Here is a 144,179-nt window from a genome sequence, read left to right on the forward strand (position 1 = left end):
TTTTCCTTCCTAAACCCTTCTTGCTCCTGTTAGCAGATGAAATAGGCTTTTCCCCAAAATGCCATCTATATGAATAAACAAGGTCAGTACTTACTGAGTAGAGCTTGGTGGAGGAACATTATCAGTATGGGACTGACCTGACCTCCAACTTCCTCTCTGGAAGATCACCCAGACTTTTAGAGAACAACTGATTGTCCAGAGATTTACGAACCACAGAACAGTAGCCTTAAGAATCACCATGGGGCTTGACAAGACTTCGAACAATTTGCTTTTATTTGAGCAAGTTAGTTTGAAGCTGAACACTTCATAGGAAGCAGTGGTCTCACACCATCCCCACAGAGCCACATGAATCTGAGCAGGCAGGAAAAAAATTTTTTTGATGTTAGGAATAATGATATAATTGAAAATGTTGAACAAAAAATTTATCCTCTCAAATCAGTAGAGATGCATAAAAATCTGAGATGTACATTTCTGTTTTACAACTTAGTACAGAAAAATATTTGAAGACATAGTACTGAATATATATTAACCATTGCTTTTATATAGCTCACCTAAGGGATTAGAATAAAATTTCCATGTTCCTTTAATGACAACAATTTCAAAAGTATTTTAGAGTATAATTTTAAGAAATCAATATTTACAATGTATTTTACTGACATATATTTTACGCCAAAGCATTAAATTACACTATTTCCACTTTCTATTTGTTCAATATATGCTTTTTCTGTTAAAATCATGAAAAATTGGTCATCATTTTGAAGGCTGTTATTTTTTCTGTCAACATCATTTATGAAAATTTTAATAGAAATTTTTATTTTTTTATTTATTTTTAGTTTTTAAATTTTATTCAACTCCAAAGTTAGTTAACATATAGTGTAATAATGGTTTCAGGAGTAGAATTTTGACTGTTGAGAATATGAGGTGCCTAAGTAGCAACTCGGCCTAGGGATATCAGCAAATATTAGTGCTCCTTGGTGACTCCCCACTTCTCCCTTAGAAGGGCGGAAAGGAACCTTTTCATTCAAATGTACTATGGGTGGGGCGCCTGGGTGGCTCTGTTGGTTCAGGTCATGATCTCACGGTTTGTGAGTTGGAGTCCTGCATCAGTCTCTCTGCTGTCAGCATGGAACCCACTTCAGATCCTCTGTCCCCCTCTCTCTCTGCCTCTCCCTCACTGGTTCTCTATCTCTCAAAATAAATAAATAAACTTTTTTTTAAAAAAGGTACTGTGGGTGTCTGAGAAGACAACAGAACAATGATAGTGGTCCCATTGGAAAGAAGATTTTGAGGCATTATGACAGTCACCAAGTATAGATCCTCTTCAGGTTTTTCTAAACCTCAATTTTAATGGCATCAGTTTTAATACCATCAATGGTGGAAAACTAAACTAGAACTCACTCCCTTCTTTCTTTTCTTATGGGATCCTAAAGATGAAGGAGAACAGATGATAAGTGAGTTTTATTAATGGGACCTGTGCATAAGTGGGTTAATAATACTGACTCATATTTCAAAAGAAAACCCAGTTTCACGTGTTCTTGGGCATTTTATTGTAGGAGTTTGGAATCTTTGAGAAAAGTAGCTGGATGGGGCCTGGAGTAGGAGTGGGTGAAGGATTTTGATGGAAGTGACACTGGAGCAGCTGCTAAGGAAAGAATATTGTGTTGGAGTTCCCAGAAAGGTGGTAGCAGTGGAAGGAGAAAGAGGACTACCGAATCTCCCCCTCATTCTTGCCCCATTTTTCACCAGCTGCCATGGAAATGACTGTCACTGAATCACCCACCCAACTCCCCTAAATTGACACTGGAATAAAGCAATAAGCTGAAGGTAGAGGGGTGTGGGAGCTGCAGTCAATACAAAAGAGAAGTAGAGATCTCTAGGAAAAGATGTAGCTTAGGTCATATGTGAGCTAGTCAGGGATCCTGTACAATTGGATCCTGAGCCCACCAAGGGATGCTGCTTCTTGGATCCTGAAACCTTCAGCTATAAAGACCAATGAGGTTGAATATTATATTTGCCACTATGCAGTCTAGGTTTACATGATACTGCCAAGAAATAAGTTGGAAGCATTCAAGAAATATTTAAGACTAAGGAGGCTTAGGACCTCACAGAAATGTTTACAGTTTAAGAAACAAAGACTTCGTTGGCCAGCTGCCTCACCTCTTCAAAGAAGCCTAAACTCCCTGCACTGGTGATCTTCCAACACTGGAGTGCATAAAAATCACCTGAACAGTTGTTTTCATTTCTTTCAGGTTTGCTCATAAGTGCTTATTAAAACGTTTTTAAGATATTTGCTTTAAAATATTTATCAGAGGGGCATTGGGTGGCTCAGTCAGTTAAGCGACCAACTCTTGATTTTGGCCCAGGTCATAATCTCAGTTTGTGAGATGGAGTCCTGTCTTGGGCTCTGTGCCAGCACTTGCAGAGCTTGCTTGGAATTCTCTCTCTCTGCCTCTTCCCTGCTCATGCTCTCACATGTGCTGACTCTCTCTCTCTCTCTCTCAAAATAAATAAATAAACTTTATTTTAAAAATAAAATAAAACACTTATCAGATAATTCCAAAATCTGTGTCATCTCCATATTGGCATCTGTTGATTTTCTTCTCTCTTTCAAGTTGAGATATTTCTGGCTCTTAGGATAATGACGCTTTAAGGCTCTAGGTCTTAAACTTAATTTTTCTTTGTTTTAGCTGGCCTATGCTGAAACTGGGCCAGTGGTGGAAGAAACACACCCTCTTCCTCTTTACCACTGAAAGGAGATGGAAGTCCAGACTCCCTGACTCAGCCTCCACTGATCCCACCGTGGCCGGGAGGTAGGGAGATACTCATTACCATCAGATGGAAATGGAAGTTCAAGCTTCTTGAGTGGCCTCCACTGAACATTGGGATAGAGGGTGCATGGAGGGGTGCCTTACCACCACAGGATGGGGGTAGAGATCCAGGCTCCCAACGTGACTTCCTTGAACACTGCCTCAGCATGGAGAGGAGAGAGCACTCATTACTTCCAGTCCAGGGTGGACTAAATATCTCAACCTTTTCTACAAGGTAAAGGTGTGGCATGGTTTCTACCCTGATGTTTTGCTGGAATAGGGCCTTTATTGTGAAAAAGTTTTGGTCTTGCCTGGCTGTACCTTTCCCAGTCTTTTGGTAAGAGAGAGAAGGCTTTCCTTGGGACTTCATTTGTTTGTGCCCATTGAAATTCTGGGTTGTAGGCTTCTCCAGTAGCCAGTCTGGGGTATACAGGAAGAAAAAAGAAACAAAAAATTCAGTGTCATGACATTTCTGGAATCCTAGGATTCCTAAGTCCAGCTTCTCTTCACCATTCAGGGACATCCTATGTTTGCTTTACATGTAATGTCTACAGTTTTTAGCTCTACTTAGAAGGTCAGAGACAAATTCATGTACTCCATTTGTCCAGAATTGGAAGTCCCACAGTTTGTTTTTTAAAATACAAATTCCTGCCCAGCACCCATCTAGAAAATTCTGCTTCCATGACATCAGCATGAAGCTCAGAACACACTGAAGAGGTCAAATCCAGAAAGAGGGAATAGAGTACTGTTTAAGCCCCATAAATACAATAAAACGGAGTGATATTGTTCCAAAAATTATTACAATAACAAAAATCTGTGAAACACAGTCTGTTTTAAAATGATTGTCACATCCCATGACTTTCAGTCCTTACACCATTTACAGAACAGCCCAAGGTAATGATGTGACTTGTCCAAAGACATATGAATAATCAACAAAATAAGAGGAACTAGAAACCAGCTTTTCTGATTTCTGGCTCATTTTTAGCGTGTTTTAATTCTAGAACTCTTCTGTATTTACAGTTAGCTCTAGCCCTCCAAATTTTCCTTTAGGTAAGTGGTTCTCAATCTGGCTACCCATTGAAGCTGCCTGGAGAGCTTTTAAAAAATGCTTATTCCTAAACTCCTTTCCTCCCCTAGACATTTTCATCTCTGTTCTAGGTTAAAGCCTGGGCCTCAGGAATTTATATAACCTCCTAGGTTATCCTAATGTGCAGCCAAGGATGAAAACCACTGTTTTTATGTCTTCTTTTACCTCAATCAATTGTAATCTTTCTCCTAAAAGAAAAATCCAATGGATTTTGCTAATAGCAACAAGAAACAGCTGGAAGTAAAATATCATTTTTCTAGGCCCTCTTTTGGCTAAGCCTCTGTCATGATTGTTGATGCTAAGCTGTCACTGCAAGTCATATCTCTAAAGCATTCAGAAAGATAAAAAGGTTCAGAAGGTAGTGATATTAAAAGAAGATGCCAAGACAAAGGAGTTAGAATGAGTTGGCCACCAATTCTGCTACAGAGGGAGCTCGCAGCTGGCAATAGGCAGGGCTAAATGACCCTGCATCTTCCAATTTTGTTACTAAATGGATATTTCCACTGAGATTCCCAAATTAACATTTTCAAGTTATAAAAACAAGAAGACAGCTGCGATCAGGAGCACAATACTGCCCCCAAGTGGAATAAAACCTAAATGGCACTTTAATGGAGCAGCAAAGGTGAGAGCCACAGGATTCGATGCAAAGAAATGCCACACTGAGGACAAAGCTGCTCAGCTTTAAAGAGGCTTGGAAGAAACAAACATGTTGAGTTCCTTATCTGTAATAAGTTCTTATATCAAAGATAGTGGTGATTCATGAGGGAATATTTACATTCAGGTAAATGTCCTGCAAGGTGATCATACACATAAATTTCCATCACTATATATGGGTAAAGTTAATAATCTTTAGGTTATAGTCTAAATTTTCTTCTGAAAAACAAAAGCAAATTCTTAGGAAACTCAATAATATGATCTAAATGGAAATAAAGTAAGTTTTACCGAAATATTTTTTTTAATTTTTTTTAATGTTTATTTATTTTTGAGACAGAGAGAGACAGAGCATGAATGGGGGAGGGTCAGAGAGAGGGAGACACAGAATCTGAAACAGGCTCCAGGCTCTGAGCTGTCAGCACAGGGCCTGACGCAGGGCTCGAACTCACGGACCGCGAGATCATGACCTGAGCCGAAGTCGGCCGCCCAACCGACTGGCGCCCCAACCGAAATATTTTAAAGAGACTTTTGTAATTTGGTTTCTCAAAATTTTGAAATACATTTCTGGGTTCAGTGTTTATGAGGAGACACTGAAGAGCAGAAAACATGAATACTGTAAACGGAAAGATGGGATCAGGTGCCCCCAAGACAAATCTTGAGGTCTGCAAGCCTGCCTCAGTGTGCTTCTCCATCTCTTGTCACCCACGTGTGTCCAGTTACCTGAGGGGGATGGAAATGGTGGGAGACTTGAAAAGTGACTGTAGGAGCCTTTGAAATCCCTCTGAAAGGCTGTCTCTCTGCATCTGATTTAGCCCAGCCTAATGGTTAGTGCCTGTTTCTTGGGAAATACTCTATGGCCAAATTCTTTTGCCAAAAACGCTGTCTGGTTTGTTACCCCAGGGTTCCCTGAGTGCATAATATGGAGGTTGGTAATATCTTAGCTATAACAGACTCTGCCAATGAAGGGGACACCTAACAGTATCATTTGTACAAACAGGAAGGGAATATTGGGTAGAACAGGTGTAATCAAGGCCCGCAATGAGAAAAGGTTGTTGCTATGAGTGCTCCTTCTCACCCAAAAGTCAGATATTCTCATCAGTCTGGATTTTAAAATCCACATATTATGAAAAAAGGGTAAGGCTTCATTCAAGAGACATGAAACTAAAACAGAAACTGGACATGGAAATATTATCTGTTCTCAAAGTCTGCCAAGGCCTTGCTCCAGACCAAGTGAATTGGAGTCTCCAGGGACCTAAAGCAGCATCTGCCAAGTGTTCTTGATGATAAGAATCACCTGGGTCCTTGTTAGACCCAGCCCCCACCAGCGCCTACCCTGGACCCACTGAATCAGAATCTCCAGGGGCTGGGGGTCTGTATGTTTCACATCGCCCTGCTGGTCTGGTGTGGGAGATGGACATTTACTGGATAACTATATAAATATCTAGCCATGAGAGGATGCCAAAAAGAGAAGGAGGAGTCATGTGGCACCTTAGTCTGAGAAGTTCAGGAAGCCTCCCCAGAAAAGTGTCCTTAATACAGCCATCTAAAAATAAATAAAAGTTAATTAGCTATGGTGAGGGCAGGGGAGGGTAGGACAAGTTTATTTCAAGCATACAGGAAGGAATATGTGCAAAAGTTCTAGGTAGCTTATAGTCTAATAATAAAAGAACATATTCCTCAAATATTGGAAACCAAGGTTTTAAATGTTTTAAATGTTGTGGTGCAAGAGGTCATGCAAAATGCAATGACAATTCAGAGTCTGAATAGGAATTTGGAAAGGGTGGGGGTATGGGAATTGTAAGATTGGACAAATTTCCATCAGATTTAGGCTTCCTGAATAGAATGAAAGCAGAGACAGAGAGACAGGTGACTCCAGGACTGTCCATGAGATGAAGGCACAGAGAGTGTGGAGGAAAGAGGGCAGAGAGTAAAGATGTATATTGGGCTTTGAATCTCAGGTAAGGGGTTTTTCTCTCCTAAGTATTGTCACATCAGCTTGATATTCCACTTGTGGCCTAGCCCCTGGGATAGTTTTGCCTATTATCAACATTCCTACTTAAATTTTCTCATCTCTTTCAGTCTTTGGTTCTTCTAGTGCATTTTATAATCATTTGTAAAGATTCAGCTGTGACAGATCTTTCACCAACTGTCCTTAGTTCCCCAGGAAGAAACTATAGATGGACGATATAGATGTATGTGCCCCCATATTAAAGCAGTGGTATAAGTGGCATTTGCTGGTTATTTTCCATTGTTCCTTGTATTTAACTCAGCTTAAATTGACTATGATTTTATTTTCAAATTAGTCTTCTCAAAGGAAAATGTATTAGATTGAGGCTTTTCATTTGGAAAACCATAATATTCTCATTACCATTTCAGTGGCCATTTGGTTATTAGAAGTGATAATTCATACCAATGGGCAGCAGCCCTGAATCAAGGCCAATAATGAGAGAGGAGAGCATTCTGCAGGCTTCTAAGCATCAGCTGCTAACCTTGTCTAACCTCACCACAGCAAGGGTCTATCTTGTCATAGTATTCAAGCCCGTCACACAGATGCCATCAAAGATATCTACAGTGCAGTGCTGGATACAAAAGATTTTACAATTTAAGTAGGTCTCTTGTTGTAGTTTAGTATAAATGGGGAGGGGCTGGCTGACTCAGTAGAAAGAGCACATGACTCTTGATCCCAGGGTTATGAGTTAAAGCCCCATGTTGGGTGTAGAGATTACTTAAAAATAAATAAATAAACTTTAAAAGAATCAAAAAAGATTAAGTGGAATGAATGACTTTTGCCTTGAAACCATACTGATTTATCTGATTCTTTTATTGCAAGAACAATTTCCTTCAGGAAAAAGTTTTGTTTAGGCACCCATGAAGAGTCTAATGCAACCAAAAATATTCATTGATTGAAATGGATCTCAGGACCAAGTGCTCCCCCGTCCCTGTTCTGGGCCATCTGCCCTCCTTCGTGGTGTCACTGTTTGTGCCTATATGAGCCCCACCTCCACTGTTTCCCCTCCAGCATTTGCAGGTCGGGAAGTCTCAGTTTCTTCACATCTCAGTTTTGCTCAGAGCCCACCGTGGACACAACCCTCTCCACAATCTTCTTAAAGTTCAGACCTCAGGTGAAAAGTCCCACTGTCCTGTCTTCTAGGTGCAAATTCTTGAGAAAGAGAATATGATGGGTTAAGCTTATCCTATTGTACCAAAGGGGTGAATAATGCCAGGCTGCAGTGACATATGAATTACTGAATTTAGCAATTAGCTCTGCACTTGCACTGAACAGTCAGAGACTGCCAGGGGCTAAGTCTTTAACTGTTGGATTGTGAGAAGTTGAGGGGGTAAGGGGGCTCAGTTATGGCATTAGCAGGCTCAGGGAAACCATGATTTCCAATGAATACAGAAATATGTCGATATTTTAATAACCAGTATCACCATACTGATATATACTCCTGAAAACTCCGAATCCTTGGGGGTGGGGTAGGGCAGAGATGTGATACACACAATATGGCCCCCTTAGAAGATAGTCAGGGTTTTAACAAGCATTGAAGACTCAGCCTGTGCACTGCCTATGTACATTTCTGAAAGAGTCACAAACTTTGAGGGCAGTAAGGACTAAGTGTTTAGTTCTTACTCATCTCCCCAAAGAACCATTTGTGCCCTCCTATACAGAGTTCAATGCTGTCAGCTGATTGGTGAGCAAGGGTTCCCCTGAATAAGTCCTGGTTTTGCACATATCTGCCAACAGGGCTTTGAACACAGGGTCTTAGTGTCCTTAACCTTAAAATGGTAAGTTTCTGTTGGGTGAAATACACAATCCCTTTCCCACTTCACAATTTTCTCATGTTCAGAGAGCTTATTTTAAGATTCATGAGCAGAGGTACAGGCAGTGCCAACTTCAGAAGGGGGTGGAAACCTTATTGGAAGAAATTCCAGGGCACCTGGGTGGCTCAGTTGGTTAAGCACCAGACTCTTGATTTTGGCTCAGGTCACGATCTTATGGTGGTGAGATGGAGACCCGTGTAGGGCTCCACTCTGGATGTGGAGCCTGCTGAAGATTCTCTCTCTTTTCATTTCCCTTTGCCCCTCCCCATATTGTGTTTTCTCTTTCTCACTTAGGAGAAAAGAAAAAAAAGAAAAGAAAAGAAAAGAAAAGAAAAGAAAAGAAAAGAAAAGAAGAGAAGAGAAGAGAAAAGAAAAGAAATTCAGCATACTGATTAACAACATAGGCTCTGAGGTCAAATCCTGCCTCAGCCATTGTGGTTTGTATAAACTTGGACAGATTACTCAGTCTGTCTGCCTCTGTTTTCTCATCTGTAAAATGCGAATAATAATACTTCACAGAGTTGTAATAAAGAACAAATAAGAAAATCCATGTAAAGGGTTTAAATTGGTGCCTAGCACACAGCAAGCAAGCAAGCAATATTATTGAAAGTATTATTAGAAGTCATACTAGGAAATTTCCATTAACTATGTCATTGAATTATTTCAACAACTGTATAGGATAGGTGCTATTAATCTCATATTATCAATGAGAAAACCTGAAACTGAGAGACTTTAACTTACCTAATTCAAGATTCAGTAAACTTTTTCTTATAAGGCTAGTTAAGTACAGTTTAAGGCTTGGCAGGCCATATAGTCTTTGTCAGAAATACTCCACCATTATAGCTGAAAATAGCCATAGACAATAGTAAATGAACACGTGGACCTATGTTTCAATAAAACTTTATTTACTGAAACAAGCTGGCTGACCCTTGTCATTTGCCACTCCCTAACCTAAGGTCACGTGGCAAACAGTTTGGAACCTGAGAAAAGACATTCTGTAGCCACTACACTGGAGATCTTCTAATTCTTTGAATCACAGAAACATTTTTTTTAAATAAAATTTTATGTAGACTCCAAAAGATAAATTACAGCTAACAGCCTACTCACACACTCTCCTCTTAACCATCCTAACTATGGCCCTTGAATAAGTCAACTGTTTTCAAATCATGTGGGTTTGTTTAAAATGCTTGTTCAACATTGAACCAGCCTGGGGTGGTGATAAGCGATATATATTGTTGTCAATCTGCCCAGAATCTGTGATTCTGATTTAGGGGTCTTCATGTCACTCTTTGAGAACTATAGACATAGGATATTCCAATAAATGAAAAAGAATTTAATTATTTTTTTATTATTTTTTAATTTATCTTTTCCACAGAGGGGGTATTTATTTATTTATTTATTTATTTTTAATTTAAATCCAAGGTGGTTAACATATAGTGGAGTAATGGTTTCAGGAGTAGAATTTAGTGATTCATCACTTACATATAACACCCAAGTGCTCATCCCAACAAGTGCCCTTCTTATTTTTTTTTTTTAATTTTTTTTCAACGTTTATTTATTTTTGGGACAGAGAGAGACAGAGCATGAACGGAGGAGGGGCAGAGAGAGAGGGAGACACAGAATCGGAAACAGGCTCCAGGCTCCGAGCCATCAGCCCAGAGCCTGAAGCGGGGCTCGAACTCACGGACCGCGAGATCGTGACCTGGCTGAAGTCGGATGCTTAACCGACTGCGCCACCCAGGCGCCCCCCAACAAGTGCCCTTCTTAATGCCCATCACCCATTTAGCCCATCCCCCCCACCCACCTCCTCTCCAGCAACCCTCAGTTTGTTCTCTATATTTAAGAGTTTCTTATGGTTTGCCTCCCTCTCTGTTTTTGTCTTATTTTCAGGAATTTAATTCTTAAAGTTGGCTTTATTGGCACAAAACACAGAACTTAAGTTTCACTGATTTCATAATTTTGCTTGTATTTGGGTCAGGGATTAACCTGTTTTTGTATAATCAGTGCCTTTGCCTAAATCCTTATCAATTGCCTTGAAAAGCAGTGAGTCTCTCCTATTTATGTCATAGATTTCCTTGGGGGCTGATCTTATTAATGTGAAGTACACACAAAATCTTTCCTTAATCCTGCTGTGAATCTAACAGGAAGCTATAACAGCAGAGTAAGAATTCCATTAAGACATTGGGATCGAAGATTGATGATGGGAAATCATTCCATAAGCTGGCCCTTGAAAGGTACTTCCAAGCACTGTGACATACCTGCAGAGAGGAAAGACCATATTCAGTCTGATGAGACAGATATCAAATGAGTCTCTGCCCCAAGCAGCCAGTGACAGCTCAGTGCAAGAAGGGCTGAAATGGGATGCCAGACAAGCAGACGTCAGAGAAGCTTGGGCTGTCATCTAGTTCCACCTCTAAAAGATACTGTTAGCTAAGCAAAGCACAAGCATTAAATTTTAATATCATTGTAAGTGCTGGAATGTCTTCATAAAACTTGAAATCTGTGCTTGCTGGGCCCACAGAGATATAAATAGTCTGCACTTTTCTGGGCTATAAACTTGCATGGCAGAGTGTCAGTAAGAAGAGCTGATCTTTCCTTAGGCTGGCCCTCCTCTTCCTTGGTCTCTCTGAGGCCACCCTGAGGAAGGATTCTCCAACAGCACTGGATGCCTACACCTGGCTTATCCCCTAGCAGCCTGAGCTGCTAAAGACAGACCCATTAAATAACTCTTCTTTGAATAACTACAAGCTAGAAAAGGCCTGGGGCCCTTGCCTGTGAGAGTCTCTGCCAACTCCTATTTTTCAGAAGCCCCCCTCCCTTCCCTGCTCAGACTGAAAGGGGCACAGCTCTACACTTTGTCAAAAGGCTCTTGCCTCTCCCAAAACGCTGTCAGTCTGACCTCGTTTAGGGTCACTTCAGGGGCATCTGGGAGAGAACAGGGTCTGAAATTTGGAAAATATATGATAATACCAGCTACAATTTTTGGAGGCCGGCCTTGTGTCAGACTCTTTGCTAGACACTTTATTACCACTTCTTTTACATCTCTCGACAACCCTAGGAGGTTATGTTGTGTAGGTTGTTGTTCTCCAAAATTTGGTCCAAGACAAGCAGCATAGGCCTCACTTGGGAGCTTGTTAAAGATGCAGAATCTTGGGCCCCACTCTACTAAGCCAGATTCTCCCTTTTATAACAAGCTCCCAAGGAGATTTTTGTGCACTTTACAGCTGGAGAAGCACTGATGTAGCTCAGAAACGAATAGTTCAGTCATTTGCCATCCTTACTATTGGTTTTTTTACCTGGAAAATTGAAGGAGTGACTAATAATCACTCCACTTTCTGAAGACATTGGCAAACACATACTGCCCCTAACCATCACAACAGCCCTGAAAAGCCCATATCCAGGTTCCTATTTTACAGATCAGAAAACTAAGGCCAGAGATGCTAAAGAGCCTCCCCATTTACAAAGTTAATATGCATTTGGCCAGGATGCAGACCTTCCCTGCATGACTAAAAGCATGCATGTTCTTCCATGTTCCCTCTTAAACGATCTCAGGGATTACTTAGCGCTTCGTCAACAACTGGTTTAACCCAACTGGCTTCTCCATGGACAAATTAACAATCGGTATTCCATGACCTCCTTTCAGTTGACTCCCAAGAATTCCTTGTTCCTGCTCAGCATCTCACCGGCTTCAGTGCATCCTATGTGTCCACCCCTGTGAGGCTCCAGGCTCTTCAGACCCCAGATCAGTAGCTTACTGATGAGCTGGCCCGCCACATGCTCTCTGCAATGTGCCCACCACCAGTTTAGCACTGAGTACTGGTCACACCTATTCTTCAAGACCCAGCCTTACTTGAAAACTCCATGAAGTAGTTTCTCAGTCAGATAGATAGAGCTAGCTGAGGACAATTTATCACTACATCTGCCCCGTTTCTAGTGAGAGGCAAATACTGACACATGGAAGCTTTGGCACATGCCATCTTGCTCAGTCTTTTGTTTTACAGCAGGACAGTTTGAGGTCCAGAAAGAGGAAGTCCATTTTCTTTCTTCTTGCAGTAGAGTATCTATATAATGGTTGCCCTAAGTCCCTTGAAATGAAATTTTAGCCCAGCCTATTATATCCTGCAGCAGTATCATTTATTATTTTTTTACATTCAACAACTACAATAAAAATCCTGCAACATGTCCCACATGTGTAGGAAGCCCAATAGAATTATAAAGGCTTAAAGAGGAGAAGAAGTGGAAGAAGAAGAAATAGAAAGATGAAAAGAAGGAAGGAGAAAATACAGAAAGAATCTTGAATTTGTTCTCACCAATTCAGAAGGAGAGGAATTAACTAAAATTCTTCAGTAGTATTAGCAAAAATAGCTACCATTTACTGTGAATGTGCACCAGGCACTTGAAAGAATTCTCCAGCTAGAACTTTATTTAATTCTTACAAATTTCCAAAAAGAAGAAAGTGAGACTTAGTGGGTGAAAGAATACACTCTTCACCTAATGCAAGATCAGGAACTTCCTCTCCCATGAAGGGACAGGTGGTGAACACAAACTTCCATAGGTACCCAGGAATGTCAGTTTGAACATGACCACACTGGACCCAAGACCCAGAAAGAGCAGTGAGACTATAAGCAAGAGAGACATGACTTGGGATAGCTTGACTGAAAAGGCAAGATTTTCTCTTGGATTCTTGTGCTACTATGATGCTTTGGAAACAAACATTGAACCATTGCCCTTTTCCCTAGAAAACCAGAAGGTTCTCTAATTCCACATTAGCTGGTTTCTCATTATGTAAACAGTCTGAGCTATCTTCATTCAATTTATTGCTACATTAGTCCCAAACCTGGGTAGGGAAATACATTAACTTTTAATAACATGTTCTTGATGACTTGTAGAAATCAGTCCCTGCCAGCTCCCTTCTTAAATTTAGCCTTATGAATCAGAGAGCAGTGAGGGAAAGCGGCAAGTTAAACCCAGGGTCCTTCTGTAGCTGAGGGAAGGAAAGAAATTTGGAATTCTTGGGAGATCTTTAAAAATATATCTAATGTTTAATCATCTGCTAGAAGCATATGGTAGTGAGTAGTAACTTGTTAGCAGGTTCCTGGTACTGCCCAAGCTTTTTCTCAAAATCTTGGCAATGGTACCAGCTAGCATCAGGGAAAGGGAGAGCCTTACTTAGAACTTCTTTGGGAGTTACTCTCCCTGATAACAGCCCTGCTCCCCAAAGTAGGGAGCAATTTAGGCTTTATTCATTGCTGTAATAGACTTGAAATTAATTCAGAATCTAATCACAAGGGGAGCCTTGAGAATCAATCCAATTTTTAGTCAACATCATTATCATTACCATCAACAAATGTTTATTGAGTATCTAGGACACTAGATGCTAGGAATACAAAGAAGCCTGAGCCCATCTTTCTTCTCTGAAGGTGCTTCAATAGAAAGAAAAATAACAACACATATTAGAATTCATTCAAGATAAGAAATAGCCTGGAGCAGAAAGAGGAGGCAGTGTGGGCAGAGATACAGAGATCAGAATTCAGACAGAATGCCCTTCAGGTAAGATTCTGGAGTGGGAGAGTGACATACACAGAGTACATCAGTAAGATCTCCAGTGGGCTTGGACAGTGTGAGACAGGGAGAGTCTGGGGAGATGGTCTCGAGTGAAATAAGGCATATGCAGACCCTAGGGGTGGCCTGTGGGAATATAAAATAAAGAATCACTGTAGACTGTAACAAAAAGAAACAAGAAACCCACATTTCCCTTCTATGCGCTTTCTAAAATGATGGGCAATTTCCTTCTGATCTTTCCACCCGTGACAATCAAATGACAAAGAAACTAGGTTGAAACTCTCCATTTTTCTCTCACTGATCCTATACCCACGAATAAATTTCCTTTGATTTTGCTCTCTTTCTCTGGTTTATTTTTTTTAAGTTTTTATGTTTCACCCTATTTGAAAAGAGGTTTTGTTTTAAACAATCTCATTTTAATAGGACATCTTTCTCAAAGCAACTTTGTGAAGGCTGTTTATTAAGTTGTTGACAATATCAACAAAGTGCTTAATGCTCTAAAGAAAGATGCCAAGTAATGTAAAAGCAATCACAGAATCACAGGCAACTAGGGTTGGTGTGTTGCCTAGGGCTTTCTTCTTTAAATTAGCATTAGAATGACTGTGGCCTCTGTGGGCTGATAAACTCCTCCAAACAATGGCAAAGCCAAAACCATTCAGCTTGGACATCCCCAAGTTTTGAATATGTCATGTTCTGAAAACTTGTGAATTTGTCATTTGAGAGTCAGGCCAAGCTTTTCCATAGAGGAAAAAGAAATGGTCCACAGGATGAGCAATGTGATGGCCAGTGGTTCCTGTGCCCCTGCTCTGCACTGGGCACTGTTCCAAGCCCCTGACACGATTTATTCCATTTCTTCCTCACATCAAGGTCTACAAAGTTGGTGTGATTATTACTCATTTTCCAGAGGGAGAAAGCAGGGTTCAGTGTGTGTAAATAACTTGCCCAAGATTATATAGCTAAGAAGTGGTGGTGCCAATGATTCCATACTCTTAACCAGTGTTTGATCCTACCTTCTCTGGAAGAACATTCTAAGCAGACCAGGACTAGGGTGAGGCAAGTGAGGTACCACCTGGAGCGGCCCAAAGCTCAGTAGGTCAGCCCAAAGAAGCCTATCCAACCTGTAGTGAAGCCAGCCTAACGTATTCTTCACAGAGTAATGCCTGGGCCACCCACTACATCCATCTTGCCAAACTAAACTCATCAGGAGTTCTCATACATTAATTTGTGCCAGAAACACCTTAGAGGTCTTTGTTAAATTCAGATTCCTAAGGACCCACCCTAGGAAATTAAGATTCATGTTGCCTGGGATGGTCTTTATTACCCTCTCCTCTGCAGCTGGCATTTATCCCTCTACCTGGCTATTTGTGTGAAGTGGAGAGCCAGGACTTGGGCTGGGAATGGGGAAAGGGAAGGTCAGCCTGAGATCACAGTTAAGAGAGAGGAAGGGGAGACTGAAGGGACAAGAAATCAAGGACAGCTTTTATGGTGGTTTAACCAGGTTGGCTCTTTCCATAGAGAAGGTACAGTGCTATTTGTATAGAGAAATATACTGGAAAATTATTCAGAATTAGCCAAGCTGAAATGGTGTTGGAGAACACCAATTGGAGAAAAATAGAGAATCATTTTTTAACAGATGCTACTTGATACTACAACAAAACACATGCTATGAACTGATTAAATAAACAATGTTTAGATCAAATTTCAAAACATTTATATATATTTTTTAAATATTTCCTTGAGTAATCAAAGGAATGATATATTTATCACTGCTTAATTTCCATTCTCCAGAGTTAACACCACTGAAGAAATACCAAAAAAGAGGAAGGAGAGAATATAGATGTAATATTTAGTAGTCAATAATACTATGTCACTATATGCTACATGTACATAGCACATTACTATATACTCTATGTATAGACTATATACTATTTCACTACAGTTATCCGCCAAGGACAAAAACTTCCCTAGAGAAGCTCCATGTCTATCTGCTTCACCATTGTGCTGCCAGTGCCTAGTATTGCACCTGACACCATAAATAGTAGCCACCCAACGAATATTCTTAGAATACTATGGAATACTGTAGGGTGTAACTGAATGCTAAATTCCATCATATAGTTTCAAGTGATGTAGAAACAGGAAATATAAAGACAAATTTAGCCTAGATAATGAGAGAAGTTTTGAAAAGAACTTAAGACTTACCCTGAGTTTTTAAAAATTTTAAGCCCATGGACAGCTTCTCTTCCTTCTCCTCCCCATCTAGTTCATCCTTTTTCTCTTCTCTCCTCTATCTAAACCACTCCTTGGTAATCTCATCCAGTCCTGTGACTTCAAATATGATCTATAGTATAGCAATTCCACATTCATATTTCCAGACCTCAATTCCCTAGAGAAATCCAGACTCAAACATCCACCTACATCCATGACATTTCTTTCCATTTGAGTTCATTCAACACTGAACTCTTTTTATTTCTTTCCTTTTTTTTTTTTTTTTTTTTTTGTGAGACAGACAGAGAGAGAGAGAACATGCACAAGCAGGGAAGTGGCAGATAGAGAGGGAAAGAGAATCTTAAGCAGGCTCCATACCTAGCACAGAGCCCAATGCAGGGCTCAATCTCATGACCATGAGATCATAACCTGAGCCGAAATCAAGAGTCAGATGCTTAACCGACAAAGCCACCCAGGTGCCCCAACACTGAACTCTTAATACAGTCCAGTACCCACCACCCCTACCAACCCCTGCTCCTGCCCAATCTCCCTCATCTTTTTTTTTTTAATGTTTTTATTTATTTTTGAAAGAGAGAGAGAGAAACAGAGACAGAGGGGCAGAGAGAGGGAGACACAGAATCAGAAACAGGCTGCAGGCTCTGAGCTATCAGCACAGAGCCCAACACGGAGCACAAACTGTGAGCCAAAATCAGAAGCTTAACTGACTGAGTCACCCAGGTGCCCCCAATCTCACTCATCTTGGTAAATACATTCTTCAAGTTGCATAGGCCCAAAACCCTGTAGTCACCCTGGACTCCTCTCCTCTCTCAATCCCCACTTCCAAAGCCAGGTCTTGTTGGCTCTATATTCATAACACATTCATATTCTGACCATTTCTCACAAACAAAATCATCCTCTGCCGGTATTTTTTCTGTGACCTCCTGAGCAGCCACCTGTTCCCGCTCCTGGCTCCCTCCAACCCATTCTCCACACAGCAACCAGAGGAACTCACTAAACATCCACAGGATCATGGAATTCCTCTGTTCAAAAGCCCCCACTGATGTCTCATCTCACTCAGAGCAGAGGTATGCCCAAAGTCCTTACCGTGATGCCACCTGATCTTGCTGACCTGTCTCCTTCTATTCCTTACTCACTGGATAGGTTCAAGTCATGCTGACCTCTTTCTTATTCCTGGGAACCTCCAAGCACACTCCAGTGTCAGTGCCTTTTTCTTGCTGTTCCTTCTGCCATAGAAATTCCTCCAGATATCCCATTGTTCACTCTTGACCTCTTTCAGGTCTTTCCTTAAATCTCCCTGACCATACTATTTAAAAATAACAACTCACTCACTGCCATGACTCTTACCTACTTACCAGGCTTTCACCATCTCACATTCTATGTATTTATCCATGTATTTGCCCAAAATAAATCCATGAGAGGAGGGACTTTGTTATATTCACTGCTGTGTCTTCAGCCCCAAGAATAGTACCTGCCACATTGTAGGTCATCAATAAACATTTGTAAAAATAAATTAATAAAGAGTGAATATATGATTTAGGTTGGTGGAAAAGAGGATAAAAATTTTAAGGGAGAGTTCCAACATAAGTTCCAACTTAAAAGTCACAGGATAGGACTGTGAGTGATATGGGGAACAGGTGAGAAAGAACATGTCTACAATGTGGTAGAAAGTTTACATTAATACACAGTTGGACCTAGTTGGGTTTAAAATAAAGCTCTAATGAGATATATTGAGGTGAACACCATCTAGATTATCAGGGAAGATTATCACAAGATACACATCTGAAACAGAAAGGATAGTGTATGATATGCATGATCATAGAAGGAAAGAGAGAGAAACCAGCAGAGTATTAATAATACTTACCTCTGGTAGGTGGAGTTATGGGTGGTTTTAGTTATCTTCCTTTACTGTCTATGTTTTTCAAATTTCCTTAATAAGCATGAACTAATTTTACAACTAGGAAAAAAAAACATTTCTAAAGTTGCTTTTGTTTTCTAAAGTACTGAAAGATAAAGTTCTCTGGAGAGTCATTATTCTATGTATGAAATATGACCATTTAGTGAATGCCACATATATTTATTAAAAGCAAAGATGGAAGAAGAATTTCAAGAAAAAAAAAGATTTCAGGATTCTCCAAGAAATGACTTTTGAGCTAGACCCCAATGACAATATGAGTCAGCCATCAAAGGGTGAAGAATTTTCAAAATTTTTTTGGACAGAAGGAGTAACAAGTACAAGGCTCCAAGGTGGAATAATCTTGAGGTGTCTGATGCTCAGTGAGCTTACAGGATCTGATTTACATCCTCGTTCTGCTATGTGGAAAAAAAAGGTGGGGTGGAAGTGGGAAGGGATGAGAGGCAACACTAGAAGCATGGAATGCAGCTCAAAAGGCTAAAAACCTAAAAAGATGACTTGGTCTGGGCTAATAACAGTAGGGATGGAGAGAAGTGGAGTGTTTTGGGATATATGTTAAAGGCAAAGCTAATCGGACTGGTTGCAGGAGGTAAAGAAAAAACAGAAATGAAAAAAATTACTGCCATGTCATATGGAATCTGTCCTAAGCAACCAACAGCCTCTGGAGGCATATGGAGTAACGTATGGATTAGAGCATGACATTGAAGCTCCCACATTATTCTTCCAAAGGCAGCTACACCCCAAAGAGAGAAATGTCAGTTACTCAGTTATCACATGTCCAGGTGCTAAAGCCCTGCTGGGAGGCACAGTGAAACACAGTGTAAAAGAAATAGAATGGATGAATCTTTTTCTCTTAAAGTTTATGAATTTATAGGTGAGACATAACAAGAACAAAGATATATATAAATGTGACTTTTTCACATGCTTTAGCATTGGCATGAGCACACATTCTGACTAACCAAAGAGGCTGGTGTGCTTATGGTAATTTCATCAAGAATTATGGCTCTAGTAAATTACACTAAAAAATCCAACTGTGGTTTATAATTACGAGCTCAGGAAATGATCACAGTTAAAAATATTAATACATAAATGGAAGTCGGTTCCACATGCCCATCTTTAGCCTTCATATTTATATAATGGCATGTCACTGTGAATGACAGGATCATGAGTCTATTTTATTCTACAGCTGGATTGACTGAGCACCAAAAAGAAAAGACCATCTGAATGATGGGCTAAGTTGTCACTTGTCACACATCTGTTTTGGATTCTGTAATATAGACAGAACAGAGAAAAATATGAGAAACTTGTCTTCTAGGGAATTACTAAAGACAAATTTGCCATCAAAATAAATCAAAGGTAGAATTGGAAGAATTTTTGATAATTAGGTATCATCTGGAGCTAGTTACTTGTAAACATAAACTCAGAATAGAAAAAAATCAAAAAAACCCTAGGTAATTATGGTATTGTTTCTAAATTAAGAACCATTTGATACTGATAACTCATTACATTCCTATGAAATTTCACTTATGCCATTATAAAACCAGAGAATGAAAATAATCATCAGATCCAGCAGATTTTTTTATTCTACATAATTTACACTTATTGAATCTCAACAAGCTTCAGCAAATGACTAATCAGTTAATAACTTTTCTTTTTCTCCCTCGTGATTAAACTATGATTGCCAATTTTATTTTTCACATTTTCATGCACTACCAGGAAGAATAAGAATTTGTCAACTTGTTCAATTGCTATAGAATACGGGCCAATGGATTAATGTCATTGGGAACATTTCCTTCCTTTCTGAAAAATGAGTGTCATATAGCCTTTGAAGTCTGGAAGATCTAAGTATGCCATTCTCTCACATGGAAGCTGCTAACAAAGGAACTGATGCAGGGCAATAGTTAAGAGCACGGGAATTGGAGTCAGATACTGAGTTTTAAGCCCAGGTACTGTGTGTACTTAGAATGGAAACATTGCCAGGTTACTTAAACTCTCAGAGGTAAAGTGGGAATTCTAAAACCCAACCCATAGAGATTAAGTGAAATAATGTATGGCATACATAGAGCAAGTGTTCTAAATTGGCTCTAGTGATTTTTCAAGAAACTCTCAAGATATATAGTTTACCATTACTACTGCCTTCTCCTGGCTACCACAGCTCTTAAAATATTCTCATCCCTGCTCCTTTGTTTATGCCTTCACTTATTCAACAAGTGTTTATTGAACAAATACTCATGGCCAGATGTTGTGCCAAGTGCTATTGACATAGCAACCAACAAGATACGTGAGTTCTCTGCCCTTATGGTTTTACAGCCTACTTAGGGTTGGGGTTAATCGATACAATATTTGCCTTAGTGTGAGAAATTTAGGCTATACTTGTATCCCCTGGCACAGGTAAGGTTGAAACCTGGACTTGAGGGCCAGGGATGATTTTCCTGTGGACAGTATAAGTTGCAAATAAAAGGGGAAGCAGGAATAAAAAGCAGAAAAGAAAGAAAATAGTATTTCAGGCAGAAAAATCAATATGAGCAAAAGCCCATGGATGAAAGACGTTAGTGCACCATTCACAGAGGTAAAAGTGCAGGAAGGACAGGGGAGGTGGCTCTGGGAAGACAGCAGAGCCCAATCATGAAGGCATGAAGGCACTCATTGTTCTTTTCTACCACCCACCTGCTCCCCACCCTACTTACATGGTTTCCCTGGGTCTGCCATGTTTTTTCACCAGACCCCACTCCCTGTCCACATATGATTGGTCCAGAAGTAGGCGTCTGACCTGAGTTGGGCCAGTCACCGCCTTCCCTAGGGTTTTTGGTCATGGAGGTGATCAGAGTAGTGTTATTCTTTCTCTGCTGGATGAAACAGTAAGATAGAACTTCAGGAGCCACCAGCTGGTGTTTTATGCCACGTGGAGAAAGCCTAATCCATGGCAAGACAAGAGGAAGCGAGCAAAGGGACTCAGAGATGGAACAGAAAGGAAGGCTTGATTATGTTCTAGCCCCAGTTTCCAGCTATCACATCCTAAGGCTCAGTGGCATCTCTCTTATCCACATGGATTGCTTTTTTCATGAGTAGCCACCCCAAAATCTCCCAATAAATTTCACTTTTTACTTAACATACTTTAAATTGGGCTTTCAACAGCAAACATCAGTTAAAAAAATAAGTAAAAATTGATTTGAGGCCAACGACGGCTAGGACAGCCAGGGCTGTGCCAACACATGCTGCAGCCGTCTGTCCTCGTGTCCCGGGAGCACAGAGCGCCCCCTGGCGGGGCGGAGACGCCTCCCCACTGCCCGAAGACCAGAAAGCTAAATACGTATTTGTCCTCTGCCTGCTCTTCGCATCCCTCTTGGGGGCACAGATCGCGTGTGGGTCCCTGGTCCCAGATGCCCAACCCCACAGAGAAGCTGTTCAGAAACGGCGCACAGGGAGCGGCAGGATCCCGAAAGTCCAGTGGAGTGCTCGTTCTTGCCTTCTCTGATTTTCCAGCGTCCACTTTCTCCACCAGATTTCCCTAGTGATGTGGACAAAATAGAGCTTTGGCCAGCCATTTCTGCTAACCCTGGGCTCCAGAAAGGGAGCTAAGGTCTAACCTTGTGTCCCTTCCTGGGCAGTGCATCCTTCTGAGGGCAATAATTCCTGTAGTGGCTGCCGCTTTATTATGGGGCCTGATCTTCAGCCTGTGCTGGCCCTTGGGCACTCAGGGTCCACTTGTTTTGTTTGGAACTTAAATGTTACTGCAGAAAATAAAACTGAGCTTCGCTTAAAAAAATTGATGAGAATTTTTATTTTATTTTTTATTTTTTATTTTTTTAATTTTTTTTTAATGTTTTATTTATTTATTTTTTATTTTTTTTTTTTTCAACGTTCATTTATTTTTGGGACAGAGAGAGACAGAGCATGAACAGGGGAGGGGCAGAGAGAGAGGGAGACACAGAATCGGAAACAGGCTCCAGGCTCTAAGCCATCAGCCCAGAGCCTGACGTGGGGCTCGAACTCATGGACCGCAAGATCGTGACCTGAGCTGAAGTCGGACGCTTAACCGATTGAGCCACCCAGGCGCCCCTAAAAAAAATTGATGAGAATTTTTAAATCCACTCAGTTCTGTTTCAAAACAGGTCCCATTTTGTATGAAAGTCATGGATACTTCTTGTTCAATAAAGGAATGTTGGGAAATAAGCTCATGGACCCAATCAAAGGAGGAATGGGGAGACTCGGAGCACAGTGAAGTGAGGCTTTAATCAACTTCTTGCAAGAATGGGTGTCTGATGCATAGGCACACTGGAGGGAGTTACAGCAGAGTATTTATTTCCTACATGCAAGTCCCTCCCCTGGTTCCTCATTGGCTGAGTACTACAGAGGTTACAGGCTATCCCAATCTTGCCTATGCCCATGCAAGGCAAAAAGTAGTCTGATTGGAACAAATGTACATTCCCTGAGGTGACACACAGACTTACTGTCCCTCCTCTCTTTGTGCTTTGGCACATGCTCATGGCAAAGCCCTCAAAAATAAGCCCTCAAAATGAAGACGGGAAGAAGAATCAGGAAGTGAAGTGAGGTGAGTCCTAAGGGTTTAGGACTCCATTTTGTGCACCGTATGTTGGGGCGGGGGGGGGGGGGGGGGGGGGATGGGGGGGGGGGTTTGTACATAATTCCTATAGGTTGTAAACCTACTGTTCACTGGACAGCGCAGCTTTTATTTGGTATTTCTGAAAATCATCTCCTCTACTTCTCAATGGAAGTATTAGACAATAAAAGGACTTTTCTCTCTAACCTGACTTATGAAAATAATGGAGATCAGACCAATCTCCCCTTCCCATCCTCTGAAAACATTTCTCAGGGTGAAGTGTGTTAGTTTGTGTAAAACCAGCTAAAACTATTTCCTTAATTATCTAAGTCTTTGATGTATGAATTCGTTATGAGAAAGGTTGCATATTGATTAAAAGATTTTCCGACAAATTGTACAGTATTGATATCAGTCATCACAAATTAACTTTGAAAAATAAATCTTGTTGGAAAAATATCAGGAAATACATTCTGAGAGTTTGAAGTTCTAATAATTTTTTTAAGTATTCAAACTCCAATTAATGGATTTTCCTTACTTTTGTGCTTTATTTTTTTTTTTTAATTTTTTTTTTCAACGTTTATTTATTTTTGGGACAGAGAGAGACAGAGCATGAACGGGGGAGGGACAGAGAGAGAGGGAGACACAGAATCCGAAACAGGCTCCAGGCTCTGAGCCATCAGCCCAGAGCCTGACGCAGGGCTCGAACTCACGGACCACGAGATCGTGACCTGGCTGAAGTCGGACGCTTAACCAACTGCACCACCCAGGCGCCCCTGTGCTTTAATTTTATAAAGATCTTTATAGACATTTGTAAAAATTAATTTTCTAAAATGCTGCAAAATCAATTGTTTCAATCCCATCAGAACTCCTTCAAAGGAAGAGGAAGGTGAACCTTTACAGATTTCCTGTCATGTGTCAGGCACCCTACTCAGGGCTCTCACAAATATTATTACACTTAATCCTAACAGCTCATTTATAGAGGAGGAAACTAAAGTTCAAAGGCATTAATCAGCTCGCTGAAGGTCATTCAAGTGTTTCAATGGAGAAGATAAAATCTTTCAGATTCCAAAACCCACACTTGAAGTAATAAAGCCCAATTTTAATTCACCAATCATCATTCAGAATAAATGGGTCAGTGGTAGGCCTTGAAAATATTTAAAAATAAAAATGGTATAATATTCTTCAGTAAAATGGGAAGGCTAAAACATGCACAATTTGGGGGTGGCTTATTAAGAGCTGTAACTAATAAATCAGAATCCTCCCAAAATGAAGGAAATATTTAACTTAGTTAATGATGACTCTTCTTAAAATTGAGGTATTGAGGGTGGAGAGACAATGCTAGTGATAGCATTTTTTATCTTTATATTTTTAATCTTTTGTAGCTTGCTTTGTTTTAGGTTATGATATAAGCTTTATTAAATCTGCTTTAGGGACAAAGATTTAATCCTAACAAACCACAAAATTAAATGTGTTCATTCAGCTTCTATTTTACTTCCATTTGCTCTGTGTAAAAGCATTGCTGTCTGTGTAAAAGCATTGCTGTCACACTGGGAAAGGTGAAACTAATATTGTTTAGAGGAATTGAAGCCAGAGAAAGATAGAGAGACTGTAATTGGGGGCTCAGGTGCTCTAAATGGATTTCCAGCTGGACAAAAATAAGTGCAGGGATTGCAGAGAGAAGTGCTGTTAGTCGTCTTTGAGGATTCAGAGAGAAGGAAATTGTAACTGTAATCCCCATTCTCACAAAATAAAAGAAGAAAGTGGATTCTACAAGCTCTAAATATCCAATCAGAAATAGAAGGCTTAGTGCAATCTACCAATGGTGATAATGGATATGTGGCTGACTGGGAGGTGACAGAAGAAATCAAACCCTTTCCTCCACCCCCCCCCCCCGGCCCCCAATTAACTTCACTTTTGTGCTTCTTGAACAAAAAGCAAGGGTTTGGAGCAAATATTCATAAAATGAGTCCCTGAAACTCTCTGGGAATTGAATGATTACAAGCATTGAGTCCCAATCCTTTATCTATAAATAAAGTACCCAGTAGATGAAACACTTGAAAAATCAGTTTTTTATTCACATGTATATCCCTTCCTGCCAGTATCCTGCTTTGGATACTGAGAATAAAGGTTAAACACTCCCAGTATACAAATCTGTCAGCATGCTGCATGGGAACATAATTGAAGGTACATTACAGGGCAGTTTGATGCAAAATACCCCTGAAAAAGAAATTTCAGGAAGAATACATAGGGTATGGATGAAATTAAGAGGAAGATATTATTGTCAAGTCACACGGCTTTTGGGTTCACTCCTCCAATAAGCGGTCCCAAGTTCCATGTGTCATTTGTGGTAGTGGGTGTAAGACATTTATAATGTGTGAGATGAATTCTATTGTGTTTCTGCTTCATGCTGGAGAACTGTCAACCCTATTTCAAGGGAGCACTGGCACATGGAATCTGACTCATACTAAGAGAGTTGAAAATTAGAACCTTTCAGCTGCACATTAGTCTTCATTTCCCAATTTATTTGTAGCATTTTCAGACTGCAAGGCATTTTTACAGCATACATATATTACTGTAGTTACATAAAAGTCACATTTCATTCTGAAGCAAAGAAGGATGATAGATAGGCTGTCATTCTCCATTCCCCCAGAGAAAACAGATTGTGGAGTATGAACTTAACAGTATAATTTGAGATAGCAATTGAGGTGACATAAAGGGTAGTTTAGGGAGTATCCGAATACTAAACGGGAATCAAGAGGCACGGTTGTATTCCTAAAATTCACAGTGTAACCTTCAACACGTTAATGTTTTATTATTCATCTTCTTTTGTGATGAAGTTAGAATGATATTCAAATTGTAACTCTCTCATGGGGATGTTCTGATGCTGCAGATGAAACAGAAGACAAGGGAGTCAGCAGAGATGCTCAAGGTCTCTGCCTGTTTCCTTCACTTGCTCATCAGAATAGCAGTTTTCTCTTCGAGGCTCCTACAGCTCTTACTCTATGCCTTGTATTTTCTCAGCATTTTCTCAATGACCATGCATGTTGCTTTTATAATGATTTTTACCAATAAGCTTTTTTTTTTTTTTAATTTAAAGGGGAAAACATAGATCCTAGCCGTGTCAGTTTATAAACAGAGTGTAAGGAAAAATAAGTCCTGGAGTTAGCTGATGCAGAAATCCACTGAACTATAACCAAATAGTTTCCAATTAGTGGGTTTGTCAGCAGTGTGGTTGAAGGCCCATGCCCCATGATCCCTTGGTGCTTACCACTTCTGTGCATATCTGCCCAAATTCCCACTGCCAGTGCCTGCAGCTCATTCTAAGGGCTTTTCCTGACCACAGGAACGCATTCTGCTCCTGCTGTGCTGACTAGGAATACCAGGGAATTAGTGCTTCCCAGGACAGCTTCAAAAAATGGCAGGAGCTGATGAATAAACACTCCACTCTGGCCAGAATCAGCTTTCACATCCAGAGACAATCAACTGAAGCCACTGAAGGCAATTTCCTGTGACACCAGAGTAAGCACATACAGGAGAGCTCCCCTAATTCTACCCCAAAAGGAACTCTAGGCATATACCCATGTAGTTGTACACTGAGGAGAAAGGGATGACCAGGACAGTTGAGGGTTATTTGGTGCAGGGTCTAAGCAAATCATTGCACGGACTCTATGAGGGTGGCAAGGGGTGAAGACGGAGCAGAAAATGGAGAACCAGCCCAAGTCTGTCCCTCAGGGGACGTTTTCTCAGTTCTTAATGCATAATTAAGATGATATTCTTACCCCAGGTAGAAGACCTACATTGGTTTGGATCTGGAGAATAAGAATGTGGTGGCCCTATGATGAGTGAAACCTGAGAAAACAGTTAAGGGTTCTGCTGAAATCTCTCACCAAGGGCAGGTCAGAAATCACGTCTCTGATACAAATAATTTTGTAGCTGTATGATGGAGCAAGAAGAAGTAGATCTGGAACCCAGAGAATTCAGGAAGCCCCTTTTCTTGATGCTTCCATGCTCTCTAGTAGCTGTACATGTGCAACTGTAACCACTACAGCATGGCTAAAGTACTAACCAGGGGCCCAGGCCCCTTGGAGATGAAAGGGTGGGTTATCCTACTGAGTTAGCAACTTCTCCATGTGAATGTGCTAGCTGAACTTGGGGGAGGGGGGCAGGGATCTAAAATGGATGGAGGAGAGAAGAGGTGAGAAATATCAATTATGTCCTTGAAACCAATTACAACTGTGGGGGACTATAGCTTGTCTACTAAGGCCTTGTGACTGGACACAAACTTGAAAAATAGTATGAAATAAAGTGAAACTGGGGCACAAGTGGATGTGCGAGGGGGCAAGGAACAGACTATAGCAGAAACTATCAGCGCCTTGCCTCCATCCCCTCAACACTTACCATTTTCTTTGCTCAATTTCCACCTTTAACTGGTGGCTAAGGGCTCTTTTTGTCCTGGAACTGAAGGGAAGTGCCAGGGAATTAATCCACCCCACCCTGGAGCACCCATCCATCAATGGCAAGGGGAACTGGTAGAGAAGTACCAGGATCCCTACCCCTGCAGTGAGATAACTCTGAGTCACATCTCCTACACTGTCTCCCAGACTTCTCAGAGGCATGAAACTCCTGTTGCCATAGTGGTAGCTAGTTAGTAACACATCCTTTCTTGGCTGCCTTTTCTTCCCCCTTTCATTTGCCTACTCTAGTACAGTGTTTTCTTTGACCCTATTTCAAATAAACTTGCATCCTTACCTCAGATTTATTTTTGAAGAGATATAACTTATTGGAGATGTGTTTTCTGCTATACAATTGCAAAGGAAGAGGTATTTACTATGTAACAACTCTCCCATAATAAGCAAAGGTGTGCTCCTCTCCCAGGCACAAACCCACTGTTTTTATGCCATTAGGGGACCAAAAACAGCCAGTGCTTTTTCCTTTAGACCTTCGTGTTCTCCTTAAAGACCTTGATAAGGGGAAATGAGTGGCTATGGAACTTTGAAATTCTTTGCTTTAGGTGGAAATAATATGAGAGTGAATGCATTCAGAAATGAAAAGGTTGGGGTGCCTGGGTGGCTCAGTCAGTTAAGCAGCCGACTTTGGCTCAGGTCATGATCTCGCAGTCTGTGAGTTCGAGCCCCACGTCGGGCTCTGTGCTGACAGCTCAGAGCCTGGAGCCTGTTTCAGATTCTTTGTCTCCCTCTCTCTGCCCCTCCCCTGTTCATGCTCTGTCTCTCTCTGTCTCAAAAATAAATAAACGTTAAAAAAAATTTTAAAAAAAAGAAATGAAAAGGTTATGATATTAGCAGGTGATATTTATTCAGCATATCAGTATACCAGATCTTCTATAAAGTGCCTTGCATACATTATTTCATTTTATTTTCACAGCAACTTTATGAAACTTAGGATTGTTATCCCCACCTTCCTGTTGAGAAAATGGAACATGGAGAGTTCCTACAGCTTAGGAGATACACGTTTGGGCATGGCTGCCTTGGAATTTCATGCATGTACTTTCCTGTCTGTTATCGAAACTCCCAGCAATAAAATAAAACAGACTTTGTACATCTCCTGGGCTTGGGGCTTAGAGTACATACCAACTAGCGCAATCCCCAAAACCAGAACCATTAAAAAGCCTGAGCAAGAATATCAATTGTGAGAACGAGGAGAAAAATGTCTTATTAAATGTGGTTTGTGCTAACCGGGACTTCCGTTATCACCTACACTGTTCAGCTGTGAAGCAAATAGTCCAAGTTCACCCTACATGAGTGAATTGCTCTAAGTATAAAAACATTGGGAACTCACAGCGGTGTTCTTCTCAAGAAAGTTTTCCTTTTAACTGCAAATATGCACACCTTGGGAAAATAGAAAGGTATAAAAATAAAGTGAGACACTAAAAATATCATTCATGAGAGAAATAATTGATTAAAAATTTGAAAATGGGGGCGCCTGGGTGGCGCAGTCGGTTAAGCGTCCGACTTCAGCCAGGTCACGATCTCGCGGTCCGTGAGTTCGAGCCCCGCGTCGGGCTCTATGCTGACAGCTCAGAGCCTGGAGCCTGTTTCCAATTCTGTGTCTCCCTCTCTCTCTGCCCCTCCCCCGTTCATGCTCTGTCTCTCTCTGTCCCAAAAATAAATAAACGTTGAAAAAAAAATTTAAAAATTTGAAAATGGACTTCATCAAAAGCAAGGAAAGAACCTAACTTTTGCTCTGTGAAATATCCTGTGAAAACCATAAAAAGAAAAGCTACAGACTAGGGTAAAATACTTAAAAACCACGTATCCAGTAAAGGATTGTACCTGGAATATACATAGAACACTCAAAACCCAACAGTAAAATAAATCAGAAACAAACAATTAGAAAATGGACAAAAGACATGAAAGGATATTTCACTGAAGAGGATATATAAGTGGAAGATTAGCACTCGAAAATGTTTAACATCAGCCACAAAGGAAATGCAAGTTGAAACTTCAATGAGCTATCCATTATGGTCTTATCAAAATGACTAAAATAAAAAATAGTGATCACATCAACTGCTAGCAAAAATATGGAGAAACTGGATTGCTCATACATTACTGGCGGGAATGTAAAATTTGTATCACCACTCTGGAGAAGAGTATAAAACCTTCTTATAAAACTAATCATGCATTTACCATGTGATCCAGGGATTACTCTTGGGCATTTATCCCAGAGTAATGAAAACTTACATTCACACAAAACCTGTACACAAATATCCCAAGCAGCTTTATACATAATATCCAAAATTTAGAAGCAATCCAAATATCTTTCAATGAGTAAATAGTTAAACAAGCAATGGTACATTCATATGATGAAATAATATTCAGCAATAAAAAGGAACAAACTATTGATACATTTAACAACTTTACTGGATGTCAAGGGAATTACGCCAAGTGAAAATAATTTCTAAATTTATGTATGGGTCCATTCATATAGCATTCTTGAAATGACAAAATTATAGAGATGAAAAACAGAGTAGTAGTTGCCATGAGTTAGGAAGTGGGCAGGGAGGAAAGTGGCCGTAGCTATAGAAGTGTAGCATAAGGTTTCCTTGTGATGAAACTGTTCTGCATCTTAAATATGGTGGTAGTCCACTATTCTACACATATGATAAAATGCATGGAACTAAATCACTCATTCACACCACACACACACACACACACACACACACACACACACAAGAGTGAGTGTAAAACTGTTGAAATCTGAACGTGTCAGTGGATTGTATCCATGCTAATTTCCTGGTTGCAACATGGTACTAAATTATGCAAGACGTCACCACTGGGAGAAGCTGGGGGAAGGGTTTACCAAATCTCTCTGCAATATTTCTTACAAGTACATGTGAATCTACAATTATCTCCAAATAAAAAGTTAAAAAAATTTTAAGTACAGTGGAACTGGATTATGTAATATGGCAATTTTTATGTTTGCTTATATATTGATTAAAATGGAACTTTACTTTTACAAAATGATGGGTGCAGAGCTTATTTATGTTTTTGGTGCCAAGGCTGATCACTTATTTCTTTTACGTAAATAAAGAAAAGAGGTCCAGCAGTAAATTAAGGCATACTTGGTATATGTGCTGCCGAAGCGAGCACAAGGCATACTTGGATCACCAACAAGAACTCTTAGTTTTTTGTACTTCTCATATCAACAGAGGGGTAGAGATGTGTTCTAGGTAGTTTCACCATATGCGTCTTTGTCAAAAGCATTTTTGCTGCAAACATTTTCTCCACAAAGCTAATTGACCATGAGGCAATTTTGCTGTAAAAGATAAAATTAAAAAAAAAAAAAAAAGAGGAACATTCATTAAAAAGGACATGATGAAATAGGGGAAAAAAATGAATAACAAAATTAAAAAGATTTGATTGCAAAATACAAGATATTTGAACACATTCAAAATTTCTAGTCTAAATTCATGGCAATACTGCACAATAACTGATTTTATTTATTTTGCAGATTATACCTAAGTACTTGCCCTCAATGTCTTTCATTCACAGTATTCTTTTTTTTTAATTTTGTTGTTGATTCATCTTTTCTTCCACATTGTACTTTTTCTTTCATTGCTAAATGTTTTCCTTCATTAAAAGAGGTATCCATTTCCAATACTAGGGTACATATTTCTAGCTGAGCTTTGTACTGCGTTGTGAAAGCTGTTCTTGGCATACTGTCAGACATCTGTCGATACACATTCCAAAGTTGTATGAGAAATGTGGGTTCAAAACTCTGTGCCACTGTATAGACCATTATGAGGGCTAAGACTTATATAATGTAAAGATTGAGGTACTGCATTCAGGGAGAAATGAAACAAAACTGTCAACCAGTTGATGAAACCAACAAACTGTCAAACCAAACTGTCAAACATTTATTTTTTTATCATTTATGGCAAAATTGCCTTACAACCAGTTAGTTATGCAGTGAAATGTTTGCAGCAAAAATGCTTGCGGCAAAGAGACTTATAGTCAAAATACCAGACACAGTGGAAATGATCCAGTCACAGTAGTTAGGAACCCTACGCCTCTGGTTTTGCCTCTTTCAGAGCATAAGCCAGTTTGGCCTTTAGTAATAATAAAACACAAATATAATTTCCTTTAAAACATCAGTATTTGGAATGTCTGTCCTTGCTAAAAACTCAATGATACTAAAGTATCTTAACTTCAAGCAGGCAATAACAATTTTTTTTTCATATCTCTCCTACTTAACTTATATACCTTTTTTTAAACAAATGGATGAAGGACTTTAATCATATTCATAACATTTTAGACCTCTGTTCTAATAGCAAAATGTATCCAACCCAGAACCTCAGAACCTCTCAGATTTTGTGGCAGACCTCATCCCTTACACACACTGCTGATATCCTGGTGGAGCAGACTTTTCCCAATAACTCATGCCCTCCTCAGCCAAAATAAAACTTGAATTCATTCCAAATGACTGTCATTAGAAAAACATTTGTTAGCTCTGTGCATTGATCTAACTCTACCTTTTGACAAGAGCACAGTGTGATTAAAATAGCCAAGGAGAAGCATACTGACATGGTCTCAGTGTGTTTTTGTCTTTGCCTTATACCTGGACAAAAAAAAATATGAACTTTAAAAATGTAAATCTGTGACTTTATCTTGCAATTACTGTTGCTGTGTTCACATTCTTTTTTTAAGGTTTTTATTTAAATCCCAGGTAGTTAACATACAGTATAATATTAGTTTCAGGTGTACAATACAGTGATTCAATACTTCCATACCCCCAGTACTCATTACAGCAAGTGCCCTCCTTAATCCCCATCACCTATTTAACCCATGCCCCCACCCACCTCCCCTCTGGCAAACAGTTTGTTCTCTATAGTTAAGAGTCTGTTTCTTGGCTTGCCTCTTTCTTTCTTTTTTCCCCTTTGCTTGTTTGTTTTGTTTTTTAACTTCCACATATGAATGAAATCATATGACATTTGTCTTTCTCTGACTGATTTATTTCTCTTAGAATTATACTCTCTAGTTCCATTCATGTTGTCACAAATGGCAAGATTTTATTCTTTTTTATGTCTGAATAATGTTCCATTGTTTATATATACCACATCTTCCTTATCCATTCATCAGGAGATGGACACTTGGGCTGTTTCCATAATTTGGTTATTGTAAATAATGCTGCAGTAAACATCTGGGTGCAGGTATCCCTTTGAATTAGTACTTTTTTATTCTTTGAGTAAATACCTAGTAGTGCAATTGCTGGATCATAAGGTAGATCAATCTTAACTTTTGAGGAACTTCCATACTGTTTTCCACATGGTTGCACCAGTTTGTTTTCCCACCAACAGTGCAAGAGGGTCCTCCTTTCACCGCATCCTTGCCAACATCTTGTTTCTTGTATTGTTGATTTTAACCATTTTGACTGGTGTGAGGTGATATTTCATGGTAGTTTTGATTTGTATTTCCCTGATGATGAATAATGTTGAGCATCTTTTCATATGTCTGTTGGCCATATGTACGCCTTCTTCAGAAAAATGTCTATTCGTGTCTTCTGCCCATTTTTAATTGGGTTATTCATTTTGGAAGTGTTGAGTTCGATCAGTTCTTTATGGATTTTGGATACTAACCCTTCACCAGATATGCCATTTGCAAATATCTTCTCCCATTCCTTAGGTTGCTTTTAGTTTTATTGATTGATTCCTTCACTGTGCAGAAGTTTTTTATTTTGATGCAGTCCCAATAGTTTATCTTTGCTTTTGTTTCCCTTGCCTCAGCAGACCTAGCTAGAAAAAAAAGTTGCTACAGGCTATGTGGGAGAGATTACTGCGGTGCTCTCTTCAAGGACTTTTATGGTTTCCAGTGCTGTGTTCATGTTCTAATATATATCTGACCGATACTATTTTTTTCTCTTAAATGTTGAGTCACAATGTTGCAATGTCAGGGAGATGCATTATAATGTGGGGCCCCTATCCCCAGTACACCTCATTTATGATTTAAAATAAGGTAAACTTCAAAGGAACTTTGGAAAAAGGGATGGCAACCTCTGGCAAATATAGGCAATAAAAAGAGAATCTGGTAGAAATCTCTTTAGATTATTTTTCCAAGAGAAGATTTGTATTAAAATAATTTGTAGCAAATATTCTTAAAGATGAGGCAGTCTTTGAATTAAATACCATTTGAAACTTATGAGTAAAAGATGGTGTATATATAAAGTGATCATTAAATTCTGAAGATCAAAACCAAATTTAAGATTGTGTAGAATTGTATAGACAACATTTTAAAGTTGCCATCATAAAACAAACTGAGGGTTGATGGAGGAGTGGGAGGGAAGGGAGGGTGGGTGATGGGTATTGAAGAGGGCATCTTTTGGGATGAGCACTGGTGTTGTATGGAAACCAATTTGACAATAAATTTCATATATTAAAAAAAATTTAAAATTAAATTAAATTAAAATTTAAAAAAATAAAGTTGCATCATAAAAGAAATCAAACTTTTAAATTATAATATGAGATCTGAAGGGTCCAAAACACAACAACAACAAATTTCTTGGTGCATTGGCCAAGAATGGGCCTAAAATTTTGAAGGAACTAATACAAAGCAAAGCAAATAAATAATTACCCAGATATTTCCATGCCACCATACCCCCCAGGGAGGTCGAGCCTGTTTCGGATTATTATTTCCCTGGTACAGGCTTCCTGGGGTTCTCAGCACTGGGACTTTATGGGGTAAGGGGGCAGACAGGGTCATGTCACTAGAGGAGATATTTATGTGTATAGACATTTCTGGTCATTCTTATGTAATCTTCTCCTCATCACTGAGGCTATCACTCCTCCCACCACCATGTCAAAATAACAACTCAAAAACAACTAAAAACAGGAGATTGGGCGAAGAAGCAAAAGAAAATAGTTCCCTGGCATTGAATATATTCCATATGTTGTGTCTTTAATTCCCAGGACTTATTCATTCCATAACTAGAAGCCTGTATCTTCCACTTACCTTTGCCCACTTTGCCCACAACCCCCCTTCCTTTTGACAACCATCAGTTTGCTCTCTGTATTTATCAGTCTGTTTATGCTTTTTGTTCATTTGTTTATTCATTTGTTTTTTTTAGATTACATATAAGAGTGGAATCATACGGTATGTCTCTCTTTCAGTGTGACTTATTTCCCTTAGCATAATACCTTCTAGGTCTATCCATGTTGTTGTAAATGGCAAAAATCTCATTCTTTTTTATGACTGTGTAACATTCCATTGTAAATATACCACATCTGACTTTGTCTATCTGTAGACACCTAAATTGCTTCATATCTTGACTATGGTAACTAATGCTACAATAAATGTAGGGGTGCATATATCTTTTCAAATTCGTGCTTTCATTTTCTTTGGGTAAATGCCTGGTAGTGGAATTATTGGATCATACGGTATCTCTGTTTTTCATTTTTTGAGGAACCTCCATGTTGTTTTCCATAGTGACCACACCAATTGACATTCCCACCAGTGGTGCACAAGGGTTCTTTTTTCTCCACATCCTCACCAACGCTTGTTATTTCTTGTCTCTCTGATTTTAGCCATTCTGACAGGTGTACGGTGATATCTCATTGTGGTTTTGATTTGCATTTCCCTGATAATTCGTGATCTTCAGCATGTTTTCATATGTCTGTTGGCCATTTGTATGTCTTCTTTAGAAAAAATGTCTATTCAGGTCCTTTGTTTTTAATTAGTTTGCCCATTGTTTTTAATTAGATTGCTTTTTAGGTATTGAGTTGTATAAGTTCTTTATATATTTTGGATGTCCTGGCTTTATTTCTTTTTCTGGAGCTCCCACAGTTGGGAACTGCACAGAAATGCCTGCAGCTAAGCACAAGCAGGGACCAGAGCCACAGTACTGTCTGTAGTATGTTCCCTCTTGTTATCCTCTAGACCTTAGCAAAGTCTCCTTCTGACTTCCCCAGCTGTCTTATAGGCACCGTGAGAAAAAAGGGAAGTGTCAATTGTCCAAGGTGGGCCGGAATTCTAAAGAGAAGATGGAGAGCATAGAGAGGGCAGTGTGAATTAGAAGTGATCCCAAGAGGAAGGTAAACCTTAGGGAAGAGTTGGGGTAATGTGCTGCCACACCACTCCATCTAAAATATTTGTTATCTGATCTTTATAGATATTTTTCTGCCCCCTGGTATAGACAGTAAAAATAAGAAAATAAAAAGAATGCATAATTCATCCTGAACTTTTTAAAGCTCCTTTCATACATATAGCCCTATTGAATCTATCAATATATTTGCTTTGGTTTTCCCACAATAACCTTGAGAAGAGGAAAACATGTTTTTTTAAATATCAAAATAAGAACAGGACTTTAGTACAATGTGTGAAAATAATCTATTTACTATAATTTCCACACATTCCATTTGCTAGGAAGAGCAAATGCCAATCACGTTACTAATTCCTGACCTTCTCAGGTCAGGGGTAAAACTAAGTGCAGGTGATTTAACCAGCAATTGTCCCCCTGATGCTAGGGATGTGGCAACGAGAGCTAGAACTGACACCTTTTACACACGGGTGGCTGCAGACCATTTTGTCGACTCCCACCCTTGAGAAAAGACACATGTAGCAGCTACTTTAAATGGAAATAGTCTACGAAAGAGTTGCAGCCTCCAATCAAAAGTCTTCAATGTCTTGTGCATTGAGACTTCTTTTCTTGAGATGGCTTAAAGTTTTTCTTCTTTGGTTTTTTTATATTTTTCAAATTTTTGAAGCTATCTATTAGTTTGTAATCAAAAAAAAAAGCTTTTTAAAAATAAATTATACAAAACCCATTGTTTTCATGTGCAGTATTTAGATTACATATACATGATCCCACAGGGCTAATCTTCTCAAGAAATAGCCATTGAATGTGACTGTGTTGCCATATACAGTGTTCTATGGCCACCAAAGAATTTGTATTTATTCCAGAGACGTTGGCCCCACGACTCACCTATAAGGTCAAATACAAGATCTCCCAGATATCCTTGGTAAAGAATGACTTTTTTAATAATAGTTTATTTTTAGAGTAATTTTATATTACAAAAAAAAACCCACCCACAGTTTCCTCTTCTAACATCTTACATCAGATGCTTATATTTGCTACAATTAATAAACCAAAATTGATATATTAACCAAAGTCAAAAGTATTTCAGACTTATGTCGTTTTCACCTAATGTCCTTTCCTGTTCCAGGATCTCATTACATCACATCTGCTTAGCTCTTCTCGCCTATGACAGTTTCTCAGTCTTTCCTTGTTTTGATGACCTTGCTGGTTTTAAGGAGTACTAGTCAAATACATTGTAGGATGTCCCCCCACCACACACACACACACACACACACACACAACTGGGATTTGTCTGATGCTTTTCGTATGATTCCATTAGGATTATGAATTTTTTTGGAGGAAGATCACAGGAGTAAAGTAGCATTTTTCATCACATCGCTTCAAGGGTATACACTATTAACATGATATATAACTATTGATGTTGACCTTGATCAACTGGCTAACACAGATTTTGGCAGGTTTCTCCATTATTACTCTTTTTTCCCCTCTCCGTTTCCATACAGTTCACTTTGAAAAGAGGTCACTATGCACGCCCAGAGTTAGGGAATGGGGTGTTTTGTTTCACCTCACTGACAGTGGGGTATTTACATAAATTATTTGGAATCCTTCTGCATAGGAGGTTTGTCTCTTCTGCCCCATTTATTTATTCAATCATTTACTCATATCCATATGAACTCATGGATATTCATTTCATATTTGAGGCTATACGATAATGCACTTGAGAGAGCTATAAAATAGTGTTCCAGAAGAACACAGGCCCTGCCTGTGTTGCTCAAACAATTGATGCTATTTATTGGAACAATCTATTTCCAGGTCCAGCTCTGTTCCTCTGGGGATGGTTCTCCTGCTATGGAAAATAGAAAGGATTAAAAGTGAAATGCTGAGCCCAGCCATTCCTGTTCCAGCCACACCTGACTTGCGGCCTCTGCCTACAACATTCATTCAAAAAGTACTTGCAAAATGATTAACCAATGAAAGAGTGAGCCCCTAAATCTTTTAAGAGGACTATTTGAGTGTCAGAGACATTTTCCCCAGGATTCACTGTGGTTCAGACTCTTCATAGCTTCATAGAATTCTTTCTCTTTTATTTTTCCACATGTAACCATTGGATTATTGTCTTCCCAGCAAAGAGGGGAAAGGCACACTTTTTCCCCTGTACTTGAAATTTGATGTTGAACTAATAATTCATATCTATCACATGAAAATTCATATAAGCACATTTGGATTTTTAGTTCATTGCTAAAAGACAAGGGTGTCTTGAACCCAGAGGAGCCTTCCCAGAGAAACAAAGATCTCCTGTAAGAGGAGGTCAGGACTGTGGGCAGAAACAGCACCTGTGCCTTTAATACCACATACAGTAAGTGATAAATACATATATGATGAATGAATGAATGAATGAACAAAAGAACAGGGGGAAGGAAATCAGGAGACCTGGGTTCCTGACCTCTAACAGGTTGTCTGTCCTTGAGGAATCACTTCCTCGCTCTGGGCCTCAGTTTTTCTCGGTCTGGGATAGGGGAGGGCTGTTTGTTCCAACTATTAAAAAGCAAAAGCATTCAATACACTTTGTACGGGAAGTTCTTAGGCTTGAAAATATATTCCAGGAACCCTACTGAGAAAATGTCTTTGCTGGTGGGAGTAGCCAGATTGATCACAATTGTGTGACAGTCACAAAAATATTTAAGGCAGCCACTTCCAGCAGCTTCAACAATTGCTCCTGGGGTGGAGAAGGGAGTGAGAATAAACAATACCCCTATTCTTCACAGCTATTTCTCTAGATCAAGCCGGATTTCAGCAAAATTGAGAATTAAACACTTGGTGCTTTTTCACTCTCTCCCCACTTTGTGTGTTAGGTTTAATAATTTTTAAAACAGTCTTTTAAAATAACCTGTTATTGCAGAAATAGGACATATGCATTGTAGAAATGATAAAATGCTAATAAATAACAGTTACAAAATAAAAACATCACATTTGTACCATGCTAAGATCTCCATTGTGAACACCTGTGCGTGTCATTCTGGGCCGTTTTCTATGTATATATGTACATATGTGTGTGGGTTTAACAGAAATGAGACTGTATACTTTTTATTATCTATTTTTTCAACCAGTAATCTCTACATTATCTCTACTACTATCCAGACAATATTCCTATTTTCCCAACTGGCCCCAAAATGTCCTTTAGCTGGTTTGTTCAAACCAATATCCAACCCATGACAATGATGACATTGCATCTTTTCATTTTTTCTCTTCACTGTCTTTTAACCTTGTTCACTGCCCCCCCCCACCGACTTATGAGATAGGTGCCCCCAAAGATCCTGAAGAATGCCCCTCCTTCTGGATTTGAATTTGTTGCTCCCTTGCAGTGTTGTTCAGCTGTTCTCATAGAATAGAAATTCAGTCTAAAGTCTTGGTGGATTCAAGCTGCATCACATTAGAAGACGTAATATCTTAGCACACCATTAGAATGCTCAGCCTGACCCCTGGATTAGCATGATGAAGCACTCATATCACATTGTGCTGGAAAGTGTTCACTTTGCATCTGAGTGCGTGACTATGTGGTATACCCTGGCACTATAGGGATGTTCAGTCATCCTTCAACCATCTGACTAGTGATTTTTAACATGTTGGTCATGCCTACTTGGATCAATATTTTCATTATGGTTTCCAAAATGAGATTTTCCTCTTTTCTTCTTTATACATTAAGGGTTCATCCCCCTCTGAGCATCACAACTGTCCCAGTCACTTGTAGATTCTCAGGATGCCACATCAATGGTCCCTGTAAGCTTCCTGCCATGATGACCATACATGAGGGTACAAGTGTCCACATCTGCACCATGCTGTTCAGCATGGGGGAGGTTAACCCTAGTCATGTCTTCAAGAAATAGTGCCTGATGCTTCTCTGTTTTATAACACTACTTGAAATGACACTCACGTAAGGTCAGTTGGGATGGATCATCAACTTCCTAAGTGGGATCATGAAATAGATCTTGGAAATAAGCGCACTCTTAAGTGATTTGTACATATTAGTAGGAAGCATTTAAAAGCTGGGGTTTTTTTCCCCTTGTGAAGTTTACTCTCTCCACTTCCCTCTTCCTCATCACTGACCTGTCAGGCTCCTCTGTGAGGTCTAGTAGGAAGGAACCAACCCTATCTAAGTCAACTTCACTTGTCCCCATCAGTTGTTCTGTCCATCCCCCATGACCCAAGAACACATGACAGTTGGGACAACATGCTCCTGAAATTTTTGAACTTTGGATCCTGGAAAGGCAATAACACAGTTTTATTGAATTCATCTTGTATACCAAGCATCCTGCTAGCGACATAGCTTAGGTTGCTACAACCAAATACCATAGTCTGAATATCTTATAAACAACAGAAATTTATTTCTCAGTTCTGGAAGCTAGAAGTCTGAGAGCAGAATGCTGGTGTGGTTGGTTTCTGGTGAAGGCCCTCTTCCGAGCTGCAGACTGCTGAATTCTCACTGTGCTCTCACAGTGGAAGGAACAAGGGAGCTCTCTGGGGCTTCTTCTGTAAGGGCAGGAATACCGCTCATAAGGGCTCTGTCCTCATGACCTAATCACCTGCAAAGGCCCCACCTCCTAATACCATCACATTGGGGTTTAAGTTTCAACATATGAATTTTGGGGGAACACAAACACTCTGTGTATAGCAGAACATAATTCTAAAATACCAATTTATGGATGAAGAAACTGGGGATAGAGATATTAAGATTCTTGCCCTGTGCTTCAGACATCTAGTTGCCTATCTGACCACATTATCCCCACTTTGTCCCTGCTAATAGAGTCTGCCATCCATTCTATAGGCTAAAAATGTCACAGCTAAGGATTGGGCATGTGACCTATCCAGCCCAGTGATACTCAGGGAATCTTTAAGGGGCTTCTGAGATAAGTTTTCCTGCCTCATAAATAGAAGTACACAAGAAGAAACTGCCCCTCTCCCCTTTTTTTCCTGTTACTTATAATAATGTGAGTTAATACCTGGAGTTATGGCAGTCACCTTGCTACCATAAGAGAGTATTTCTAAAGACAAAAGCCAGCACAGTGATGATGGCAAGAGCAGAGAGATAGACAGAATTGAGTATCTGGTAGAATCACTTGAGCTGCCTTACTAGCCTTGGAACTACCCTGGATCCCAGTCCCCTGTTACATGAGATAGTAAATATCATCCATATATCTTATTCATACACCTAAGAAAGCAAGGAGTGAAGGTTTGAACCCCATTCTATCTCCTATGAAGACAGAAATTTCAACTCCCTGGTTCTTCTGGTTGTTTCTAGGCCCTTGAATTCAAAGGAGACCCAGAGACTGCTTCCATGACAAGTTCCACCTAGCTACCTACAAACATGTGGCATGATGCTCAGCTCTTCACACAACTTTGATCTCTTCCCAAACTAGGATTTATTTTCCAATGATTTGGTCTGTGATCTACTGCCAACACTGGCTCCAAGTCTGCCCCTTCACCAAAGATGAACATGCCCTTAGGATCCAGCTATGGGAAAGGCATCTCAAGCACTAAACTTCTTCATAACTGCAAGGAGCAGCAGAGGAGCTTTGTTGCTGCCTGGTAACCCAAGCCAAATAAATGCTGGGCAAATACTCTCAGTCTTCAGTTTGTCGGCCATGTAGCTATGCTTTCTGCTCATAGACTTGTCATCTATTCTCTATCTGTATGTCACTATCTATATAATTACAAATATTTCATATGTATCAGATGAGAAGGAGTTTCCTACCCTCTGCAATATTACATTTTGTCACTTTCCTTCTAGGTGCATACTACTTACCCATCAAAACTCACCTTCCACAAAGTGCATGTAATGTACTTTTATCCTAAGGTTAAAGTGGCAGATAAAAGCTTAAATCTACTCCCATAGAAGAATTGTACTTTAAGGATTTCCACTGCCTTCACCCAAAGGAGAAATCACACAGGAACTATAGGTGCTGAGGCCACCTGGTGGGAAGGAATTTTTAGTTCTGAGGCTCTTTTCCTGTGCCACTTACATCCCTCCCACAGACACAGTTATGACTGGTTTGGCAGTCCATATGCTTTAGCAAAAAATTAAAGTGAGCCAAGAGCAAGAGTCCATGGTGTTGCCTGACTCAGGAGCACTCAAAGTCAGGAGCTATTTCTATTTTTATTTAGTATCTGGAATTGTAAGTGCTTTCTGACCCTGTTTGGTTAGGGGTAAGGGAAGGCCATATATGTTTTGTGGCCCTGTTAATTACCACCATTGTCCCTTGCCCTTGTTGGAATAGGTAGTTGGAATCCTATAGGCAGATGTGCATTTCTTAACATGGAAGGATTTCCACCCGGGGTCATGGGACCCCCAACTCACCTGTCAGACAGGATAGGGTCAGCAAAGCAGTGCTCAGCCAGACATCAGGAATTGGAGAAGCTTGTGCCCAGGACCCTGCACTCTACCCCTTTTTGCCCTCTCTGCTCTCTGTTCCAATCCTATCTATTTGAGTCTTTTGCATTGTTTTTCTCCCCAGTAGTCCTTGTTAAAACATCCTTTCAGCTAAATCCTGGGAAAATGTTAAGACAGGCTAAGAGCTTAATGTGTTGTTCTCCTGAAGTCTTCTCATGCTTACCTTAGGAATGAAGTCCTTAGGGTGAAATCTCAGAAGGTAAGAACAGAGATGATGGGATCAGGACTGTCCAGCTGCTCCTCAGAATGTTTCCTAGGTCCATTTTGGACACAACAACATTAACACTCTGAATAATGCTGTTATGGGCTGAATGTTTGTGTCCCCCTCCACCTGCCCAAAATTCATATGTTAAATCCTAACCCCAGTGTGAGGGCATTAGGAGGTGCAGTCTTTGGGGAATGATTAGGTCATGAGAGTGGAGCCTCCATGATAAGATTAGAGTCTATATGAGAAGAGGAAGAAAAGCCAGCTTTCCCTCTCTGCTCTCTGCTCTCTGCCAGGAGAGGATACAACAAGAAGTCAGCCATCTGCAAACCAGATGGTCCTCACTGGAACCCAAGCATGCTGGCACCCTGATCCTGGACTTCCAGCCTCCAGAACCATGAGAAATAGATTTCTGTGTTTATAAGCCACTCACTCAGACTATGGCACTTTGGTATAGTAGTCCAAAATGAATAAGGCAAAGACCATATACGTACTAGCTTCATCATCATCATTATCATCAGGAAGGCCAGGGAGGCACTTACTTTCAGAGTCATCTTATACTATGACTTAGTCCCAGGTCTGATTACTGTCATCACTGAATACTCAGTGGGTGGCAGGCCCTGTTTAAGACCTTTATATGTTATCAATTTAGTGAATCAGAAGGGGAAAATGAGTCACAGAAATATGATCAATAGACATTCTGCCCAAGCTACACAGCTAATAAATATGAATTGTTGGATTCATAATTGGATATGGATTGTTGACAATAAACAGGGTCCCTAAGGTTTCTGTCCCCTCCCCAGCTTTATTGAGATATAATTGACAAATTCCAAATTATATATATTTAAGATGTAATGTGATGATTTGATATGCATAGACATTATGAAATACCACAATTAAGCTAAGCTTCTGATGTTGGGAGACTGGAAGCCTTAGGATATTGACTCTATCCATCACTCTGAGTAGAAACATATCTGCAAAAATCTGATGACTTATTTTTAATAGGAAATTTGTGGGATGAAGCAATCATTAAACATGGTAAGTTAATCAATAAAGTTCTGCCAGTGACTAATGGTGTGGCTGCAAGCAAATCAAACAGCCTCTCTGAACCAGTAAGGAAATTACAAACTCATGCACCTTTCCAATAGAAGCAGCTGATAAAGGGATTAAGGAGTATGGGTGCAAGATAATAGGGAGGCAAGTGAGGTTATGGGTATCAGTAAAATTTCTGCCCCATGTATCAGTTGTCACTTGTTTTCACCCTATGCTGGCCAAGCCAACATGTCTATTGATGAAATTCAGCTGAGGGTTGGGTTGCAGATCCATGAAGTGAGTGCAATTTCCAGGGTATATCACTGATGGCCAGAAGCTAATTCCTAACTTGGAGTAACTGAAGGCATTAACTCAACATTTTACAGCAACAGCTGACAGAGATGCCAAGCTCTCTGGCTGAGCCAAGTCATCTGTGAAATGTGGACACAATACAATTTAAATGATAGAACAGTAGCTGCCTGGATTTGTGTTTCTGCATGACTCTTTGCTTAGTTCACACTGGAACCACTACACCGCCTGATTTCTTAGCAGGCAGTTTAGCCTGTGGGAGACATTCCATATCCAGCAACAAATCTCATTTCCTCTCGGCCTGAAGAAGACAGCAAATGCCAGATGGCCTTTCCAGGCTGATAATTATGCTCATGATCTCAAGATGGATGCAGCCTACTTCTGGACTTTTTCTTCTAAACCACACGGTGGGGCTAAAGCACAGGAAACGATTCTCAAGCTGGCCCGTAGTGCCTGCTGTGAGGAGGCAAAAAGAGAAGGCAAAGATCCTTTATCTCGGGTGGCTGCGTAAGAAAGAAAAACACAGGCCTAGGAAGGCCCCTGCAAGGAAGGCCTCAGTGTACAGTGAATTCCTACTTATTTCTTGTAAATCCACAGATGCCCAAGGTTCAGGAGCTCGAAGCTGCTGGTAAAACAGGTCTGAAAATTCAAAAGAGCTTAAAGAGTGATTAAGTTACATTTTGGTTTGGTAATGAAGCCAGCACTAAACAATGGGCCAGGTAATTAATATAATTGAGCTCAGAGCTGAAAAAGCCACCAAGTCTGTGTTGTAAATTCCATAGCTATTGAGGATGATGTGTGTTTTGCAGGTGAGCTAAGCAGTGAAGGAAACCCCAGGAAGATCCTGAGGGAATTGTAAACAGCTATTCACCTCCCCCACAAAGCCAGGGAGCAGAGAGAGAGAGAGAACCCCATCCCCACAGTCTTTCTAGAACTGCATTGTCCACTTGTGGCTGTTAGGTACTTCCTGAAGAGAGATGGGCTGCAAGTTGAAAATACACATGGGATTTCCAAAAAATGTAATCAGTCTCATTAATGGCTTTATAAAGTGATTATATGTTGAAAAGATAACGTTTTGGATCTACTGAGTGACATAAAATATTAAAATCAGTTTCCCCTGTTTCTTTTTACTTTTTTATTTGGTTCCTAGAAATGTTTTAACTATATATGTGGGGGTGCCTGGGTGGCTCAGTCGGTTGAGCGTTTGACTCTTGATTTAAGCTCAGGTCGTAATCTCATGGTTTGTTGGGCTGTGTGCTGACAGCACACAGAGGCTGCTTGGGATTCTAGGTCTCCCTCTATCTCTGCCCCTCCCCCACTCACTTGCTCACTCCTGCTCTCCCTCTCAAAAATAAATGAACATTTTTTAAAAAAAGATAAACCATATACGTGGCTCACATTATTTTTATATTGGATATTGCTGCTCTAGGAGCAAGGCACTGGCACAACCATATCACTTTTAAAATGCTGCAATCCTTCCATAGCAGTGGGATGATAACACTGTCTGAGTCCCCCGCCCTTCCTGTGTCCCCACTGCCCTGGCCACTCAGCCCCTGCTGAGGCTCTGTGGTGCCCAACATCCATCACTCCACTACTCAAAATTCTTCCATGGAATGTAAAATGAAAACCTGGGAGTTTCTTGTAACAAAAAAATGCATTTCCACCTCACAACCCAGCTATTCTACTTCTAGGTATTTCTCCCAAGAGAAATAAAAACATGTACTCTCCAAAAGACTTGTACAAGAATACCCATAAGGGCTTTATCCATAATAACAAAAAACAACCTAAATATCACCAAACTGTGCTACATTCATACTACTGAGTACTACTCAGCATTAAAAAAAAGAACTATTAAAAACACAATATGGATCAAAGTTACCAGATTTAGCAAATAAAAATACAAATATTGCATGGGGCACACTTTTGTTAAAAATTACTTGTTCTTCTGAAATTCAAATTTAGCTGGGCATCCTATACTTTTTCTGGCCAAGTTAACATGACTTAATCCCAAAAACATAATGTTAAGCAAATGAAGTCAGATACAAAAGGGTGGATCCTAAATGATTCCTTATATGAAATTCATAAACAGGCAAAATTAATATTTGCTCATGGGGAGCACCTGGGTGGCTCAGTCGGTTAAGCATTTGACTGCAGCTCAGGTCATGATCTCAGGTTTGTGAGTCCAAACTCCACGTTGGGCTGTGTGCTGACAGGTCAGAGCCTGGAGCCTGCTTTGCATTCTGTGTCTCCCTCTCTCTCTGCCCCTCTCCTGCTCATGCTCTGTCTCTCTCTCTCTCAAAAATAAATAAACATTAAAAAAATTTAAAAACAAATTCGCTAATAGAAATTAGAACAGTGGTTTTCTCTGGGTAGTGGAAATCGAGTGGAGTGAAGCCTCAGGGATATTTCTAGGGTACTAGAAATGTTGATTGGGCTAGTAATGACACAGATGCATACATTTAGCAGAACTCATCACTTTGTATAATTTCATTTTACCTCAATGAAGAAAACAACTGTCTTCCCTGGATTTCCAATACCTAAACTCCTGATAATAGTATGCGAGGTCCTTCCTTCTCTTGCCATTATTTACCCGTTATCTTTCCATTATCCTTAATGAGTTCTACAGGCCAAATGTGATGAAACTTTTACTCATTATTTCACCCGCCGTTTTGACTCTGTCTCTTAGAAGCTGAAGACTTGCAAGAGCTGTAGACCAATATTCTTCTCTGGTACATTATACTTTGCAATCTGCCTCCATGATACCACTGCCCCATTGCATTATTGTCATTGTCTACACCACACTAACCTGTAAACTCCTGGAAGGCAGGGACCTTTCCCTCTTTGCATTTATGTGGCACAAGGTGAAGCATTTAGTACCAACCATAAGTGAAAGAATCTATCATCCCGTCTAACCTCTCTCCTTAAGTCCCTACCTAGAAGCACAGTATTTTCATGTCAACATTTTTTTTCAAACACAATATTAAATGCATATGCACATATAAAAAATATTCAAGGGGCACCTGGGTGGCGCAGTCGGTTAAGCGTCCGACTTCAGCCAGGTCACGATCTCGCGGTCCGTGAGTTCGAGCCCCGCGTCGGGCTCTGGGCTGATGGCTCAGAGCCTGGAGCCTGTTTCCGATTCTGTGTCTCCCTCTCTCTCTGCCCCTCCCCCGTTCATGCTCTGTCTCTCTCTGTCCCAAAAAAATAAACGTTGAAAAAAAAAAATTTTTTTTTTTTTAAATATTCAAATGGTCAAAAGAGAATGAAGGGCAGTTTCCCTAACCAGAAGCAACCACAGGTTTTATTCTAAATCATTCCATAAATATTCTATGCATAAGCAAATGTATATTATTTGTGCATATATGTATATATTCCTCCCATTTATATAAGTGGAAGATACTGTGTCACTTATTCCCCATTTGGTACTCCCATTCCCTATTTTTTGTCCTATTCTTTGCCCACCAAGAGGTGGTCCCTGTATACCTCATTACCTAGATTCCCTTGCTGACTGGTTTCCAACTGGGTTTATCCAGTGAGAAACAATGGAAGGGGTTGGAGGGTGGGAGAGAAGTTTGGGTATCTCTTCTTCCTCTGCTTTGGTCCCATATCTCTGGTGGTAGCTGCACTCTTCAACACCTACAGCTCCTGTGTGCAGCCCCTACTCCAGGCTCCAGCACCTTCAGCCTCTTCATCTCTAGAGATATACCTTCGATTAGGTTTCCTGGAAACACACTGAGATGGAGAGATGAATGCAGATGGCTTATTGAGGAATGCTCTTTGGATACACACCTATAAGGAAAGGAGGAAAGCAGGAATGGCTAGGAGAAGCTAACATGAAATGCAGTTCAGTGAGATCCCAGATGATGCTACAAAGAGCTCTGGAGCTGGGATGGCCCTCCAGAATTGTTCCAAATTGAGAAGTGAGGCTGGGCTTTCATGTCCGTATGTCAGATAGTCATTGGCCATGGCCACTCCCAAGAGGGAATATAACCTGAATGAACCCGTCCCATATAGAGGGTGAGGGCAGCCAAGTGAAGGACCATTTGTAAGCCAACAACAGCTGATATTTTCAGTCTCTGTGAATGGGTGCATCAGCCCTAAAAAGGAGACCTGGGTGGAGAACCTCAGTTTCCACTGTAGGATGGTAGTGATTTCCCACTGGTACTAGTGTCTAAATGCCTCTGACCGCACTTCTGTACATGACCCATTCATTTGCCCCATCTGGGACAAATTCTGTTCCTTGATGGGATCCTAACACATATACAATATATACATACCACACACACAGACACACACCCTTATCCCCACACTTAATGTGTTCTGAAACACATTCCATCTCAGTCGGTTATTGTCTTTATTGGCTGCAGAGTAACTCACTATATCAATATAATATAATGTAATTATCAAGTTCCCTTCTTAGACACTGAGGTAGTTTCCTGCTTTGCTCTTACAAACAATACTGCAATGAGCATTTGTGTACATTTTTGCACACATCTACAAGACGAGGATAAATTGTTAATAGGGAAATTGCTGGATCAAAGAGTATGTACATTTTAATTTTGATGGATGTTGCCAAATTATCTATGAATATCTGTCATGGTGAGTATGTGAGAGTGCTATATCAGCACTTAGGCATTTTTTTCCTTTTTTTTTTAATATGAAATTTATTGTCAAATTGGTTTCCATGCAACATTCAGTGCTCATCCCAACAGGTGCCCTCCTCAATGGCCATCACCCACTTTCCCCTCCCTCCCACCCCCTATCAACCCTCAGATTGTTCTCAGTTTTTAAGAGTCTCTTATGGTTTGGCTCCCTCCCTCTCTAACTTTTTTTCCCCTTCTCCTCCCCCATGGTCTTCTGTTAAGTTTCTCAGGATCCACACAAGAGTGAAAACAAATGGTATCTGTCTTTCTCTGTATGATTTATTTCACTTAGTATAACACTCTCCAGTTCCATCCACATTGCTACAAAAGGCCATATTTCATTCTTTCTCATTGCCAAGTAGTATTCCATTGTGTATATAAACCACAATTTCTTTATACATTCATCATTTGATGGACATTTAAGCTCTTTCCATAATTTGGCTATTGTTGAAAGTTCTGCTATAAACATTGGGGTACAAGTGCCCCTATGCATCAGCACTTAGGCATTTATGCCTGTTAACTGGATGCATGTTTAGTACTTTCAAAGCAGCCTGTTTGATTTAAGGTCTCCCTAGCACATGCAGTTCTCCTACCCTTCTCTTCCACCTCCCCCTACCCCATCCCATGTGCATGCGCACACGCGCACACACACACACACACACACACACACGCCTTTCTGGATACAAATTTATTGCTGGACTGGAGGAAGACCTCTCTTAGACTATGTGTGGCTTCACCACCTTATTTTCCTCCTGGTCTTTTTGCCTTTCCTTCACGTAGATTGTCTTATGATACTTGGCCCTCAGGGTTACAGTGGCAGTTGTGATTAGTGGGGGATTTTCTATCTGTTCTCTCTCCCTCCTGAGTTCAGGATGTCCTAAGTAATTCCATGAAGTGTCTAGAACTAGAAAACTAGAAGCTAAACCTGTTGTATGTGAATGTTCCTTACTGTGTAATCAGTAATCAGGCCAGTGCCCCCCATTCTGCAGATGTTCAGACACTCATTATGTGTTTGCTGCTTGAGGATACTAGCAATTTCACCTTGACACCTTTTTAAAGCAATTACAACATCTCAAAGGAGGACCAATCAGCTTTCAGGCAAAACTCAGCTTCCTCAATTCTGCCACCTCGGTTCCAAATTTCCCCTTTAATGCCCTCCCTTCCAAGCATAACATATAGATATATTTCATTTGTTTTGACTAAGAACATTAGTATGTGGACCACACTTTCTAAAATTAGTTCTGGAACATTCTTGGAAATGGAAGAGAAGTTATATAATTTCAAGAACATAAAATGAAGGCACACCTGTCATTTCATCTAATGCTTTAATCTCTTGGTTTTAAAAGGAGCTGCATTTGATTTTAATAGAAGTGGAGGCCATCCAGCACAATCTTCCAGGCTTGTCACCTCCCATCAAACTGAGTCACAACCTGTGAAAAACAGACAGTCCAAAAGGGCCCAAGAGAGGAGAGCAGAAGTCAGGCTAGAGTCAACTTCCAGAATCTGAGGTGGGGCCGGGCGCCTCTGGCTGTAGAAGTACCATGATGAGGGCTACATGCCATCCTTCTTTCCCTTCCTGTTACCAGGAAGACATGACCCAGGGCAGCAGACCAGCTGCTGCTCACTGGAGCCAAGTGCGGTAGGGCTGAGTTAGCAGCAGAATCTAACTGAATAGGAGATAGGTGGTCAGAAGTTTTATATGTCCATCCCAGCGCTATCCCCTGAAGCAGTCCCTCAGCCAATGGAATCCTCAGTTTCCTCCTCTGTCAAATGGTGATAGCATCATTGTCTGGCCTACAGCATATGGTTGTTATGAGGATCAGATGAGATAGTGGATAAAAATCACTTTGTAAGCCTAGCAGTGCTGTAGAATCAAAAGGGGGTTATTCTGTTCCACACTCACCTATAGCACCTGCCACCCCACAGGCCCAATGGGAATGGCTTGTCCCAATTTGCTCAATGCAGTAGAAATAACTTTTATAGGAAATAAAGCCAGGGATCATCTGTTAGACAAACATTTCAAGTTGTTTTTCCAGGACTGTGGATGAGTTTGTAATGATCTGTCCACACTCTCTCAGGCCATCCTCAGGGGTGATTATCCTAGATAATCAAAGTCAGTATTTCATTTTTGGCCAGGAGACAAAGCAAAACTAATTGTCCCTGTATTTAAACTTCCCATATAACATAAATAGTGATTTGGGGCTAATTAGCACCGTCCCAAGTCAGTCAACACAGTTAACAATATTTTCATCACACATAAGAATAAAACTCCTCAGGAGTGATTTGCATTCCGGATCCCCCTCATGTTTCCCATTCCCTGTTGAACCCACTTGAGCAAGACACTCATGTACTGACTGCTCCTCCAGACCACTTATCAAGATCACCAGATGGTGTCCACACTGGGGAAGACGATAACATTTGTGGCCCTCCCCTTACTTGTTACCTCCCCTTACCTGTTACCATCAGTTAGCACAGGTGACTGTCCTTCTTTCCTGAATCACTTTCTCCACTGGGCTTCAGAGATGCCATTCTTTTCCCTCCTATTTATTCACTTGTTTGTTCTTTTTTGGCCTTTTTTCTTGGTTCCATCTTATCTTCCAAATTCCTAAATGATGGAATGCCCAGACCCAGTCTCTGCTCCTCTTCTCTTCTCTCTCTCTACAATGACTTCCTAGTGATCTCACCAAACTTGAGGTTTTACTTTCTATAGGACTGACAATTCCTAAATGCATGGAGAACGACCCTGAACTCCATTCCTGTGTATCAACCGTCTGCCCAATATCTCCACTTGGATGTGGAATAGATATCTCAAACAACATTCCGTAGCAGAACTTTGATCTTACAACCTGCAAAATTTCACTGATTTCAGCAAATGGCAAATCCATCCTTCCAGTTGCTGAAATCAAAAACCTTGGAATCATCCCTGCCTCTCTCTTTAATTCCCCATGTCAAACCTGTCAACAGATCTTCCTGTTCTACCTTCAAAGTATATCCAGAGTATGGTTACTTGTCACCACCCTTGATCAGTTCCAGGTCACCCTCATTTCCCAACTAAATTACTACAATAGCTTCCTGCCTTGTCTCTCTGCTGTTCCTCTAGTCTTCCTATAGTCCATGCTCAACACAAAACCCAGAATAATCCTCTTAAAACATTAATCAGATATTCCTTCCTTGCTACACTCCTTCTTTCCTTCATTCCTTCCTTTCTTTCCTCCTTCTTTCCTTTGTTCCTTCCTTCCTTCCTCCCTCCCTCCCTCATCCTCTCTCCTTCTCTCTGCCTCATCACTAGGTGCTGTCAACCTCATTTAGAGAAGAGCCAACATCCTTGCAATGGCATATAAAGTCCCAGATGAAAGCCTATAAGCACCTTCACTCTCTGCTTTCTGGTCTCATGTCCTCACACACTCCACTCCATCCACCAGTGACAAGCACACTCCTGCCTAAGGGTCTTGGCACTTTGTTCCCTGCCTGGACTGATTTCTCTTAGCCACATAGCTCCCTCTCTTGTTCTCACTATGACTCTATTCACAAGTCACCTAATCAGGGAATACTTTCCAACAATCATATTTTAAAGTTTATTTATTTTTGAGAGAGAGTGAGCAAGCACAAGTGGGGGAGTGACAGAGAGAGAGGAGACAGAGAATCCCAAGCAGGTTCGCATTGTCAGTTAGGAGCCTACGTGGGGCTCAAACTCACAAACTTGCAAGATCATGACCTGAGCGAAGATCAAGAGCTAGATGCTTGACCAACTGAGCCACCCAGGCAACCCAAACAATCATTTTAAAAACTCCTCATACCCTGGCACTTGCATCCCTCTTAACTGCCTTTCATCCATTGTATGCATGCATATATGTACATGTGCGCACACACATACACACATATGCAGGTAGACATACACGTGTGTGCGCATGTGTACACACATGTACCTACACATGTGTACACGTATGTACCTACATGTGTGTACACATATACATATACACACATATATACACACAAGATATTTGCTTTTGTCTCTCATCCTTACTTAAAATCTATGCTTCTAAAGGATACTATGTGCCTGGAAGATAGTTGGCATTTGGTTATTTTTATAACAAATAAGACACAAGTATATTTAAGCATTCGATTTTCAACACACAAAAAAAACTGCTAGCATTTCACACAACTTCTCAGCATTAGATTCATGATTTTTAAGTTGTATTCCATAGTGTTTGTCTAGGCTTCAGATGGAAAGAGAAATCACATCTCAGGCCCTCACATGTGGACTTGGTAGGTGTGAGCAATCCAATTTCAAAGTGCCACCTCGCAGGAGTTTACATGAGATCATGAACTTTAAAGACTTGATCAAAAATTCCCATGAGATCAGCAGACTTTTTTCCTCAGTGTTTCCTTTTAGGAACTCTCATAAGAGAGCTGATTAAAAAGATATATTATTTAATAAATAGGACATGTAGCTAGTTATTTAGGAAAAAATAATAAGCTTGATCCCTAGCTCACTGCTTACATCAACATAAATTTTAGGGAGATCAAAGATTTATGTGTAAAAAAAAGAAAAGAAACTGCAAAATTACACACTAGTGATTTCTTCTTTCTCTCTTGCTCACAAAATCCAGAGGATGCTCAGATATGTTGTAATCATTTGCTTCAGGCCCTTCCCAAGTCCCAGGGTTAAATCTTCATTAGTCACTCCTGCAGATTCGATCTCCAGGGCCAGTCATTGCATTGGAAATGAGCGTAAGAGACTGTTCAGACTTGAGACCCACCCTGGGACTTCTGAGAAGGATTTTCCATATTCTCAAAACCTGAAGTGTGAGGAGGGGCCTCCAATGCCTACATCTGTAGTTGTTTGAATGTGATACCTGAAACAGGGGTGACCCTCTGAGGCCAGCCTGAAAGGTCAACTGTATGATTGTGAAACAAAAATGGTAAAAAGATTCTGTGTTTTTGATGACATTCTCGAGCCACAAAATTAATGAATGCTGGGATTTTCATACCTCCAGATTTTTTGCTATGCAAAATAATAAATATTCTTAATATACTCACAACTTTTAGTTTGATAGCTTATAGCCAAAAACATCCTGATGCATTTTTCTATCCTCTTGGAGTTGTGAAAGCCTTCCTAAGCATGACACAAAACTCACAAATCAAAGTATTCATTAAGTTCACTCCATAACATAAAACTTTATATTATAATTATAAGAAGTTAATACATGTTTAAAAGCATGCACAGAGCTAATATCTAAAATGTACAAATTTGTATTTAAAATAAGTTTGGGGCACCCGGGTGGTTTAGTTGGTAAGGTGTCCAATTTCAGTTAAGGTCATGATCGCAGTTTATGACTTTAGGCCTTGTGTCGGGTTCTGTGCTGACAGCTCGGAGCCTGGAGCCTTCTTCAAATTCTGTGTCTCCCTCTCTCTCTCTGCCCCTCCCCTGCTCGTGCTTTGTCTTTCTGTCTTTTTCAAAAATAAATAAACATCTAAAAAATTTTAAAAATCAATTTGAAAACATTCAATAAAAAAATCTGTCAAATACAAACATAAAAAACTTTCAACAGGGCAAAAGATATCATAAAGTACAAAGGCAAATGACAAACTGGGAAAAATCACTTTAAACTTATAGTACAAAGGGCAAATATCCCTAATATATAAAGAGTTTCTAAAAAATAGAGAATAAAAACACCAATAACCCTATAGAAAAACAGTTTACAAAAAAGAAATTTAAATGTCCCTTAAATACATGAAAAGATGTTTAACCTCACTCATAATAGGAAGGATGCAAATTAGAATGGCAGAAATAAACCTAACTGAGTAGCAAGTTGGTGACTTCACACAGAGAGGAACTATTTCTTTCTTTCTTTTTTTTTTTTTTAACATTTATTTATTTATTTATTCAACGTTTATTTATTTTTGGGACAGAGAGAGACAGTGCATGAACAGGGGAGGGGCAAAGAGAGAGGGAGACACAGAATCGGAAACAGGCTCCAGGCTCTGAGCCATCAGCCCAGAGCCTGATGCGGGGCTCGGACTCACGGACCACGAGATAGTGACCTGGCTGAAGTCGGACGCTTAACCGACTGCGCCACCCAGGTGCCCCAACATTTATTTATTTTTGAGAGAGAGAGCACAAGCTGGAGAGGGGCAGAGGGAGAAAGGGAGACACAGAATCTTAAGCAAGCTCCAGGCTCTGAACTGTCAGCACAGAGCCCCTCATGGGGCTCGAACTCACAAACTGTGAGATCATGACCTGAGCCAAAGTTGGACACTTAACCAACTGAGCCACCCAGGCACCCCAAGGAACTATCTCAAAGGACTAAAATATAATAATCTGAGCACACATCTTGAATAGGTTACTTTAGGATGAAATGAATTGAAAAGCAATTTTAAAGTGTTTCAGTAATCATGTTACTAGTAATAATAGTAACATCATTATTTTGAAAATGTTATACACATGATAGGATAGAGCAAATACTATCATTAGAAAATCAGGGTTGTCAACATCAAAGAAAAGAGTTTAAGTATAAAATCAATGAAGTTAGGTAAAAAAAAAAAAAGTGATCCTCAATTTAAATTAGAATTATCAGTATTAACACATGATACATTTCTGCTGAAAAAACAAAAAAAATATCTATTTTGTAGAAACAATCCCCAACCCACTAGCGATGAGAATCCCAAGTGCCCAGATTGTGGTCTAAAAACCATCCCCTTGCTGTCTTTGGAGGAATGGCTAATTCCAGATCTGGGGTAGAAAATGTATGAGTGAGCCTAAAACATTTTGTCATATCAGACGGTAAAGAAACTGGCAAAGACTACTGAGCTTGTGTTGTTAGTGCTTGTCAACTTGATGGGAAAATCTAGGCAACAAAAAACCTCTGTAATTGCTGAAACCTCCCCTGACACCCCAAAATTTAAAATCCATAAGTTCATAATGATATATTCTCCCAAAGCAGGGAGGTGACTCATTGGGGACATTTGGGGGATGCCAGAAAAAAAAACAACTTATTTTTCTGAAACTAATAAAGAGAAAGAATTAAATAAGTAAAATAAGTATCTTGCTTTTTTTGTATCCACTATTCCTTGGGGAAAGTGATAGTTGACAAGAGGAACCTTGTCTTTATAGAAGTAGGTCAGTTAATGAGTGAAGGAATGATGGAATTAGAATATCACCATTTGCAACCTCTAAGTAATAATGGACATAGGTAATGCTAATAACTAGCTACAAAAGTCATTAAATGAAGAAAACATGAGGAAATTTATAATGGATAATCACCCTGCTCAATCTTAACACCAAAAAAAAGAAAGAAAGAAAGACAACCAGACATTTAGTGTGTCTTGATGGAATTACACATCCACCTATTACTTTTTCTTTCCAAAACAATAAAACCTAAATGTGATCAAGCTCTAGATATAACTACTACTTTCCAGGTAATACAGGGTAAATATATTAAATGATACCAGGTGGTTGTAATAAACCAGAATAACTCTGCAGGACAAATAATCTGATTTTTTTTCAACAAATAAACCAAAAGAAAATCTTTAAAAGAGACTCAAGATTTATATCAACTAAGTATAATGTGTGTAAAAATGTTTAAATGTGTTTTTGGATAGCAATATCTACAATTGCACTGCCCAATAAATATATAATATGATATGTAATCTTAAATTTTCTTATAGCCACATTAAAAAAGTAAAAGAAACAGAGAAAGTTAATTTCATTAATATATTTAACCTAATATATCCCTATTATCATCTAATCATAAAATAATCATTAAATATATAATCAATATTTAAAATTATCAGTTATTTTACTTTCTTTGTACTAAGGCTGAAATCCAGTGTACTGTGTATTTTATACTTAAAACACATCTCAATTCAGACAAATCACAGTTCAAGTACTCAGTAGCCCCACACGTTTCTAGTGCCTACCCCATTGGTAGAAAAAAAAGAAGGTTCTTGCTAATAATAAAGTTCTGGTTACATATGAAATGAATGTTCTAAAGGGACAGGAGTGGTGTCATGAATTTCTGGGTATAAATAGTGATGCAGAAAAGCTCTGTTCTGGACCCTGGCCCACAGTGTTTTCTTCTGTGAGGTCATGGGGTTGGATCGGATAATTTCCATATGCACAGTCACTTCCCCATCTCCATAAATAGACAGGATCTGGGCCTGGGCCTGAGACACTGGCTGGGTCACCTTGAGCATATTGTTTAGCGTGTTTGATTCCTTGGTTTCCTCATCTGTCTCATGGTGATGGTGACTCCCTCAGCAAAAACCTGCCCATGTAGACTGCCTTCTGAGCAATGTCATTTGCAACAAGCCTCTGAGCAGACGTTTGCCAGTGGCTCTGACCAGTAGCATATAGCTGTAGCCTGATTAAATTTAGTAACATATTGGGGAGAGAACAGGGTCACTGTGGTCAGCCACAGTGCATTTGTATGAGGATTGCCATGGAGGCAAATATTGTCTGTGCCCAACTATGCACTGTCTAGAGGCAGTTCCTTAGAGTGGCAAAGTTTGAACGAAGCTGTCTTCTCATGATGCTGTTAAAAACTCATAACACTGAGTGAGCGACCACAGCTTCATCCCAGGAACCTCAAATACCTTCCAATTAGTGGTATTTGGCTTCCTGTGACCTTACCTACAGGGAAAGGGATATGACCAGGTGAACTGGAAAGTCCGGTCCTCCTGGCTATTGTATTGCTCATATAAATCAAAATAATTGGCATTTTGGCTTCTATATTCATTCTTTTGGGAATTTTAGCATGAGTCAGAGGTAACAACTCAATTGTGACAATGCTGAAGGGCCATCCCAGCTCCAGAGCTTCCCATAGGAGCTGAGGCTTCTGTTGCAACTAGCTTCGGGCCCCAACAAGCTCCAGGAGGACAGGAACCTTGTCTATCTTATACACAGTTACATATTTGGTGCCTGAGAGAGTGCCCAACATATACTAGGTGCTTGGTTAATGTATGATGGATGAATAAGAAATGAAGTACCTGGACTTCCCACAGGAGAGCCATACCTGAAATGTCCCAAGAGAAAATACAGCTTTGCGCCATTTTTGATAGTCAAGCAGCCAGCCTCACCTGATGACATCCAATCTTTGACAGAGTCTGGAAGTTAAATAGGACAATATATAGTTGCGAAGTACCTGAAAGAATACCAGGCATATACAAGCCCTCAAGAAACATGTCTCTGAGGCCCCCTTGTGCAAGGCATTATCCCACTGTATTGAAATTACAGGTGTTTTCAGTCAAGTTTCCTGATTAAAAAAAACCAAAAACTATGCAATGGAGTTTGCATGCAGCAAGTTTACTGGGGAGTATTTTCCAGAAAAACACCTGTAAGGAAGTAGGGGAAGTAGCATGGGACAGAGGGAAAAATTGAGATCCTACAGGAAGTTCTAGAGCTGGGATGGCACTCTGGAGTTGTCCCCATTGAGTCAAAGAAGCCATTCATCAGCCAATGAGGCAGAGTCACTGAAGTCTAGCTTTCCTAGAGGGGGTAGAATAATACCTTCGCCTGAAGGCAGTGCCCAGAGCAGGACTCAGCTGTGAGCCCTCAGCAGCCAATCCCAGCCCATGGAAGACAGAGTACCCAGGTCCTGAAGGGCATCTGGGTCGCACGCTACAGTATCTACTATAACAGCAAGCATACATGTATACCTTTTCCTCCCCTAGGACAATCTCATAGACAGAACTGACCTTAAAGCACAAATACTGGAGTACCATGGGATCTATTTTTTGCTTTAAGAAATCATTGTGGGAACACCTGAGTGGCTCACTTGGTTGATCATCTGACTCTTGATTTCAGCTAAGGTCATGATCCCAGGGTTATGGGATCAAGCCCCACACTGGGCTCTGTGTTGAGTATGGAGCCTGCTTGAGATTCTCTCTCTCTCTCTCTCTCTCTCTCTCTCTCTCTCTCTCCTCCTCCTCTCCTCTGCTCATACCCTCTCTGTAAAATAAAAAAAGAAATTAAAAAAAAAGAAATCATTGTGAACAAAAGGACCACATTTGTCTTGCTTATCACCATTACCTCAATACCTATGTATCTGCCACATGGTGTGTGCTAAATGAAAATTTGTTGAATGAATACATAAATTAACAAGCAAATATTTAAAAGTGAGTTCTGCATTTATACTTACTTCAATATCAGTTGGTCCTACTGAACTGTGAGCTTCTCAGGTTAAGAGACTTTCTTATTTATTCTTGTATTTCTGGAATTTAGGACAGCTCCTAGGAGTGATACACTGTTGCCTACCACACCACCACCATGCACACAAATTATTTGCAGAATAGTTTGACAACATGCCCACAATATATACCAGTGAGATTAGAATCCAATCTACCATATATGTTGTGTATCTACTATTTTACCATATAGGATTCACTTTATGGGAGCAGAGGTTAAAAATAATTTCCATTTTTTTTAGAAACACTGGACATTTTGCATCTATTATTTCTAAACCTTCCAGCAATATAGTTCACCAATAAAAAAATTGAAGCTCAGAGAATTTAACAAATAAAACTAAGTTTACTCACCTAGTAAGACAGTAGCTAGAGAATCTAGGAAGCCAAGCCTGCTCTGTTGGACTCCAGATCCCATGCTTTCTCCTCTGTGCTGGGCTATTTTCTTGTTAACATCCATCCCAGATGTTCAGCTTACCAGGCCCCAGGTAGTTACAACAACCCTTGGTTCTCCACAGATTTCCCGGGGGTATGCTCCTTCTCCCAGAACTGTTCTAGCTGACTAAGCACTGAACTGCTGTCTCCTCCATCACTGAGTCCCAACCCTTCCTGAAGATTTCTCAAGGAGGGTGGAGTTGGGCAAGTTCCCCTAAGGCAAAGTCAAGAACCCACAAAGGAAGTTTACCTCTAGCTTCCTGATGAAGCCCAGCTGAAAGGAGGCTTCCTCTTGCCTAAAACCAACCTGAAGATTTTCAATTTTCTGGAAAGACTCGGATGCTTCACGTCCTGAAACAGGTCTTCCTGAGATGTTTCATAGCTGTTGCGTCAATGGGTTGTAGGTTGAGGTAATAGGAGAATCTCTCTCTCTCTCTCTCTCTCTCTCTGTCTCTCTCTGGAACACCCACAGTTTTAGAACTCTCTCTCTCTCTCTCTGTGTCTCTCTCTGTCTCTGTCTCTGTCTCTCTCTCTCTCACACACACACACACAAATGCACACAGTTTCTCTCAGGTTTCTCTGGGGCATCCATTCCCAGTTCCATCAGAGCTGCCTCCTGGGGTTCCTTGATGCTTCTGCTGTCACCTTTCCTTGGTTCACACCACTTCCCAGGGCTTTGAGAACAAAGCCCAGGCCCAGCTCTTGTCCCTGCTTATGCCTCTCAGCTAGTGACTGCTAAAATGCCTCTTGGAAATTAGAACTGTTTCCAGTCTTGAGCAGAGGAAAGTCCTATATATTATCCCACTTTATCTGACAGTCTATAGTTCCGTCCAGGGACCCGAGCTCATCCTGACTCTGTGTCTCACTGGCAGTCTCAACTGTGCAGCTCAGTCTCAGTGCAGCCCTTGTTCATACTTGACCTTCAGGGAAAATTTCCTTCAGGAGGGGATCCTGCCCAGGAGTTCTCAAAATGGCACCCTCCCAGCAGCCATAGAGACTATATGAAAATGGACTGTTGAGCCTGGCCTGTCATCTTTTAGAGGTTGATACAGCCAGTCGCATCTGTTCTTTGTTGTTACGGTCCTAGAGTCACTTGAGCTACTAAAGCTGTAGGTGGTGAGGTGTTTTCAGATCTAAGCTGGAGGAAAAACAACTTGCCTTAGTACATTAGGCATTTTCCAGGAAGGAAAAACAGTCATGTCCCTGTGACTTTGTAGTTTTAATGTGACCTACAGCAGGACAGCACCTTGACCACAGTTAATTATTCTTTATTGAGAATATGCCATTTACCAATGTTTGTAGACTATCATTTAGAAAAAAACTATAAAAATTATATTTTTTTTATTTTTGCAAGGAGAGAGAATAAAAGTAAATGACTCCTTAAAACAAGGAATCCATACAGTAAGAAGCAACTAATGTGACAGACCTACTAGGAACAGAATCCCAGAAGAACTGGAATCACACTCTCCCAAGAGTAAGTCTGAAGGATGTCCCGGGAAGGCAGAGGGATGTAAGGGCCCTGAGCCGAGGCCAATTAGCGCTCAGTAAACAAATGAGAGCACTTTGCTTTCTGCCTAATTTTAGGCCCGCCTTCCAAACAGCTCGGGTGATGAGTTCTTAAGGAAATAAATAAAAGTCCAAATTCCCATAGCAATTCAATTTACAAAGTGAGTTCTATTTGATTTGTGGAGGAACAGCTTGTGTTTTGTTTTGTGTCAGAGCCTCTGAATGGTAATTCCAGAAAAAATGTGCTGAGTCATGAATCCCTAAGGATAAAAGATTTTGACAAGAACATGCCTGGGGGAGGGTAATAGCTGTGACAGCTGTACAAGTTAGGGATAACAGAAAGCTCATTCTTCTTCTAAATAAGGCCCTTCAACACAAACATTTACCCCACACCTGTGCCCAGGAACACTTGACACGTCCTTTGGATACTGAGAGGGAGGTGTCACACACTAAGGAATAATGATAACAACAAAAATCATAATAGTTAATATTTACTGAACAGGTGCCAGTAACGTGTATGGGGTTATCTTATTTAATTCCCATAACAGCCCTATGACATGTTTGACAAATGAGGAAACTAAGGCTTTGAGAGGCTAAATGACATGTTCACAATCACCTAGCCACAGGAACTGAGCTAGGATTTGAACCCAGAAACCATAACCTTAACAAGTATATATACTGCATCTCTGAATATTATCCATGTATTCGTACATCTCCGATCACCTTTACTGATTGTGCAAAGGGGCATTTTATTTACCAGCATCCTTCAGCCACAACTGACAGCAGAGCAAAAGGTCCCAGGATTGTTATTAATGAAGGAGAAATTGTGTGGCACTGCTAATGTAAACTGTGTATTTTATGTGTTTAAAATAATACTCCTAAGTAAAAGAAAAAAATGAGACATTCTTTCCTTCAAAACAGAGCTCTCCTTTATTTTCCAGAACGTCCTGAGTTAAGATAATCTTTGATTGCTAGAAATTGAGGCTATCTGAGATCAGAGGACTTTCCAGCCAGCACAACACAACTGACCTACCATGTGGTCATGACCTCCCAGTGCTGCAGCTGCAGGTTCTTGGAAATTGTTCCTCATGGGGCCTTTAAAAGTTGGTGGCTGAAACTTCTCTCTTGATGACATAGTCACCCTCGAGAAAATGAGTTTACCAACTGGCTCCTAGGAGGCTCATCAGAGAGAGAGAGAGAGTGAGGCACGAGGGCTGAAAGGAAGAAAGAGGGTCCCTAACAAAGTTTCTTTCCCCAACTCAGCTCCAGCTGCTTGGAGGGTCAAGAAATGTCTTTTGAGTCACAAAAGAAAGATTATGTCCTAATCAGTATAATTTCATTATTAAGGATGCTTTTAAAATGCTAATTCTTGGGGCACCTGACAGGCTCAGTGGGAAGAGCCTGTGTCTCTTGATGCTGGGATCATGAGTTCGGCCTCTTATGTAAATAAATAAATAAATAAAGTTTAAAAAATGCTAATTCTTAGGAAATGGGCAAGCCTTGAATAATTATTCACATACACATGACTTCTCTATTCACTAAAGGATTGACTCTATAGCAACACATCCTCCTGAGCCCCATTTCCCAGCCATGTTAGAAACCAAAGCATTCACTAGACACTTTTTCATTTTGCTTTTGGAAGTTGCTTATATATTTTGTCCATATCATGACAATTATGTTTTGTACCATACAATGAAGATTAGCATCCTCACCTCACAGAGCTATTATGAAGGATAAATAATATAATGTGCCTAAGAGCATAGTAAGAATTCCACCAATGATTGACAACATCATCATTAAGAGTTGCAAAGAGGAATCTGTCCCCTTTTTCCTCAAAAGGATTCTGTAGGATTGACATGTTAGCTTTTTGGGAGCCAATGGTCAAAATAGTTTAGCAAATTTCACTTTCGAATACGCTGAGGTCCAATCACCAATTCGGGGGTCTGAAGTGAACATGTGATCATTTTTTTTACATTCAAGTGAAATATCACTGTAATTCAGAGAAGGAGGACTCGTTAAGAGAAAAAGCAGCCAAACCAATGCAAAACAAACAAAAAAATATTTTATTGCAACTTAAAATTCATTCCCTAGACAATTGAAAATGCACACGCTGGATGGTATTAGTAGACATGGTGAAGATGCATCTGGACAATTATCAACGTTGATGAACATGGGGATGTCAGGAAAGTTACTTTTTTCAGGTTATTGGACTTCCTGAATATATTGTTGGCAAAAAGGAACTTTCAACATAAAAACACTTAGTTTAACTTTTTAAAATGTCACTTCTTATATTTATTAACCTTGACAGTGACTGAAGAATGAGGTACAGAAAACTTTCCAGAAGTCTGAGTATAGAGAAGTCCAAGGCACTTTGAAGCCCCATTATTGCATTATTAAGTAGGATTAACTCAATTATGAAATTCCCCCACACTCCAGGTTTATTGCATACAAAAGATCTATTTACGGACCTCACTGAGGTGTTGTGGGGCTTCATGCTTATAAAGTGCTTCAGGCGCCTTTGAAGAAAGGCAACATACAAGTATAAAATCATATATTTCAAAAGAAATGAAGAGACAATTTTGGCACAATAGGAAGAGTGCGTCCTATTTAAAGAACCACAGTTGGCTATTTATAAAAACCCCTCACCTCAATGGTTTATTGTTTTTTTGTTTTTTATTTAAGAGAATGAATGTTTTCTGTTGCCAGTCTTGTAACCCTCATTTTCGACCTGGCTGTGTCGTCAGAATTCCTTGAAGAGTTGGCTAAAAATACAGATGCTTGGCCCATAGCCAAACCTACAGAATTAAAATCTCTAAGAGTAGTACTCAGGCAACCATATTTTTAAAAGGATCTAGAGGATTCTGACACACAGCAAAATTCAAAAAATATTTCTTCAGAAAGATGCCCATTTATTAAACAGTGGTTTTCTTTCAAAACATTTTTCTTAAGATTGAATACAGTTGGATCAGGGTATCAATTTCTTATTGCTTTTTTGTCTTCCCATGTCCCACACAGACTCGGAGTTCATCACACACACGCACGCACGCACGCGCACACACACACATTTTAGTTCTGCCCTTGAATTAAAATCTGATAGTGGTAAAATCTCATAGTAGCAAATAAATGCTTCATCAAGAAGACACGCAGGGACTTGCAATTCATCCCCACTGTGCCCAATGCAAATGGATGTTTCCCATTTGCCAGAACGGAATGGTTTACGCATTTCGAATTTGGAAACAGGTAAAATCAGCACTTCCTGGGAAACATCAACTGAGTGGATGCTGACAGAGAAGAGTGAGTGTGCTTTTGGCAGCCAACCATGAAGCAAGTCTGTGGTGAGTGCTCCAGTGTGGAGACTGCCTGCCTCTAGGCAAACACCTTAGGAATTGAAACGATTTAAGCGCAGTGGATACCAAATATGGGGTGCTGCCTCAAGGTAAATAAAATCAAATAGTGAAAACCAGTGACTGTAATTTAAAATATCTTTGAGGAAAAAAAAAAAAAAAAAAAAGATCAGCTTGCTCCACTGCAATTCTTAACGCCATTTTAGTAACCACTTCCATCTCCTGACTGGCCTGAAGTCTTCAACATACTAGCTAGTCTAACATAGAGAAGAGAGTGATTTCGCCCCTGGTGGCCTTCACATATATCTCATCATGCTGCCTACATCAGGTTTAAAATAGAAGAGCTCCCTCTGGGTGCCTTTCAGTGGAACTAATGGATCCTACAGAGAAATTATATTTCTTTACACAGAGAAAGCCTTTCAAGGCTGGCCAAAATGTTTACAATGTCAGGAACTCACGAATAAGGGTAAAACAGAATAGTCCCACTTCTTGGAAAAAGAAAAAAAGGAGGGGTGGTAAATACAGGCGACAGAAGCTACATATACAGTACAAAGAGAATAGGATTTGTAACAAACAAAAAATTCATTCAGAGTCAGCCACAGTGAAATTTCGCTATGAGAAAACAGTCTGTAGTTCCTTCCAGTATCCTCTAAACATTAGAGGTAACTTTGTACAGAAAGGTTGTTGGAGCTGGCTTGGGCAGCAGCCTGCTGCATGTATGCCAGGAGGGTAAGGCGGCCAGAAGCAAGATAAAACCTCCCAGCAGGACACAGAAGCCACTGAAATAAAACGCAATGTCATAGGTCTGGGTCCAGTCATAAAACCAACCTGAAAAGAGAGAAAGAAAAAAGTGAATTTGATAGAAATAGTAAGACTTGGAAGCCATCCTCTAATTTTACCAATTTTATATACAGTAAGGATTAGGATAGATAAAACCCCATGTACTCTATAGCAAACTCTTAGGAGTTAGCAGAGGAGACTCTCCCAAATAATCTGGACAAGAATAAGCAGGCATTTTGAGTTTCTCCTGAACACAAAATGAACACAAATCCCTGAGCAAGTATACTGGCCTTTTTATCAAACTGATTATGAGTAAATCATTACCATCAGACATCTATGCAGATTTACTTTGTGCTAATCTGTGCTACTATTGTAATCTGGATTTCTATACCTGGAGATGTTACAAAGAAGAACAGTAAAAATGGGTTGCTTTAAGAAATATCTTACCAACAATTGGTGGTCCAAGGCTATTCCCAAGTCCAGCAAAGAACATTAATATCCCATAGGCATGGGCCAATTTTTCAATTCCCACAGTCTTTGTGGTCACATATGGGAAGATGGACCAGTTACCAGTAAGAAACCCTAGAATCCCAGAAAGTATTGCCAATGTGACATAACTTTTGGCAAATGGAATTGCACACAAGGCCAGGCCCATGATTATTAAGGTAGCTACGTAAAGATATAAGGTATTAATCCACTTGAAGTCAGCCAGTATCCCTAGAAGGAGTTTACCAACTGCTGTCATAATGCCAATAATGGAAATAAGAGGCATAATGAGTTCTTCTTCTTTCACATTTGAACTTCTTGCCACATCTTCCATAAGTAATGAAGGTGGAAATCCTCCAATGTCAAAAAGAAAGATAGCAATGAAAAGTGCTAAAAATACTTTGTTTTTAAAAAGAGCCACAGTCTCTCCACAGTAGTTTTTATATAATTGCCACTTCCTCTTGGCAAGCTGTTTGCAAAAATATGTCTGTTCTGCAACTTTCTTTTTGTACGTTTCAGTCTCTTTTGAATGTGCCATTGTTGTTGGACTTTTATGAAGTAGGCTCTCCTGTTTCCGGCCACCACTGCCAAAGGTGCTCTTGCATGTTTCCTCAGCACTGTAGCTCTTTCCAAGAATGTTTGTGTTTTCTTCCAGGTCCTTCTCTTTTTCACTGTAAATGGAGTATCTATCTGGTGCACTTTCCAGAGCTGTTTTTTCAGGCAAAGGGCAATCAGAGGGCTGGAGGGGTCTCATCAGGCTGCCACAGGCTAATATATTTAAAGCTAAGGCGCCCACAATCAGCAGGCATCCATCCAGCCCATAGAACTCAATCAGCAACCTCTGCAGAGCAGCATATATAAAAAGTCCAACACTTGAACCTAAAAAGAAATGGGAGATGTTCAATCTTAATCTCTTATAATTCAGGGTTCTCAGAACAACCATTATTGATATCAGCCAAAGAAGAATTGTAAAGGAAGGAGCATGGTTATATTCCAATTAACTTTTATTTATGGACATAGAAATTTTTATTTCACATAATTTTCAGATGCCCTGAAATATCCTTTTGATTTTTTAACTGTACAAAAATGTAAAAATCATCCTTAGCTCATGAGCTCTCTAAAAACAGGCAGTAGACCAGATCTGACCCATGGACATTAGTTTACCAACCCTTGTTAACCATGGAACAAAATTGCTTCCCCAAAAACCTTTGTTTCATGCTCACGTTCCTTTTTTTTCCCAGCAATGTCAGAATATTTCATGTGGGTTTTTTTTGTTGCTTCTTTTCAATTTTTAAAAAATTCTTCTGTGAGGTTTTTTGTTTTTGTTTTTTTTTTTTTTTGCTTGTCATCTTTTTCACTGAAGGTGGATGCTATAGGCTGAATGTTCATGTCCTCCCAAATTCACAGGTTGAAATCCTAACCCCCAATATGATGGTATGAGGAAGTGGGGCCTTTGAAAGGCAATTAGGTCATGAGCCCACTGAGCACTCGTGAATGGGATTAGCACCCATATCAAAGAGACCCCTGAGAGCTTCCTTTCCCCTTCCACCATGCACACATGCCACACAGCAAGAAAATGGCAGTCTGCAGCTTGGAAGAAGTCTGTCACCAGAACCCAAGCATGCTGGCATCCTGATATCAGACTTCCAGCCTCCAGAACTGAGAAGTACATTTATGTTTTGTGGAAGTCACCTAGTCTATGGTATCTTGTTACAGCAACCCAGAAGGACTAAGTAGATCCACAATTCTCCTTAATTTTGCTTCACCTAGTTTCCTGTGAGTTGAAACTGAAAATTCCTTAATTCTGCCAAATCTTAACTGTCCAGAGTCGATCCATTTTTATTTCAGTGTGCCATGACCCAGTCTCTTATGCCCTCCTTTCTAGGCAGAGTGAAAGTATGTAGCATACAACTTCTGGCATCTTTGGCACACATACAAATTTGGACATTAAGGGAAACCCTAGTTCATAATGATAATATCTCATGCTTTTAGTACCCTGCTATGTGCCTTACATGTATGCTTCTTTAAGATTCCCAATAACTTGATGTGATGAGTACTATTATTATCCCCATTTTACAGTTCAGAAAACTGAGGCTTAACTCAATAGTTAACAGGACTGTTAGAAAGTCTGTCTATTTCCAGACAGCAAGTGAGTGACACAGGCAGGATTCAGACCTAGGTGGTCTGGCTCTGGCGTCTGTGCTTGTTGCCACATTACAATGCCTCTACAAAAATGTAGTGTAGGCAAGACCTATTGTCCTTCAAGCTCATGCCTACCTTCACACTAATGCCTACCTTCACACGCCATCACACTCACACACCTGTGGGAGATCCTGTAAGGTTCTTTGAACTACATTCCAACTGCTTTGGATTCTCTATCTCCTGTTTTTGCTATTTCTTCTTCAGTTCTGCCTTAGCCCAGCTGTGTCCTCAAGACTCTGGCCCCATCTCCTCTTAGATCATGATTCCTATTTCCCCCCTGCCAATAATTCCTTAAACCACCTTTGGGAAATATCCAGCTCAACTTAATTCAATCTGGAATCACTTTGTTGCCACTAGATTGATCTCAGGAATAAACATTAGTTTGGCTCCTGCTGCCAGACAAATCATTGTATTTACTCCATTTACCTCAAAGTCTGACCTCCCAGGAACACCCGCTCATTAACAAGTAGCATATGTAAATGTGCCACTTTCACTAAACTTGGCAGCTCTATTTCCTAAGCAAACTGGTAAAATATTGGCCACAGAAAATTTTGATAAGTTCTCTAATGAAAAGTTTGATAAGTTTGATAAGTTCTCTTAGGAAACAAATCCATCTGAAAAGTGAAATGACACTTTAAAACATCAGAGGAAGTCCAGAAGGCTTTTATATTTACATTTCCCTCAGTGATCATCTCTTGATTATTAAAGGAAGAACAAGAGTGAAGAGTCTGTCGTTTAGATATGCACATGGCCAGGGGAATGCATTCATAAATAAGTACTTTAGAAAAATTGTACATTCCACAGTAAATGGAGATGGCAAGATGCCAACAGCAGGCTTTTCGACAGAGCCCTGGAGTTTCCATTTTCCTGGCATTTCTCCTACCTTTCTCAGGGAGAAGGTGTCTTACATAAGTACAGGCTGCTTCTTTTACTGAAGCTCTCACCAACCTGTGACTCTCAATGTACGGGTCCCATAAGCTTTTCTTTCCTTTAGTATATTGGCCATTGAATGCCCCAGATTTTTTATGTATGCATCCTAGGTTTTCTGGAAGCACTACTCTTATTTACGGTGGAAAATAAAATTTTCTTCTCAGGCTAGAGTAAAAAAAGATGCTACCTAAGTGGTAGCTGGGAAGTGGTTGGTTAAACATATCTGTGTCCAGTAACTTTTAACTTTAATTAGAAAACTGAATAGTGACAATGCTGTACTTATTTTGAAAATGTACCTGTTGAAATTAGGCCAAGAGCAAGGCCTCGGTGACTGTCAAAATACTGGCACGTAATGGTCACTGTTGCAGTATATAATAAACCACATCCGAGTCCTAAACATAAGAAGACATTACATAAATCAAGACAGATTATACTACTTCAATGCAAAAAAAAAAAAAAAAAAAAAAGAAAGAAAGAAAGAAAGAAAAAGAAAAAGGAAAAATAACATCTCCAGTAGGTTGTTCTGTTACTGATTGGCTATAACTCTTCAGAGTATGGACTCGTAGGTTCTTTGATGTCACTCGTACAGCTCCAATGGACATATCTGTGCAGGCTCAGTTTTCACTCCACACCCATAGGGTTGGAATCAAGAGAAAAAAAAAAGTCCAATTTCTGAAGCATGAATGAATAATGCAAATTTAAATCGCAACATTACAGGGAGATAGAGATAATGGTTAAGTCACCAAATAACACCAAATAGTAAAATTTAATCAAACTTTCCCATTCAGTCTCACTTCCAAGTTCTTGCCCTCAGTTCAGTGTCCTTCCTCCTCAAAGTGCTCTAAATAATTTTAGAAAGTTCCCTTCATTATTCCATGCTATTTAGTGAGAGCTTATAGCTTGCACACCCCCAGTCTGCAAAACAAAGGCCTCTGGGGTTCTCAGGTCATCCCATCACAGTAAAATATATATTTGTAAGTTTCCTCCTTCAGAGATGCAAACTACCTTATTTACAGTAAAATGTATTTGATTTAGTTTGAAATATGTTTGCAAAAAAAAGGAAGCAAATACACTAAAATATTAACAACTGTTAAATTTAAGTGGTGAGCATACAGTTGTTTGCTATACTGTCCTCTACTTTTCTGTAGATTTGAAATTCTTCTACAACCTAAAAGAATACCTTACTAAATTTCCTTTTTTTTTAAATTTTTAAACATTTATTTATTTTTGAGAGACACAGAGAGATAGACCATGAGTAGGGGAGGAGCAGAGAGAGGGAGACACAGAATCTGAAGCAGGCTCCATGCTTTGAGCTGTCAGCACAGAGCCCGACGTGGGGCTAGAACTCATGGACTGAGAGATCATGACCTGAGCCGAGGTTGGACGCTTAACCAACTGAGCCACCCAGGTGCCCCTAAATTTACCTTTCTTGAGACCCAAGGACTATATTTATCTCCAGATCTTCTCCAAGGCTTTTGTTTGTTAGCTTAATCTTTTCTTCCCTATTTAGCACCTATTAAAGCCAGTTGGTTTTTCATAAAATATTCCTCTAGCTTCTAACTCATGACTTTTTGCCTTTCTTCTGCAATATCATCTGTTCTTGAGGATCATTCTATAAACAACACATAAGCCATAGTCTAAAAACTGGATTTGAAACCACGGCCCATTAAATGAGTTAAGATCATTGTCATTGCTTTTCATTGGCACCTAAACTATGATTAGAAAGAATACATGGGCTTAACAAATATATTACATAAGTGTTTTAGGAAATTAATAATTTAAACAACCTAAGACTCTGAGGATTATGTGTGATTCCATAAAAAGTCTTCTTAAAGAAATGAAATAGACTAAAACAATTATATTTTAAGTAAAAAGATTTTTTTCTCCTTTAAAAAATTTTTTTTTTTAATTTTAGAGAGAGAGAGCATGAACAGGGGAGAGGGGCAGAGTAAGAGAAAGAGAGAGAATTCTAAGCAAGCTCCATGCTCAGCATGGAACTCAACCCAGGGCTCAATCCCACAACTCTGGGATCATGACCTGAACCAAAATCAAGACTTGGATATTCAACTTACTGAGCCACTCAGGCACCCCTAAATAAAATGCCCTTCTTGTTTGATTTAAGGGAAAAAATATTATCTCATGAACTAAAACATGAGTTGCACTGATTTATACAGTTGTCATTACTATTCATATATAGGACTCTTCAAGATATGAAACAAAACTGTTTCTGGGGCGCCTGGGTGGCTCAGTTGGTTAAGTGTCCAATTTCAGCCCAGGTCACGATCTCATGGGTTCAAGCCCGGCATGAGGGACTGTGCTGATGGCGCAGAGCCTGGAGCCTGCTTCAGATTCTGTGTCTCCCTCTCTCTCTGTCCCTCTTCATGCTCTTTCTCTCTCTCAAAAATAAATGAACATTAAAAAAAAATTTTTAAATGTTTCTGAATAATCAATTTTGAAACCAAAAAATGTCACCCTTGACTAAGACTATATACCTCAGAAAGCCTTTGGAGGCAAAATGAATTTACTTTTCTGTGATTTGGTTGTCAGGACTCTGTAAAATGTTAGGCATGAGAGGGGAAAAAGACATTTCTGATTACTAAATGTCAACGTCAGAGAAGTTGAAACAGCAACTTTTAAATTTTTAGCCTGAAATCAAAAAAAAAAAAAAGACATTTTAAAAAATTATTTCAAGGCCCTGGGTTTAATAGTTAATGCTATTTCACTTGTTTTTTTTTTTTTTTTTTTTTTAATGTAGCAGAAATTTGAAATGCTTTCTCCTTAAACTTTTCAAAAAGGTACCATGATGCCTTCCTACATCTGCATCAGGACAACCTTAAACTGGAAGTTATTAGAGAGGGGTCCCTTGAATCCCCACGATCTCTCACAGAGTCTGTAAATTCAAAACTATTTTCATAATACACTAGTCCCCCACTTTTCTGCAGTTTTGCTTTCCATGGTTTCAGTTACCTGCAATCAACCACAGTCCAGAATGCTCAGATGATCCTCCTCCTGACATATCATCAGAAGGTCAGTAGTAGCCTAATGCTATGTCACATGCCTATGTCATCCATTTTGCTTCATCTTATCACTCAGGCATTCTACCATCTCACATCATCACAGAAGAAGGGTGAGTACAGCACAATAAGATATTTTGAAAGAGAGAGACTACTTTCACATAACTTTTATTATAGTATGTTATTACTGTTCTATTTGATTATTTGTTATTGTTGCTGATTTATTATTGTGCCTAATTTATAAATTAAACCTTATCACAAGTGTGTACATATACATAGGGGGTGTACATATACATAGGGTTCACTATTATGAATGCTTTCAGACATTCATTGGTGGTCTTGAATGGTATCTCCTGTGGATAAGTATCCCATGGATACTAATATGTTCTCTGCTTTTTTCACTGTGTTTACAATTATGCTGATGGAGCAAAAGAGATGTTGATAAAACCAGAAGTGCCTTAGCACAAATCAAGGTATTGGTACCAAACTTTGGTATCAAATTATGCTACATAATCATACACTCATAATAATAACAAACAAAAATATTTTAAAAATTCTTCATTTGGATTACAACAATTGCTGCAAGGAAAACCCTTTACACAATTATTTTAGTAGCCAGCTAAAAGAGCCCCCTTTTAATCTTGTGACCTTATTTTTATTTGAAAGAATATCTGACAGACAAACTAGGGTTACCCAGACTTGGGTATTTGGTAGACACTTTTTTGAAAACAAACTAAGAAGGGAGAAAACTGGCAGTAATTGTTAACAATAATAAAATCCAAAGTTTCCGGAAAAAGAATTTTTGAAAACTGATATCCATTACCATGATTTTAACAGCTTTCCAATAAATAAAGATTTTCTGATGAGTCTGCTGGTGAAAGTAACAAAAGTGATTTTTTGATGTTGTATAATGAAATTTGTCAACATTTAGAATTCTTTCATAACTTAGTGAACCAGTATTTTTCAAATAACCAATTCATGATATTACAAAATTAGGTTTGAATGAAGATCCATTCAAAGTGCAGAATAAACAAATATAAGAGTATGAAAGGTATATTGATGTAGTACCAAGTTCCATATTACAATTAACTTTGGAAAATCATCACTCATCAACTTTTTGTAAAGTATCGAAGAAGAGTATCTACAATTACCTGAAAAGGCTATTAAAACTCCTTTCTTTTCCAACTACATCTTTATGTGTGACAAGATTTACTTCATACATTTCAATTAAAAAAAAAACAGATTGCAACAGATTGTGTACAGAGCAGATATGAGAATCCAGATGTCTTCTATGAAGCCAAACATTAAAGAGATTAGCAAAACTGTAAATAATGCAACTCTTCTCACAAAAGTTTGTTTTTCTTTTGGAAAGTAGAGCTATTTTTCATAATAAGTACATTATTTATGTTAACATATATTAGGTTTGTTATTATCTTTAAATGAATTACTCAAATATTTTCAAATTTCTTAGCTTTTAATAGTTAAACTTAACAGAACAAATATCAGTAAGTATAATCCATATATTCAAAAGCTCCTCGGGGTCCTAAACAAAAGAGTGTAAAGGGTCCCAAGGCTGTAAAGTTGGAAATCACTATCTTAAAGCATCCCTTGACCAAGGGATTTGACCGATCATTTTTGACCATTTTTTTTGACCAATCACTTTTTATCAAACACCTATCAGTGAAAAAAATTCTGACCATCAGCCTGCAGTATAAGCGTAATGATTTTTAAACTAAATACCTACATTACTAACAATTCAAAGCATAAACATTAGTATAATATTATTGTTTCCCTTTACTTAAATAGGTAAAAACTAAATATTTTTACATGTTCTAACATTTCCTTTCCACATCTTATGTTCCATTTCACACATCTCTGGGCAAGATCACAACTTCAGAGGCCACTAATCCCTCATCTCTGCCCATCAAGAAGCTCTTTATCATACCCACTGCCTAAATTATCAACCTCCCTCTGTCTTTGCACCACCACTGCCTCAGTTCATCTCATGTTTTCTGAGCTGAACTCTGGCTTCTTGATCACTTTCTCAGCTTCCAGTACTTTTTCCAGAAATCTATCTTCTAAGCTGCTGCCATACAATTCTCATCACATCATGCTCCTACAGTAAAGTCCATATAAAAACATTTTGTCATCCCGCCTCTGTTGCATGCCAATCTTTGATATATTTGCACCTACTCACATGACTTCCTCAGTACTTAAACAAATACCTATAAAAACACTGTTATCAGGGCATCTGTGTGTTCAATGAGTTAGTGTCCAACTCTTGGTTTTGGCTCAGGTCATGATCTCACAGTTCATGAGTTTGAGCCCTGCATCGGGCTCCGTGCTGACAGCACTGTTATCCATGGCACCTCACACCTCAGAGCATTTGAGCTCCCGCAATGTCCCCCTCCCACCCATTCAAATCCCCTTCAAAACCCATGCCCATCTGACCGCATCCTACCTGTCCTTCCAGACTCAGCTCAAGCATGAGTTCCTGCATGAAGCCTGCTTCAGCACCCCTCTTCCCACAGGTATGTGGTATATCAGCACAGGATGTTAGTTTCATTTTATCAGTGCATTTGTTTTGCTGTGTTACGTGTTATAAATTTACACGTTTATTCCTCCAACTAAACAGCGAGCTCTGAGGGCAGGTGGCGTCTTATTCATCCAAGTATCCTGGTTCCAGGTCTGAGCCTGGCACAGAGTGAGCGTTCTTAAAAGTCTGTTGAATGAACCTCCCCACAGAAGTTATCCTACTGCCATTCCCCATAAATCTCATTTGAGTTCTTGCATTTTTCTCTTCCTGTCTATGTCTCTATTCATATAACAAACACAAACACACTTATATGTATGTATGCGTGTGTGTATATATATTTTTAATAATATCTTTATACCTACTCCCCACTTAAATGATGCTAATTTTTTTTACTTTTTACTTTAGCCAGAAACTAAATCTTAGCTTTAAAAATATTAAAGATTTTTTAATTTTGTAATAATTAATTTACAAAGATAACATCATTAGAAAGACAGAATTAGAATTATATGGTTTGAAAAAAGATACAACTAATTTACAAATTCTATGCATTATAGGAGGATGCTTTGGGCAAATCACACTAAACTTCCTCATTTTCTCATTTTTCTCAATCTTTACCGATAAATCAAAAATGCGTAGATCAATTAAACTGGTAAGACAGTTATAAGGAAAAAATGTAACTGAAGTAAAACACTCTGCTATTAAAAAATGCTTCTAATTTAGAATACATAAAGCAAGCATCTCTAAAGAACTAGCATGTGAATAAAAGCATGCAAAGTGGAACTTTGATTTATTTTAGGAAGACAAGCATTAAAACATTTGAAATCGTATACATATTTTTAGATGTCTATGAATTCTTTTAAAATATCCTTTATTATATACATATATTTGTGTGTAAGTGAATAGATATCTATCAAGCTCCTACATCTGTATATGAAACTTCTCCCTGAATATTATTTTTAGGAAAAGGAAACATTTAGTAATAGTGCATTTTAGCATGGCAATCTTTTTTTTTTTATTTTTTTTTATAAATTTTTTTTTCAACGTTTATTTTATTTTTGGGACAGAGAGAGACAGCGCATGAACGGGGGAGGGGCAGAGAGAGAGGGAGACACAGAATCGGAAACAGGCTCCAAGCTCTGAGCCATCAGCCCAGAGCCCGACGCGGGGCTCGAACTCACGGACCGCGAGATCGTGACCTGGCTGAAGTCGGACGCTTAACCGACTGCGCCACCCAGGCGCCCCAGCATGGCAATCTTAAAAAGCAATATGGGTGAAGCTATAGAATCCAGATTCTGTGTGGGGTGGGGATAGGGTACTGCCCAGGAGATTCCCGGTTTGGCCACTAAAAGTATCAGATCCTGGGAAACCTGTTAGCCCTGGGAAAACGAAGACAGTGGTCACTGTAGTGTGGGGACCTGTCTGTCAGTCATTTGGGAGAATTCCCCTTATGTATGTTTTAAAGCAAATCACCTTTAAACCTAACCTAAACTTGGGTTAGGATAAGAAATTACATATAGTATTCCAGAAATATCCACTTCTAGAAATGAAATTGTGGGAAGGTAACTTAGGATGTCAAAAAAAGATAAGTAACTTTAGCATATCCAAATGCAGTTACTTTTATGTTTCTAGCTTCAAACATCTGCATGGAGAGTTAAGAAGTGCAAGCAATTGGCTAGCTTTTTTAATAAACTGGCTCTGACTTTTGTATGCTTAGCATGAGTACTCATGAGTACTCTGAACATGACATTGACTAGTTAAGAGCATAGGCTTGGAAATCAGTCTTGGATTCAAATCCCAGCTCTATCAGTTACTGGCTAGGTGACTTTGGGGATTAGAGAGTTTACTGAAAGTCTCTAATTCTTAGTTTCTTTATCTTTAAAACAATCTCACAAGACAATTGTAAAGATTAAGAGACATAAGGGTGCCTGGGTGGCTCAGTCGGCTAAATGTCCAAGTCTTGATTTTGGCTCAGGTCATGATCCCAAAGTCATTGGATCAAGCCCTGGCTCAGGCTCCATGCTGAGTGTGGAGTCTGCTTGGAATTCTCTCCCTCTCCCTCTCTCCCACTCACTCTCCCTCCCTCTCTCTCTCAGAAAAAAAAAAAAAAAAAAAAAAAAAGATTAAGAGACCTAAAAAATGTAAAAGATTTAGTATCTGTGCCTGGAATATAATAAGTACTAAAAAAATAACCATTATATTGATATATGTTTTCACTTTTCACCTGAGTATTATGACATTATGTCGATAATAGCTTCAGACTAATTAGAAAATCATAGTTCCTTATTACAATTGAACATCTATGAGAGAAAAAAGACTTTCTTTAATGATATAACCATTAAAAACAAAACAAAACAAAAAGGCTTATAAAACTCTAACTGCTAAAATGAATGCCAGGAAATGACCTTTATCTCATTTGCCATAATTGCAGTAGGAGAATCAGACTCTGCAAATGTGGTTTTTTTCCTCCCAGTCTCAATACACTGTGCAGATTCTGTCCATAGGCAGATATTACCATGAAAACAAAGTTAGAGAAAATTGAACTTTTCCAAAATCCAAAAGGGAATAGCAAGCAAACACTAACCAGGTAGCTAAAGAACAATAAAGTCTGAAGAAAAGAGAATGTAAGACATTGATCTTGAGTTGTGCTTTCCAGAAAAGCAAAAGGAAATTACTGGGGAGAAGCCTGAGCTCATTAAGCACTGATTTCCTGCTGGTCCCCCTGCACTCCAGCCTCCCACATCATACTTTCTTTTTCCTGATTTGGTAAAGTAGTTGAGAAAATAGAAGCCTGAATTACCAGGATTGGCAGTGTGGCTTACAGTCCCTTGAAAAAGGGGAAACTTCCATTTTATGTTAGCTACAAAAACTGAACAAGATAACATCGTATTTTCAAGATGATACTTTTTAAAATATCAATTAAGGGGTAAAACAGAATTAATTAATAAACTTTAGTATTAGCCAATTAATAAACTTTAGTATTCTTTTTGATATTGTGTATTATAACTAAACATACTAAAAAGCTTTAATTTCTCTTTCTATCTTCCCAATCTGTTATACAAATATTGCTGATTCAATAAAGCTTCCTCATTAGCAAAAAACTGCTGCTGTGGTCTTGAACTAAGTGGTCAGCAAGGAATTTAAGGGAAGGGAAAAACATGTATGAAACACCTCTTTGTGCCTCTGTAGATACATTTGCTCATGAATGGGCATGATAGCTCTGTGAAGTCATATTAGTCCCATTTGATAAAAAATAAAAACAGAAGCTCAGAGAGAATAAATAATTTTCCAAGGTCACAAAACTAATAATAATGGTAATGCTAGCTAATATTATTGCATTACTTAATCAATTCACAAAATCCTAAGGTGGATGTCATTATTATATGTAGTTTTAAAAATGAGAAAGCAGAGGGGCACCTGGGCGGCTCAGTGAGGTAAGCTACGGGCTCTTGATTTCGGCTCAGGTGATGATCTCACGGTTTGTGAGTTTGAGCCCAGCATCGGGCTCCACAATGAAAGTGCAGAGCCTGCTTGGGATTCTCTCTCTCCCTCTCTCCCCCTCCCCCACTCGCGCTTTTTCTCTCTTTCAAAATAAATAAATAAACTTAAAAAAAAGGGAACCAGAAGTTAAATAACTTGTCCCTCTGCATATTGTCTATCTTAAGACACCATCTAGTTCATTCTAGACAAATGAAAATGCTTAGTATACAATTCAGCACAGAAGTGTTACTCAGTGAATGTTATCATCAGACTGAATCTTTCTTGCTATTTCTAAGAAATTCAATACTAAAAAGGAAAATGAGTTTAGACAGTAATAATTTCCTGTCACTTCCTTTTCAACTGGATACTCTAAATGGTGACAGAATGGAAATATCATTGTTCACTATTATCTCACTTATTTATCCCACAGATATTGTGAGCCCTGTATTATAAGCCAAAAGAAAGATGAAAGAAGAAAGAAAGAAAGAAAGAGAGAAAGAAAGAAAAAGAAAGAAAGAAGATGTCAACCATGGTAATAAGTATTAATTGTCTGCTGGCTAAGAGTAGCTCATGGGGCCCCAATAGATACCAGAGAGAGTGATTTTTTTATTAACTGAAATCCAACTCAACTCTTTTTACTTATTTTTTTTTATTTTGCTTGACTTCATTTTGTCCTCACAAAACCTGTGTGAGGTAGGTTTCCCAGCCTGCTTTCATAGATGAAGGAACGCCATTCATGATCAAGTGTACTCAGGCTCACAGAAGCCCAGCACTCTCTCTTTGAGCTCACAATTTCTTCTCAGCTGCAGGGATTCAGAACCTATGACCAAATCAGAGTGGTCAAGAGCTGAGCCTATTTTCTGACCTACAATCCACTAAGTGAAGGAGAGGCTGGGATTCCAGGAGGAAGGACATTGTAACAAACACTATGACAAGTATATGGATAACAGTACCCTAAATATTTCCCCAAAGACAACTATGGCCACTTATTTAGGGAAAGTGGGATACCTTTAGAGCACTATTGGACACAGAACATGAGCTGGCATTGTTAACTAGGGGCCTGAAGCATTTACATGCCCTTCCCTTAGAGTGGTCATATGGGGGCCAGGTAATATATAGGATCATGCCTCAGGTCTAGCTTACAATGGATCCACTGAGTCCATGGATGCATCCAAGTTCCTGATATTTCATTGGCTCAAACATACATGGTGGTTGGTATAACTCCCTACATTGTTCCTTGGCCAGGGTGAGAGTTATCATAGTGGGGAAAAGCCAAGTGGAAGGCCTGTAACACCACCACCATCACCACCACCACCACGAGCCAAAAGGGTAAGTCAGACCAATCTCAAATCCTATCTGATTAATTAAAGATCATGGATTCAGGAGGTCAGGAGTCATGGTTAGTTATCAAAAGGTTCCAACAACATAAATCAAATCAAAATTAACTTCACAAGTTGATAAAGCTCCCTCCATTGATACAGAAATTTTGAAACTTAGTTTTGGGAGTTAGTTAATATTGTCTTTTTTTTCTATACATCCTTATTCTTCCAACACAGTCAATTGTATATAAATCCTAGACATTGCAAGCCAAATTTTTCTTCCTAAAAATTCATTTTTATATATAGGTAATGCAAATGCTATATATATCACTCACTACTCATCAATTTTTAAGTCGGTAAAAATTTTGTATGCCTAGATTAACCTTGAAACCAGGTGAAGCAGTAAAATCTTATGCAGTTTTAAACATGTAGTCCAGAGTTTGAACTAGATCATATCAATGGCATAATGATTCAATTTTCTATGTAAAAAGGGATTTGTCCTAAAGGGAATAATCCAATATTCATGCATAAACACAGATATCTACATTTTTATTTTTATGATTTTAGACAAGAATGCAAAATGATTATCAAATGAAAACTCTCAAGTTTACACCAGAGATTAATGTGTTTGTACCCACAGGTCCAAAACTGTATTAAGCACCACAGGGAATATAAAATATCAAACATACACTACATGCTCTCAAAGAACTAACATGGGGCTTGCTTATTTAGATTCAGGTCTCAGCAGTATTAGGGTATGTAGTTGCATTTAACAATACACTTTAAGGATTCTAAAAGCACCAAAAATAACTACAAAAATGTGAAAGAGGTCGGGATCTGACTCAGGTCAGGTCAGACTGCTCTGACTCAGGATCTGGTGTCAGACTGAGTGCATTCAACCCCAAATCTCCTTTGTAGCTTCAATTCTCTGAGCTTCACTTTCCCCCTCTGTAATATGGGTTCTTGTGAAGATTAAATAAGGTCAGATAAAGCATTTAGCATAGAACCAAGCACATGGTTAAGTATTCAGTGCATATTAGCCACTATTATTTCCATTAGGTATTATTCTGGAAATAGTCCCAAGTGAAAAAGAGGAATATTAATAGCCAACAAAATTAGGTTCTTCCAGACACTAAGAAAAACTTGGAAAGTTGGAATCATCTGTTTCAAATTCCCCACCAACTGCCCCTAGGAATAGTCTGATCATGTTGAACACCGAACACAATTAGTACAACACGTCACAAAGGCCACAAAGGCATCTACCCAGAGCCGTCGGTGCTGTCAGTCACCCTCTACTTTTCCTCTCATGTAACCAAGATCACCATCAATTATCCCCACCACTCAGTTTTCTTCACCTGTGCCTTATCTTAAAAAAAAAAATAATGATTGTGTGTTTTAAAATCTACTTTTTAATTCTGCTGTAACTTTGTGATGTGGGCCCTAGAAGCACAGGATGTTTAGAACACAAACAACCCAACAGAGCCCTGCTTAGCCAGCCAGAAGGAAAAGGACCACTTCTTAAGTCAGAGAGAAGTGACATCAGCCTCAGACTCCTTCCTCTTTCTTTTCCTTTGTGTGCATTAGAGACCAGCACTGAAATGAAAACCCTTCTTATGCCTTGTCAGAGAACTTAGTGTGTGCTGATAAAACATGTTTATCCTTTCAAATATGTTGATTCGCTGGGCAGACATGTTACTAAGGCAATAATTTTTGGTGAAGTGGTCATTGAAAGTAAATTATTTTTTACCATTTTCACACCTTATATTAACTGAATAATAAAACTGACATTGATAAAATGATGTTTAACTCTTGAAGCTTAGAAGAATTATAGTGACCAGATTTCTTACCTACAACAATGCCATAGGAAAAAAACAGAAAGTAGATATTGGGGGCAAAACTGCTCAACATCAGGCCTCCAGCTACCATGAAGCCACTGAAGATTGTCACAGGTCTTGCTCCAAAAGAGGAGACACAGAGGCTGCAGACAGGACCTAAAATAATAAATGAAACCTTCACTTATTTAACAGTAACCTCCTTCCCACAGTCCTAGGATCCATCCCGTCATAAATTTAAAATGATTCTTTCCATCATACAATAACAACACTAACAGTAAACATCTACTGTGTATTTACTATGTGCTGGACACTCTACGAGATACTTCATAGAAACAATCTCATTTCATTTTAATCTCCCTGCAGCCCTGAAAGGGCTATTAACCTCACTTTTTGATAAGGAAATCAAAGTTTCAGGATGGTAAGGCCATGTAGGTAAGAAACAGGCATTCTGGAGTCAGGCCTTATTCAAATTCAAGTTCTACCACTTGCTGGCAGTTCGATCTTAGGCAGCTTATCTGATGTCTCTGGGCTTCAGTTTCCTCATCTGCAGATTGGAATAATAATCATACCACCTTGTGGTGCTACAGGCAGGACAAATGAGAGCACAGGTGTCAAGCTGATCACAAGGCCTGGGACAAGGAAGTCTCTGATCGGGGCCAGCTCCTCAGTGACAAGAGCAGCAACAGCAGCCACCAGAGTGGTAACAGAGAGAGAAGTAACAACCCAGGCAGTCTGACTCCTGAGCCCAGCGTCTTAACCACCATACTATTCTGAGGACTTTTCCTCCTGCATGTTCCATGCATATTTCCTCCCCAGCGCTCCTTCTCAGCATGGAGCCGGTCAGGTAATTGATGAGGAAAATAAACTTGATGACTGACTGACCACAACCAGTCGCCACCCTGTAGAGTGATGATGTGGGGGTGGGGTGGGACCAATGGAGGTGGGACCAATGGAGAAGCACCCTACCCATTCCAGCACGGGTCTGTCAGTACAACTGTCCTACATTCTACATGCAATCTGGAATTTGGGGGGTGAAGTGCACTGTTGAGTGGCAGGCTACAGTGACCACTACCTGGATCTGTTCTATGCATACGTGGGCAACTGCCCATGTAACGGGATTTAAGTCATAGTGAAATTCTCTTCCACTAGCAGTGTACCTACAAAGCATGTAACTACAAAGCATGCATATCAGAAACGAAAGGACATTGGGGATTATTCAGCACATTAGTCTCATTTACACAAAGGAAACTGAAGCTCACAGAGGTTGTCCATGCCCATGGTAGAAGGAAGAGCCCAGGTTTCAAAAGCAAAGAGAAATCCTAGTTAAGTTGACAACCTTAAGTTGACAACAACCTTTCAAGGTACAGATTATTATTCCCAATTTTTAAAAAGTATAATCACCAAGATGGCTAAAGGCAGACAACAGTGAGTGTTAGCAAGGATATGGAGCAATCAGAAGTCTCCTATACTGCTGGTGTTTTCTCCTAAAGCTGAACACAGCACATGGTTCAGAAATTCTGCTTCCATGTATACACTGAATAGAAATACCTGTACCAAAAGTACATAAATGTTCGCAGCAGAACTACTCATGGTAGCCTAGAACCCCAGACGTTCATCAGCAATACAATGTGTAAGTGAATTCTGGTGTAGTCACACAGTGGACTATTGAGAATGAAGGATCTATTGCTACACATATAGAAGTGTCTCATAAACCTACGTGGAGTGAAAGACAACATGAGAAAGTATACATTACATAATTGCAATTATAAAAAGTAAAAAAAAACAGGCAAAATTAATCTATGATTAGAAGTCAGAATAATGGTTATCTTTAGTAATGGGTAGGGAGTTGTAACCAGAGGGAACCCAGCCCAACTTCCTAGGTAGTGCCAATGTTCTGTTTCTTGATGTGAGTGTGCTTAGTACATGGGTATAATCTGGTTTGTGAAAAATTCATCAAGTAATACTCATGATATGTACAGTTTTATGTATACATCTTTTTTAATGTTTATTTTTGAGAGTGAGGGCATGAGCACACACATGCGTGAGTGGGGGTGGACAGGGACGGGGTGGGGGGGAAGAGGATCCCAAAGTAGGGCTCAAACTCACGAACCATGAGATCATGTCCTGAGCTGAAACCAGAAGCTCAACTGACTGAGCCACCCAGGCACTACTGTATATATCTTTTATTTAGATTTTAAAACATTTTAAGTAACCTCAAACTGAGAAATTAGTTAGTAAGTGACAGAACCAGGATCTAACCACCCAAGTCCAACGTTCCTGCCAGGACCAGAGAAACTCTCAAGTGCATTCTTAAGACCAGGTTATGACCACTAAGATACTACATAGCTCTCAACATGCACAGCTCTCCCACATCTCTCCCTGGTCATGAACTGGCCCCTGACATTTCAGGCCTTCTATGTGAGCCAATACAGAAGAGCAGGCTGATATATTTACACAATAAACAGAGGGGAATATTCTGTGCCAGTGTTTTAAAAGGAAAATAAATTTGAAAGACCAAACTTATCATCCAAGAGTTGAGCTGCCTGTATACCCAATTAGAAATACTTAGATACTTCAAAAATAGAAGTGATTTTAAGGGCCAAATTTCATAAATGGATATCTGACATCATAAAGGCATGACCCTTCTGTGTTGTTTACCAAACTGCACTGACAGAGAATCAGCGTCAACAAATTTAACAGGCACAATAGAATTAAAACAGAGATTATTGCTGGCATACCTGAAAAGTTTCAAGTTTCACCCTCAAAGTAGGACTTTAAATTTATGCTCTTTAATGTATAATAATTCCACAAGGAGACGCAGAGTTTGGGAAGCTAGGGGTAGGGATGGAGGGTCATAATTTTCATAGCATGTACAATAACACTGTAACTATTACATGCTAAAAAGTACATAATTATTATCAATTACGTGATAAGTTCATAAATTATTTTGTGTAATACACAATTCACAGAAAACAATCAAGCTTAAAGAAGAAATGAGCAGAAATTCTTTGACCAATAAAAACAGTAAATTGAAAACTCTTTTTAAAAAATTCTCTACTTTCATACTGCCATCTGCTGCTTACTTAGAGAAAAATATCTTGATGTCAGAGATTGAAAACAAAGAATTTTAGAGGAAAGAGGCCTTGGAGAGGGTCCAAACACCTCATTTTAAAATGATAAAACTGGAAGTCAGAAAGATCCTGTTATTTGACCAAACATTCATAGCCAATCAATGACAGGGCTAAGGCCAAAGTCAGCTTAGCATTCTTCCCAATAAGAACTATTTCAATTGATGCCTTAATTTTTTCCTAAAAATCAAAATATTAGTAAAGAACACCAATGTACTTTTGTTAATATGTTACAATTTAAGCAGTTTTATGAATTGATAGCAAATGAAAGTATAACATTCAAGCTCATCTTGGTGTTTAAAAGTTTAGGGCAAATAATTTTTTTCCCATCCTTGGAACCAGAGTATTTCCAGATTCTATTTACATAGATTTAAACCACATTAGCCCCATATTTCATCAATAACAATTACGGCAAAGTATAACTGGAATTGACCATTAAGTCACATCCGTAAAACATGACACATTCACATGTTTAGCTCTTTGTAATAACAGGCAAGTTTTCCAAGATGATAAACCATGGAGTACTGGACTAGTTTCAAGAGATAAATTCAATAAAAAGACTGCTCTCAGAGGAGATTTCATATAATGCTTCAGGTCTTATGCTTTGCAGAAGGGGCTTTTGGAACAAACATTAGTTAACTCATAATAAGCCAGTGATTCCACTTCTTGAAAGCTGTAAAATTTTAGAAAAAAAAAAAAGCAGAGAGAAAGCTTCACCATCTGGTTGCCAGGTTTTTGTTTTAACAAGTAAGGTCATTCTTTGAATGTAACAACTCTACAATATCGCTGCCATTTTATTAAAGAGCAAGAAGGAATATTTTAATAAGGAAGTAATGAGCAGGATATAATTTCAGAATAAAATATAAGATAGTAAGAAGATAGTGGGAACGTTATACACACACACACACACAGTATCATTTCCTTTATATTAATTTCGCCTTCAGTGAAAACTTTTCTTGAAATTACAGTTGTAAGTATATTGGTGTTTGGGAGCCATTATTACTATTACTACATTCTGTTGAGAGATTAATATTGACTGGTTGGTTGAACTGAAAGTCCTTGGCTGAGTGTTAAGTAGCAAAGCTTGCAATAAGCACAGAAGAAAGCTCTAAGGATGGTTAGATGGCAATGTGGGGCACTAATTGCTGAACAGCTCTACCCTTTCCAGGTTATGGTATGCAGAGCTCTTAAGAGATATTCTGTTCTCTTGCACGGGGGCCCTGGCAACAATTTTGGCACAATGGGGACACATTCACTCAAAAAATGTAAGAATTAGGGAATAACCCTACAAACCAAAAGAAGGAGCAAAGAAAGAAAGGAAGATAAGAATACGATTTTGAGAACTGCAACCTCTTAAATACAAAATGAAACAAAAATATGAAATAATTTCCTAATAATCATCTGCACATCAGACTGATTGGGGTAATTTTCATCCAATGAAGGGAATAAAAAGGGAAATGAAAATGAACATCCTAACTGAAAAAGTGTTTTGTTATGATCATGGGTAAATTTAAAAAATGAGAAGAATGAGTTGTTACAAGGAAGTCAGAATGATCCACAAGTAAGTGATGAAATGGTTTCCTTGAGCCCTCAGGGTACTGTAGGAAGAAACAACAGAACTAATTGTTGCTGGCTCTTAAAATTAGCATGGAGGAAGAATATACTTCTTAAAATTTAGAAGTATGTTAGTAACATTCTCTTTAGGTCTGCATTAATCAAACAAAAAACAAAATATTTGATTACTGTCATTCCTTCACTATTGACCAAGTGTCCAGTAAAGCAACACTCCACAATATAAATACAAGGAGTTACACATGTGATCCACATATGGAATTCTAAACTCTCTAGTAGGCACATTAGAAGAATAAAACAGGTAAAATTAATTTCAGTGATACATTTTATCTGACTCAATAAGCCCAAACATTATCATTTCAATATCACTAATGAGATATTTTACATTCTTTTGTAAATGAATCCAGTATGAATTTGTTGCACTTCTAGCATGCCTGAACTTGAACTAGCCACACTTCAAGTGCTCAATAACCACATGTGACTGGTGGCTGCTGGTGGGACAGCATAGCACTAGAGTCTCACTCATATCATGGTAGAAGACAGAGGGCACAAAATCCAATACCTAAATCGCAAGGCAAAATAAACACACAAGAGTTAAATTAAAACCCAAGGTCACGGGCAAGAGGCACCAAGAAAGGTTCAAATCATATGTTTTGAGATTTCAGAAAAAAGAGAGCACATGGGTCAAGAAACTGCACCTTGACCTGATGGACCATAAAGGGTGGTTATATCAGCGAAAGGAATGGAAATACATTCTAAATGGAAACAGAAACATAATGTGGTTTTCCCCAATTTGTAATTATTATAAGATAGCTTTGGGTAAGAAATCATGGAAGGGGCATGCCCCTTCATGCACTCATTTCCCTTAAAAAGTTTCAGAATCCCAAGAGTGGTAGGATGGCCAGGCCTACTGCACTGAAGCCATAAATAGGCTGACAGTACAGTGAGAAATAAAATATAGCAGTAACCAGGTTGTATGCCTGCAGCACAGCAAGAATTTCCTAATAGAGCAGATGATGGGGCCCATGAGAGTCTTAACTCTCTACCCACAATGCATGGAGCCCAGCGAACCCTTGTAGATTCCTCACTCCTTGTTCTTGCTGAGACCAGAATTTTAAGTTCATCTCCCTACGGGAAGAGAAAGGCCACACCCACTCAGTCCTTGATCTCATGAATATTGACTAGCTTTCTTGTTGGTTGGTTTGGTGAGATATAGAGAGTAGGGAAAGCTTAACCAAAACCCAGAGTTATTCTCACCAATCCTGGAAAAGCCTACCACACTGGGAACTGGCCAATATGCAACAGAATCCTTGTAGGAGGCAGAAATTCAGTCCTACTTGCAGGAGTTAACAGGACTTGAGAGTAAAATTGTACAGATATCCTCAAATACAATTCTGCCAGCACTCACAACTCACCCAGCAAGCCCAACTGGCTATAGTGACCTACTCCATCAGCCTGGGGATAGATTTATTGACTCATTATCAATTTGAAGAACTTTGGAGGAATTAAGGAGAAGGGGGGCACTGTTAAGTCTGCTTACAGTACAAAAATATAGAACAAAAGGTCTGCCTGTTTCAGCAACTCTGTTATCTGAAAAAACAGCCCCACCTTTCTTGAATTTGAAGAATGACATCTAACTATGCTTTAGCTCAGCTGAAAACAATGCAAGGCCATGACAGCCCGTGAGTTCACTTAAGTTCCATCCCTCCTGTATTAGTCACATTTCAACCAGAGAAACAGACCCAGAAGTTTTGTGTTAAAAGATTTATTGCAAGGAATTGGCTTCTGCGATTATGAGACCTGGCTAGGCAAGTATAAAACCCACAGTGCAGCCTATCAGGAAAGGCAGGTTGAAACTCTCTGGCACAGTCTGACCATACAGCCAAAACATGGAATTTCTTCTGGGAAAGCTCAGTTCCGCTCTTAAGGCGTTTTAAAGGATTGAATTAAGTTCACCCAAATTGTCTAGGATAATCTCCCTTATTTAAAGTCAGTTGATTATGGACCTTGAGCACATCTATAAAATATCTTTACAGCAACACCTACACTAGTGTTTGACTAACTGGGGAACATAGCCTAGCCAGGTTGACACTGACCATCACATCTCCCAAAGCAATGCCTCCTTCTCCAGCCAGATATACTCTTCCAGAATGCAACCCTGTGGTGCAGGCTCCAGGCCTTTGCATGGTGCCTGTTCCCTGATGGTCTACCTTGCACAGCCCATCCTCCCATCTAGCCCACCTCACAACCTATCTGTATAAAACTCCAGACAGGGGCGCCTGGGTGGCGCAGTCGGTTAGGCGTCCGACTTCAGCCAGGTCACGATCTCGCGGTCCGTGAGTTCGAGCCCCGCGTCGGGCTCTGGGCTGATGGCTCAGAGCCTGGAGCCTGTTTCCGATTCTGTGTCTCCCTCTCTCTCTGCCCCTCCCCTGTTCATGCTCTGTCTCTCTCTGTCCCAAAAATAAATAAACGTTGAAAAATTAAAAAAAAAAAAAAAAAACTCCAGACATTGCTTTCCCCTTGCCTTTGTGAAGTCTCAAATTATCAGTAAGTCTTCTTTCTGTCTCTTCCCTGAAACTAAAATCCCTTGTAAGCACAGATGATGTCTTCTGTGTTGGAATCCCCAGCACAAAGGACACTCTATGGATGTATGTAATGTTAACTTATATAATGATAGTGAGCTTGTATAACCCAAATTCCCAGCTTTATTCATCCCAAAGATCAGCTGTATAAGCAAATAATTCAGACAGAGGAAGAAGTATTTTCTCTTTAATTATTCCAGTTTCAAAGAGAAGGAATGAAGAATTAAGATTATGAAGAGTATAAAGTGAACATATGCATGTCTTGCATTGTTTGCACGTTACTGTGAGCTACCATTCAAATCTCAGTTTGCCAGAGACCAGGGGTGTGCCTTTAAATTCGAGATGCTTAGGCACAATCTCAGTAAAGTTCTAGTTTTCCCTCCAGCCCATCCCCCTAGAAGTATCTTTGTCTTTCATTCTGAAAGGTCTCATTTTTTTGTGGATTCCACAGTTTGGTTGCAACTGCTTGGGAAAGTAATTTTATTTGTGGGTGATTCTTGTTCTTTAATAGCTAAGGTTTGTTGAGCACCTACCATATAGCAAACACCATCTCAATTACTTTATACAACAATCATATAAGGTAGTACTTTTATTGTCTCCAATTTAAAGATGAAGAAACAGGCTTCTCAGGTTAGAGAAACTGGAGCTTGGGTGCCACTTCTCCTCTTAGAGAATGTGCTTTATCTTGGGCTGCGTCTTCATGTGGGCATCCTGGGCACTAAACTTGAGGACAGTAATGCCTACCTCAGTGCACTGTTGTAAGGACCATACAATCTGTATGCTGCTTGGCAAATAGACTTACTCTTCCATGCCTTGCTCAGTTATAAAGCTCCAGAGTTTGGATCACAGAACTGAGACTCCTACTACGTCTTCTGTGAACAAAACTGGGTAAAGACAATAACTCATGTTTCTCAGATATAATATGGCCTACCTGCATCATAGTCATCTGGGCAGCCAGTTAAAATGAAGACCCTCCCATCCCCACCCCACGCACTGATAGGTAGGAAATTGTCTTTTTAGACAACCTTGAGTAATTCGTATATAGTCCTGAATGTAAGAGCAAATACACACATGCACACACACATGCACATATACATCTATATGTGTATATACGTATGTATATGGGTATATACATATGTATATATTTATATATGTATGTATGTATACATATAAAGCTCATCTTTATCAAAAAGATGTATGAATATAGATATATATACACATATGTATAAACTATATTTTATCAAAAAGATGCAAAGATGTCCACTTATGTGTTTTTTTTCACCAGAATCAGAGTCACTGGACACTATTTTTCATGTTTTACATGGCACGAGCAGTGCTACAACCAAGCCAAAAAAACCTACAGCAGTCCCTTTTACAAGTGAGTCAAAGCAAATCACACATTGGTGAATTATCGACAAGTGCAAGATTAAAATCTAAGTCAAGAGGTAAACCAGTGGTGGTTCCCAACTGAAAATCACTTTTTGGGCTTTAAAAAAAATTACCTATGTGGGCCTCTTCATAGACCAACTGAATTAGAATGTCTGGGGTCAAATAGAGGCCTTTAGATGCTGAACTCTTTCTATAGATGATTCTAACTGTCTTCCCAGTTAAGAATTGCTGATAACCATTTGGGTCACCAACATGAGACCTACTTTTCCCATTTCCAAGGTAATATTAATCTGTTTATTTCTCTGCAGAACAAAGTTGTCAACAAAGGGCTGATGTGGCTCACACATGCTAGACACATCTTGCGAATACTTCATTACCATTGTTTTCAGGATCTGTCTTTTAATTTATGCTATGAAGAGCATAGCATATGGGAGGCCAACATCACACGTGTTCAGCACACAGGTGCACGCGTGCACACACACACACACACACACACACACAAACACCTATAAGTGGTAGCTGTTCAGCCATCATTTCTTTCCTATCACTTCCTCCTTGTTTAGCCCTCTGGTCTCTTTATTCTATGGTCATCTTCACAAAGGATTTCATTAGCTGGGTGCAAGTGCCTCTTCGTCTAGCAGATGAAACTGAAGTTAAGTGACTTATACAAGGTAACTCAGCTAACTAATCTTGGTGCTAGGACTTAAATTAGCCTCTAACTTCAACCCAATGCTCCCCCCCCCCCCAGTACTTGTTCTCCCCCCTGAACTTTGGTGAGATGCTCTATTTCCCCAGCCCCTGCAAGCAGAGCTGGTTTCAGGGCTTGAGTGCCACACACTTGATTTACTGCTCTGCTGTCTCTGTCTTAAAATTCTTAAGTTTTAACAAGGGTCCTTGCATTTCTATTTTGCACTGGGACCTGCAAATTATGTAGCTGGTCCTGCTACAAGTTAAGGGGGAAGCTCCTGGTCCTTGAAGCAGTGGGAACTTGGAGAAAGTGCAAGCTGCTGTTCAGACCACCAATGTCCCATCCATCCCGAAGGAGCTCTCAGCTTCTCTGAACCCTCAATGCCCACCTGGACGGACTTAGTGACAAAATTTGTTCTCTGAATATGTGCTATCATTTCAATTGTCCTTTGACCCTTGCTGGAAGACAGGGTAATAACCTTTCTGTTTAAGTATTTGCTAATAGAAATGGTGACTAATTGGAGGACATTTAAAAAGATTCTGTCTTCTTTGTACCACATCATTTTGTAGAAATCAATGCTTGCAAACTCCTATATTAACATATCAATTATCCATTTGTACTTTGACAGCTTTGGAAACAATCCACATTTTGAAACACTCTTTGAAATAAGTCTTGAGCAAACTTTTCCTGTTTCTCCTGAGTTCCTAATGACAGTATTATTTTCATTTGTTTAGTTATGTTTAGTTATCTTATCTGACATGGCCACAATATCCACTATTGTGTTTTCAAGTCTTGCTTTTATTCAACAAGATAATACATCAATTGGAAACAAATGATTTTGTTTTGTCTTAAGAAGTCCCCTTTAGATATCAAGAAAAGACAGCATACTTAAAAGAAGGAACAGCTAATGCATTTTGTGTTCATGAAATCATTTCAGAGCTGAAAATTACCTTTCAAATCACCACATTCAATGTCCTTATTTTCTCCTTATGTTCCTATGATGTCTGTATATCCCCACAGAATAGAGATTGTGATTTTCTCAATGAAGCAGGCCAACCTCATAGCACACAGCAAAAGACCCCAGGGATACTGACCCTAAGAAGTCACTATCTTAGCACACCTGTGCTTAAATAGTTTCAAGTAAATCAGATTGATGGTCACTAAATATTACTGCAGATTTCAAACTATTACTCCAGAAATTGAAGTGCCATAATGATTTTCATCCTTTAAAGGTAAATGAAAACCCCTCTACTGTTCTTTCTAAAGATGAATCTAAGATTTCATTCTAGATTCATTCTAAAGATTCTTTCTAAAGAAAGAATCCCTACTCCATCATATGTAAACATTTATCAAGAATATTACTTATGGAGATATTATACAAAGGCCACACAAAATTCATCACATCTATACCATACATAACACTGCATTAAAATTCTGAATAGTGTCATCATTGTGAGATGGGACTACCTTTGCCATGTCAAATTTTCCTCATGAAGGTGACACAAATGTAGTTCATGCAATTTGATCACAGTGGACCTGAATCAAAGAGGAGTAATTTCGAATCGTATACGAACTGCTTACAGGACAGTGAACATCGTGTGGTCCTTTGCTCACCAGCATACACTGGACATGCCTGGTTGGATGCCTTCATCTCCCTGTATCAATCTTACTCATGGAAGCATGGGTGTCTCTCACTAGACTGTGAGTCTCTTAAGGCAGGTACAACGGGTTTACTGCTCATCTTTTTATATCTAGCATCTAGCACACTGCCTGGCACACAATGGCAAATAAATGCATCAAGAAATGAATGCGTATCTTATGGAACCCTGTATTTTCACATAGATTTATTATAATCTCAAGGAAGGCAGGAAAATGTGTGCTAGTTAAAAAAAAAAAAAAAAAAACCAATAGCCTCCTATGCCTTGCACAGTGTTGGCAATGCAACAAATCTAATTAAATGATAAAGGAATTAGGAGAAGCATAGATTTATCCACTTACTTGCAAGCAAGCCAACTCCACTTGCAAGGGATCCAACCCAGGCTGTTTTTCCTTTTCCTTCACCAAAGGCATCCAGCCATTCTATGTACAAGACTCCAACAGCCAACGGTGATCCGTAACACAAAAACTGAGTGAAAAAGGAGACAAGCACGATCACCCAGCCCCATCCACCATCAGGTGACTTTTTAAATTCCATCGTAAGGTGAGATCAAGGAGGTGTTCCTCTGTTGGGCCTAAGCAAAAACAAAAGGAAAAGAAAAGCATATTTAGAGTGTGGTGGGGCACATTATTTTGGATTAAAAATATCTTCTAAATTAAATCAAAAAGCTTCTCTAAAAATATACGTGGAGAAGCATAAAAATCACTGACATATCAAGTTAACTTTAAATTTTGTGCGGATGATTTGAGTAAGTAATATTTCCACATGGATCAAAAAAATTTTTTTAATTATAAAAAGGCACAGAGTGAAAACCTTGTCCCCATTCACCAGGTCTGGTTTCTTGTCACATGTTGGGTTCCCCGGGAGGCAGACTATTAGTAAGAAGGAGGTTTATTAGGACTGTTCTCTTCCTATGGAAGGTAATAGGGGAGAGAAAAAGTAAGCTGCCATGTGGTGTTAAGGAAGGGGACTTCTAAAGCTGGGATGGCCCTTCAGAGTTGCCCTGAGTTGGGCATGAAGAGTTGCCCTGTCTTCCCCCAAGTTGCTCTTTCGCTGGATTTGGACCATCCAAGAAGAGTGCATGACCTTAGGTGAGGCTGTCATTCCCGTAGGACAGTCAGCTGAAGCCCCAGCACCCCCCACCCCACCGCCTGCCTTGGCCAGCACTCTCAACAGCTGGGGTAAGGAATCTCTCATTCCCAAAGGGGGTCTGGGGGGGAATTGGCAGCACATCACCATGTCCACCAACTTAAGTATCCTCCCAGACTTTGTTCATGAAGGTACAAGCAAAACCAAGCAAATAGTCTTAGATTTCCCTCTTTCTTAAAAAAAAAAAAATTTTTTTTACATTTATTTATTTTTGGCAGAGTGAGACAGGGCACAAGTGGGGGAGAGGCAGAGAGAGAAGGAGACACAGAATCTGAAGTAGGCTCCAGGCTCCGAGCAAGCGTTCAACCCAGAGCCCAACATGGGGCTCGAACCCACAAACCATGAGATCGTGACCTGAGCTGAAGTCGGTCACTTAACCGACTGAGCCACCCAGGTGCCCCTAGATTTCCCTCTTTTTAGACAGAAAGTAGCATATTGTACAATCTATTCCAAACCTTGTTTCATGCATTTAATACCCCCAAGATTTTTACCTGTCAATACACAGCTTCCTTAGTCTTTTTTTTCTCAATAAGCACAAAGTAGCTCACCATATGGCTGCACACATGTTCGTTTATTCATTTATTAAACAGGCAAAATATTTATATGGTTCAAAACTGAAAAAGAAGGACCAAAGGTATACAGTCCATACCTATTTCCCACCTAACTCCCATATCCTCCACAGGAAACCAATACTTCTTGTTTCTTTTATATCTTTCTAGAGTTGGTTTATGTATACATTGTTCAAATATAGATTTCCTCTATTTTTTACACAGAAAAATATTCTGAATGCATAGCGACCTTCCTCATTCTCTTGTTTGTGCTGCACTGTGTTTCATTATAGGGCTTTCTCTTAATTCAACCAGTTCCCTGTGACTTACAGTGAAAAACAAGGCTGCGATGAATAATCTTACATATCTATACACCTTTTTGCACATATGCATATCTGTTAGATAAAACCCAAACGAGGAATTGCTGAGTCAAAAGGTAAGAACATTGTATCTGTAACTCGTATTACGAAATTGGCGTCAAAGGATTAAACCAATTCATATTATCCCCAGCAATTTGGGGTGTGTCATAAAGCTTTTGCATTTTTGCCAATTTGGTAACGGTAAAACAGTATTTCATTATAGATTTAACTTGCATTTCTCAGCTTTACCTGAAAGTTGTGTGTCATTACATAGATAAAAAGCCATTTGTAATTCCTATCTAATTCTTGGGTATATATGTGTGTATTTCTGTAATTTCCATTCTGTTCCATTGATCTGCCTTTCACTCAACATTACAACAGCTTAATTACTAAGTCTGAATTACATTTGTAAGTTGACTTAAGGAAAATTGATCCTTTTGTGATGTTGAGTCTTGCCATGGAAGAACATGGTGTGCTTCTCCATTTGTTCAAATCTACTATTCTTAATAGAAGATATTAAGTGTTCTTTAAGTTTAAAGTTTTCCCTAACATTTCTTTTTATTTTAAGTATTCTATCCTTTTTGTTAATATTAAAATCAGGGTTATTTCTTTGTTTTGTTTGTATGTGTAAAAGTTATTGATGTTTATAAGTTAATTTTGTATCCAATTACCCTACTACATTCTCTTGTTTGCAGTAGATTTTTGGATGATTCTCTTGAGTATAGAAAATATATAATACAATAAAGTTACACAATCATCTACAAACAGGGATACTTTTACATTCTTATTTTGAATTTTTATACTTCAAAATGCCTTCTTTTGTCTTTGCATCTAACAGGGCATACAGAATAATGCCAAATAATAAGAGTATATGTCTTTTGTTCCTAACTTAGAATACCTTCAAATGCCAACGTGCTGCCTCTGGAGCTTAGATAGATTTCTTTCACAAAGAAAACATTCACATTACTCTATCTTGAGTGTTACCATAAAAAAAAATGCTTACTACATTTTATCAAACACATTTCTGATGCACAGGGAGATGATTATGATTTTCTCCATATAACTTTTAATGTAACAAAATCTGTATTTTTTACTATTGAACTATCTTTGAATTACTGGATTAAATCTTCCTGGGTTCGTGCATTATTTTGATTATGTCATCTTATTTGGGGGACAAAGGAAGGATTTTTTAAGTTTATATATTTATTTTGAGAGAGAAAAAGTGTGTGTATGCACATGTGCATGCAGGAAAAGGGCAGAAAGAGAGGGTGAGAGAGAATCCCAAGCAGGTTCCGCACTGTCAGTGTGGAACCTGATGCAGGTCTTAAACTCACAAACTGTGAGATCATGATCTAAGCTGAAATCAAGAGTCTGATGCTTAACCAACTGAGCCACCCAGAAGCCCCATAGAGGAAGGATTTTTAAATTGATAAGTAAGATCTGTCTTTTTTGTTTTTAATTTTTACTAGGTTTTGGTATCAAAATAATATTTTAAAAGAATTTGAAAATATTACTTTTTTTGAAGATCTGAAACAGTTTACATGGCAATAGATTTAGAGGCCCAAGCCTTGACCTTCCTGCCCCCAACAGGGCCATCCACTTAATGTATGCTTTTTATGTCACTACACTATGTCAGGTTTACAATCAGTTTTAACTGAGTCTTCTTTGACCTCAGATTTTTCCAAGCCATTCCCTTGGCTGTGGTTTTATCAAATAATAGGTAAAGACAGTAGAAAATGTCATTCATCCGTTCATGCACATCTCTAATTAGATGACGGAGCACTTGGCTACCTTAAGAGAGTCATAGTTACACCCATCAATTTATATGGGCTTCACTGAATTTCTTCACTTTGACATTCAGAACACTAAGGCAAAATCACGTCATGACCTGCTATAGGCCTTTAAAGTGTATAAATTAGCTTTCAGTATTTCATAACTGACAATTGAAAGAGGTTACAATTTGTACACAGAACTGTAGAGTCTAAAAGCCAGTCTTTCAGACCAAATGATTGTGTTAGCAGACAGAATACTCCAAATTTCCAAATATCTAAGTCCTTTGAAATAATCAGCTATGTCTCTTTAGAAGTCAACTCTCTCCAGTACCTACTCTAATGTAAAAGTAAACAATATCATTTTGGTCCTTCGAATGACAATTTAGTCCTTTGCAAATTTCTTGTTCAAAATCCCTTTTAAAGAAAATATAGTCTTAATTCCCTAAACTAGATTACTATATGATAGCAACAGCCAAACATCTAAAGAGACTAAAAGGCTGTATAAGAACAAATGCATATAAGATTGTCCTTCAATTAAATCTTCAAATTATTGCACTTCAGGAAAAGTACACATTTACATAGGCAAAGCACCAGAATCATGAAGAAAGCCAGTATTTTCTGAAGTGTCAGGGGAGGGAAAAGGTGAGGAGTATCTCCCTTGCCAGTTTGCAAACCTAAGTAGACAGAAGTGCTTTTATACACAAAATACCTTGGCCTTGCTTCACTTTGCCTTGCCTTGGGTGACATTTCAACACATAGGACAGGAGCCAGAGAAATTCTTCTCACAGTAAATATTTGGGAGAACAAACCTTTGAAATACAAAGTTCCCATATATATCAACTCTGACTAGAAAGACAAGTTTTTATAAAAAGTTGGCTAATAGCTTCTAACTTTTAATTGTCTCACAGTTTGATGTACATGTAGTATACATAGAACATGGTGGAAAATACCATTTAGTGATGTCTTGTTTTCTGTCAGGGTAACTAATACCTTTCCCCTATAGTTTCTTCTATTCCTTAAGTGTTTCTCACCTGCTATTTCTCTGACATTATATATTCTCCAAGGTGATTTCACAAATAGACTAATCTTTATTTTCCCCCTTTTGTAATGGAACCCAATTTCCTTTGGGGGACTTGGGTCTTCTCTATGAGTGGATAGTTGGTAGGACTGTTGATCAAGGTTCTTTGATCTTGACCCATAGAGTAGTATGTGATCCAAGCAAAGCCAGCAGGACCTCTTTCCCAGGACTCTGAATTTTGACTGAAATGCTATAAGGAAATATATATTTGAAGTTTACTGATTTCAGTGGTAGTACATTGAAGAGACCACCTTGACTACCTTGGGGTATACCCAAGATGGGTTTCTCCAGCCTTTCATTTCACCCTGTGAACAAACCCAGGAAATTATTTTGTTAATTTGTTTTTGTTTCTTGTACTTGGAACAGAATAAAATTTGAGTGTGAAGTAATTTCAAGTTGGTTATTTTACCTTTCTATACCCCACTTGGTCCCATTTGGGCCAAAGGGTAGATTTAGGAGCACAGCCTATGACTGCACAATGTGGGAAATATAGAATATGCCATATCTCTTTTTCTTGAAATTTCTTATTATCCCTCCTTCTTCACATCTTATGATTCAATATGATAAAATCTCTTCTCTGGCATTCTTTTAACTAAAAACTTCAAATTAACTGAAATTTCCACTAAGTCCACTTATACTAATATTTAGAGAAATACAGCATTATAAAAGTGACCTTTATTCAAGTTTTATGATCACTTACAAATTAAAATATATTGACTAGATACCAAGAAGAAGAAGAAATAGCAGAAGAAATAGAAAGCATGGCTTTTGCTCCCTAGGAGCTTATAACCTAGTTAAGATGTAAGATAGCATGCGAATGAGTGCCAAAGAGGTGGCTGGATGTGAAACGTTTGAGAGTCAGAGGGAAAGGAAAGCAGGAGTGGAAGGCCCTGTGAAGTAGGTTGGTCCTAATGAACAATGGAGAGATTCAGGAAAGCATGGCTCTAGTAAGAGAAACAACATGAACATGGGTGTGGAATCAGGATAGACCTGCTAAATTTGGTGAAAGTAAAGAAGGCAAGTCTTGGATCACAGAGGAAAACAAGATTGGAAAGATGGTACTCTCAGTTGAAATTTAAGAAGAAAATGTCTCAAGAAGCCTATACTTACAATGCCAAGATATATTATCTAAGTGATGGATTTTTCTTGTCCTAAAAAATAAAATCTGTAAGTATCAGAAAGTGTTGTTTTGTTTGGACTAGTGTTCCATGAGTATACTCAAAATTGGGGGCTCTTAATCATATAACTGTATAAAAATATGCTTTTAGGAAACACACACATTCTGGTATATTCTGGTACATTCTTCAAAATTTTGGAAACTTAAAAAAAAATTTAACATTTATTTATTTTTGAGAGAGAAAGAGAGACAGAGCATGAGCAGGGAAGGGGCAGAGAGAGAGTCACAGAACCTGAAGCAGGTCAGGCTTTAAGCTGTCAGCACAGAGCCTGATGCAGGGCTTGAACTCATGAACTGCGAGATCGTGACCTGAGCTGAAGCTAGCTGCTCAACCGACTGAGCCACCCAGGCACCCTGGAATCTTTTTTAATCAGAGTGTTCACAAACCCAGACTTTGCATGATGAGACATCTTATCAAACTCAAAATTGCAAGCCATTTTGAGAGACCATTTGAAGAGCCCTATAATTTAAGGGCAGTTCTGTCACACTACAGGATCTAATGGAACATTACAAAATTAACTTTAACTTATAATTTAAGTGCATATCTTATTTTTAACCTAAACATTAAATATGTTCTACATATTATAAACCTCCCTTGGAGTGGGGAGAGATATCATTACTCAAGCAAATGAGATTATTATAGTATGAAGGATAGCAGATCTCTGAAAGCTAGCATTTGTTTTGTGAAAGCACAAATTACAAGACACTTTCTTTTGAAATATTGATAGAAGTCTACATTTTACTGTTGATTTACAAAGTGATTAGACTCCAATAGTCTATGCATTTACTTCTGCTCAAATAATGCCAATCCTCTGTTATTTTCTCAAATCTACACTGGCTAAAAATGTGTATTCTCCACACATAGAATGCTAGAATTGCATATTTGACGTTTATGAACATTCAGTGTTGACACAGAAGTTTTCTGTCTCTGAGGTGTATACATACATATTACACTATTTTTTGCCAAATTGGGAGTGATTTACAGTTTACCTTCCTTTCAGTTGATGGTCCCTCTTACCTTTTCCCCCCAACAATAATCATTCTCCAATAACCCTTTTTGACTGTTACCTATATCTCACTAAAGATTCCTAGGTGCATTTTTCACTTGAATCATAGGAGGTAAAAACAGAACTCTTTTTTTTTTTTTGAATCTCAGTCACTGCCAAATTACCTGGTGCTTAAGCAGTTTATTTTTATGTCTTCTCTTTTTTGTGTGTTTTTATTGAAACTCTAGTTAACATACAGGGTAATATTAGTTTCCGGTGTATAATATAGTGATTCAACACTTCCATACACCACCCCGCGCTCATTACAAGTGCCCTCCTTCATCCCCATCACCTATTTAAACCCTCCCCCCACCCACTGCCCCTCTGGTGACCATCAGTTTGTTCTTTATAGAGGACAGTCAGCTTCTAAGTTTGTCTCTTTTTTTTTAACCTTTGCTCACTTGTTTCTTAAATTTCACATATAAGTGAAATCATCTGGTATTTGTCTTTCTCTGATTGACTTATTTCACTTAGCATAATACTCTCTAGTTCCATCCATGTCATTGTAAATGGCAAGATTCCATTTTTTTTCTTAATTTTTTTTTAAAGTTTATTTATTTTTGAGAGATAGAGACAGAGTATGAACAGGGAAGGGGCAGAGAGAGAGGGAGATACAGAACTCAAAGCAGGTTCCAGGCTCTAAGCTGTCAGCACAGAGCCCGATGTGGGGCTTGAACCCACAAACTGTGAGATCATGACCTGAGCTGAAGTTGGACGCTCAGCCGACTGAACCATCCAGGTGCCCCAAGATTCCATTCTTTTTTTTCTTCTGAGCAATATCCCATCAAAGCACTTTATTTTAACTAAGGGCCTAGGATCATGTGATTACATCCTGGAGAGGTAGGGGCAGGAAATGGTTGATTCCATGTTGATTTTGTCTTGACCTGGTCATCCATCAGGTGTGTTAAAAGTCAAAATCATCCTGGGCTTTGTGAACTTCCTTCAGTTACATTTATGCTATCCTGTTAAATGGAAGGTTCCAAACCAGAGGCCAAGCTGAAGAAAGCTGGAACGCTTGTGTGCTGCTGGAGGGGATGAAAACATGGTAGGCACTCTGGAAAACAGTTTGATAGGTGGGCATGAATACGCACAAGGTTTTTGTTGAGGTAACAAAAAGGTTTTTAAGTTATTTTTTATGGTACAGTTTGCACAACCCATGAAAAAAAATCCACTAAACCTTTAGTTCAGATTAAATAGGTGAACTCCAGGGGCACCTGGGTGGTTCAGTCGGTCAAGCGTTGGACTTCAGGTCAGGTCATGATCTCCTGGTTCGTGGTTTCAAGGCCCGCGTCAGGCTCTGTGCTGACAACCCAGAGCCTGGACCCTGCTTTGGATTCTGTGTCTCCCTCTCTCTCTGCCTCCCCCTGCTTGTGTTCTGTCTCTCTCTCTCTCAAAAATAAATAGACTTAAAAAAAAGTTTTTTAATAAAAATAAATAGGTGAACTTCACCACATCTGATTTATATCTCCACAAAGTTGTTAAAGTAAAATGCATTCAAAAGCTACTGGAAATTATGTTTTGGTTCTGACTCTAACATGGGTAACAAGTTTTATAAACTACAGAGCAGACTCATTCTGCCAGAAGCAGTTCTAGCACTGATACTGCTCTTGCCCTCCTGTGACACTTGCCCTTCCAAACATGTATCATGCATCCTCCACCGCTGACTGCGGTTTGGGTCAAGGGATGCTAGGAATTGAGAAAAAACTGGGAGGAATTCTCGTTTAAAAATGCAGGTAAACAAATCATTCTTTGTGAAAATAAAAAATAAGCAAATAATTATTTGGGAATTCTAATAAAATACAGGTAAAAAAATACCCTTTAATACACACAGAGACTCATGATTCAAATATAAGTTAATTAGATTGCATTTAATGGGAGACAAGCAGCATAGAGGCCGTTCTGATGTACAAGTAACCACAGCTGTTGCGGGGGCTGGAGTCCGCCTCTACCACGCTACCACTCAGCTGGTACTTTCACTTTCCTATGTCTCGAGGAGCTGCGTTCCACAGCGCGCGCCAAGTAAAAAGTGCAACACGTGCGGTCATCACTTGCCAAAGAGTCAGCATGGCTGTTTGTTGACCATTTACGGGTAGCTTAAAGCTTCATAACAGTGTCAGTTCCCTCTGGGTCAAAGATACAAACTTCCAAGTGAATCTGCTCCATTTGTTGTTTCAGATATTGGAAAACACACTCACATGAACACCAGTGTTACTCCTTTAAAAGTTATAGACACTGGATTAATTTTGTCCTTTTCCAGTGATATTATTTCATAATGAGTAGAGTTTATGATTTCTCTTCTGAAGCAAAATAAATTTTGGTATAGATCAATGTCATTTTTAAAGGAAAAGAAGAAGAACCCAGCCCCTGTCCTTCTTATAAACTATTAAAACTCTTCATAAAATCACACAAAGATATCCTTGTTTTATATGTATACACACATACACACACACACACATATACGTATACACATATACATGTGTGTATATATATATATATATATATACACACACACATATACACGCATATCTCTATATCTACAATTCTGTAAGCATTTTCCACAATATGACATTGCTATAACAGGAAGTGAACTCCAAATAATAATTTTAGTACGACTGTGAATCCAGGCGTGGTGACCTTAATCAGACTGTCTCAGAAGTCATTTCAGACTTCTGGTATATTAAATATTGAGGAAAAGAAAGCCAAAATGAGATTAGATAAGTAAAGATATCTGTTTGAAGTTTAAAAATTAAGGCTATCAGGGGCTCAGTTGGTTGAGCATCTGACTTCAGCTCAGGTCATGATCTTGCAGTTGGTGAGTTCGAGCCCAGTATCAGGTTCACTGCTGTCAGCCTGACAGTGCAGAGCCCACTTTGGATCCTATGTCCTCCTTTCTTCTGCCCCTCCCCTGCTTGCTCTCTCCCCAAAATAAATAAATATATTTTAAAAATTAAGGCTATCAGCCAAAAAAGTGGAAACAACCCAAATATCCATCAACTGAGTGATGAATGGATAAATAAGATGTGGTCTATCCACACAATGGAATATTAGCAATAAAAAGAATGAAGTACTGGAGTGCCTGGGTGGCTCAGTCGGCTAAGTGTCCAACTTTTGATTTTGGCTCAGATCATGGTCTCCCACTTTGTGAGATTGAGTCCCACGTCAGGCTCTGTGCTGACAGTGTGGAGCCTTCTTGGGATTCTCTCTCTCCCTCTCTTTCTCCCCCCTCCCCCACTCAGTCTCTCTCAAAATAAATAAGCATTAAAAAAAAGGAATGAAATACAAATACATGTTACAACATGATGAACCTAAAAACATTATGCTAAATTAAAGTGGTCAAACACAAAAGACTACATATTATATGATTCTCATTTATATGAAACTTCCAGAATAGATCATCTATAGAGACAGGAAGTAGATCAGTGGTTGCCTAGGGCTAGGAGGTTTGGGAGGAAATGGAAAGTGACTACTAATAGGTATTCGGTTTCTTTTGGGGATGATGAAAATGTTTTAGAATTATGATGATGATTGCACAAGTCTGTGAGTAGTATTTAAATAGATGCATTATAGGGTATGTGAATTACATTTTAATAAAAACCTTTATTAAAAAACTAGTGTAGGGCGCCTGGGTGGCTCGGTCGGTTTAGCGTCCGACTTTGGCTCAGGTCATGATCTCACGGTCCGTGAGTTCGAGCCCCGCGTTGGGCTCTGTGCTGACAGCTCAGAGCCTGGAGCCTGTTTCAGATCCTGTGTCTCCTTCTCTCTCTCTGCCCCTCCCCTGTTCATGCTCTGTCTCTCTTTGTCTGTCTCAAAAATAAATAAACGTTAAAAAAAAAAATTAAAAAAAAACTAGTGTAAACCCCAACTGTATACATTTGTCAAAATTCATCATATTATACACTTAAAACTATTAAATTTTACTGGATATAAATTTTACATCAATAAAGCTGACTTTACAAAGGAAAATATTAATTCTATAAACACACACACAGTTACAATGACCAGATACATGGCCTGATTTGGAGACAAAATCAACAATATTTGTATGAGGTCTTTCATCCATGTGAGGCCTTTCCCCCAGGTCAATAGTCCTTCTCCCCACCCATGTCCACACATACCCCCAACGCATATGCCCAGATTTTTAACCTAGAAACAGGTTTATAGTAAGGCAATGAAATCAGGAGATGATGTGTTGCTTACTTCCTTTGTATATGGTAGCTCTCTGAACAAAGGAGTAACAGAAAGCAAAGCTTCTTTCTGTTCAGGTGCAGGAATGATCACACATCATAAAAGAATCTAAGTAATGAAAATGAAACATAAATTAAGGGTTTCTGAAGTACATCAGTGATGTTTGGATGCATTATATATATATATATATATATATATATATATATACACACACACACACGAAGAATGTAAAGGATATGAAGCAAGTTAACATTTTCAACTGCTTGAGAGCTTCTCTTATTCATCTGAATTTTACTATAAAGATGGGGTAGGGAGGAGAAGGAAATTTTTCTAGTATCTGGTTCCAGAATTTTAGGAATTCAGTAATGGTTAAGACCATGAGATTTATTTTTTTTTAAGTGTATTTATTTATTTTGAGAGAGAAAGAGGGGAGAGCACACACACAGGGGAGGGACAGAGAGAGAGGGAGAGAGAATCCCAAGCAGGCTCCTGCTGTCAGCATGGAGCCTGATGTGGGGCTCAAACTCATGAACCATGAGATCATGACCTGAGCCAAAATCAAGAGTCGGACACTTAACCAACTGAGCCACCCAGGTGCCCCAATTGTGAGCTTTGTTATTAAATACATATATTTGGGTTCCAATCCAGTCCATGCTAATTACCATGTGATTTTGAGCCAATTACTTAATGTCTATAAACCACACTTTTCTTGTCTTAATATGGGATAACAGTGAATTTCAAGTGCAAAGCTCAGTGCCTAGCACACAGTAAAAAGCTTTAATAAATGTTAGTGGGGCACCTGGGTGGCTCAGCTGGTTAAGCATTGGACTCTTGATTTCAGCTGAGGTCATGATCTCACAGTTGTGAGATTGGCTCCATGCTGGGCGTGAAGCCTGCTTAAGACTCTCTTTCCCTCTGTCCCTCCCATGCTATGTACACACACTCTGTCTCTAAAACAAAAACTGGTTTTAAAAAAATAAATGTTAGTTATTACTTTAAAAGCCATAAAGGATTTCTGGTAACTTGATAGCCTCTTTAAGAAGTAGTTACTACTCACACCAGAGTTCTACAGCAACTAGTTACTGAATTATATATAAACCTAGGGTTTCTAAAACCTTTTCATCTTTAGTTATTTCTTAATATTTAGAAAATGTAAACCAAGATCTGGATATTTCCAGATTCTAGTTTGGAAAAATTCAAAACTCATGTTTACTGCTAGATTTGGTTTCCTTTTATTTTGGGTTCAAGGCTTAAGTATTTTTAGTGTGTTAGGAATCACAGAAATTGGATTTTTTAAGAATCACCCTGTGATTCTGACCAAGGTCATCCACAGATACACTCAAAATGGTTGCCCAACCACAATGGTTCTCCAGCCTGAATGCGCTCTGGGGAGCTTAAAACATCTCTGATTGAGGTCCCACCCCAGACTGCTCTGGGGTACAGCCTGACCCTTCCTGTCACTCGAATGTGCAGCCAAGGCTGAGAATCACTGTCCTACAGGAGAGAAGGTCCACCTCTGACCAACTGTCACATCCTCTTTCCCAGTGGAGAAGGGACATGGGTGAGTAAAGGAAGAGGCTAAGACTTGGGGACGAAGTGGGGACTGGAGCATGTGGGAACTCATCGCCCTGAGCCCACCCACCCCAGTGCAGCTGCCAGCACTGTGCTGTTCTTTTAACTCAACCCTGTCATCTATAATATGGTCAAGGACAAAGCTTATTACCCCTAAATCTCCACTGATCAAAGCAAAAATTCCTATAGGAGTGATGACCATGACAAAAGCTATTTTCTTGATCTTCTATAAAATGAGAAAATGCAAAGGGGATCATTGCCTGTGATACAAAATTTAAAAGATGATTATTACATCAATTTATCTGAAGATTTGCAAAAGTTGTTTTTAATGCAAATAGGAGAAAATGGTGTCAGAAAGTGTATCAACTCAAAAAACAACTTGCAACATGGTAATGTGCCCTAGTGAATTGGAAGCCTATAGAAAAGTAAGCATCTCTCTCCAAAGAATCCTAACTTTACAAAACAAGAGGGCAGAATAAATGGACCTTCTCAGGAGAGCATGACTTTTATTTTTCTAAGCACCCTGGAGCGCAGACAGAAAACAAAGGAATGGACGGTTGCCTGCTCCCTCTTCATTTGTGACATTTGGCTATATCCCCACTGGTGGTGGCAATGCTATTAACCCCACACTTTGATGTGGCAACCCCCCAGAATCTGTTGGTTGGTTTCCAGCTGGAGAAGGAGCCCAGTTCCACCCTTGTGGCTCCAGAGAGAGCAAGTACACACCATTGCCAGCCAGAGGAGAGAAAAATCTTTCCCTGTCTCTTTTCCATTGTCCCAAATGGCCAAGCCTAGGCGCTCTACTTCTAGAGAATCATCCAATCGCCCATAATGTCATCCTTCTGCTGTACAGCAGCCCAGGAAAAACCTGGGGAGAAGCAGCTCCAAAAATCTCCAGATAGTCAATGCTAAAATGGTCACTTCACCTCTCCAGATCTAGGTCACATGCCCCAGCCAGCCTCCATAGTCCCCAGTGGAGCAGGCATGCAGCTGGCAGGTAAAACTCTAAGAAGATTCTCATGATCATGATAATGCTGCTGCTGATGGTGATAATTATAATAAAGCTGTCAATATAATGATGGAGCCACCTATTAATTTGTTCAAATTAACCAAACAATCTCTGAGTTTGGGAAAAGTAGTGAAAGAGAAGTCAGGATCTTCTAGTAATGGTATTATGTGGTCCCAAAGAATGGTTGATAGGGTTTCCACTTTTTTGTTATGTCAAAAGCTATAGTTTCATACAAGTACATACACAGATATTTATATCTATAAATATGTGAAGATATCTGTTTTAAAAAACTGAGCATAAGGAATAAGAGTATGAGCTTGGGTCCTAGATAACCTGAGTACACGTCCCACTTCTGATACTAGCCAAGCATGTGACCTTCAGCAAATTACTGCAATATCTCTGGGTCTCACTTTCTTCATCCAAAAAGTGAGGGAAATATTACTTACCTCATCAGACTATTGTGCTATTAGTACAGTGCCTGGCACACAGTAATTTCAGTGTAAATGATTTCTTATCCTTTTAAACATAATTGTTTGTCATAAAAATACTCTTTTTATCTTGGCAGAGATCCTCTCAAAATTTCAAACTACCCTCCCTACAAATACAGCTGGCCAGAACATCCACGACCCCCCTCCCTCCCTGCCACAACAGTGTGCACACGCACACACACCTACACACACACATACTCTGCTATGAAATTCCTCCCTCCAAAAAAAAAGGGGTGATATGGAAGTGACATTTTTCAAATCTCGGATAATTTCCTGATAGTAAGAAAAAGTAAATGGGAAGAGGGAAGTCTCAGTGAGGAAAGAACATAAGGACAAGGACAGTCTACTCTTAGGTCACCAACAGTCAAGAGAAGACAAATCCAAACGAGGGTTGCTTTCACCTCCTTTTGTTCTCTTTCTCCCTTTCATTTCCATCCTTCCTTTTCTTCCCAACTCAGGAAACCACACAGCTTTCCAGCACCTTCCTAGCCACCGGATGGTTCATAAGGTGCTCGTGGGTAGAACGGTGGTGAGCATTGATCATCAGAGTTAACAAGGGCTACAAGTGTCCTTAAAAATCAACTACTTTGTCTCTTAAAGTGCTACATGAACTCAAGCTTCTTTCTCTTTGTATTTTTCACACCCCAGTTTTCTAATCTTCCCAGTTCAAAGAACCCCTTTCTTATTCCAAAGTCCCCGAAGATCTTCCTTTCTAAACCAGTTCTCAAGAAAAGGTGGTAACTCAATGTGCATCAGAAGGGCAAATGAAAAACCCTGTTTTAAGGTTGTATCTCCACATGAGCTTATTTCTAATCATCAGAGCATATAAGCACGCTTCCTAAGCACATACTCTATACTAAGACTTGCAGGGGATTGCAAAGTGGATTACACGGTAGAATCAATCACCTTGGGAGGTTAAAAATCTCTGATGTCTGGGTCTACCCTACAGCAATGAAAGCAGGATGTTTGGAGGGGAGGCCAGGCTATTAGAGCACTCCAGATAATTTTAACATGTGGTTACTGAGCAGAAGGGGACAACAGCACTACAGGTCATCTTAAACAACTTCACGTCCTAATATACAGTCATAAATTGAAAGACTTGGCTGCCCTTAGTTATTTAAATTAATTCTCTTTTTTTTTACCCACTCCAATCATGGCTATAGAAAAATATTTCAAGTGTCCTTAAACCCCAATAATGATGTCATGTTTTCTTAGGAATTCCCTAAACAGTAGAATTAAGAAAATTTTCTAAGGTTTAAATGTACTGTTATTTAGCCATGTCATGAATAACTTCTAGTTACCATTTTTTATGAACACTTTCTGTATATCAGACACAATGCCAAGGACTTTCAAATGTTATCTTTTTAATCTATGTGCAACTCTACATAAAACCTAGGTAGGTATTGATAATTCTCATTCTATCCCTGTGTCCCTAGGCTTTTTGTTAGATTCTACTTCAAACTCTCTCCATGTAACCCAAGGAGTGACCACCTAATGCAGGTTCTTTCTTAAGTGGTCTGTATAGTTGCATTGCTTTACTTTGGGAAGTTGATGGTAAATTTTTTAATGGATACCCTTTCATTTTAAAACTTTTTTTAAATGTTTTAAATGTTTTTATTTACTTTTGAGACAGAGAGAGACAGAGCATGAGCAGCGGAGGGGCAGAGAGAGAGGGAGACACAGAATCCAAACCAGGCTCCAGGCTCCAGGCTCCAAGCTGTCAGCACAGAGCCCAACACGGGGCTCGAACTCACGGACTGTGAGATCATGACCTGAGCGGAAGTCAGACACTCAACTGACTGAGCCACCCAGGCACCCCCATTTTAAAACTTTTTAATGGATATACTTTAAAATGACTGAACTTGCTGACGTCACCCAAAGGCTTATACTAAACACACTGATATCTAAGTAATAATATTTTGACCACCTCAGGACCTTTGAGAAAAATACACAGAATATCATGGTCTTAAATCTCCTTTGACCTTTATTCTTTTTTTAATTTATTTAAATTTTAGTTAATTAACATCCAGTGCAATATTGGTTTCAGCAGTAAAATTCAGTGATTCATCACTTAAATATAATATCCAATGCTCATCACAAGTGCCCTCCTTAATATCCATCACCCATCTAGCCCATCTTCCACCCACCTCCCTCCATCAACCTTTGGTTTATTCTCTATCATTAAGAGTGTCTTGTGGTGTGTTTCCCTCTCTCCTCTTCCCCTCTTCCTATACGTTCATCTCTTTGTTTCTTAAATGTCATATATGAGTGAAATTATATGGTGTTTGTCCTTCTCCGATTGACTTATTTCACTTAGCATAATACATTCTAGCTTCATCCACACAGTTGCAAATGTCAAGATTTCATTCTTTTTTATGGCTGAGTAATACTCCATTGTGTGTGTCTGTGTGACACAACACACATAAACACACACCACATTGTATATATATATCCATTCATCAGTTGATAGACATTTGCACTCTCTCTATAGTTTGGGGCCTTTATTCTTAAAAGTCTTTGCCAAATACATTTCTATTAATTTCATAAAAGTTTTTTAATGTTGTCAAAGCACAAAAACACTAAACACTACTAGTCAAATCAATATACATTTAGAGCCAGCATTAATCACTCTATGCACCCATGATATGTTGCTTATACCTCTCTTTTCTTCTTATTTCATTCTAGTATGCATTATAGTTAGGCATTTACTTGCTTTCTTCCCATCCTCTTCACTAACAGAAAATTCCTGGGATCAAGGCACATCTTATATTCTTTATGTCCTTTCCACATCTATGCATATAGTGGGCACTCAATAAATGTTTTGTTGAATGTAATAGAAAAGAGTATTAAGCTCTAGTTTGGGAAGCAATGCAAAGCAGTGGGCTAGAGCAGTGTTGTTCAAACTCCAATGTATCATGGGTCATGAAATCAACTGTGGATTATGAGTAACATTTTTTAAAATTGGAATTTAGAATAGAATAAATTAGATAAGCACCAAAAATATAAGAATACTTCCTGCATGGTCATAAGGCTTCAGTACCATTGTGTGAATCTGTGCTTCAGTGTTTGTATGTGTGCCTGTGTGTGTGTGCATGGCCAGGTTCACCAACACATATTACTGCACGTCATATTCTAAAACACTGAAAGTCCCTGGTCTACAACATGAACCCTGGAGTCATTTCTCCTGGGTTCATGATCGAACTCTGCCATCAGCCGTGTGCCTTTCAGTGAGTTAACAACCTTCTCAGTTTCTTCATCTATAGAATGGAAATAGTTAAGAACTCCTTCCTCTTAGGATTTTTAGGAGGAATATAGGAAATCATCTCTATGAAACACTGGGCATGGTGCTCAGCCTAGAGTAAATGCTTACAGCTGCTGTTACTGTTGTTGCATCTTTCAAAGGTCTTAGAAAAACTTGAAAGAACACTCTCCCTGCCTCTGTTTTCTCACATCCTGACGATTCCTCAACTGTTCTCTGGTTTCCATGCATCCAACAAGAGAAATGTTCTTATTGTGGAGCCCCCACTGCCTTATCACTGAGTCAGTTCAGGCCTGCATTCAACCGCCATCTTGACACTGTTCACCTCTCTCTTCTCTGCAAACCAATGCCCCCCCGTGGCATTCCTGAGCCCACTCCGACAGGACCCCACCAGCTGTCTCTAGCCTCACCAAGTGATCGCATGCATGCAAAGGAACGAGTCCCAAGTCTCCATCCGCAGGCCTGACGTCCCCTCAGAACTCCAGACCCATATGTCCAACCAATTTCTTACTAGTTTTTATGTCAAGATCCCACCTGGCTGTGCTCAAGACCCTCACAATTAACACATCCATAATTCCTCCTCCTAAATTTCATCTGGAGAACAAACACAACCAGACCTGCAATTGCCCAAGCAGAAAGCTCCCCTCTCTATCCCGTCCCTGTTCCTTCTTCCCAACACCCATGTCAGCCAGGACCAGGGTCCTGACAATGAGCTCTGCAGTCTGACTCTTCCCCTACCTCTTCTTTGCAAATCTTTGCACTATCACAGCCACCTACTCATGGACCCCTCTGCTTATGCTCTCTTCCTGCTGCCATTCATCTGGCAGGCTGCTGCCAAACCATGCTTCTCTTCTTCTCCAATTCCACCTCCACTTTTCAAATCTCTCAGTGGTTCCTCACCACCCACAGTGTATCCACTAGCAGAGGGGAAGTTTAATTCATTATTATAAGCGTATAAGAAAACCAAAGATAATTTTTCCTGCCTCAAGGAGCTTATAGCTCCCCATCAATAAATAATGTTATTCAAAAATTATAAATGAAAATGAAAAATTGGTTTTACACAACCATGTTTTGTCTATATATTCAATATTTAGATCTTTAAATACCCAGCAAGTTATTGAATTCTGTTTTTTTCTCTAAAGATCTGCAACAATCCAGCCTGCAACTACACCTCTGTAGGATGTCCCACAAACCTGTGGTCCCCAAGCCACTGCTGCAAGTCAACACGTGAGCCTAGGGAGAGGTTGTAATGCCTGTCTCCAACTTGCCTACCGATAAACTCCTGCTTTTCCTTTAAGACTTAGCCTAAAATGTCTCCTCTTACTTGATGCCATCTTGACTCTCCAATGGTCAGTCATTCCTCCTCTAAGATCTCACATCAGTTTGGGCAATCTTGCTATTATAACATTCATCACAATATATTGCTACTCCTTGTTAAGGTATCTAACCTCCAAGCCCATCTCACATCCCTAACACTAAGAATTGTGTTTGGTGCATAATAAAAGCTCAATAAATCTTTTTTTTTTTTTAATTTTTTTTTTCAACATTTATTTATTTTTGGGACAGAGAGAGACAGAGCATGAACGGGGGAGGGGCAGAGAGAGAGGGAGACACAGAATTGGAAACAGGCTCCAGGCTCCGAGCCATCAGCCCAGAGCCCGACGCGGGGCTCGAACTCACGGACCGCGAGATCGTGACCTGAGCTGAAGTCGGACGTTTAACCGACTGAGCCACCCAGGCGCCCCAAAAGCTCAATAAATCTTTATGAAATTAATGAATATTGGAAAAGCTACTTACCTAACTCTCCTGTATATTAAAATGATTAATCAAACATCTCTCATTCAACAAAATGAATTAAGTGCATTTAGAAGGCATCGTGCATTTGTTTAGAAGAAAATGAATGGAATGCACTTAGAAGACAATGTGGTCCCTGCATTCATGGAGCTTAGAGCCTGTTTCCATCATTGAATCGGAAGGACTAGCCAAATACATGGGTAAAAATACAGAAGTAGAGTTTTTTTATTCAAATTTTTTACCAATATAACATCAAATGGTACGTCTTTAGCGGTCAGACAGCAACCTGGCTCTCTCAGATTTGGTTCTAAATGTTAAACATCCAGAGATGCTTCACACACTCTCTGAAGTGTGGCGAGGTGGGGGGAGGCAGGAGGTTGACTCACTACTGGAGCCAGAACAAGGACAAACTGTGGCTGAGAATTGTCATCCAGAGCCTTCTGTTCATTCTCTTGAAATCAGCTCAGTCTCAAGAAGATATGTGGTTTCTCTAAACATGACATTCTTGTTTTATTTATTCAGACACTTCCTTCTCATTGTCAACATCTGCTCTGAACTTTTCAGTTAGAGTCAGACTCACTTGTTTGTAAAACAGCTCATTGACGTAAAGTGAGGAACACATCTTAGCAAGTCAAATTCAATAAATGGAGCTTTTAAAAAAATTATACTAAAGAATTTCACTGCAAAAGAACCAAATTATTAAAAATAATTTGCGGTTGGGATCATATGCAAATCTGTTACTTTGGGGCCCATATAAATATGCTTTCTTAAAAAGAAACCTAAAGTCCTGTATTAACACAACTCAAAAGCCAAACCCTTAATTCAGTTTGCAGTTCAAGAATGTTTTTCCCAGACACTTCCAAGTTTAAAAAGAGAGACAGACTCCATGGTGAAATCTTGGCAGGGTAAAGACGATGAAGATTTCTTTGAGCACCATAAGTCAGGCTACAAATATACCTTGTCCAATTGGGAACCAGGATCGATTTCCCAACTGGTTATTATCTCCTACTGGGGTGAGAAGGAAGAGCAGGAAGGAAAGTGTTTAGAGAAATAATTCTGGGCCCTGGAATTGAATCACATTAATTGTCCCTGAAAGGGATAATTAACACAAGTACTTAATTGCTAGAGCCTATGAATTATGAAACCAGCATGGCCATCAAAAAAGGACATCCTTTGACCTATTAAGGCCTTACAGATCTATCATAGTTCAGCACTTGCCAAAGAACTCCTCCAAAGCTAAGTTATCCCCAAAGCATAACTTAGATATGGTGAGTACCAGGCTATGGTTTAGCAAAGTAGAAGAAATAGGTTAGAGATAAAATAGATTCAGTGTAGGATCATAGAAACCTGAAGCCAGAAGGAGGCTTGGAAATCATTCAGCAAATTGACAGCTCTCAGGCCAGATCTGATTTTTAGATCAGTAGTATTCTGTTTGGCCTGCACAATTTTTATTTTATTTTATTTTATTTTATTTTATTTTATTTTATTTTATTTTATTTTACTTTTGGCAATTTTGAATGAATTGCCACTGATTTAACACTGGAAGTTTTCACATAAAAATCTGAATTTTTTGATTCTTTTAAAAAAATCAGAAGATCTGGTGACACTGGGCTCTTGTTCTTACACAACAATTGGCTGGAACTGAGTAACATTCACCCTCATCGAATGGACATGTTCTCTCCAGTTCCTTCCACTCCCTAAAATCTCCCTGACACAGGACCAAGGTTGACCTGCATTTAGAGTTTCACCTGTGCTCTCCCTTCCCACCACCCCTTATTTACTTATTTATGATGCCTGTCTCCCCCGGGTGAACCCTGTGAACTTGCACCACTGATCTCATCAATGACTCAGTTGCTTCGTCTATATGAAGACACTGAGGTTTAGAGATGTCACTCTAGAGGAAAGACCAGTACCAAGGTCCCTCACTGACCAATCCAGTGAAAGGTCATTTATTTCTAGTCCTGTTCTCAGGCTCAGAAGAGAAAAACAGCAGAATTTGTAAACCACTCAGAGCCTGAAAAAAGATGAAAACATCTAGATTTAACAATTAAATATAGGCAAAATGAGGGCCAGACACTTCAATACAAGTTGGTATAATCATTTCCCTGCATCCATCCCATATTCTTGCCATGTTCCCTATGCTGCTGGGCTCTTGCTTCAGCTATTCTCTCTTCCACACAAACCATATCACTCACAGCCTGGCCCAAGTAGTAGTGTTCTGAAAGAAATCTATGATGATGCCATCTACACTGGTGTGTTCTTTTGCTTAGTATATGTTTTGCATAATTTGTACATGATTATGTGGAGTCTAGTTTGTTGTCTGAACACACACGAGTATATTGTGTCCAAGCTAGTACATTGCTATATTACTTTCAGAATAAAAACTTAAGACACAGGGCAACATTTCCAGGATGCTGGAATACAAAAAGATCTAGTGCATTTGGGGGTGAGGGTTACTGGGAATAATGACAAGAATATTTGAAATTGACACCCTTCCAGAGAATCTGGAAGATCTAGCCTTTGTATTTGATGCTGTCACTCTCGCTAGAGTTTTTCTCATCCATATCCCATCTCTTCTCAAAAAGCTGAAGAGTTTCTTTTGAGTGGATCCTAAAAGCACAAGATCATATAATAGTTTAAAGATGTGTTAAAACATTTACATGTCTCATTGTTGATTTGTAGTGTGAAATTAATCAGAATGATGGGCAATGTACAATATGAGGACTATAGTTAACATATTATATCTTATATTTGAAAGTTGCTGAGAAAGTAGATCTTAAAAGTTCTCAACACTAAAAAACAAACAAACAAACAAACAACCAAACAAAAACCTGTGTAGTGATGGATATTAACTAAACTTATTGTGGTAATCACTGCACAATATATACATATATCAAATCATTACATTGTACATGTAAAGGTAATACAAAGCTATATGTCAATATTAACTCAATAAAAAAAAAAAATAAAATAAAACTGGGGCACCTGGGTGGCTCACTGAGTTAAACATCAGACCCTTGATTTCAGCTCAGGTCATGATTTCATGGTCTTAAGATCTAGCCCCATGTCAGCCTCCTAGCTGGGCATGGAGCCTGCTTAGGATTCTCTCTCTCCCTCTCTCTCTGCCCCTCCCCTGCTTGCACCCTCTCTAAATAAAGAAACAAACAAACAGAGTCAGAATAATGGGAATGAAGGTGAAAATTTAAAAACAGAGAAACACTTCTACAGTTAGCAGGCTCAATTTCTAACTTCTTTTACTTTTTTAAAGTTTATTTATTTATTTTGAGAGAGAGAGAAAGCAGGAGTGGGAGAGGGGCAGAGAGAGATGGAGAGAGAGAGAATCCCAAGCCCAATGTAAGGCTCAAACTCACAAACTGTAAGATCATGACCTGAGTCGAAGTCAGATGCTTAACCAACTGAGCCAGGTGCCCCTATAACTTCTTTTAATTTTTTTTAATGTTTATTTATTTTTAGAGAGAGAGAGCACAAGCAGGGCAGGGGCAGAGACAGAGGGAGACACAGAATCCTAAGCAGGCTCCAGGCTCCAAGCTTCAGCACAGAGCCTGATGCAGGGCTGGAACTCAGGAGCCATGAGATCATGACCTGAGCCAAGGTTGGACACTTAAACTGAGCCACCCAGGCACCCAGCCCCTCTAAGTTCTTTTAATAAGTTGTCATGTATTATGCCCTTGTTACATGATAGCACAATAGTTCAAAGAATAAGCTTTCGAGAGACACTTCTTGGCTTCACATCCTGGTCCCATCATTTACTCAGCTGAGTGACCTCATTAAAATCATCAGCCTAAGATCAAAATGATGCCTCCCCTAGATGAAATAAGGCATGTGGCTTATATGACATATCACATTTAATAAACAATAATAATAGTCATTATTGTTATTGGCAATTGAAACAGAAGACAGTGGCTCTACTCTGCATATTGCCCAGGAATATGGAGGTGTTTTCCTATACAAAGTTTTCATCAAACTAAGAGTTGGTATACCATAAGACTAGTATACCTTAAGTCCATAACACTGCAGACTTGGGGGGAAAAAACTGTTGGACTTAAAGCATTAAAGGCTATTTGAAATACATTACTCTTTTACAGTAATGTTTACAGGAAGCAAATACCATTGAGATTTTATCCATTTATTTATTCTAGGATATAAACAGGGGCATCTGGGTGGCTCAGTTGGTTAAGCATCTGACTTCGGCTCAGGTCATAATCTCACTGTCCGTGAGTTTGAGCCCCGTGTCAGGCTCTGTGCTGACAGTTCAGAGCCTGGAGCCTGCTTTGGATTCTGTGTCTCCCTCTCTCCCTGCCCCTCCCCCACTCACACTCTGTCTCTCTTTCTCTCTCAAAAAAAATATTATTTTTTTTTATTTTAGTGTATAAACAAAATTAAACTTTAAGGTATAAACTACAGTTAAAGATGCTGTAACATTGGTAGTATAAATACAATAATAACGTTCAAGCACATTTTTAATTTCTTCACGTGGCTTGCTATATTCTCCACAATCTAGCCCCATCCTACCTCCCAGCCTTATCTATCTTAAATTCCAGGCTCTAGCCACTCCAAACTATTTTGCTTCCTTTGGACACATCAGACTTCCAGGACTCTGTGCTATTTGCTTCTTCCAGTGAGGATCCTTTCCACGGAGGAAATCTCTTCCTTCTTCAGATCCCAGCTCAAATGCTCCACCTGCCACATAACTTTTTTTAGTTCTTAACCTTGAATGAACCTCTCCTTTTCTCTGCCATTCAATAGCACGCTATTGATGTTACTGCCATATGACTCCATCTATATATACTATCTTGTGCTGTAGATATTTGTAAACATACCTATCTTTCCCACCAGACTAAACTCTTTAAAAAATTTTTTTAAGGTTTATTCATTTTTCAGAGACAGAGAGAGACAGAGCATGAGCAGGGGAGGGGCAGGGAGACAGAGGGAGATACAGAATCTGTAACAGGCTCCAGGCTCTGAGCTGTCCACAAGAGCCTGATGCGGGGCCCAAACTCATGGACTGCAAGATCATGACCTGAGCCGAAGTCAGATGCTTACCCAACTGAGCTATTCAGGCGCCCCTAACTAGACTAAACTCTTTAAAGGTGGGGACCATGCGTTCTTTGCTTGAACTCACTTGTAAATTCTAGTTCAATCTCATTATCTACGAGGAATACTTTGGTATCTGCAAAGAACCCCCCAAAGAAAAAGCCAACTAACTCAAAATATATGCATTCTTTCAATCTTTAATTAAAAGTGAAGTCACTAGGCAAACTTTCTTGAAAAACTATAGTTATACAAGAAAGTCATTGTGGCTTTTTGCACTTCCCACGGTTTTTTATACTCAATTTCTTTCTATAAATTAAATTGAAGAGATATCTCACTTGAGAAAAAGACCACGAAAACTAGGGGTCAAAGATTGGAGTGAGGAAATAAAACTTGAAAATCTGGGAGCACCCGGGGTGGGGGGGTTCAGTCTGTTAAGCCTCCAACTCTGGATTTTGGCTCAGGTCATGATTCAGGAGATCAGGCTCCTCCTGGGGCTCTGCCCTGACATCAGCACACCTGCTTGTGATTCTCTCTCTCTCTCTCTCTCTCTCTCTCTCTCTCTCTGCCACTCCCATGCTCTCTCTTCCTCTCTCTCTCAAAATAAACAAACATTAAAAAAAAACAAGAAAATCTGACCACATGTTTCTAACTGTCATCCTCTAGCTCCAGTTTCATGACCAGATCCAACCCAAAAGCACTGTATCAGTCTGCTCTGACACAGATTCAGGCACCACCCAACACACACCATCACCTCCATCTCTTTAGAGTCACAGCCAGGAGCTGCAAGAGGTTTTCTAGTGTCCTGATGCACTTCCCCATGTCACCTGTCCTTCCCTGTATTCATCCTATACATAGGAAAGGTCCTGGTTCCCCTTAAACACAAACGGGAAGCAACAGAGAAGGATGTTCTCAATCAGTGGTGCTAAAATTATGAGTTGTTGCAAAATGGCAGGTTAAACTATTTTATCGTGTAATTTCCATTTTCTAGGGTCTTGAAACAAAAAACTTTTTTTAGCGATGGTATGGATACTAACCCTGTTATCTGCATTCACATGTCAATTAAAAGAAGGTGTGATCGGTCAATGACTATGGGTACTCTCACCTCAGAATCTTCTCTGGCCAGAACAATTTCCCAGAGCTAAAGCCAACCAGAATCGAAGAAACTGTTAGGACTACCACCTGAACACAATGTGATGGAACAACTAAATATCCTACTCCGGGAGTAAAAATCCATCTACAGTCTGAACTACTATCCAGATAATCCAAGATTTAAACAAAATAAACTACTATCCGGATAATCTATCTGATAACAGAAAAAAAAAAAAAATACACTACTATCCAAATAATCCAAGATGTTAAAAAATGCACCCAAACAAATTGTAAGCCAGGAAATTGGCCCAAAAAACTGTTATATCAAATAACTTACTGTGTAAGTAATATATTTAGTGTAAAGCCTGCCTAAACCTGCAGGATGGATTGACCTGTGCTGAATTAGACATGGGACCCGGAGAAGCATTGCTTTGTTTTTTTGATGGCCGAGCTTTTAAATAGTTGTCAGCTCTTTCCAAAGCCTCTGGGTGCTGCTGAAGCCAGAATCGGCTACCTGGGACGAGCCACAGCTGCAGCATTAAGCACCAAGTTCTCCCGAGGTCCCGCTCGGCGTCCAGGCGGCCCAGGTGCCCGTGCCTCCAGCGGCGGTCGCCCGGACTGACCCGGTGGTGCTGAACCTGGCGCCGCGGCTCAGAGGCCTCCAGCTCCGCGCGCCGCCTTCCTCCCAGCCCTGCAGCAGCGGGGCGCCCCAGCCGCGACTCTTCCAGGGCAGCTGCGCGCACCGGCTCCCCACCCGGGCACCTGGAGGCCTCGCCGCCCTCTGAGGAACAGGGGCCCACCTGGTCGCACTCCCCACAGCCCCGCTCTGCCACCAGCAGCCCCAGAAGCTGTCTTGGGAGTTACAGGACAGACCACGGCCCCGAGCCCAGCCCGTCGGTACCGTCCGCCCTCCAGGACCCCCTTTCTCTCTCTGTACCTCTGTCTCTCTTTGCGCTCCGTGCAAAATGCCTCCCTCGGATTCCTGGGGAAACTTGCCCACCGCGGAGAGGCACCCCATCAAAAGGGGAGGGGGGTGTCCAGGGATGGGCGCACCGAGGACGCTCTCGGCTCCCGGTACACAGCCCAAACCAGAAACCCGTTCCAAAGTGCTGGCCGCCAGTGACAGCGTCGTCGCCGCCGCCGCCTCCCGCTGCTCCGAGCCCGAGGAGTCACTTCTCGCCTCCGGGAGGCGAGGCAGCGCGGGTGGCCGCCCAGCATCGGCGCCCTCCCGCGAGCTCCAGCCCTTTACCTGGGTAGCGGCCTCGGCTGGGGGCTCCGGGGCGCAGCACCGGGCGCAGTGCCCCGGGCAAAGCCGGGCGGGTGGTGCGGGGAGGACCGCGGCCGCAGCTCTCCCCTGCTCCTCGGGGCCCGCCGGGCTGTATTTATCCGGGGCCCGGACCTGGCCCCGGCCCCTGCCGGAGTATTGGGCAATCGGTCCCGCTACGCGCGACCCCGGGAGCCGCCGCCCTCTGCCCCCGCCGAGCCCCGCGGCGGCGGCGGCGGCGGCGGCGGCGGCGGCCGCCGCGTGCAGGGAGAGGGGGATCCGGCCCCCTCCTCTGGGCTCCACCTTCTCTCCCTCCTCCTCCTTCCCGGGAAGTTCTTCCCCGCGGTCTGGCCCCTCTCTCTCACTCCTTTGCGGGGCACCCTGGCCAGTCTGAACCGGTTGTGACTGCGCGGGTGGCTGGGGGGAAGGAGGAGGAGGCGGAGGAGATGGAGGCGGAAAAGCGAGCGGTAGGGGCGCTGCTCCCGCTCTCGAGGCTCGGGCCGGGCTCCGGCCGGCGGGGCGGAGGGAGGGCACTGCCGGGGCCGCGGTCCCCGCCCGGCCCGGGGCCACCGAGGCCTCAGGAGAGCTGGGCACCGCCGGCCAGGCGCCCTGTTGGTGCGCACACGCGCGCGTCCCCCGGCGCCGCCGCGCCCCTGCCGCCCACCGCGTGCCCGCACCAGCTCGCCAAAGACCCAGCGCACTTGGTTGGGAGCCGGGGTGTAGAGATGAGTGCGAGTCGCCCCCGGTCTCCCAGGCTCCTGGGGCCGCCGGGCGCCCTCCTGGCCGGAGCTGTATACCCAGCTGGCAATGATCCCAGAGAAACAGGCACCAGAACTTTGTGTAGCCGGTGCTCCTGGGCTACAGGAGTGAGGATGCCAAGTGCTGTCCTTTGTGACAGCTCCATGGGAAAGGAGGGCGCTCCGCAGTGCAACACAGCGGGCCGAGAGGGAGGGCGCATCTAAACACAAGTTCACACTGTCGGGCATGGGAGCTGAACTGGACGTGTGCTGTAACCCCACAGAGGGTCACCGCAGCAGACTGGGGACAGTTTGTAGGTACCAGAGGCTCACTGGGTGAGGGGACCCTTAAAGTGATATGCACTTTTGGTGTTCCCATGTCTGTACATGTTTCTGGGAAGGGGCACCGTAGCTGGTACTAACTTTTCAAACAGGCATAAGGCCATCCAACACTGGAATGAGAATTCCGTTTATAAACTGAGGCCTCTGGTGGTGACCTAGACAAAGACTCTACACCTTGCATAAAGTTGCTTTCTGAAGTCCAAATTAAGCTGTCTAACCTTCCTGAACCTCTGTTTTCTCATCTTGCCTGCATGGTAGAGTCGATGTGAAATGAGAGTTCCAAAAACCTTAAGGAGCCTGATCACGCATGTCAAGTTTTCTTACAGATATGAAAACTGCGGTTCATCCCCTTCTACCCAATTTACCGACTTTCAGGTTATGGGAAAGGGAATGGCCAGAGCTAGTTGATATTACATATTTTGTTTTGTGTTAAGAGGAAGAAAGATTTCGGGGTGGGGGTTGGTGGGGGATGAAGGTACAGTAAGAATGAGAGGGAGGTGTTCCCAGGAACAGTTTCTGGAAGGAAAAATGGAGAGGTGATGCTGTCCATGCCATCAAAAATTTACTTCTGAGAAGTACAGAAGATAAAAAAGGAGGTTCTCATTATGTTCTATTTTTGAGCTAGTTTGTGGTTACTCGAGTGTATTCGCTTTATAATGATTCATTGACCTGTACACTGATAACTTGTGTTTGATAAGAGATATTTTAGAAAGCTTTTTCTTTGATTCAAATACTCTCTAACCACCAAAGCAAGTGTCATCTTGTCAGTTAGTTTGGTCAAACCAATCCATGTATGTAAAATTATATTTTGAGGACAAGGAATCCCTGCTTGAAAACTACTTGTGTTCACGAACTGGTTTCTGAAGGTGCCTTGTTCCTGTTCTCGTCTCCACCAAGTTTCCCCAGATTTCCTTTACAGACGGTATATGACCAACACTCCCGTGTCTGCTCAGGCCAGTTCACGCCTATCAGTTAAGAACAAAATGAGTTCATTCTTAAGCACTAGGATATGGTCCCAATTTTAGTGTAGGACTAGAGCCCAGGGGTCAAAAACTCAAATGGCTAGGGGTCCAGACTCATAGTGTAATGAATGAAGTGGGCAGAAGGCAGCCTGGAGAACTTAAGGAGTGTGTAAGGTGACTCTGGGAGCAGTGGCCACCTGGCTTAGGGAATTGCTTCCTTGCTAGAATGTGAGAATTGCCCCTACCCCCTTGTGAAGTTTCATTTTTCAGTCACACCTCAGCAGAGAAATTAGACATGCGAGAGAACTCAGAAATCTAATCCAGCTCTGACACTTTACCTATGAATGGAATTTGACCTAGAGAAGCTAGGGATGTTCTGATCACCTGGCTCCCACACCACCCAGCCCACAGCACAGAATGGGGTAGAGAGCAGGTTGACAGAGACAGTATTAAAACCACCTTGCTACCATCCAGAGTTTTCATCCCCAATGACAGGAAGAAGCAAGATTTGCTAGCAAGGTGAGGATCAGATAGTTCAATATTGCTGGCCTTATAGCTCTGTGCAGTCCGTGCCCTTTGGGTCTCTCTTGGGCCCAAAAGTATATGTACTTTCAAGAGAGAAAGAAAAAAGTCATTAAATAAGCTGGATTTAGGGGTCCCTGGGTGGCTCGGTCAGTTGAACATCTGACTTCAGCTCAGGTCATGATCTTGTGTCCATGGGTACAAACCCCACATAGGGGGTCGGAGCCTGGAGCCTGCTTAGGATTCTGTGTCTCCCTCACTGTCTGCTCTTTCCCTGCTTGTGCTCTGTCTCTCTAAAACAAACAACCGTTAATTTTTTTTTTTTAATTAAGCTGGATTTAATGAAACTCCCTTGGGAAGAAAGAAAACTGAATGTGCATTTAAAGGAAAATTGATACAGAAGTGATGCCTTGGCCGAAGAAGTTCATTCCTTGCCTTGTATTATTATTATTGTTATGGAGCATTTGTTAAGAACTTTGTGATTTGTGAAATAGCTTAAGGTCCACCCCTTCTTAGGCCATTTGCTGACTCAATCCTTTAGAGAAAAGACAGAGACATTAACCTAAAATTGCTCTGAGGACCTCATCTAGCCAGGAGGCCAGAAATGCAGAGGGCAGGTGAAGGCATCAGTTGGTCAGGGGAGGGTGAGACATTTCCACAGCACCTGAGTCACCAGTCCAGTGCCTGCCCAGCTGAGCAGACTTTCCTCCCTGACTTACTACACCAGGACAGATTTCTTTCCTTTCCACATGCTGTTCTTCCCCTCTTTATGAGTGACAGCATAGCTACGTGGACACTACATTTTAAAATAAAAATAAAGAAAATAGACATTAGAGTTTTTATAGCAGTTGGCTCAGATCTAAAGCCATTAATTCCATTTCATTCATTTATACTCTAACAGATAAAAGACCAAAAAATACTGGAAGTGGATAAATCATTCTCTCTCATACTTACAGAGATATGTTTAAAGAGACAGATTTTCAAATGTTAGACATGAACTTAAAGACATACTATATCATATTTTTGCTTGTAATTCTCCAGAATGTTGTTTCATCTTTTTCTTCCCTTTACTTTTGCCATATTATTGGGCTGAGATGTTTTTAATCTTAGGAGATTATTTAACCCTCTTAGGGTTAAGAGGGATAAATGCTGTTCTCTGAATGTCTGGTAATTGCCAAGAACTATGCTATCTCCTGGCGTTTGGTATTGTTATCTTCATTTCACAGATCAGAAAACTGGAATTCAGTTACTTGCTTAGTGGGTAAGTGATGGAGTAGGGCTCAGGCTCTGGTCTGACTGATTGCTAAGTCTGTGCCCTTCCCACTCTACCTTAGAAAAAGGATTCAAGGCTGGTAAGAGCTAACACTACCAGCTCACTAAGCTCACTATGACCCATAATAAACCTAAGAAGCAGGTGCTATGATTATCATCCACATTGGCTGCTGATGAAAATGAACTAGAGAGAAATTAAATAACTTGCCCCCAGTCACACAGTTCACAACAGGTAGGCTAGAGTTCAAATCCAGACATCCAGGGTACAGAGAACCATGCTCTGAACTAGCATTTTGTATTCTTAAGAAAGTGGAAATAAGAAACATAAAACTACACGGAATGTGTGTGTCCTTCTGTGGTGTGTGTGTGTGTGTGTGTGTGTACACACATATATATACTTTCCACCTTGTATCCTTCTGGCTAGCATTGCACAGTTCCAAGGCCATAACCAAAAATAACTTGCATTTTTATATGTACCAATTTCCAAAGCACCCAGCATATATCCACATGTAGGACTCCCAACGTCTATAATGTACTCATTTGTTTGCACAAACTATAAAATCTTGATAGCAGGTACTTTGTTGGCCTATCCTGTTCATCACTACTCCCTAGAGTACAGTGGCAACAATAGAAGTTTGTTTAATGAACTTTTGTTGAATGAATAAGTCACCAAAGGAGCAATGAATGCATGAATGCATGCTCAAACGTTTTTTTGTGAAAAGTAAGTGACTTTTTTGCTGCATCAGACCATTAATACTCTTCAGTTGCCTTACTCTGCCAAGCTTTATTTTATTCTAGTTTTTTAACTGGAGACAATTGACGTATAATACTGTATTAGTTTCAGGTGTACAACATAGTGATTCAATATTTATATACATTATGTAATTGCCACACAATAAGTCTAGTTACCCTCTGTCACTATACAAAGTTGTTACAATATTGTAATAACTGTGCTGTATACAACATCCCTCGTGTCTTATTTATTTTATAACTGGAAGATTGTACCTCTTCATCCCCTTCACCTATGTCATCTATCTCCCACCCTCTTCCCCTCTGCCAACCACTGGTTTGTTCTCTGAATCTATGAGTCTGTTGCTATTTTGGCTTTTCTGTCTGCTGTTTTTTTAGATTCCACATATAAACGAAATCATTTAGTATTTGTATTTTTCCGTCTGACCTATTTCCTTTAGCATAATACCCTCTAGGTTCATCCATGTTGTCACAAATGACAAGATCTCATTCTTTTTTATGGCTCGGTAATATTCCATTATGTATATATGCCACATCTTGACCCATTCATCTATCGATAGACATTTAGTTTACTTCTATACGTTGTAAATAATGCTGTGATGAACACAGGGGTGCGTATATATCTACCTTTTCAAATTAGAGTTTCCATTTTATAGATGGTAAACTAAGGCCCCATGAGGTTCAGTGAGCTGCCCAAAGCCAGAGGGCAACAAAGCAGCAAAGATGGAAGCAAACAGGCAGCATGAGTGCAGGGGCCATGCTTATGAGACTAGGCCATACGTCTGCCTATAGTGTATTGAAGGAGGGAAGAGAAAATCCCCTCCTGTGTCCAGGACAGTTTCAGACCATTTCTCACATTTTAATCCACTCATGGAATTTTTTATGTTGCAAATTCAGCTCATATCATCTAGGATGTAATCAAATTGGATAATAGATCACCAGAGAAGGGTTTAATCCCAAAGGCAGGCTATCAAGTTCAAAGGTACCAGTGAATTCAATTTCTTTTTTTTTTAATACAGGTGGAATTGATTATTATTTTAAAATAAACATAAGACCATTGAATTGAATATTTTTTGTGAGACAGTGCCAATTTTTTTAATGTGCCTCTGCCTGAGTGTCTGACTTATGTGCAGTATATAACAACATTTCAGACAGCCCCAAACAATATTTCAATTCCAAATGTTAAGTTTTAGCCTTCTTCTCTTCTCTGTTACGTGATGTAAGTGAAAAAAGCCTGACTTCTACATTGTGCACAGGATCTATACAGTCCAAAATCTGTGGACAGTCCAAATAGTTTGTCCCATGGTTTCAGCGAGTAAACATTTTTGTTTTTCTTTCTTTTTTAAAAAAAAACATGGTCACCTTAGAACTAATCAGCATGCTGCAACTTTGGCTTATTGAGCACAATTTCGAAGATGATACCTAACCCATGAAACTAGAAGTCATAAAGAAAAAAATCCAGTTTGGACATGGACTGGGGCCACTGCAGACAGAATAAGCCCAACAGTGCTAGTATATTTTCCCCCATCGACCAACCCCAGGCTGTGCTCACATAAAAAGGTGCTCAGCTCTCTCCCTCCCCCCTGCACACTGTACAGCTTCTTTAATTTTCCATCCAAGTACTCAACAGTAATTCCAAACCACAAGCAAAACAACCAGCTATAGGATTGAAATGTGTTGGAGGTCCTCTGCTTTCCTTTAAAGATGTATGTGAACCCTGCTTTGACTCAATAGCCATAAGTGTTTTCATATCATAACAATATTCAGTAGCAATAATTATCTATTTTATTTAATTTAAATATTTCCATTAATAAAATTTAATATTAATTTTTTAATTTAATAATTAAACATTTAACAGAGCCAGGAGCCTGCTTCAGATTCTGTGTCTCCCTCTCTTTCTGCCCCTGCCCCCCATCTCTCTCTCTCAAAAATAAATAAACATTAAAAAAGTTAAAAAATAATACTAATTAAACATTTAATATTTATAATTTACTATAATAATGGCTCACATTTCTTTGGATTGTTTTAAGTTTATTTATTTATTTTGAGAGAGAGTGCACAAGTAGGGAAGGGGCAGAGAGAGAATCCCAAACAGGGTCTTCACTGTCAGCACAGAGCCCAATACAGGGCTCAAACTCATGAACCATGAGATCATAACCTGAGCCGAAATCAAGAATCAGATGCTTAACTGACTGAGCAACTCAGGCACCCCAATAGCTCTCATTTTTAAGCAATTTTTATATATAGTGTATTAGTCAAGGTCCAGGCAGGAAACAGAATAGGTCCAAGATAGTCTTAAGGGAAAAAAATAATTATAGCAATGTGGGCAGGATTAAAGGAATAAACAAGAAGCAACCAGAGACTAGACAGTGGGAAGTGATTACTACCTCTGGGCTTTAATAAGGGAAGACCTAGTATTACCAGCAACTAGGACAGCAGAACGTGCAAAGGAGGGACCCCCTGAGGGGAGATGGGATTGGGAAGAGATACAGTTTAATTGCCAGACACAAAGTGCCAAAGTGAGTGTGGAGAGAAGTCCCCTGACTCTCTTTCTGCTCTCCAGTCTTTTGATGGTGCTTACCATTGGCCAAGGCCAAGCAGAATCCAGGCACTGAGGGAGCCCAAGAGGTGTTGCCCACAAGTGGTCCGCCTCCCAGGCACAGAGCAGGACAAAGATGGGCAGAAATTGAATTGGGTTGGAGAGAGTGGCAAACGGAGATGACCAGAACCTCTAGGCACTGTGCTAAGCACTTAAGAAGTAGATACCGTTTTACCGATGAAAAAAACAAAGATATGGAATTCAAATCCAGCCTGATTCTGGAGTCTGTGCTCTTAAGTACACACTATTTAACCAAGCTGTATTTAAAATGATGTTTTAAAATTACTTAGTTAAAAAAAAAATTCACTAGTTAAACAAATGTCCTGTGTTTGTCACAAAACTTAATGATCACCACAACCCTTAGTCTCATAAATTTGCCTTAATCTCATCAGCGATTTATCTTATGGTTAGTCTCACGCAATTTATGTTGATTTTATGATCTACAATTTGCAACCCATTTCTTGAAATCTGTTGTCTATAAGTCCCCATGCATGAACTACAAAATATACTGTCAATTGTTATTTATTCTTATTTACTAATTCATCTAATATTTCTTAGTCATTTATTTTGAGCCAGACATTATATGAAAACAAAGGGTTTCGCCATCTATGAAGGAATACTGACAGGTAAATAGTTACTGGAATGTGCCAAGTACCTTAGTCAAGGTACTCATGCCACTTTAACAGAACGCAGAAATAGAAACAGCTTGGGTTGAGAAGGAGGCATCCCAAGACAGAGTAAAGAGCATTTGCAAAGCTTTAATGTCATGAAAGCTTCTTATGTTAGGCTAGGGAACTACAATGGATAACTACACAGGATTAAAGATAAGAGTATTTGTGAGAAATAGAAAGTAAACAAGAATAGGGCTTTTGATTGCAAGCAATGGTTCCCATCTCTGGACAGGATTGCATAAATGGACAACCCAAGAGGACATGGGTCCACTTAGAGATCAAGTTGGCAGGGACTCATAGTCTTATCAGCAAATGAATGGGCTCTATTTTCTCCATTCTTACAGGCTTTTGTTCAAGATTCAGAGTCCCAAAGGAAAGAGTTAGTGATCTGGCTTGGGCACTATAACCATTTCCCAAGGGAACAAGGGCCACTTTGAGAGCACTCAATGAAGGAGAGGTAATTCTCCAAAAGCAAATTGGGATACTAACTAGCCAAAACACACACACACAAAATGTCTTCTCCAGTGGGTTAGACCATGTGAGTTCTTATCTCTGTATGAAGGCTTTAGCAATGAAGCACTGAAGGGTTGAAGGAAGCATTGAAGGATTCCAAACAGCGGGATGACATGGTAAGATTTGTCACAATGATCACTCTTCAAAACCACATTGGAGGGTACACTGGGAGGAAAACTAGTTAGAAGGCTGATCAAATAGCCAAGGAAAAAACTTATGAAAATGTAAAACCTCTAAAATTATTTAAAAATTAGGGGGACCAATTTGAGAGATTACAAAGTACCATACAAGGATTGGTAAAAAGAAAGGTTTGTGATGGCGTCCAGGTTTCCCATAACGGCCTTATAAGGAATGGTGGGAAAATTAGGGAAGTGTGCCTCTACACTGCAGGATCCTCCACAATAGTCCAAATTTCAAATACTTTATTCATTGTTCCAATAAGACCCCCAAAATTCCAAAAAAAAACTCCAAATCTAAAGTAGATCTCCAAGATTTATTTCACAATTTGAAACGGTACAAAATTCTTTTGTCAGATTCAAATTTTCAGATTCGTGGTCTGGATAACATGGCAACAAATGAGTGAGCATATGCAACAGAAACAGAAACTGAGGAGTCTATTCAGTACCAGTACCGTGAGTAGTGGTGTCTGCAAAGTAAATACTAAAGTTTCACTAGAAATAGAACTGACTTGAGCAAGAAGAATCAGGGTTGATTATTAGGCTAAAGAGACCATAGTGGCAAGCCAGATCCTTTGGCAGTAACAGGCAAACATTAACCAAACGCCAGGTGTACAGCTGGTTCAGGCAGAGGCATGCCAACAGCCCCATTACCCACAAATCCAGAATTCTGTACTTAGAGAAAAGTCATTACATCTCTAACCTGATAGTGGTATGACCCACAGTACAAATACTTGGATTCATCACATAGACTCTGGCACCCACCAAGGAAAAGCTGAATTACCTCTCAACACTATGTACAATGATAATGATGGGCACTTCCTTCCCCTGAACCTGGTCCTTCAAACATCCTTGGAGGCTTGAAGTGGCTGCTTTTGAGTATTTTAGCATTCCCAGGCTACTTCATGGCTTGATAATTTCTCTTAGCCACCCATGGTCATGAATGCTCCTTTTGGGACTGCTGGATCTGAACAAGAGTCTTAGAACTGGAATGGACCTTGGAGATTAGCAGGTACAACCTCGCACTCAATGTAACACTTAATCTACTAATTTTTCAGATGAAGAAACAGAATCTCCAAGGGGTTGGATGATAGAAGGCAGAGGAAATAGAGGGTAAGAGCACGAGCCAAGACTCCCTGTTACTTCGTAACCTTGATGACACTCCTTATCCTTTCGTGCTTGTTTCCTCATCTACAAAATGAAGAGAATAATTTCATATGGTAGTTGTGAAGGTTCAGTGAATGAAACCAAATTAAATGCTTAGAATAAGCCTAGTACATAGTAAGTGCTATTTGAGTACTTGTTCTCATGTGTACACCAAAGAAACCCAACAAGAGTTCAGATCCCACGTCTCCTGCACAGAGTTAGAAGAGGAAACTTCCATCCATTAACAAATTTACAATGGTTATGAATGGATGTCATATATAATATCTTTTAAGGTGCCTCATCAAAAAACCTGCATCTAAGCTCTTGAAATTCATTTAAGAAGAGTTTCTCTAGTGGCAGTTAGGTATGATAACCACTCCAGGGAATCAACAAAGTCCAGCGACTAAGTCTGAAAATTAGCCTTTTAACCAAGAAGACTTGAGTCATTCCTCAGGTGTCAAGATGGGTCCATTCTCTGTCAACTGTGGTCTTAATGAACTCAAGGGTTGGATTCCGGCTTAGATGTAATTCTTGGAAAGGCTGTTAGCTCAACTTTTCTTTGGAAGGTGAAGATTGTTTTTCAACAGATTCTTTAGCCAATAGTGTTACAATATACCACCAAAAGAAATGAAGATTGCCATGGGGTGGATAAAGAAACACCTATTAGAACTCTTGTCATGCTGGAAACTATAATCTGCAGTCAGTTTGACTCACTAAGTGCAGCCCAAATAGTATATTTTAGAAAAAGTGTGCAGCTAATGAATACTGAAAGCCAAGAATTCAGTCTGCAAAGGGTCTGCTTATGGAAAATGAACGATAAGAATCATTTGTACTACACAGTATTCCTCCAGCCACACAACTAATAAAGTGAGGCTTCTGAAATAGAAAACAGCAAGGAAAATATCCAGCACCTTGAACGTGCCTGGCTTGGAGTAAGTGTCCAAGGAATAGTAGTCAAATAAATCTAATCTCCATCAGTGAAAAAGTGTCTCATGTTAACTTGGATATTTTTTATCAGACCTAACGTACTCAAAGGAAATGTGAGGAATTTTTTACATAATTAACTTCTTGAGATGAAATGAGTAATAAAGAACCCAAACAATAAGCTGTAATTGCCAGAGAGATAAAATAGAGATTTAAAGAAAATACTTGAGGGTTTTGAAACTCAAATTAAGAGGAAGGGGAAAATGGTTTCATCTTTAACCTTTATTTTGTAATCTACCTAGTTCATATTTGAAATCCTGAGGATTGTTAAGGTGACAAAAATGTTCTTTTTCCCCCTACATATCAAGACAAAACTTTTTCAAAAATGGTAGATGTGGGGCAGCTGCTTTGTTAAATAGTCTGGAAGTTCCTCAAAAGTTTAAAAAAAGTAAGAAAGTAAGAAAAGTAAAGAAAATTAAAAGAAATGAGAAAAATTAAAAGAAAAAATTAAAAGTAGAGTTATCATATAACCCAATAATTCCACTAACTGATATATACCCAAGATAACTAAAAACATATGCCCTCACAATAAATGTATACAATTATAATTGCCAAAAAGTGGAAACAATCCAAACATCCATCAACTGATGAATAAATAGTGATGTATCCATATTATGGAGTATTATCTGGCCAATAAAGAAGCCAAATACAAAAATACTATATATTTCATGATTCTATTTATATTAAATGCCCAGAATAAGAGATCTACAGAAATAGAAAGTCTATTAGAGGGGCACCTGGGTGGCTCAGTCGGTTAAGCCCCAGACTTTGGCTCAGGTCATGATCTCAGGGTTCATGGGTTCCAGCCCCGCATCGGGCTCTGTGCTGACAGCTCAGAGCCTGGAGCCTGCTTCAGATTCTGTGTCTCCTTCTCTCTCTGCCCCTCCCTCCCTCTCTCTCTCTCTATCTAGCTCTCAAAAATAAACGTCAAACAAAATTTAAAAAGAAAGTCGATTAGAATTAAGCTGTTATTAAAAAAACTACAGCAGATGCAATTTTTGCTCTGCTTATTTTTTTTAATGTTTATTTTATTTTTGAGACAGAGAGAGAGAGAGACAGAGTGTGAGTGGGGGAGGGTCTGAGAGAGGGGGACAAAGCATCTGAAGCAGGCTCTGCACTGTCAGCACAGAGCCTAATTCCAGGCTTGAACCCACGAACCACAAGATTGTGACCTTGGACACTCAACCCACTAAGCCACACAGATGCCCCTGCTTATAGTTTTTAAAAGCTGTCCGGGGCACCTAGGTGGCTCAGTTGGTTAAGTGTCTCTTGATTTTGGCTCAAGTCGTGATCTTGTGAGTTTAAGCACCTTGTAGGGCTCTGCACTGATAGCAGGAAGCCTGCTTGGGATTCGGTCTCTGCCCCTCCTCCCACTGCTTGTGCATGCTCTCTCTCTCAAAATAAATAAATAAACTTAAAAAAAAAAAGCCGTCCCAGGGGCGCCTGGGTGGCGCAGTCGGTTAAGCGTCCGACTTCAGCCAGGTCACGATCTCACGGTCCGTGAGTTCGAGCCCCGCGTCAGGCTCTGGGCTGATGGCTCAGAGCCTGGAGCCCGTTTCTGATTCTGTGTCTCCCTCTCTCTCTGCCCCTCCCCCGTTCATGCTCTGTCTCTCTCTGTCCCAAAAAAATAAATAAACGTTGAAAAAAAAAAATTAAAAAAAAAAAAAGCCGTCCTAAAAGCACAGCTTTTAAAATTAATGAGTAGAGCGATGAAGCTGCTTAATGTTGTGACAAGTTAAGAGCAGACACAATCAGCCTAGAATAACCATGGAAAAATGGCAATCCCCACAGAAGGAAGGATTGTTGTTTAACGTACACTGTGATGTGTACCAGTACAAAGAATGCAGAATATGACATATGCCCACATTCTTTCTATAGTTTACCATGAGAAAGTTTCACTAACCATCTAGGTTGTGCGACAAATATCAGAGAATTGAGGTAGAAGCTGATTTTTATCAATGCTGGAAAACTAACTCCCTACTTGGTCTCTAATCTGTAGTCACACTGGCCTTCCTGACTTCTACCTACCTCAGGGCCTTTGTACCTACTGTTGTCTATACCTGAAGTCTTTACTCCCAGCTCTCCATCTAGCTTGTTTCTCATTAACCAAGACTCTGCCCCAATGTTGCTTTTTTTTTAAAGTTTTGTTAATTTTGAGAGAGACAGAGAGAGCCAGTAGGGAGGGGCAGAGAGAAAGGGAGAGAGAGAATCTGAAGCAGGCTCCACACTGTCAGTGCAGAGCCTGATGCAGGGCTCAAACTCATGAACCTGTGAGATCATGACCTGAGCTGAAATCAAGAGTGCGTTACTTAACTGAATCACCCAGGTGCCCCTCCAATGTTGCTTTCTCAGGAAACATTTCTTAGATCCTCGTAGCTAAAGTACTTTTACCCCACATAAACCCTCTTTCTCATTGCTTTGTTTTCTTCACAACACTTAGTACTACCTGAGATTCTCATGACTTTATCAGATTGTTGTCTCCCTCCCCCCACCCACCAGAAGGCATGCTCCATGAGGACACGGCCCACAGTCTTTCCCTGTGCCTACACCACCACCAGATAGGCAATGAGTGCTTGCTAAATTTTTATTGAGCAGATGCTCTCCATGGTGCAAGTCATAACCAGCTTTGTAAACAACACCCAAAAGGTCAGTCCCTGTACCTTGAGGTCATACCAGTCCAGGGACACTGACCATCCAGAAAACAGCCTGTAACAAGTTCTTGGCTGAAACAGCAAATGGTTCAGGCTGGAAACCCAGTTGGCCATCAAGGACTTCCCGTGGTCTTTCACTAATCTTCTCTTGCCATGGTCCCAGGTCAGAAGGCAGGAGCACACTCAAAGGGCCTTTCCTGTGGGTTTATAAATAAGTCTGGGCTCGTTGCTGATCCTAGACTGACCTACATGGCAACTTGCCTTCCGCCTGCTCAGCTCAGTTAGTAGGACTGCTCCCAGGAAACTTAGCAAATAACAGTCATGCAGAGAGCAGCCCAGAACAAAAACCTGGTCTATGTGGTCACACAAACACCACACAGTTAGAAAAAAATTTTTTAATGTTTATTTATTTTTGACAGAGAGAAAGAGACAGAGCATGAGTGAGGGAGGGCAGAGAGAGAGGGAGACACAGAATCTAAAGCAGGCTCCAGGCTACAAGCTGTCAGCATAGAGCCTGATGTGGGGCCTGAACCCACAAACCGTGAGATCGTGACCTGAGCCAAAGTCAGACAACTAATCGACTGAGCAACCCAGACGCCCCACAAACACCACACATTTCTCAAATCTTCACCCCAGGCTCTACAGAAGCAGATCAGCCCAATCCTACCTCAGAGTTAGCCACTGTCCACTCAAATTCAGAATGGCCATCTGGCTTATTTTGTGTGTGTGTGTGTGTGTGAGCCATCATTCAAGTGAACATTTAAGTGCTGCATACACTGTAGACTGCTTGTTACTCAAAACATGCTATTATTAAGCCCCAGAAAATGGCACATTTATCAAGATGTCACTTTTGTGAGTTCTTTGGGAGCAAATTGCTCAAAATGGTATTTGAGACTTGTCAGTCATTACAAAATTCACATTAAGTGATTTTATGGACACAACTTAAATTTCTTTGTATGTTGAATGCAGAACAATGATCCGAGACTCCCTTTTATAAAGACTGACTTCATATTTGGTACCATCAAACAGTGGAGCTCAACCACTGGAGAGTGAGCACATGTGCCATTTTACTACAGAAGCCTTAGGAAAGAGAGTTACCTGTAAGATGGATAGTCATTGCAACACAATAGCTTACATGCAACAGGTCATATTTTACTTGTAGGATTGGGACGCTTCATTTAGTGCACACCTCTTGCCCTTCCAAATGAAGAGCCAGTGAGGTAATTAAATTCTTTTGTTTGACCTGAGGCATATAACCAAATGGTCAAAACAGGGTTCTAGAGGCAGATAGTTTTCAGTGGAGGGTCGTGTTTCTTTCACTTTTAGCTCTATCACCACAATCACGATATCCTATGCGAACTTGGGCCTTTAATTCCTCTGAGTATGTATCTCCTCATCTGCAAAATGGAAATACCTCATTGATCTGTTAGTGCAGACAAAATTACGTAATGTATGCAAAACACTCAGCACAGTGCATTCCAACTCCAGGTATTGGCATTTATAAATTATGAGGACCCCAGCAGGCAACTTCTGAACTCTCCACTCAAATTCTTCAAGGGCCACAGAACTAGGAAGGATGCAAGGCCATTTGCATTAATATCAAGAGAGATTATAAAATTAACAGCATGGAGGCACCTGAGTTCACGTATGGCCAGAAAATTCATATGTGTTAATGACAAGTTAAAAAAAAAAATCCAGTTCAGTTGGAGGGTTGATTATAACAGTGCTTGTGGACCTTAAGTTCTATGAAACTCCACAGAAATGCATCCAGGAAAAAGCATGTTACCTAATCCAGGCTATAGAACACATCCATGCTGTGGATACTGTTGCCATTGATAAGAACCATCCTTTTCCAGTTCTCCTGAAGGGAGTTACAGATCCCTTACCTCACAGAGTGCCTCCTGTCTTCTGGGTGCTTATAACAACATCTTAGATTTATATAACTATTTTCTGTTATGCATTTCTACGTGTTCAGTTCAGTTCGCTTAAAGTTCACAAAATTTCTATGTGATATGCAAAGCCGTAGTGTTAATGCCATTTTTGGGTTTTCTTCATTCTGTTCTATTTTAATACAGGAGGAGTATGAGACCCAGAGAGTTTAAGCAACTTGCCCAGAGGTCACATGTCTTTCCAGTAGCCAAATAGTAGGAACACTTAGTCCAGTGGGCCTCCCTCCACATAAGTGCTTGTCAACTTGTAGTGTGCATATGAATCACTGGGGATCTGATTACAATGCAGCTTCTGAATTCAGTAGGTCTGGGGGAAGCTAGGGTTCTGCATGTCTAACAGGACCCCAGGACTTGCTGTTCCTGGCAGTCCCCCAGAACAACCTTTGCCACACCTTTCATAACAGCCCAGGCATGTCCTCCTGCTTCCTCCAATTTGGAGTCCCATCATCTGGGTATCTACTCATTCCCCCCTCCACCACCACCACTGGACTATGAACTCCCTCAGAGCAGAAACTATGTTTTGGTCTTTATTTTGACATGACTGTTCAGGACCACGCCTGGCAAAAAGGAAATGAATGAATATTTTTGAAGAGTGAAAAAGAATGTGTTGTATTTCCAATTAAAAAGCCCCAACACTTGCATATTAAGGCTGTGATTACTTATTGCAAAAAGATATTTATCAATTTCCTTCGTTGTCTCCAGTTGTATTATATCTAACTGTATTTGCCAGGTCCCAAATAACATAACCAGAAGGAGCCCTGCAGGGTCTACCAGTTAGACCTACACCTCGGGAAGAACTATGCTAGAGTCCAGTGGAAAACCATCACAGTTTCTGGCTAAGGGAATGGGTCCATGTGAGGTCATTCCAAGGGCGAGGGGGAAGTGTAGTACAGGCAGGTGACTGAGATCCGCTAGCCTTCAGCTTGAGGAAGCCATGTCATCTGTGATCCCAACTAAGGATGCTGATAACACCAATTTACGGTTGCAGGTTTTCCATATGGCAAGCACTGTGCTTAGCACTTTGTAGCAGTCATCTTTCATTCTCTCTACAAACCTATGACATAGGCACTTACTTTGTAGGTAAGGAAGGGGACACATAGGATTATTGAACTGTAAGAGGTGAAGCCAAGATTTGGACCAAGTCAGTCTGGCTTCAGAGTCAGTGCTTCCAACCATGTCCTCTACTGGCTGGAACCAAACGGCGGGAGGCAGGGGCCAATTTTCAGAAGATGGAGTGACTTTACTTTCTTGACAGAAACCTGATAATAGACCCCAAAAAATCCCAAATAGAACTGGGGAGAAACACATCACATCAACAGGATGTGACCCTTATATCCAAAAGGAAGGGTGTGAATATAATGTAAAAACAAAAAAAAACCCCAGGATTTTCTGTTACAGCAAATGTTCAAATAGTTTGACACTATTTGGCTTATGGTTAAATATACAACTCCATTGAAAGGTTAAGAGTCAGTTAAGTAATAAGTCTCAAAGGTCCCAGATTCCTTTCACACTTCATTAGGCCTCTTATGAAATCTTGCATTAATGATTGGGCCAAATCTGAGAAAATTGTCATCACATGAAAGAAATCAGAATTTTGTGAAGCATCTGTGTCCAATGTAAAAAGTCAGAAAGTCTAAAGGACAGAGTGGCCTTTGCTTTTCAGAAGCTTAAGAAGCAGAAATCCAACAGTTATATTTTAACACTGTCAGAAAATGAGGAAATCAAAGAAACAAGTGAAGAGAATGCATTGTCAAACAGGGTAAATGAGCTGTCTCTTTTTTCATCAAAGATTTTTAAATGTGGAATAAGAAAACAAACAGGGGCAATGCTAAAATACAGCCCTAGGGTCTTGAATAAAACATTACCATGAAAAAAAGTGGAGCCTTACAGATTGCTTTTTAACCACACTTGTCTTACTATTGACCTTGGGATGGCAACATGACATGGATTGCCAAGGTCCAAGACCTGGTTCTGCTGCTTCCTGGTTTTGGCCTCAAGCCAGCATATTTCTCCCAAGATTCTCTTTTCTCTTCTGTAAAATAAGGGCAACGAACCTGCCTCCTAGGATTGTTGTGAGCTTTATGTTGAATGACACACTGGGAGAGTTTAGACCCAAATAGAAAATCAACATAGATTGCACCTGTTTTCTCTCCTCCCTTATGAGTTCTATTTTCTTAAAACAATCTCCTTTAAATATTTTTATTCCTAAGTTTTTGTTTATAGAAACATAAAATTGTCCAGGGTTAATAATACCATATCTACACCTCCACGCAGATGGAATATGTGTATAAGAAAATGAGTATAAAGTGTTGGGATATCGTATGGAAAGCTTATCATATGTTAAGCTTGGTGTGTTAAAAATAGAACCATATAAAATTCCACATAGGCATGCATCCTGAAAAAGATCACTTGTAATTACACCTACAAATTTTGGTCAATCTTTAACATGATTATACATGTTAAAAAATCAAGAAGTTTTAACTTGTATGGAACCGCAAAAGACCCCGAATAGCCAAAGTAATTTTGAAGAGGAAGACCAAAGCAGGAGGCATCACAATCCCAGACTTTAGCCTCCACTACAAAGCTGTAATCATCAAGACAGCATGGTATTGGCACAAAAACAGACACATAGACCAATGGAATAGAATAGAAACCCCAGAATTAGACCCACAAAAGTATGGCCAACTAATCTTTGACAAAGCAGAAAAGAATATCCAATGGAAAAAAGACAGTCTCTTTAACAAATGGTGCTGGGAGAACAGGACAGCAACATGCAGAAGAATGAAACTGACCACTTTCTTACACCATTCACAAAAATAAACTCAAAATGGATAAAGGACCTGACTGTGAGACAGAAAACCATCAAAACACTAGAGGAGAAAGCAGGAAAAAACCCTCTCTGACCTCAGCTGCAGCAATTTCTTACTTGACACATCTCCAAAGGCAAGGGAATTAAAAGCAAAAATGAGCTATTGGGACCTCATCAAAATAAAATCTTCTGCACTGCAAAGGAAACAATCAACAAAACTAAAAGGCAACCAATGGAATGGGAAAAGATATTTGCAAATGACATATTGGACAAAGGGCTAGTATTCAAAATCTATAAAGAGCTCACCAAACTGCACACCCTAAAAACAAATAATCCAGTAAAGAAATGGCAGAAGACATGAATAGACACTTCTCTAAAGAAGACATCCAGATGGCCAACAGGCACATGAAAAAATGCTCAACGTCGCTCCTCATCAGGGAAATACAAATCAAAACCACACTGAGATACCACACCTCACGCCAGTCAGAGTGGCTAAAATGAACAAATCAGGAGACTATAGATGCTGGAGAGGATATGGAGAAACGGGAACCCTCTCGCACTGTTGGTGGGAATGCAAACTGTTGCAGCCTCTCTGGAAAACAGTATGGAGGTTCCTCAAAAAATTAAAAATAGACCTACCCTATGACCCAGCAATAGCACTGCTAGGAATTTACCCAAGGGATACAGGAGTGCTGATGCATAGGGGCACTTGTACTCCAATGTTTATAGCAGCGCTTTCAACAATAGTCAAATTATGGAAAGAGCCTAAATGTCCATCAACTGATGAATGAGGAAATTGTGGTTTATATACACAATGGAATACTACTTGGCAATGAGAAAGAATGAAATATGGCCTTTTGTAGCAACATGGATGGAACTGGAAGGTGTTATACTAAGTGAAATAAGTCATACAGAGAAAGACAGATACCATATGTTTTCACTCTTACGTGGATCCTGAGAAACTTAACAGAAGACCATGCGGGAGGGGAAGGAAAAAAAAAAAAGGTTAGAGAGGGAGGGAGCCAAACCATAAGAGACTACTAAAAACTGAGGACAATCTGAGGGTTGATGGGGGGTGGGAGGGAGAGGAGGGTAGGTGATGGGTATTGAGGAGGGCATCTTTTGGGATGAGCACTGGGTGTTGTATGGAAACCAATTTGGCAATAAATTTCATATTTAAAAAAAATCAAGAAGTTTTATGACTCAGTAATATAGGTTTTTAGAAAAAAAAATACCTCCATGTCAATTTTTATGATGTTTTATAAACCTTAAGGTAGTAAACAATACACAGTATTATTTTTATTGTAATGTCCTATTGGCTTCTAAAACAATTGGAGATCAAAATCACTCAACATATTAAACTCCAAATTTTTATTCACCAAAATTTGAAATTTACGTGTAAAGTAAGGAAAGTAGGCTCTCTAGGAAGTTATAACAACATATATAATAGACATAAAGTCAACAAAGATAACAAATAAAATTTTTAGGAGTCTTCCAACAATTTCATCCTCCAGACTTGTGGGAGGAGTAGTAGACATTAATATCCAGTTTTTACACGTCATATCCAGGCTGCTCTTGCTCCCTAGGGGAAAGAAAGAGAAAAATATCCTCCAATAAATATATTTATAATCTTGATCCTTTAAGTCAATTGAATATTTGCACTGTAAAAAAATAGTAATGAGGAAACATCCATACACATCTGTAACCCACTAATAAATTAAAATACTTTGCTCCCTAATGAATTAAAATATTTTCCATCCACTCATTTTGGCCATTTTATATCATAATCATACATTTTTCTACATGGCAAACATGTCTTTCTTTCTAAAAAGAAACAGCTCAAGGAGCTATCAGAATGACCACTCTCCTGTCATGTTATCAGTAGTCTAGTCATGAAATCTTCTCTGCAAAGTTATTTACAATCATTTATATTGGCATTGGTGAAATTGCCATTCTTCCAACTTGTATGGACAGTATTAAAGGGAAATGAGAATTTGGACACATGCAAAAAGGTAGATGATAATTTTTTTTTTTTTAATTAAACAGCAAAAGGTCTTTTTAATTTTCTTGATCTTTACTCAAGATCCTCTCTCTCATTATTTTGGTCACTTAATAAAACACCAAACATTTAATTTCCTCTACATTTCTGTGTTAACCAAATAATTTTTTAAAATAAAGTATTTTACTTTAAAATGCTTTCCAAAAAGTATTATGGAATTTTAAAAGGTATTAACATGCTCTCTGTTTAGCACACTGTTGGAACATCTTACCAAATGCCTGTCAGGTAGGGAGTTTAGAACCATTCTGAACTCCTTTTTCAGGAATGCAAGGTCAAATAAATGAAGTAATTTTCAAAGCCTTGCATCAAAGTTCCTTTTATATACTCAACTTAAAAGGAGCATCAGTACTTTTTAAAAGTGGCAATATTGGGGAGGCGCCTGGGTGGTTCAGTTGGTTAAGCATCCCACTCTTGGTATCTGCTCAGGTCATGTTCTCACTGTTCGTGAGTTCAAGCCCTGCATCCAGCTCTATGCTGACAGCGTGGAGCCTGCTTGGGACTTCTCTCTCCCTCTCTCTTCTCTCCTCCCTAACTCATGCTGTCTCTGTCTCTCTCAAAATAAATAAATAAACTTTAAAAAATTTTTTTAAAGTGGCAATATTGGGGTAGGAAAATATTTTTTGCTATTTTTATTAAAAAAACAAAAGGCAGGTTGAGTTGCAAGAGAGAATGAGGGGGGGCGGTGGATAAATGAGGTTTGTGCAGTGTTACCTTCTTCCATCGTAGCAGCCTTGGTTAATTTCTGTAGTAACCAGCCCCATTCCTAGAGGAGGGAATGGCATGCTCCAAATTACACAGCAGTCACTAGCAAAGTAAACACCTAGAATTTCCCCGACATTCAACAATTCCTTTTGCCTATGTTTCAGAAACAAAAGGTGAGAATAATATATGGATTTACAAAATGCCTTTCCTTCCCTCCTATAGCCATGGCCCCAAGCTTGTATTTCTTTAATCTGTGTTCTTAGGGGCACCTTGAATTTCCTTCAACAACAGCAAGAGACCAAAATAGGAAGTGAGAGAAAGACCAGACAGCTGGTGGGGACTGAAGAGTGAGTAGAAACCCTTTCTCACCTGACTTAATCCCGGGTAGTGGTAGATAACACGGCTCCTTGGTTTTCTCTCCGTAAGCTTTTGCTAGAACAAAGTGCATTCAGCACAGGTGGTCTCTTAGCAACCTTGGCTCCTGTGTCAAAGCACATTAAAAGGTTTTATTGGATAGTGAGGTTGTGTATGAAGTGGAGGACCAGGGAGCCTATTTGGAGAAACTCTAAAATTACTCTCAAAGAAGTCAGGAAGGAGAGCTCAAAGAGTGGACTTTGGAAAATATGACAGTTAAAGTCTAATTTATCACAGAATTGTACAGCTAAAAACTGAACCTTTAACAGAAAGGTTAAGCGAATTCTAGGATTTTCCTGGAAGGGCAAACATTCACCATACTTTTTAAACAACAATTCTCAGGGGGTGGCAGAATGGGACAGATGTTTAAAGATATATACTCGGAACTACTAAGTAAGTTCGGAAACCTAAAACACAGTACAGTGATTATGGACAATCAAACTATAGTATAAACATTAAACTTGCTAAGAGACCAGGTTTTAATTGTTTTCAATACTAGAAGAAATGATAATTATGTGATGTGATAAAGGTGTTAGCTATTACTACTACGGCAATCATACTGCAATTTAAATGTATCAAATCAATATGTTGTACACCTCAAACTTATGCAGTGTTATAAGTCAAACACCACTCAATTAAAAACTTCCCTAAAAATTATTTTAAGTATATTTGTTTCAGTATCTTCTATGACAACTGTTTATGTAAGACCATAACCCATGCACTTGTGTGTCTGCTATAAATTCTATAAGTTTTCAGACTTTGTATTACTTTTATGAGCAAGTTAGAAAGTGGAGGAGTACATTTATTACAAAAGACCAGGCTGTAAAATTTAGGCACAAATGAAAGATTATGTATCCAATGAAATGATGGTTATTGCAACTATGAGATAATAAAAATGCTACTTAGAAAATTATGTTTAAATATTTAAATAACATTAAAAGCCATACCTTATGACCACCCATTACACTCCTAGACATATACTCTAGGCATGGATATCCTGCACCGGGACACAGATCCAAATATTGTTCATAATATTCTCCACTTAGAAATAACCCAAACGCCCATTAGTACATAAATAGATAAATTCATATAATGGAATATTATTCAATAATGAAAATTCAGCTACAACTAATAAAACAGCAGGGGTAATTTTACAATCACAATATTGAAGTTTTAAAAAGCAAGGCACCGAAGAAATACACAGTGTACAGATACTTACATAAAGCAAAGAAACAGCTAAAAGTGCACAGTTTAGGGGTGCATATGCAGATGGCAACAGTGTTGGAGGTAAATTTATCAAGAAAAGCAAGGGATTGGCTAGCATAAATCAGGATAGTGGTCAGTGACGGGGGGGCGGGGGAGGAGTTGTGGCCGGATGAGACACATCCAGCACCATTTCATTTCTTGCCCTGTGTGGCGGTTACACTGGCAATCACTTTTTAACCACTTGACAAACAGTACATGTAAGTTTTATGTGCTTTTCTATATGTATGTTAGACTTCACAAGTGAAATATTTAAAAAGAAAAGAAAAGAAAACCGAGAAAGATCTATACATGATCACAGAGCCTGAGTTTGGAAGGAAGGACTCCATGTGATTTTTTATCCGTGCTTTTTCCATTTCTCACATTTTCCTTTAAAAGGATGTTGCTTCCCTTAGAAAATAAGGAAAGTAGTTTCAAAACTGCCAGTCTTCTTCCTTGTCCATATAATGAAAAGTAATGTATACTGATTTTTTGTCAAAACAATCACTTAAACAAGTATGAACTTGGGAAAATTAGATCAGTGAAACATTTTAATGACAATATGCAACTTATGTGAAAAAGTACAAATAACATATTTTTAATTAAAATGCTTCACTGACAAATTTAATTTTCCTTGAGTTCATTCTAAGTCTGTGGCTAAAGAACGTGTTCTTGTCTCAAAGTGCTCATGATAAACAGGAATATGGGCATTTCCTGTTTGGTTCTTCTGCTTGATGATAGATCTGTTTCAAGATCTAAATCAGTGGAAGGATGCAGATTTGTAACATCGCAAGTTTACTGATGCACTCAGATTTTACTGTGGATTAAAACTATGAGTGTAACTACTCTTTGACTTACATTTTGCCTAATTGATTCTTACTTACCTAGAAGCTTCATAATCAGATGTTTTTTTTTCTCCAGGATTGGAGGGACATTCCTTTTGGGGGAAAAACTATTTAACAGCAGCAACTTTCAGGAGGAAAAAAGTGATTGCTAGTGTTTTTTATTGGCTATAACATGCACCCAAAATACAAATTTCAAACAAATTAGGACACTTCTAGAAGTATGCTATAACATATTGAATGTGACTATCTCAAGACCATGGTCTTATCTTAAACGTGATATTTAAAAATCATAATTAAAATAATATCACCTCCAATTTCTGATGTAAGACATCCAAGATTATTCTGGGCCAAATATATTTCATGTTGAAATTTCAGATGACTCCAAATTATTTATCGTCCCATTTGAATGCCTCTACCTACCTTTCTTTTCCCTATTTCCAGAAGGAAGTGGGAATCAATTTATTATTTTATAGAATGTTGTACTGAAAATACTCTGTTATCTAGTTTTTTAAACTTGTATTTATTTTATCTTCTGACCCCACTAATAGTTCAAATAATCTAATTCAAATTGACCTGTTCATTGTTTACTGAATGGTTGAAAAGTGGTATCCCACAAAGTAAGTTAGACAAATGAAGAGTAACAACAAACTTTGGTCTCTGGAAGTTGAATTTCACTGTATTCCTTGTTCTTCACCCTGCCATCAGCTAGTACGCTCTTGCCTTTAAAACCTTTATAGTCTTGTTTTTAAATAAAATGGGGCTTCTCAAATCAACTCTGACTTCTATGACCACAAGAAGAATGCATTTGCTAAATGGCTTGGCCCTCCAGTAAGGCTCACCATTTTTTCAACTTCTTTCAACCTCTACTATTTCCCCTTATTAGGCATGGATTCTTGGTCAAGACAAAGAACAGAACATACTTTGGAAAGTCTCATTTTCAATCAAAAGAAAAACACTTTTCATTGGATTAAAGTTTATAGTCTTAAACTCTTGAGTCATGTTTGAAAAATATTTCCCTTTTTGACAAGAATTTGCTAATCCTACTCATGTTTCCATCAGTATCTAATGGTCAACATTGACCAAAGTTCCCTGGAGATACATGTTGAAAAATGACAAATAATGGAAATCTGTCCATTTTTATTTAATAGGTCACTTAAGTAAAATACAATAATTACTATTTATTGAGGGTCTAGCATGTGCCAGGCTGTGATTATGTGCTATTAGGAGATGTAGCGACTATCCAAGGCCACGCAGTATTCTGTGCTGGATCCTAGATTCTACTAAGCCAGGACTCAAGTCCCCAGATGGCACCATCTTTCAACTACATAGATTTGTTAGTGTTTTCAAATGAAAAGTTACTTTTGAGGGGCACAAGGTGGCTCAGTCAGTTGAGCAGCCAACTTTTCATTTCAGCTCAGGTCACAATCTCACAGTTCGTGGGTTTGAGCCCTGCATCCAGGCTCTGTGCTGACAGCGTGGAGCCTGCCTGGGATTCTCTCTCCCCCTCTCTCTCTGCCCCTCTCCTGCTCATACTCTCTTTGTCTCTCTCTTTCAAAATAAATAAATAAACATTAAAAAATAAAAAAGAAAGAAAAGTTACTTTCGAAAAGATATGTATTACAATGGAAATTGACCATACTGAAACGGAAATACCCACACGTAATTATTAATGACTACTCTTCCTCTTTGGTCCTGGCTCCTTTCTGTGTATGTGAACTGCTGGTTGAATAATGGGCTGGACAGTCTTGCAATTCTGAGAATGAGAACCCTGAACTTGCCAGGATATCTATACAACAGCCAGTTGTTCATTTATTCACATCAAAATAATCTGGTCTTTGTAAGTGGGACACTCACAGACTACCAATGTGAGCTTACTGTCTAGCAACCAGGTTTGCTGAAAGCAGAGGTTTTTAAACCTATTTTATTAGCTCTCTTATTTGCAATTTTATTCTTGTTTATTATTACTTTGCTATCTACACACTGATCAACTTGTGACTGACAAGCGTTTCCCCATGACCTCCTTAACATTAGCTATACAAAGAAATAACAGGAATGTTTTCAGGCCATAGTGGTTGAGAGTTGGGTCTGAAATCAGACTGATGGGGTTTCACTCAAATCTGCTACTTACCATGAGACCTTGGACAAATTATATGAACTCTGTGCCTTAGTTAGCCCTTCTATAAAAAGGGGATGAAAATAATAGTACCTATTTCTTAGGGCAGTATGAGAATGAAATGAGATGATACTTATGCCTGGCAAGTACACATAACAAGCAGCGATAACTATTATTAATTATATTCTAGCATATTACCTCCTAGATGGTATCCCTTGAATGAATCATTCTTCTCAGGTTCTCCTTAAACACCTAAACACACAAAACCATGACACGTTTACTCATCCTTGGAAACCCCTCATAACCCCCTCTGTGATCCATCCTGACTTCCTCAAGCAGAATTTAAGACAGGTCGTCTATGACATTGCACTTCACTATCCCGTATTATATTCATTTGTTTGCATAGACCACCCCATAGGCTGTTGCTGGCTTCCTAGCAAGTGAAGATGACATTACCCACCCTGGATCCCAGTGCCTTGTAGTATATGACACCAATTCATTTTCAACAAATAACGACTTAATAACTGCACATAAAGTAGAGGCTTTTTCAGAAGACTGAAAATTCACTTTGTTTAAATGACAATTACAGTAAGAAAAACACATATATTAAGTGTACCTTTCCCGAAAATATTTTAAAAATAAAATTACAAAGTTGGGTGCCTTCTGTTTGTCTCTAAATGGAAAATATCTTTCTCATAAAACTTATGTTCAATAAAATTATCTTTTAGAAACTTGATAAGTCATATGGGAGCTATGTCTTGCTAGTGTTTTTGCTTCTGTATTTGTTTTTTGCTTGTAATTAGGGAACCAAGTCAAGTTGTTGGAAGGCAACAAAAATGTGGCACCAGCAATATGGGATTTTAGGATAGGAATGACTTGTTGGGATGGCTACTGTTTCTACAGCATAATGGAGATTTGCCCCTTTAAGACTCCAGAAATGGATGCTGGTGTGGCAAGCAACTCGTCAAATTTGAGTCATTCAGAAGTTAACTAAAAACTCAGGC

General features: G+C 39.7%; 2 protein-coding genes across 7 annotated transcripts in view; both read right to left on the reverse strand.

Moving 5' to 3' along the window:
• Positions 1–61,974: 61,974 nt before the first annotated feature.
• Positions 61,975–118,100, reverse strand: SLC16A9 (solute carrier family 16 member 9). Of its 3 annotated transcripts, XM_045437466.1 has the most exons (6): positions 117,703–118,100; positions 91,215–91,447; positions 79,870–80,013; positions 67,973–68,068; positions 64,506–65,423; positions 61,975–64,106 (listed from the first exon to the last, which is right to left on the reverse strand). In XM_045437466.1, the coding sequence occupies exons 2-6, from the start codon at positions 91,408–91,410 to the stop codon at positions 63,928–63,930; spliced, it is 1,533 nt and encodes a 510-aa protein (XP_045293422.1). In that variant the 5' UTR covers positions 91,411–91,447; positions 117,703–118,100; the 3' UTR covers positions 61,975–63,927. The 3 variants fall into 3 exon arrangements, with proteins under 3 accessions (XP_045293422.1, XP_045293423.1, XP_045293424.1); XM_045437467.1 differs by lacking the exon at positions 79,870–80,013; XM_045437468.1 differs by lacking the exons at positions 67,973–68,068; positions 79,870–80,013.
• A 19,048-nt stretch (positions 118,101–137,148) lies between these two features.
• MRLN (myoregulin) overlaps positions 137,149–144,179 on the reverse strand; it is an 11,915-nt gene continuing 4,884 nt past the window's right edge. For 2 of the 4 annotated variants that reach the window (XM_045437469.1, XM_045437470.1), the window contains exons 2-4: positions 143,374–143,427; positions 138,931–139,042; positions 137,149–137,382 (exon numbers count right to left, since the gene is read on the reverse strand). In XM_045437469.1, the coding sequence (XP_045293425.1) occupies positions 137,222–137,382; positions 138,931–139,009 (240 nt within the window). In that variant the 5' untranslated portion in view covers positions 139,010–139,042; positions 143,374–143,427 and the 3' untranslated portion in view covers positions 137,149–137,221. Of the gene's footprint in view, positions 137,383–138,570; positions 138,623–138,930; positions 140,559–143,373; positions 143,428–144,179 lie in introns of those variants that run through there. The other 2 variants (XM_045437472.1, XM_045437471.1) reach the window with 2 other exon arrangements.

Source organism: Leopardus geoffroyi, chromosome D2, assembly GCF_018350155.1.
Source record: "Leopardus geoffroyi isolate Oge1 chromosome D2, O.geoffroyi_Oge1_pat1.0, whole genome shotgun sequence".
Lineage (NCBI taxonomy): Eukaryota > Metazoa > Chordata > Mammalia > Carnivora > Felidae > Leopardus > Leopardus geoffroyi.

Coding starts and splice junctions, on each gene's coding strand:
- SLC16A9 (XM_045437466.1), bottom strand. CDS start 91,410: ATGGAATTTAAAAAGTCACCTGATGGTGGATGGGGCTGGGTGATCGTG. Junction 80,014..91,214: donor TGGAGTTGGCTTGCTTGCAA/GTAAGTGGATAA, acceptor TTATTATTTTAG/GTCCTGTCTGCAGCCTCTGT. Junction 65,424..67,972: donor TCTTGGCCTAATTTCAACAG/GTACATTTTCAA, acceptor ATTTCTTTTTAG/GTTCAAGTGTTGGACTTTTT.